This window comes from Aureobasidium melanogenum (assembly GCF_000721775.1).
Source record: "Aureobasidium melanogenum CBS 110374 unplaced genomic scaffold scaffold_22, whole genome shotgun sequence".
Classification (NCBI taxonomy): domain Eukaryota; kingdom Fungi; phylum Ascomycota; class Dothideomycetes; order Dothideales; family Saccotheciaceae; genus Aureobasidium; species Aureobasidium melanogenum.
In genome coordinates, this window is record NW_024470074.1 from 348,356 (window position 1) to 470,405 (window position 122,050).

The 122,050-nt window shown below is 50.5% G+C and overlaps 47 protein-coding genes across 47 annotated transcripts; 23 read left to right on the forward strand and 24 right to left on the reverse strand.

The window, feature by feature from the left end:
* Positions 1-828: 828 nt before the first annotated feature.
* Positions 829-2,573, reverse strand: M437DRAFT_87199 (kinase-like protein; the record flags this gene model as incomplete). Its single annotated transcript, XM_041028595.1, has 3 exons — positions 829-2,362; positions 2,417-2,493; positions 2,556-2,573. 3 exons carry the CDS (start codon positions 2,571-2,573, stop codon positions 829-831), a joined length of 1,629 nt encoding a protein of 542 aa, XP_040877041.1.
* Positions 2,574-3,569: 996 nt separating this feature from the next.
* On the reverse strand, positions 3,570-5,214 carry M437DRAFT_55508 (RGS-domain-containing protein; the record flags this gene model as incomplete). The annotated part of the gene is made up of 4 exons (XM_041022890.1): positions 3,570-3,677; positions 3,737-3,924; positions 3,976-5,095; positions 5,155-5,214. 4 exons carry the CDS (start codon positions 5,212-5,214, stop codon positions 3,570-3,572), a joined length of 1,476 nt encoding a protein of 491 aa, XP_040877042.1.
* Positions 5,215-9,836: 4,622 nt separating this feature from the next.
* M437DRAFT_68638 (uncharacterized protein) lies at positions 9,837-10,572 on the forward strand (the record flags this gene model as incomplete). Its single annotated transcript, XM_041025147.1, has 2 exons — positions 9,837-10,284; positions 10,556-10,572. The coding sequence occupies 2 exons, from the start codon at positions 9,837-9,839 to the stop codon at positions 10,570-10,572; spliced, it is 465 nt and encodes a 154-aa protein (XP_040877043.1).
* Positions 10,573-12,233: 1,661 nt separating this feature from the next.
* On the reverse strand, positions 12,234-13,160 carry M437DRAFT_77783 (t-SNARE; the record flags this gene model as incomplete). The annotated part of the gene is made up of 3 exons (XM_041026879.1): positions 12,234-12,755; positions 12,808-13,073; positions 13,130-13,160. The coding sequence occupies 3 exons, from the start codon at positions 13,158-13,160 to the stop codon at positions 12,234-12,236; spliced, it is 819 nt and encodes a 272-aa protein (XP_040877044.1).
* A 323-nt stretch (positions 13,161-13,483) lies between these two features.
* M437DRAFT_55481 (uncharacterized protein) lies at positions 13,484-15,404 on the forward strand (the record flags this gene model as incomplete). The annotated part of the gene is made up of 2 exons (XM_041022881.1): positions 13,484-13,905; positions 13,955-15,404. 2 exons carry the CDS (start codon positions 13,484-13,486, stop codon positions 15,402-15,404), a joined length of 1,872 nt encoding a protein of 623 aa, XP_040877045.1.
* Positions 15,405-17,554: 2,150 nt separating this feature from the next.
* Positions 17,555-18,259, reverse strand: M437DRAFT_55644 (uncharacterized protein; the record flags this gene model as incomplete). Its single annotated transcript, XM_041022910.1, has 1 exon — positions 17,555-18,259. The coding sequence occupies one exon, from the start codon at positions 18,257-18,259 to the stop codon at positions 17,555-17,557; it is 705 nt and encodes a 234-aa protein (XP_040877046.1).
* Positions 18,260-19,651: 1,392 nt separating this feature from the next.
* Positions 19,652-19,942, forward strand: M437DRAFT_55456 (uncharacterized protein; the record flags this gene model as incomplete). Its single annotated transcript, XM_041022877.1, has 1 exon — positions 19,652-19,942. One exon carries the CDS (start codon positions 19,652-19,654, stop codon positions 19,940-19,942), a length of 291 nt encoding a protein of 96 aa, XP_040877047.1.
* Positions 19,943-20,319: 377 nt separating this feature from the next.
* On the forward strand, positions 20,320-20,770 carry M437DRAFT_77786 (uncharacterized protein; the record flags this gene model as incomplete). The annotated part of the gene is made up of 4 exons (XM_041026880.1): positions 20,320-20,330; positions 20,397-20,480; positions 20,580-20,632; positions 20,688-20,770. 4 exons carry the CDS (start codon positions 20,320-20,322, stop codon positions 20,768-20,770), a joined length of 231 nt encoding a protein of 76 aa, XP_040877048.1.
* Positions 20,771-20,978: 208 nt separating this feature from the next.
* Positions 20,979-22,177, reverse strand: M437DRAFT_55436 (ARV1-like protein; the record flags this gene model as incomplete). The annotated part of the gene is made up of 4 exons (XM_041022872.1): positions 20,979-21,095; positions 21,147-21,719; positions 21,767-21,820; positions 21,989-22,177. 4 exons carry the CDS (start codon positions 22,175-22,177, stop codon positions 20,979-20,981), a joined length of 933 nt encoding a protein of 310 aa, XP_040877049.1.
* Positions 22,178-22,362: 185 nt separating this feature from the next.
* On the forward strand, positions 22,363-26,472 carry M437DRAFT_55708 (nucleoporin-domain-containing protein; the record flags this gene model as incomplete). The annotated part of the gene is made up of 1 exon (XM_041022920.1): positions 22,363-26,472. One exon carries the CDS (start codon positions 22,363-22,365, stop codon positions 26,470-26,472), a length of 4,110 nt encoding a protein of 1,369 aa, XP_040877050.1.
* Positions 26,473-27,743: 1,271 nt separating this feature from the next.
* M437DRAFT_87207 (uncharacterized protein) lies at positions 27,744-28,191 on the reverse strand (the record flags this gene model as incomplete). Its single annotated transcript, XM_041028596.1, has 2 exons — positions 27,744-27,945; positions 28,001-28,191. 2 exons carry the CDS (start codon positions 28,189-28,191, stop codon positions 27,744-27,746), a joined length of 393 nt encoding a protein of 130 aa, XP_040877051.1.
* Positions 28,192-30,169: 1,978 nt separating this feature from the next.
* On the reverse strand, positions 30,170-33,034 carry M437DRAFT_87208 (peroxisomal multifunctional enzyme type 2; the record flags this gene model as incomplete). The annotated part of the gene is made up of 3 exons (XM_041028597.1): positions 30,170-32,397; positions 32,446-32,782; positions 32,837-33,034. The coding sequence occupies 3 exons, from the start codon at positions 33,032-33,034 to the stop codon at positions 30,170-30,172; spliced, it is 2,763 nt and encodes a 920-aa protein (XP_040877052.1).
* Positions 33,035-33,695: 661 nt separating this feature from the next.
* M437DRAFT_55380 (putative uridine/cytidine kinase) lies at positions 33,696-34,900 on the forward strand (the record flags this gene model as incomplete). The annotated part of the gene is made up of 4 exons (XM_041022862.1): positions 33,696-33,854; positions 34,018-34,529; positions 34,579-34,718; positions 34,779-34,900. The coding sequence occupies 4 exons, from the start codon at positions 33,696-33,698 to the stop codon at positions 34,898-34,900; spliced, it is 933 nt and encodes a 310-aa protein (XP_040877053.1).
* A 177-nt stretch (positions 34,901-35,077) lies between these two features.
* On the reverse strand, positions 35,078-36,407 carry M437DRAFT_77792 (cobW-domain-containing protein; the record flags this gene model as incomplete). Its single annotated transcript, XM_041026881.1, has 3 exons — positions 35,078-36,066; positions 36,133-36,216; positions 36,272-36,407. The coding sequence occupies 3 exons, from the start codon at positions 36,405-36,407 to the stop codon at positions 35,078-35,080; spliced, it is 1,209 nt and encodes a 402-aa protein (XP_040877054.1).
* Positions 36,408-36,633: 226 nt separating this feature from the next.
* Positions 36,634-38,307, forward strand: M437DRAFT_55669 (Mob1/phocein; the record flags this gene model as incomplete). The annotated part of the gene is made up of 2 exons (XM_041022913.1): positions 36,634-36,837; positions 36,898-38,307. 2 exons carry the CDS (start codon positions 36,634-36,636, stop codon positions 38,305-38,307), a joined length of 1,614 nt encoding a protein of 537 aa, XP_040877055.1.
* Positions 38,308-38,928: 621 nt separating this feature from the next.
* On the forward strand, positions 38,929-40,773 carry M437DRAFT_55571 (MFS general substrate transporter; the record flags this gene model as incomplete). Its single annotated transcript, XM_041022900.1, has 5 exons — positions 38,929-39,315; positions 39,427-39,623; positions 39,678-39,787; positions 39,842-39,990; positions 40,051-40,773. 5 exons carry the CDS (start codon positions 38,929-38,931, stop codon positions 40,771-40,773), a joined length of 1,566 nt encoding a protein of 521 aa, XP_040877056.1.
* A 525-nt stretch (positions 40,774-41,298) lies between these two features.
* Positions 41,299-41,718, forward strand: M437DRAFT_55699 (uncharacterized protein; the record flags this gene model as incomplete). Its single annotated transcript, XM_041022918.1, has 1 exon — positions 41,299-41,718. One exon carries the CDS (start codon positions 41,299-41,301, stop codon positions 41,716-41,718), a length of 420 nt encoding a protein of 139 aa, XP_040877057.1.
* Positions 41,719-42,899: 1,181 nt separating this feature from the next.
* Positions 42,900-44,174, forward strand: M437DRAFT_77796 (uncharacterized protein; the record flags this gene model as incomplete). Its single annotated transcript, XM_041026882.1, has 1 exon — positions 42,900-44,174. One exon carries the CDS (start codon positions 42,900-42,902, stop codon positions 44,172-44,174), a length of 1,275 nt encoding a protein of 424 aa, XP_040877058.1.
* A 243-nt stretch (positions 44,175-44,417) lies between these two features.
* On the reverse strand, positions 44,418-46,183 carry M437DRAFT_87215 (prolyl-tRNA synthetase; the record flags this gene model as incomplete). The annotated part of the gene is made up of 2 exons (XM_041028598.1): positions 44,418-46,060; positions 46,123-46,183. 2 exons carry the CDS (start codon positions 46,181-46,183, stop codon positions 44,418-44,420), a joined length of 1,704 nt encoding a protein of 567 aa, XP_040877059.1.
* Positions 46,184-46,397: 214 nt separating this feature from the next.
* Positions 46,398-47,570, reverse strand: M437DRAFT_68653 (uncharacterized protein; the record flags this gene model as incomplete). The annotated part of the gene is made up of 3 exons (XM_041025148.1): positions 46,398-46,721; positions 46,777-47,053; positions 47,158-47,570. The coding sequence occupies 3 exons, from the start codon at positions 47,568-47,570 to the stop codon at positions 46,398-46,400; spliced, it is 1,014 nt and encodes a 337-aa protein (XP_040877060.1).
* Positions 47,571-48,973: 1,403 nt separating this feature from the next.
* On the reverse strand, positions 48,974-49,926 carry M437DRAFT_55701 (uncharacterized protein; the record flags this gene model as incomplete). Its single annotated transcript, XM_041022919.1, has 3 exons — positions 48,974-49,138; positions 49,194-49,511; positions 49,564-49,926. The coding sequence occupies 3 exons, from the start codon at positions 49,924-49,926 to the stop codon at positions 48,974-48,976; spliced, it is 846 nt and encodes a 281-aa protein (XP_040877061.1).
* A 3,068-nt stretch (positions 49,927-52,994) lies between these two features.
* On the reverse strand, positions 52,995-53,933 carry M437DRAFT_68655 (uncharacterized protein; the record flags this gene model as incomplete). Its single annotated transcript, XM_041025149.1, has 4 exons — positions 52,995-53,063; positions 53,120-53,544; positions 53,698-53,721; positions 53,903-53,933. 4 exons carry the CDS (start codon positions 53,931-53,933, stop codon positions 52,995-52,997), a joined length of 549 nt encoding a protein of 182 aa, XP_040877062.1.
* Positions 53,934-57,393: 3,460 nt separating this feature from the next.
* M437DRAFT_55449 (uncharacterized protein) lies at positions 57,394-63,417 on the forward strand (the record flags this gene model as incomplete). The annotated part of the gene is made up of 2 exons (XM_041022876.1): positions 57,394-57,890; positions 57,939-63,417. The coding sequence occupies 2 exons, from the start codon at positions 57,394-57,396 to the stop codon at positions 63,415-63,417; spliced, it is 5,976 nt and encodes a 1,991-aa protein (XP_040877063.1).
* Positions 63,418-63,897: 480 nt separating this feature from the next.
* Positions 63,898-65,292, reverse strand: M437DRAFT_87220 (FAD/NAD(P)-binding domain-containing protein; the record flags this gene model as incomplete). The annotated part of the gene is made up of 1 exon (XM_041028599.1): positions 63,898-65,292. The coding sequence occupies one exon, from the start codon at positions 65,290-65,292 to the stop codon at positions 63,898-63,900; it is 1,395 nt and encodes a 464-aa protein (XP_040877064.1).
* A 785-nt stretch (positions 65,293-66,077) lies between these two features.
* M437DRAFT_77801 (uncharacterized protein) lies at positions 66,078-66,769 on the reverse strand (the record flags this gene model as incomplete). Its single annotated transcript, XM_041026883.1, has 3 exons — positions 66,078-66,156; positions 66,269-66,615; positions 66,668-66,769. The coding sequence occupies 3 exons, from the start codon at positions 66,767-66,769 to the stop codon at positions 66,078-66,080; spliced, it is 528 nt and encodes a 175-aa protein (XP_040877065.1).
* A 647-nt stretch (positions 66,770-67,416) lies between these two features.
* On the reverse strand, positions 67,417-68,340 carry M437DRAFT_55540 (uncharacterized protein; the record flags this gene model as incomplete). The annotated part of the gene is made up of 2 exons (XM_041022894.1): positions 67,417-68,103; positions 68,200-68,340. 2 exons carry the CDS (start codon positions 68,338-68,340, stop codon positions 67,417-67,419), a joined length of 828 nt encoding a protein of 275 aa, XP_040877066.1.
* A 668-nt stretch (positions 68,341-69,008) lies between these two features.
* M437DRAFT_55618 (spermidine synthase) lies at positions 69,009-70,044 on the forward strand (the record flags this gene model as incomplete). The annotated part of the gene is made up of 3 exons (XM_041022906.1): positions 69,009-69,039; positions 69,099-69,665; positions 69,767-70,044. 3 exons carry the CDS (start codon positions 69,009-69,011, stop codon positions 70,042-70,044), a joined length of 876 nt encoding a protein of 291 aa, XP_040877067.1.
* A 2,436-nt stretch (positions 70,045-72,480) lies between these two features.
* Positions 72,481-74,223, forward strand: M437DRAFT_77804 (WSC-domain-containing protein; the record flags this gene model as incomplete). The annotated part of the gene is made up of 2 exons (XM_041026884.1): positions 72,481-73,867; positions 74,051-74,223. The coding sequence occupies 2 exons, from the start codon at positions 72,481-72,483 to the stop codon at positions 74,221-74,223; spliced, it is 1,560 nt and encodes a 519-aa protein (XP_040877068.1).
* A 493-nt stretch (positions 74,224-74,716) lies between these two features.
* On the reverse strand, positions 74,717-76,669 carry M437DRAFT_55696 (uncharacterized protein; the record flags this gene model as incomplete). The annotated part of the gene is made up of 1 exon (XM_041022917.1): positions 74,717-76,669. One exon carries the CDS (start codon positions 76,667-76,669, stop codon positions 74,717-74,719), a length of 1,953 nt encoding a protein of 650 aa, XP_040877069.1.
* Positions 76,670-77,249: 580 nt separating this feature from the next.
* Positions 77,250-78,589, forward strand: M437DRAFT_77806 (DUF676-domain-containing protein; the record flags this gene model as incomplete). Its single annotated transcript, XM_041026885.1, has 2 exons — positions 77,250-77,281; positions 77,344-78,589. 2 exons carry the CDS (start codon positions 77,250-77,252, stop codon positions 78,587-78,589), a joined length of 1,278 nt encoding a protein of 425 aa, XP_040877070.1.
* A 645-nt stretch (positions 78,590-79,234) lies between these two features.
* Positions 79,235-81,279, forward strand: M437DRAFT_55506 (uncharacterized protein; the record flags this gene model as incomplete). The annotated part of the gene is made up of 3 exons (XM_041022889.1): positions 79,235-79,564; positions 79,641-80,908; positions 80,976-81,279. The coding sequence occupies 3 exons, from the start codon at positions 79,235-79,237 to the stop codon at positions 81,277-81,279; spliced, it is 1,902 nt and encodes a 633-aa protein (XP_040877071.1).
* Positions 81,280-81,420: 141 nt separating this feature from the next.
* Positions 81,421-82,055, forward strand: M437DRAFT_77808 (uncharacterized protein; the record flags this gene model as incomplete). Its single annotated transcript, XM_041026886.1, has 2 exons — positions 81,421-81,711; positions 81,765-82,055. The coding sequence occupies 2 exons, from the start codon at positions 81,421-81,423 to the stop codon at positions 82,053-82,055; spliced, it is 582 nt and encodes a 193-aa protein (XP_040877072.1).
* A 1,042-nt stretch (positions 82,056-83,097) lies between these two features.
* Positions 83,098-83,682, reverse strand: M437DRAFT_77809 (zinc-binding protein of the histidine triad; the record flags this gene model as incomplete). The annotated part of the gene is made up of 1 exon (XM_041026887.1): positions 83,098-83,682. The coding sequence occupies one exon, from the start codon at positions 83,680-83,682 to the stop codon at positions 83,098-83,100; it is 585 nt and encodes a 194-aa protein (XP_040877073.1).
* A 1,493-nt stretch (positions 83,683-85,175) lies between these two features.
* Positions 85,176-86,499, forward strand: M437DRAFT_87229 (uncharacterized protein; the record flags this gene model as incomplete). Its single annotated transcript, XM_041028600.1, has 3 exons — positions 85,176-85,395; positions 85,452-85,501; positions 85,552-86,499. 3 exons carry the CDS (start codon positions 85,176-85,178, stop codon positions 86,497-86,499), a joined length of 1,218 nt encoding a protein of 405 aa, XP_040877074.1.
* Positions 86,500-87,611: 1,112 nt separating this feature from the next.
* On the reverse strand, positions 87,612-89,558 carry M437DRAFT_55492 (dihydroorotate dehydrogenase; the record flags this gene model as incomplete). Its single annotated transcript, XM_041022886.1, has 2 exons — positions 87,612-87,817; positions 88,109-89,558. 2 exons carry the CDS (start codon positions 89,556-89,558, stop codon positions 87,612-87,614), a joined length of 1,656 nt encoding a protein of 551 aa, XP_040877075.1.
* A 233-nt stretch (positions 89,559-89,791) lies between these two features.
* Positions 89,792-92,090, reverse strand: M437DRAFT_55435 (thioredoxin-like protein; the record flags this gene model as incomplete). The annotated part of the gene is made up of 2 exons (XM_041022871.1): positions 89,792-90,139; positions 90,198-92,090. The coding sequence occupies 2 exons, from the start codon at positions 92,088-92,090 to the stop codon at positions 89,792-89,794; spliced, it is 2,241 nt and encodes a 746-aa protein (XP_040877076.1).
* Positions 92,091-92,505: 415 nt separating this feature from the next.
* Positions 92,506-93,280, forward strand: M437DRAFT_55542 (uncharacterized protein; the record flags this gene model as incomplete). Its single annotated transcript, XM_041022895.1, has 2 exons — positions 92,506-93,032; positions 93,085-93,280. 2 exons carry the CDS (start codon positions 92,506-92,508, stop codon positions 93,278-93,280), a joined length of 723 nt encoding a protein of 240 aa, XP_040877077.1.
* Positions 93,281-93,635: 355 nt separating this feature from the next.
* Positions 93,636-95,103, reverse strand: M437DRAFT_87233 (FAD dependent oxidoreductase; the record flags this gene model as incomplete). Its single annotated transcript, XM_041028601.1, has 2 exons — positions 93,636-93,786; positions 93,836-95,103. 2 exons carry the CDS (start codon positions 95,101-95,103, stop codon positions 93,636-93,638), a joined length of 1,419 nt encoding a protein of 472 aa, XP_040877078.1.
* Positions 95,104-95,755: 652 nt separating this feature from the next.
* On the forward strand, positions 95,756-97,460 carry M437DRAFT_55580 (MFS general substrate transporter; the record flags this gene model as incomplete). The annotated part of the gene is made up of 5 exons (XM_041022901.1): positions 95,756-95,874; positions 95,930-95,968; positions 96,019-96,443; positions 96,498-96,817; positions 96,864-97,460. The coding sequence occupies 5 exons, from the start codon at positions 95,756-95,758 to the stop codon at positions 97,458-97,460; spliced, it is 1,500 nt and encodes a 499-aa protein (XP_040877079.1).
* A 776-nt stretch (positions 97,461-98,236) lies between these two features.
* Positions 98,237-98,678, forward strand: M437DRAFT_87235 (uncharacterized protein; the record flags this gene model as incomplete). Its single annotated transcript, XM_041028602.1, has 2 exons — positions 98,237-98,515; positions 98,571-98,678. The coding sequence occupies 2 exons, from the start codon at positions 98,237-98,239 to the stop codon at positions 98,676-98,678; spliced, it is 387 nt and encodes a 128-aa protein (XP_040877080.1).
* A 1,561-nt stretch (positions 98,679-100,239) lies between these two features.
* On the reverse strand, positions 100,240-100,888 carry M437DRAFT_55347 (nascent polypeptide-associated complex subunit beta; the record flags this gene model as incomplete). The annotated part of the gene is made up of 3 exons (XM_041022852.1): positions 100,240-100,487; positions 100,551-100,716; positions 100,814-100,888. 3 exons carry the CDS (start codon positions 100,886-100,888, stop codon positions 100,240-100,242), a joined length of 489 nt encoding a protein of 162 aa, XP_040877081.1.
* A 1,599-nt stretch (positions 100,889-102,487) lies between these two features.
* M437DRAFT_87237 (uncharacterized protein) lies at positions 102,488-102,735 on the forward strand (the record flags this gene model as incomplete). The annotated part of the gene is made up of 2 exons (XM_041028603.1): positions 102,488-102,508; positions 102,562-102,735. 2 exons carry the CDS (start codon positions 102,488-102,490, stop codon positions 102,733-102,735), a joined length of 195 nt encoding a protein of 64 aa, XP_040877082.1.
* A 477-nt stretch (positions 102,736-103,212) lies between these two features.
* M437DRAFT_55357 (uncharacterized protein) lies at positions 103,213-104,029 on the reverse strand (the record flags this gene model as incomplete). The annotated part of the gene is made up of 2 exons (XM_041022855.1): positions 103,213-103,381; positions 103,437-104,029. The coding sequence occupies 2 exons, from the start codon at positions 104,027-104,029 to the stop codon at positions 103,213-103,215; spliced, it is 762 nt and encodes a 253-aa protein (XP_040877083.1).
* Positions 104,030-104,545: 516 nt separating this feature from the next.
* On the forward strand, positions 104,546-106,277 carry M437DRAFT_55608 (uncharacterized protein; the record flags this gene model as incomplete). The annotated part of the gene is made up of 8 exons (XM_041022903.1): positions 104,546-104,602; positions 104,657-104,939; positions 104,995-105,062; positions 105,117-105,227; positions 105,284-105,632; positions 105,684-105,821; positions 105,876-106,073; positions 106,126-106,277. 8 exons carry the CDS (start codon positions 104,546-104,548, stop codon positions 106,275-106,277), a joined length of 1,356 nt encoding a protein of 451 aa, XP_040877084.1.
* Positions 106,278-107,317: 1,040 nt separating this feature from the next.
* M437DRAFT_55521 (RNA-binding domain-containing protein) lies at positions 107,318-108,655 on the reverse strand (the record flags this gene model as incomplete). The annotated part of the gene is made up of 4 exons (XM_041022891.1): positions 107,318-107,591; positions 107,646-107,827; positions 107,880-107,970; positions 108,027-108,655. 4 exons carry the CDS (start codon positions 108,653-108,655, stop codon positions 107,318-107,320), a joined length of 1,176 nt encoding a protein of 391 aa, XP_040877085.1.
* Positions 108,656-110,781: 2,126 nt separating this feature from the next.
* Positions 110,782-112,924, reverse strand: M437DRAFT_68677 (cytochrome P450 reductase 1; the record flags this gene model as incomplete). The annotated part of the gene is made up of 2 exons (XM_041025150.1): positions 110,782-111,078; positions 111,134-112,924. 2 exons carry the CDS (start codon positions 112,922-112,924, stop codon positions 110,782-110,784), a joined length of 2,088 nt encoding a protein of 695 aa, XP_040877086.1.
* Positions 112,925-113,907: 983 nt separating this feature from the next.
* M437DRAFT_55444 (cell morphogenesis protein-like protein) lies at positions 113,908-121,425 on the forward strand (the record flags this gene model as incomplete). The annotated part of the gene is made up of 1 exon (XM_041022874.1): positions 113,908-121,425. One exon carries the CDS (start codon positions 113,908-113,910, stop codon positions 121,423-121,425), a length of 7,518 nt encoding a protein of 2,505 aa, XP_040877087.1.
* Positions 121,426-122,050: the final 625 nt, after the last annotated feature.

Consider the following 122,050-nt stretch of genomic DNA (forward strand, 5'->3'; position numbering starts at 1 on the left):
TAGTTAGTGACTATAACAAACCAAAAACTTTATATCTATCTGTTTTCGCTCGGGTGATTTGCAGGATTGGTCTTTGTGCTTCTCTCCTGACCTTGTCTCTGTCTCATTGCACTTCTTCTAGACTTCATTCATGTGCTTGGCTATGGTCCCTATCTGCCACTGTCTTCATGTACAAGACAAGTGTTCTGATTCATTCCTGTCACTGACCGTAAATCTGTGCTATAGACCTTAGATCTTGATACCTCGTTTCTCTGCTGTCTGCACAGACACCGACATCGTTCATCTCAATCGTTTTTATCAACAAGATCAAGCAACACTTTCACAAACAGGAGCAGGAGATCCAAGGACAATGAACCGTTTAAAATTTGCATATGAAAGGGGGGTATAATACTACTTCCTTTTCCGTTTCTCGAGATGTTATCCTCTCTGAATTTTCTTTCTCATGATCCCATTCTCAGAACGAAAAAAAAAAAAAAAAAAAAACTCATAAATCCATTCATGACCCCATTCTTTTTCAAGAAGAAGTGAGAAAAACAAAAGAAGAAAGAAAAGATTAAACAGTGTGCTCATGATTCTTTGGCAATGGTAGACGTGACAGTGGAAAAGAGAAAAACCAAGAGGTGTGTCCCAAAAAAGAAATGAGAAAACATCTCTGGGCCTGAAGAAGGAAGGAACAGAAGGAAGAAGAGGCGACCATCTGAATCAAAGAAAAGCTGAAGTCCGCCTGGAAAAGAAACTCGCAACTGCGCAAAGAAGAAGTTTGAAAAGCCTCAAAAAGAAGCCACAAGAAAGATTCGACCAAGTCACTGTGACAGCGAGAGGAACATCTTACTCTCTAGGCATGAGAATCGCATCGCGACACAGCACAGCAACCCGCTTGAACAACCTACGCCATTCGAGTGGATCGCCCTTTGCTTTGACGAATCTGACCTCCACAAGGCCGTCTTCGGTGATGGACTCGAGGACCACGTTACCGCTGAGTCCTTGCTTGCGACCATCGCTCATGCGGATGCGTATGTAGGCTTGTTTGGCCTTGTCGTCGGCGGCGGTAGCGGCGTGAATGGGCACGTTTAGTGTGTGCAGGGCGCTGCGTACTGTGCCCAACAGCTGAGGCAGGGCCTGGTAGGAGTAGAAGCGTGCAAGAGATTGTGCGGGTACGATGTCACGGAAGCGTCGCGCGTTCTGTGTCAAAGATAGAGGCACGCTGTGGTTTTGACTGAACTGGGTCATGTGCGGTTCTTGGGAGAGCTGAGCGGCGATGAGGTCGTGAGTGACGGCAACGCGAGAAGAGTCGTGTGCGGTTACGGGCTGAGAAGCCGTGAGTCCTGCCAAACGTGGTGGAGCTTCCCAATCGAAGGGTTGGTCAAAGGCTGGCGTGACGGGCTGGGTGGAAATAAGAGCAGGTGCAGGCTGCGACTCGACCTGTTTAGGTGGCTCCTGGCTCTGGGACGAATCAGGAACGGTGGTAAAGTCGATGTGTAGGCGCTCAATCATGTTGGTAGCCAGACTGACCGAGTCCGAGACGGTGCCTTTTGAATTCATAAACTTGTTTGGACGCGTGTACCATGAATGGATGCGGATATCGTCCAGCTTGAAGCGTTCGAGTACGTCAACCTTGAGCATACCTCGAAGCAGACTCAGTGCCTCAGAGGGTATCTTTTCCCACAGCTCGTCCTCAGGGCGTCCTTGTGTCTCGCAAAAATGGTAGAATTCCTCACTCTTGCGTGGCTCGGGTTGATCCCAAGGAGTGTTGCCCACCAACAGTACAAACAGCACGATGGCGCAGCTCCAAATATCCGAAATGTTGGGACAGTAGCCAAACTTGTCTTCGCCATGCTTCCTCTTTTGATTTGCGTGACCGACCTGGATAATTTCGGGGGCAATGTAAGGTGGACTTCCACAGACCAGACCGCACATTTTGGTGTCTCCGGTCTTGAGATTGAGGAAGTTTGTTGCAAGGCCAAAGTCGGCTAGCTTCAAGTCGCCATTCGCCGTCAGCAGCATGTTCTCAGGCTTGATGTCTCTATGCGCCACGCCTTTGCCGTGACACCAGGAGATGGCATTGACGAGCTGCTTGAAATAAAAGTGGGCAATGTCCTCGCCTACACCTTCGTCGGCCTCGATCTTGTCAAACAGGTCGCCGCCCTCTGCCAATTCCATGGCGATCCAGATCCATGACTGATCATCACCATGCGATAGGAAACGGATAATGTTGGCGTGGCCCGACACTTGGCGATGCAGACTGATCTCGAGCTCAATCTGCTTGGGTCGTAGTCGACCTACTCTAAAGGCGTGCTCTTTGTTGATGAACTTGACGGCGATGACGGGCTTCGGCTTGTCTTTGGGAACCGCCTTGCGGATGCTGTTGATGACTAATGTCAGCGACGTCTAGTATAGATTCAAGCCGAGTACGCACGATGCATATGCGCCGGACCCAATCGTCTTTGAGACGAGTCGAAAGGGTAGATTGCTCGGAAGTGGAGCTACTTGCGACTATGAAACGCGTTAGAGGAAAATGTCCTGTACAAACATGCAATGAATGAACCATGACTTACACCTGGCGGAACGCCCATGACTTGTGCTAAAATCGATAGTATCTTCTAGAAGCAACTGCAGCTGGCACTGACGTGCTTGTTGATTCTCTCCAAAAATCCAAGTCTGCGTGTGTTTCGATAATACTGTTGTCGGCGAATTGACAGGAAGACGCGTTGGCGTTTGGAAACGCGCCCTCCTCGGCGTGCAAATGAGCCCCTTCACCTCATGGATGCCACGCGACAAAATCAATCTAACCTTGTTCGTCCCTTTTACCGCGTAGCCTTGTATTGCGATTCCACTAATTGTGAGACAAGAGTGCTTATAAACGTAAGGTATCATATGGTGGCATCAGCTATTGTTACTTCTACAGTACGTGCCGTTGCGCAGCTGCGCGCTCGCATCCATGTCCTTCCTCGAGACGTATCCTCCATGCAATCGGTTAGTCGTCAAAGAGCCGCCCTTCGCTTTGCCGCCATTGCTGTAGCTGCTAAATGCAAGGATAGCAAAGTGGAACAAGAAATGTGAAACAAAGGAAAAAGGAAAAAGTCATCCAAACGAAAAAGAAAAAGCAACGTCGAATTACTTGTCGTTCCCCTTGTGCAGTGATGATGTTTCCAAAAACAAAAGCAGAAAAGAACGCCCATCTGCTATGCACCCCGAAACGCCTGTAATGCCTTGACCCGGATGGGAAGACCAGAAAAAAAAATACACTGTGGACTTTGAAGTCCACGAAATCGGAAGAGCCACACGATGCGCTTCGGACGCGGCATCTGTTTGGTAGGATTATTCAGGTACCGTCCTCGGAAAAATTGTATCCAAAGCTGACACGCCTGATCGTGCGCAGCGTGACTGTGAATGATACATCGAGGCACATATTGCGTCGTGTCTATGTACGACGAGGTGATTACGTCGACTTGCCATGTTTCATCTTGCATGACGGTCGCCTTCTAGTGTGACCAAGATTGCTGAGAAAATGGACGCTGAAGGTGGCGAGATAGGGGCTGTTAGATATGGCCAATGCCAGCCGATATCTTTTATGAGACTGATGCGGCCGAGAAAGCTGCATTCATCTGATCATAGTTGGTACGATTCTCGAGCATTCGAATGTACTTGGGGTCTCTGCTGAACTTGGGGACGGAGTCCTGTAGATTGTTAGCAAACGTTTTTTTTTTTTTTTTCCACCGAGTACTGCACGACTTACGCTGGCCATGAGCTTGAAGACACTGGTCTGAGCCTGATCGAAGAGAGTGGCGACCTCGTCCAAGCTAGCAATCATCTCGGTGTCCTCTCCTACAGCGCGGGTCATGCGGCTAGCAAGAGCATTACGCAGATTGTGGTCAATGTTGAGCTCACACGGCGAACCAGGAGCAAGGAAAGCATTGTACAGGCCTAAAAGGGTCAGCTAGATGTGGATATAGGATACTAGTGAGATGAGCTTACTGTATGCCGAAGCCAGTGTTTCGCGAATCAAATCCAGACGAGGAGCAGGAACTGAACGCTTGGCAGAGTTGTAGTCTAGCAAGAAGCTTCTGACTTCAAGATAGAAGGTAAGATTTTCCTCACAATGAGTTTCTTGCAAGAACTCGCGGAAGACCAGACGTTGTGCAGGATCGTGAATGATTTGTGACATTCTGGTGGTGTTGGAGTCGCGAGCGACACCAGCGGGGAGCTTGACGACGACAGCTTCGCCGTTGATGGAACCATTGGTACTTCTGACCCAGCCTGCGATCCTCATTCCCTTCTCGGTAACACCGTAATGCGATGTTTTGAGGGGTTGGAAGCGGGAGGCAGCAGGCGTGTTGCGCTCTTCAGTCAGATTGACAATGAGTTGATGTACCATGAACTGCTGGGCGATATCGCAAGCCTCCTTTCTGTTTACGACCATGCAGCAATCCATCAACCAATCAAGAGCCGACTTGCCAGTGAACATATAGGGAGTGTCCTTCTCGAACTGCTTGCGGGATCTCATCATGTGCACCCCAACTAGACCAGTTGCATAGTCATGAATCGATTCCGAGTCGGCTGTGGCAGTGCTCTTGAGGTTGGGGCCTTCCTCTCCACAAAATCTTCTGAAAACAACCTCAATAGTGCCGCGGTCAATGTTGATGTTATCATTTTCAGGGACACGTTCGAGGATAACGAGTTGCATGGTGTTACGGGGCGAGTCCAGCAGCTCGTTGACATGGCGTTGGTGGATGCCGTTGCGTTGGCAGAAGCGAGTGAGAACGCGCATACCCTTTGGGGTCAATTGCCAAACGGAACTCCTTGAACTAAAGTCTGTCTTGCCATCCAACGACTCGACAAACCTTGCTTCAGAGAATCTGTTGCAAACTGTGCGAGCCATCTCCTTGGCCATGGAGAAAGTTGTCGTAGTTGTCGTGGTGACAATTCTGGAGGGGTCTTTCGGGTCGGGCATGCGGTTGGATTGGGAGAATTTGAGCGAACCAAGGTTGGTCAGAGCTTCATCGGTGGTGAAGGTGTGCTCAACCTTTGTGAAACGGACGCGGTGGGGAGTCAGTGGCAGACTGACCATCAATGTCGAGAAGAGATCCTTCAGATCCTACGGAAGATCAAGGTGAGTGGGGACGTATGGAGAAACAATGGCGGAGGTGGGCTTACTCTTGTGAAAGGACGGTCATCGTCGGTCTGACGCAACAGACGAGACGAAGTTTGGTGCATCTTTTGTCTGGCGCTGGTTTCTTCTGCAGACCAGGGAGGAGTGGTGGCTGCGAGAAAAGTGTTCAGTGAAATTCGCTTGTCGTCAAGGCCGGGGCGTCGCGGGTGATAGTCGAGCGAAGATAACGACTCCTGCGACAGGCGGAACGAAGAACGTGTGGGGGATTCGAGAGACTCGCGAGCAGGAGCAATACGGCCCAGCGAAGTCAAGCGAAGATGTTGCGAGGGTTGACGCTGAGATGCAGCAGCAGCAGCAGCGACGGCGGGTGATGGACCGGGATGGTGCAAGTTGGTGGTTATGACGCCGGCAGATCGGCTTGCCGAGTCTGATGTGGTAAGGCTGTCGTGCTTGGTCCGCTGTTCACGTGGCGAGAGTTCACTGTTTCGCACGCACAGCTCGTCGGGCACGGGGGTAGTCAGTTTTGACGGCGACGAGGACTGCTGTGAGGGCGCGTGAGTGGTGGATGCAGGAGGATAAGTGCTGGACGGGGTTGGATGAGGCATTGCACGGCTCGGTGGCCTGGATATCGTAAGGCCTTTCAAGTTTCAAGTACTGTGGGTACGACCATGCTAGCCCGAGCTAAGAATTCCACCAGCGCCGCTTCATGTGTCAATTTTCGGACCCATGAGATCAGCTAGCCGGCGCCCTGCTCGCGTGGTAGCAGGGGTTTGATCAACCTTCCCCTTTCCGTGGATAGCGCCGTTAGACCAGCACGGAGGGGCGGCCACGCTACCTCTAAGCACCGCGTGCGCAATGCCTCATCAACTATTGTTCATTATCCACCCGTTGCCCACTAACACCGACTGTTGCCAAAACGGCTACAGCTAATTCTTCCCTTCCTCGCACCGTGCCCTTTCCTGTTGCTGTTCGCTCGGCCCTACGCACGTATCTCGCTCGCCGCCTTCGTTTCTTCACCGCATGCTGCAACCTTCTAGCACCCTTCTCTGCTCTGCTTTGGTTTGCCCGTCTGTCGCCCGTCGCCGATCGTGCAAAATTGCTGTTTGTTCCACGTGCGTCCGCTCGTCGTGCGCTCTTCCACCTGCCCGCTCCTGTGCGTCGTATGCCCAGGCACCCTCATGCATGTATCCATCCTTCACTAGATCGTATGGCGTCTCGAGTCATCCGCCACGCCTGCAGCCCGCTTGATTTGCTTGAATCGTGCGAGGAAAAGGTTCCCACACGCACGTGTCGCTTAGCGTGTTGCAGCTGTCGATCAAAGAATCCTGCCTTTTCTTGCCCGTCTGGGCAGGGATCTCTGTAGAGCGCCTGCTTTCCTGGTTTCATGCACCATGTACTGTACCGTGAGACGACTTTGATGCCTTTCTCAACACATTCCTGAAGCTCTTCCTGTACAAGAAGCCACCAACTTCAACATTTCGTCGTTGAGATGACGGCCAAGAAAAGGCAACACACAACTCGCGGCAAGGCTCCGCTCCGTTATCCTTTTCCATCTTAATCACTATTCAGCGCCACTCTACCCTGACTCGACAGCCGCACTAACTTCTAACGTCTCGATACGGAAATTCTCGAAAATAAAATACGATCCTAACAGCCAAACAGACCAATCCCCTTGCAGACGCACAACAAACGACATGTGCGGATCTCGATTGACCTAAAGCAAGTGAACGGTTCTCAGCGCCCTCAGCAAAGTACCTATGTACACTGCCTTCTGTGGTTACCTGAACTAGGTGTACCATTCTTTGCCGAGATCATCAACAAGTGTTGGCAGGCAATGTTCCCTTGCTGGCGGCTTGCCTCGGGCATCATATTCAGACATCTGTGAGGATTGGACGAATCCTCGTATCTGCCATCAGACTGCTGGCGTGACCGCCCAACCAGGCGGTGCAATATGCGACGTTCAATATCGCGGGAATGAGAATAGTATGACGGGTTCGTAAGGCATATCTAAGCTTAGTTCTGGTTCACTTCTTGGCCGCAAGAACTACGCCTATGACCTTTCGTCACTGCTGACCAATATGAATTGATGAGCGCTAGATATATTCCTTCGTCGCGAGTCGATTGACAGAGTTCGAGCAGATCATGTCCATGTGGCACTGCCGGAGAAAAGAGACCAAAGCGTAAGCGCATTGCCGAAAGCGTATGCATGGGAGCCGAGGCCGAGGGATGGCCATTTCGTCGTTGAGAACACAAGCAAAATTGTGACTGGTCACCAAGCGGTCAGACTCGGAGCATGAACGTGGGGAGAGCTCTGCCCAAATTTACATCAATCCATGACTGGGGTGCAGCCACTTTGACAGCCTTGCGTCCAAGACTCATGGTAGCGATCAATTCTTATAGCTGTTTGGTCGACAGACATGCTTCTTTCGCATGGTGGCTACCGTTTCAAATCGCGCAGCTGCAGGATCACGAGCACTGCTGCCACGCGAAGGATAATGGCTCCAGAGAATTGGTTGTTCCGTGGAGATCACACGGTTGACAGGCGGAGATCTGCATCTGCAATTTGACCTTTCCGTCATTCACCGATCTGAATCTGGTTCTTACACTCGAAGCATTGGCAAACGTGGCTGCGACTTCCGTTTGAACATGCTGACAATGTGATGCATCAAAATCCACATTCTTACCATAATTGAAAAAGAAAAAAACTCCAGCGTCGCAACAGGTTACCATTTTTGTGCTAGATTTCGGCCAACGCCTAAAAGTCCAGTTCTCCGAGGCACCTCTCTTACACCAAACATAGAGCCAAGATTTATGTTTGCTAAGGTTACTCAAAATTTTGATGCTCATCCAATCATTTCTCCTTTTACTCATTCTCCAAGCGCTCGGACTCACCGTCGACTGAGTTTTATGGCCAACCGTTGAAACCCAGTTTCTCTGGCCCTACCCTTGAGGCAAACTCGTGAGTGGATGAAGCAGGAGTATGAAGCCGGCGGCCATTAGGAGTGCAAATTCAATGGTCAGAGCCGTATGGGATCACCGACCTGACTTTCCCACTCATGTTCTTAACATCCTGCCAACAGTCCGAACAAGCCCCGTATTCTGACCCCAGTCTGATTCAGCACGTGGACACTAATCGAGGATAGTACGTCTGTCACCGCTCACCGCTACAGGGCGATCATACTAAGCGCGTTTGCTGAGTCGTCTCACGGAATTATGGACAAATGGCAACATGACTCTCACCGGGACTGCGAATGGTGGTTGGAGTAGATGAGGAACACTAGGAACTCGAAGCGGTCAAACACGCATGTGGCTTGTACTCGCACGTGGCAATCGCGTGGTAGACCACAGACTACGGTTCGTCCGACAATTGCCCGCAGGTACGAGTCAATGACACGCCCGCAAAAAGAGGGCAACAAAGAGTCAATGCGTGTTTGACCGCCCTCAAGTGCGCCGTGGATGCTAATTCTTGCCTCGGACTTGCCTCGTAGCTGTGACAGCGACAAATAAAACTGAGTTCGGCAGTCCGTTTCACGAAATATTCATCCCTTACGTCAATTCCTTCTATACCACTGAAACTTGGTATGAGCCCGAGCCATCCGAGCCAATAGAGGGTAAATAGAGGCCAGAGAAGAAAGAGGAAATCGACTAGAACACGAAGCGAAGCTCGGAGAAGTCACAGCAGTTACGCCAGACTATCAAGCCACGATGGTCCGACCACTATTGTACTTGACATCACCATCCAATATATCGAAGGGAGTTTTGCTTCTCACTTCATCTCGGTCCAGCTTGGACTGCTTGGCTGCTGTTCTAGAAGGCCTGGAATGCTAAATTGATTCGACAAAGCTTCCATCCCTGTTCCACAGAGCTTCTGGCGCTCTTTTAGGGTTGAAACTGGCGAGAATGGAGGCGCCATCCGGGGTGGCTTCCCAAATTTCCACAGATTCTCCCAACACCTGCAGCCACCGTCATATTCTGCCTTTGCTTGTCAACATGGTCTGAGTCGACTTCGCGCTTGACGACTCGTTGACGCCACTGCAGTTGGAGCGTCCCTGGTTGCTGTTGAATTTTCTGACGGAGACCCAGGGCTTGATTCCAGCTTCCGGGCCAACCGAGACTGAGCAGTGGATGTACGGATGTGCTCGTCCGCAGCCTCGTCCAGAATCTGGTGATTTGAGGCTTGAATTCATCTATCGCGGACGACGTCTTTTCCGTAACGTGATGCAGTCATACAGTGCTAGATCATGAGCGCATCCACGCGTCCATCTGTTCAAGGATTGCAGCAAATCGCAAATGTGCCAAGTGCAGAACAAGCAGGCTGCGAGCCTCGCACTATCCAGCGGACGCGAACTCACTCTGTGCTTATGATGTGTCCCATATCGAAGGTGAGTAAGGATTATAATAGATTGTACGCGTAATACACAGCGATACGAGATGTCTGGCTGCACTTGCACGCTGAATGCCATCCATGGGATAGCCATTGTAGACTTTGCTTCTATATGATAATTCACGCATGGTTTGCTGCGACTCGCGCTTTGTCGTTTGTGGTGTCGCAGTCTTGCGACCATGCAGGACTCTTTTGGAAACATCTCCGGTATTTCTCTGCGCCTTCCGCAATAGCCGTCTTACCCGCTCACCCAGTCACTAGCAGCACTTTCTACGACTCAAACCTCGGTTAGAGGGGAACCATGTCTGGCGCATAGTTGAGTGATTCACCGCAATATACAACATGGCGAGGCACATACGTGCTGATGATCCCATCATGCTGCGGTCTGAAAATCAGAAGAACACGCAAGAGATCCGCGAGGGCAGGCGCAATCCGAACCATGGCATGACGCGAACTTCGAAGGGAAGCACGACTGACGAAAAGAAACAAACACGAGATGATGTACATAACGAACTACGATGCATCCACACGCAGAAAGATAACGATCCTGCAGATATCGATCGTCTGCTCTTTCTAACCAAAAGAAAAAGTGCATGCGCCGCTAAACGAACCAGAAAGATCGACACCCACGTGCAGCAGAAGGAAGCGACCGTCCCATCCTCTCTGATCCAGAAAAATGATTCATGCAAGGACCAAGGCGTGGAACAGGCAGTCGATCACTTCACCGTGACTTGTTTGGATGTCCCGAGAATTGATAAAGCACATCAACCACGAAACGACCAACTTCGAAGTAAGCCCGCGATAACAGTCCAACCATAGAATCGAGGTCGGAAAAACGAATGCAGGCAACAGTCATTGGTTCTCTTTGCGGGCAAGCGATCGGATCTACCATCTTTCCATAGCCACGAGATCTTCGCTTGCATACAGTACGCATCACATCATGAACAATTGGAACGCCAAACGTCAAACGTCGTTACATGAACATGCGCACTTATCAGCGGTGGTCAGTTGAATCACTTTAACCGGGCGGTGAGCTGAACTTCTGACTGTTCTTTGAACAGCAAAGAAGAAAGGCTGAAGTGGGCCACACGCCCACCCAATAACGTTACTGCATTTGCATGTTTTGGATAAAGTGGGTGGACTGTCCACCTTTCGAGGTGGGTTGCGTGTGTTGATCGATCAATGGCAGTGCACCGGCTATTCATTTATCTCCGAGAAAGCTGTCGTCTTTCCATTTCTTCTACCAACCTCGCTTCATGAATCATTTGCCATGTCTATCACACTCTATCGACATGGGGGTGTGTGGGCGGTGAGCAGAAACATCATCGGTCACGAGCACAGTTGCCTTCCTCGCAAAGAATAGTGTAGCAGCAAGGTTCACGTCGCCTACTGCTAAGAGGGTGTTTCTCATAAGGTAGAGCGATAGTATAGCAGGGATATAACTATATCCCGTCTTCCAGTGTTTGTATAGATGTGGGGCCATACCGTTTGCTCGCGCTGTCAAAGAAAGCTTGCACCAAGTCTCTTTGCCCAAGTGGATCTTTGTTAAGTCTGGCGAGCCGATAAGCTGTATGATTCGCCAATGTCTATGGCTAGAGTGTCGTCGTATACCCTCGAAACTCTATGTTTGCTGTCACTATCGGAGAGAAGAGCGGTGCGGACTATGCCCTGCTTTACAATCAAGAAAATCGAGTTACAGAAGATCTGTTGGTAACAAGTTGAATGGCACAATGCAGCGGCTCTTTTTCAGACCAATGCGGACAAAGTGCGAACCTCTGAATAGCATACGTAAGACTCTGCTTGTGGGTGTGCACACCTCGTGCCCTATCAACGAGATAATGCCAATGATAGTCCTAGGGCTACATGCCCTGATGATTGGTGCAACACAGCTCGGTCGTGGCTTGCCTCTTTTGAATCTATCCACAAGCGTTCTTTTGAGCTGCTATATAATACTGTTCAAACATAGGGCTCAGTACTCGTCACGACATCAATGCCTTGCGGGTTCCCAAAGTCATGGCTCCCAAACTCCATAAGCAAAAGAGGCAACTACATCCACCAAGAGCCTCACGAAAAAGCCCGCGTTTCATGGACAAGCATCTGGACCGATGCCGGCCGAGAATCCACACATTTCATAGGGAAGCGTGAAACCCACGAGGGAGGATCACGCAAAGGACAATCGTGAATCAACTCCCGGAAGCATAAATCAAAGTTATGTTCTCAACTTCGCATAGAATTACTTGACGCAAAAGACTTGCATGCAATCGTTTGCGTGGCTTCGCAGGATTACGGCCGAGTTTCGAAGATATCCATAACACACATGGAGTTTTGAACTGCCGACCCATATACACGATCAAACAGGATTTGAAGCTTTGCGGTTGATAGAGGAATACGATGTTACACTGGATGAATCGAGGAGGCACTTTTTCGCTTCTGGATTGGTGGAGGTCAAGGTTTGGGAATAGGAACAAACGTTGCTGATCACTGCAATTTTCAGTTATCCTTAACAGGTTCATGCTTGATGGACTGTTTTCCTAAAGCAGCAGAGTTTGGGAACACGGGAGGTGTGAACAATGGTAGACTAAACATTGAGTAGACAAATTGCGATGTGATGGCTGTATATACAGATGACCGGGAAACTAGAGAAAGCGGAAGGGTATAGTAGAGAAGTGGTGGAAGTTAGACAAAAAGGGCGGGTGAACGGAGAGGTAAACGAGGCGAGTCTAGAGCGTAACAGGAGATCTAACCAGCAACAGCAGCAACAATGACAACAGTCAGGATGACGGCGAGGATCAACAATAAACAACACATCTTGTTCCTGGCGTTCTTTTGATGTCTGCTGGCGGTGCGCAGCTCGCGGTCGGCGCCCTGAGTGTCGTCTCTGGTACTCGTGACATTATTGCTAATAATGTCGAGTTGACCGCCTTGGTCGTGGACCATATGAGCGACATCTCTAAACAATTCATTGAGCTCGCCCACGGACTGCTCGATGTTACGAATCTCGGCCTCACGCTCGACGATCAAAGACTCCTGGAAGTCGACCTCTGACTGATCTGCCAGACGCAGCTGTTCTTGTTGCTGTTGCTGCTGTAGTTGTTGTTGCGATCGCTCGACTGTTGGGGAACCAGACTCTTCGAGAGCTGTACGGGCGGCGGTGGCAGAGGCGCGTTGCTTTTCGAGGGCAGTTCGTTGCAGGCTTTGGAATTCGGTCAAGGAAGCCTTGAACTCCTGGTTCAACTTTCCTTGGGTGTACTTTTGGGCAGGCTATGGTTGTGTCAGTAGGAGGGCTGACGCGCTGGGACAAGATTGAACATACACCCAAATCGTGCCAGGCCTGAACCTTTTTCAAACCATCACCAATGTCTTTGAAGCTTGCAGACGTCTCTTCGAGGAGGTCCTGGACTCTTTCGCGCACGCGATCCGTCTCGCGCTTGGTACCGAGTAGAGCGACTTGGCTGGACAGACGCGAGATGTTTGCGGTGAGGGAGAACAAGCGATCGGAAAGGTCGGTAGTGAAGGAGTTGAACTCGGGATCATCCTGGTATTCGGGGTCATCGGAGCGGCGCCATGTGGTGGGCTGGGCTGTCAAGGTGTTAGAGCAGGCAGGCGGTTGGGAGATAGGCAGCGCTTTGTCTTGCCTTCGAGGTTGGGCGAGTCTTGGAAGGACATGATCGTCTGAGGTTAGAGGTGTAGAGTCTTGTCGAGTCGGCAGTCACGAAACAAATGTGGTTCTACAAAGTCGGTGCCTGGGATGGTTGCACAAGCGTCGGCGGTAGTCGTCGTGTGGTGTACGGAATGCGGAGAGAGTTGAGGGAGGAACGGGGCCTGGCCTGGCCGGCAGGGTGACGTCGACCTGGTCGCGACTGCCCGCGAAACGGTGTTTGCTTGGCGCGTGCATGTGCAGCTTCTCTTTTGTGTTTTGTCTGGTTGCAGCTCTGCCATCAACAAAAGTCAAAGACTTGATTCCCTTCTTGTCAGTGGTGCGAGTCGCCATGAACCCGCCCGCTCCTGTCAAGGCGGCGCCCTTGCCTCGTCCATACCGCGACTTCCTCACTCCGTCCTTGCACAGAAGGTTTACCAGTGCTGCTCTGATCGGACTTGCAGCATGCTGGCTCATCTCAATTCCCATGGCTAGCCCCAGCCTGTTCTGGTCTTGGTTCCCTCTTGGTCCTGCTGGCATCCGCACTCTCTTCCTCTTCATCTCGTCGCTGTCCATCTTTGTCCTCCGAGTTGCTCAATTGCACTTTGGTCCGCGAACTACCACCTCGCCCTTCGAGTCTTTCTGGAGCTATCTTGTGTCCAAGAGCACTGTCCTTACCTGCTTCTGGTATTCTCTTTCTGCCTTCCTCTTTGCAGAGCTCTACATCTTCACCACTGCCAAAGATGCCAATCTTGCATGGATCGACCCTGGCAGGTATGTCTCTCAAGTCTCGCTCCTTTTGCCTATGCGCTGACTCTTGCAGATCCTATGAACGTCCCAAGTTGAACGAGCGCCCTATCCTCCTCCGTTCCCAGTTCCTCTTCCTTGCTCTGGCCCAATCTGCCATCCATCTCTACAAGGACTACGACCTGATTCGTCTACCGCAATCTCCAGCCAAGAACTCGCCAGTCATGCAGCTAAGAGACGAGCTTAAAATCATCCTAGGCCACACTGTGAAGGTTGTCAGTCTCACTTGCTTGTTCGGTCCCTTCGTCTACTTCGCCGTCTGGAGAAACTTCGCATGGGCCCTCGCGTTCAAGATCGGCCGTACTCTGTTCTTCTTGCCCAAATCCACAAGACCATCAGGTCTTACCGACCCTGTCTCTCTCATTGCACGCTTCCTCTGGTCTGCCATGCTTCTGGTTGCCTTGTGGGAGCTTTCCAGTCGTGCCTTCACCATCTACACTGCTCAAGAACCTGTCAAGAAGGACAAGCCTCTGACCGCAGACTCAAAAGATCCCAATGGTAGCTTGATCGCTGGACTGAAAGCAAAGAAAGAGATCCCCAAAACCATGGCTTTCTGGGAGCTTGCCATGATCACTAAGAAATTTGAGGAACGTAGAAAAACTCTGTTCGCCGAGCTTGACAGAAAGGGTGAATCTACTTGGTCTCAGATCTCTGGCACTTGCTTGATCGAGATCCAATCTGTCATTCAGCGTATCCAAGACTCGCAAGGAGCTGTCGCTCACGCTCCTGAGCAACCTCCTCAGCCGCTTCAAACTCTGCCCAAGATCTCATCGCGCCCTGTCAGAGAGGATGCTATTTTCATGGCACCTCCGCCACCTGCGACTGGCCTGCAAGCCTTCGAAAGCTCTGTTGGCTTGGTCGCCAGATCTTACGGCCAGTCCCACGGCGCCACAAATCCCGTCAGCCCACGAGCACAAAAACTGCTCGAGTATGGCGCCGATCGTATCTTGACCAAGGAGCAGCAGCAACAACTCGGTCGAGCCGGAATGGTTGACAATGCTAATGGTCTGATCTCCTGGCTCATCAGGACGCCACTCGGAATACCTTTCCGTCAATCATTTGCTCGTCGCGTCAATGCGACTGTCTTTGGTGTACCTTTCAGCACTAGCGCCATCATCACCAACGCTGTACAAGCAGTCTGTGGTCTTGCCGTTGCCAGTCTAAAGGAAGACAACCTTGGCCAAGTGCAAAAAGACATCTCAACTATCGTGCGCACTCTCATCATTACCACACAACAGATTCAACTTTTCATCCGAAACTTGCCACCACATTGGACAGACGTGGACTTTGATGGCAATCGCAACGTTCCAGAAGTTGAAGAGTTGTTGAAAGTTCTGCGCGATGGTTTGCACGAGATTGTCGTCACCTTTGGCGAGTATGCAGGTAACCTGGGACTCTCAAAGTCTGAGATGATGATTGCCAGAGAGCTGGCTGGCAGAGGTCCCGAGATGGAGTCTGTCAAATAGCCGACCTAGTTGCTGTATCTGCTGTACCAAATACATTTCAATGAAAAAAAGTTTAAGATTTTCCCAAGCTTTTCTAACAGCTCAAATCTCTGGTTCATGTCCATGACTGCGTGTGCGTCTATGCTGCCTGCTGAGATCAGAAGGATGGTCCCACCCGTAGCTTCTTCGTCAACTGAGCTATTTACCGATGCGGCTTCAGTGTTTATTGACCAAGTCCTTCGATCGCTACCCGAGACTTTTGCTTCTCCGATCGAGTTCCGCCTTCATCTATCGAGCCTAGAACCCCGATACTGTCCCAGCACAGCTTCGAGCATGGGTAGAGGCACCATTTACTGCTCAGCTTCCCCAATGCCTAGATGGTGTACAGAACCACGAGGTCAACAATACTTTAGTTTCTGCCAGACCAGCCAAGCCATGCTACATGATTGTGATGATCAACTCTGCAGAGAGACTCAGAGAGCATGGATGGCAAGTTGAAGAAATGATTCTCGTAGGGGTTTGTAAATTGTGAATCTAGATAAAGCTATGAGAGACTAGACAAAGTTTACATGGCTTGTACCCAGTACTTTGTTCCTCTTTGCTTGAGGCGACATAGGACAAATCTAAAGAATGTTGTTGGTTGTAGACCTATCCGAGGCTGTAGTCATACTCTTGACAAGATTGTCTGATGTTACTGTATTCTGTGCCTCTACTTCTTTCTCAAGATGGCTTCCTTTAGAAGATGTCTTGAATCAACTAGCATATCGTAGCATATCTTGCCCACATCTCATCTCTTTCGAACTTATCGCACTGCTCTTCATCCAGGCCAACGACAACTTCTATATTATTGTTAGGCAGTAGACGACCCGACTCGGCAGGTTATCCTAGCAACAGCATGCCCTGTTGTATATACCAGCTTGTATATGGATGACGCTATCTCTGTAGCATTGAGTGTCTGTGTGGTGTAGAGCTCGTGTCGTTGTTTAGGAGGTGGTGTCAAGGAAGTTATGCATGAGCACAAGCGTGCCAAGCCAGGTTATGCAGCCATGCTTCGCACTCAGAAGCTGGAGAAAAAGAGCCATCCAAACTTCGAGTCCAGCAAAATTTCGAGCCGACATTTCACCCATTGCTTTCTCTTCCATCAAAAGCAGGGATGTAGAGCCCAAAAGCAAAAGGATGTTGACGAGAGTGGGATCTGAACCCACGCCCTTTCGGACCAGCGTATTGGATTAACCTTAAGCTGGCGCCTTAGACCGCTCGGCCATCTCGCCTATCCGGGAACCGGTCAATCTTGCGATTTGCGAGTTCTGGATGGAGTTGATGTCGGATTGGCAGTATATTGATCTCCATTCAAAGCCATCTTCGGGTCATGTATAGTCTTAGGCCGTGTGTGTCGATGAGAGATTTGTCCTTGAATGAGTGCTGTCGAAATGGTGTGTCTTCTCGCAAACTTCAGATTGCGTATGACACTCTGGTCAGTCTTATTGGCTCAGGATCATTCGTGCTAAAAGTCTCACATCCTTCTAAAAAGGTTGGGGGAGGGATATGGTTTGACCCTTTACTTCGGGGCATCGACGTGGTTGCCAGGAAAGTGGAGAGATGGCCATGTGTGGTCAAGCAGGCCGATGCGGTGGTATAATGTATGAGTCGATCAAGTAACAGGAAAAGAAGGATGGGTCGACACTCGTGACTCAAGAAACATAGGAAAGCCAGGGTCGTAGTGACATCGTGGAGAAGCTCAGATAACGAGGTGTCCGAATTGTGTTTTTCACCGGAAATCGCTCGTAGGCTATAAAAAGAGACAAGCATGATGTGTCCTGACTGCTTCCTGTGTGGCCGTGTTGTTTCATGGTTGTGGTGAGCATGTATCGTGTTGAACTACCTCGATGATCGGAAATGGTCGTGAACTGCCGCGCCGCTGTCAAGCAGTGTTGTCGTTCGGCTCTCAGGACAATGAATATGGGCTGTCTTGATCACGAGACTGCTCAACTTAAGTTACCAGGTTACCATCAATTTCTGTATGTAATGCCTAGCTTGCAGTCAACCCCTGATGGGCAATCTCTTGCTCATACGCATGCTTGTCTTCATATCCTTATTCTTCTTCCTACTAACTCCCAACTACCCTGAATCCTTTCCACCGCTCGACTTTGTGACCTAGCTCAACAGATTAATCAGGTGCATCCATCCGCACGGTTGCTCAAACACACATCGGCAGCACCCCTCTTACGGCCGTTAATAGCTCTGTTCGCCTGAGCACTAAAATGGTTGAAGTCCACATAGCTCATCGCATCACTCATCAGCGTAACAGCATAATTGTGCTGCCAGTTCTCGACCGCAGACCAAGACAAGCAAGCCGTGACTCCATTCACGGCATTGCACCATGAACGCGGCGACTGACTGAAACTATCATAGATTCGGGACTCGAGCGATCGCTGCAGGATTTCCATGGCGAACTTGCTCGAGATGTGAGCGCCGGAAACGATCCAGCCGAATCTGCCTCGGCCGCGCTTTTCGAGGGCGGCGGGCTCGGTCAGGTCAACGCCATCGCAGGACTGCGTCGTAGAGGCCATGTCGCCGCTGAGTTCCTGGCAAAGCCAAGCTCTGTCTGCAGCTTGTTCGGCAGTCATGGTGCCGGCCATGGTGGCATTCAAGAATGTGGTGAGAATGGCATCGTCGTCGTTGGCGTTGAAAGCTGCAGCGAAGGAATGGACGGCCTCGACTCCTGGGGCAGACTCTCCAGCTAGATGGTAGTCAAAGTCTGTGGCATCCTGACCGAAGACTGTGGAAGTCACGTTCGAGATCCAGATGTAGACACCATAGTTGTCCGGGCCATTGTCGTGAAGGGGAGAAGTGGCCGTGGAAGAATTCAATGGCATTGCGGAAGCTTGGAATTGGTGACCAAGCACGGTCAAGCCGAGCAGGAGAGAACAGATCTTGGATGCCATGATATGCAGGGAGAACTCGCGCGAAGAGGCAGTTGTCTGATGAGTCTGCTGGACGGAGGACCATCAACGCCTATTTATACAGCAGTCCTGGGCTTGCTCAGGCCGCTCAACCTGGCCTTCCTCTTGTAAGCGATATCATCGCCAAACCTCACCTTGATCCTTCTGTATCCTGGATGGGCTCTGGATTGATGTGGCTTTCAGCACTGGCTGGTTGGAATCCTTCGCACGTAAACACTTTGTGCAGGATATATCGCTCATTGGAGCAGACGACGGGACTGCAGTATCTCCGCTTTCCCCTTTAGGGTCTGTTGGTTCGTGAAGTGTGCTCACAGACACATATACGTGTCTTTGTGCTATGGTCATCGTGTCCGTGCGCAAGCGTCCGTTATGCACTTTGAGAATTGGAGAGAGTCCAGGCCACGGTATTGAATTCCGTGGCTATTTGCCAGTTGAGACACCTCGAGGTGCCATTCGGAGGAGTCAGTATTGGTCGAAAGTATCTGAGGGCGCACAATCTCGCTTAGCTTCATACCGTGATTATACTCCATGCATCTCCTATGCAAAGTACGAAACAAGCAATAGACAAGAATGTTCTTAGTGCACTATAAAAAGCTTGACGCAATAGAGTACGAACTTTGTTGTCCATGTACATCGTTCTGCCAACAGTAGACAGTCGTAGAGATCGACGAGACAGTCTGTTGTAAGGTAAACAATCCTCGGCTTTCATTGCCCCGTGTCTTTGAAACGGTGAAAGAAGCGCTCCTTCGCGGACAGCCATGTAAACCAGTAGCCTGGTCTGAATACGAGGGGGTGAGGTTCGGTGAAAATCGAAGTTTGGTGGGAAAAGGCCATGGCGCTCATAATCAGATGAAAGGTCTTCCCGAGATATTCTTACAAGCAGCCAGCAAATATTCCTCACTCTGTTTTCTGTTCAAGTCCCTTATCACACATTCGATTCAGACTTTGCACTTCAAAACAATGGCTCGGTCGTCAAGCCGCATTCTACTATCAGCTGGCAGTGCTGCTGGAGCCGGACGACAATGCCTGACCAAAGCTGGACCCCTCGCACATGTATCAAACCTCACCGCGATTCTGATCTTCTGCACTCTGGCATTCCTGTGCTTCTGCATTAGTCTATACTTGATCATGCTGGTCAAAGGAGTTCCAGATCTCGATGCACCGAAACTCCATCAACGACCTGTTGATCCAGCAAGAGCACTTGCTGACGACCCAACACCTTATGTACCAATGCCCGGATCTTGGGTTGCGAAAGCTTGCAAAGGAGGCGCCTGTCTTGGACTAATTGTTTTGCTCCATCTTGTCATGTTCCTCTGCATAAGAAACATGAGGTACTGCTCGATGGAAAAATCTTTGCGGGTATATTTCACGCAGCCAAATGTGTTTACGGCGCTAGAAGTGGCATCGCTTTGGTGGCACACAATAAGTGCTACCTGTTGTGTTAATCTTGTCATTGCGGCCAGAATTCTTGGGAAAGATCAATCGAGGAGGATTGAGATGGATCTGACAGCAGTGCCTGTGTTGATTTTGTCGTGGGTGTTCTATCTGTTGACTGCGCCAATTCACTTGACAAGGCGGATTTTGATGCATGACTAACGGCCTTGAATCCATCGAGCGCCTGAGGGGAAATTTGTGGATGGAAGATGCTTGCTTGGTGTAGAACTATGATCATTGTAGAATGGTCGTGGCTAATGCGCCATGGGCGTGCAAAGATATTGTCCTGCTCTTGTAACAGCTAATATGTTGAGATGTGTTGAGCATGCGACTATTACACTCGAAGGCAAATGGCCAAAGTCTATGATTTCTTATGAACCAACTGAAGTTGCGATGTTCGTTAGAGGAGAGTTGTGATGATTGATGGAAGTGACAACCGCCAAGGCTTCGGTGCGATGACGCCGACCCTTTGGGCAACCAACCGCGACGGCGAACAATTGCGGGACGACCATCTCCTTGTCCATATACTCAACATCAACATGGCTAACGGGTACGTTGGGAATCGCTTCCAGATAGACTTGAATTCCTGCAATGGTAGCTGACAATATACGCGCAGGTGGAGTCTTCTGGTCGGCCTCCTGTTCATCTTGGCCTTCTGCGCCGTGTCCTGGTTCGCCAGTCCCAAGGGCGAGACACAAACGTAAGTCGCTACTCTACTTGAACTGCTGGTGCGGCTTTGCGACAGAGTCAACAAGGCCCATGTCGTGTGAAGAGCGCAAGGCTAATGGTGCGTCAACAGTGTCTGGCGTTCAACCCTCATTCTCTCGGCCTGGAGCTGTTACCTCATGTGGGGTATGTATACATCACTCTCCTCGCTAGGAACATACCTAACTGACCGATCGCATAGCTATCACCTTCCTCGCCCAGTGGCACCCCCTCATCCAACCCCAGCGAAGCGACCTGAGACCCGAATACGTCCACAGAGATTAGACGCAGGGACGACACAGGAGGAGAAAGATGTGAAGAGAGAAGCTGCACGCAGCAGCAGGACTTGTTTCAACATTCTACATGGCATTGGCGTTGCTTGAGTTTACTGGGAGATACACTGTGACATATCACTCGTAATGGGCCTGCCACATGGCAGCCCTTGTTTCTGATACTGCAATCTGTGGGACATGTGTACTGTTCATACCTGTGCTTATTGCCCTATACCCACATGGAGTGCGAGTCGTTTCCACAACTCAATCAGATCGCCCGTTTCGACGACACCAGCAGCTGCCACACCCGATCCAACACCGGCAGCTCTCAGGATACCCTGCATTGTCATTAGTGAAAGCAAAACATGCAAAGCTATTACAAGACTCACCCATCCAACACCTGCTCGACACACAGCACCGACTGCCGCCAGTATCACAGCTCTGATGACTCCACACTCAAGCAAGATCTCCAGGGCGGCAACATTGTTGATGATGACAGCCCACGAGACAGCACTCGCGCTACTCGGTAGGTCATACTTCCAGATCAGCAACAACAGCGGAAAGAGCTTTGTAAAGCTTGACACCAGCAGTGCCGTGCTTATGACAGCAGGATGGGGGTAGTGAGGTATGAGGTAAGATAGTGGTCGAGGTAAGCGCAGAGATAAGACAGTGCGAATCGGGAGGTGAAACGAGATAGTCTCCAGCGCGCATAGTAAAAGGAAGAAGACGTATTGCAGGATGATAGGCTGCTCGCTAAGGAGGTAAGAAGAAGGAAGTAGACCTGATGTACTCGAGTCGCTCGACCCCGTAGCATTACTCGTGAGATGAGCAAATGGATCTGATGGGGTTGGCATGGAGATAGCATCTGTGGCTGAAGAAGAGGGCATAGCTTCTTCAATACGCGCCCAAGTCAAGTAAACGTCGAACAGAAGGAGCAAGACGCCCAAACGTATTATGGAGGGCTGCAGCCATGAGTATTGATTCGTCGACGTGGGATACTAAGACGTACATTGAAGCGACCATCTTCTCGACCCAGGCGGTTGAACAAAAGATGTCTGTAGACCTGTCCGTGTATATCAGTACTGGTGTTGGGTAAAGCATCTCTTGGTCGCGTTTAGAATGGTGTTGACGGGACAATTTGAGAATCGGGTTTCAAGAAGACTTGGAAACAAATCGAGACAAAGAAAGACGAAGATGGCTAGCAGGAGAAACAGAGAACACAAAGACCTACCTGCGGCTTAATCAAGACCAGATCGATGAATAGAACAACAAAATCATGCTCGACATATTTGTCTGCAAAACGCTTGCACCGCGGGCACTGAGTCAAACGAACACCCTTTCCCAATGTACGATCATCGGCCTTACTGTATGTAGTGTACAGGCTGCTTACGGGGTACCGACACTCGATACATATGGGCATTGTTTTCTCGAGACAAGGTGTTGGTCGACGATGGTTATGGACTTGGACGTGTTTGACGAGTGACAGCATCCAAAGGTCCGTGCAGGTCGGCGCGTCTGCGTCGCCAAAGCTTTGTCGATGCTCGCGAGCATTTCAAGGTCGCTACAAGTTCAGGTTCTCTTTAGACCAGCTCTTTCCTATCAACAATGGCTCTGGCAGCACCACAACCGACGCCACAGCGTCCTCTGCCAGGCGCCTTCTTCAACACTCCAGCCCCTGGTAGACCTGGCAGTTCAGGGCAGATGGCGCAACAACCTTTCCGCTCCAATGCTGCCGCTACTTTGGCTGGATACCGCACTGGTCAGGTCGCTTCACGCGATGCGCCCACTCAAAGACCTGCCACTGCTACTCAAGATACCCTTGCGCCCATCGAGCGCGCCGCTCGTACCGTCAATGAAGCCCTTCAGAGCGAGGCTCAGTACCCAGCCCTCGACAACTACGTCGGTCAGGGCATCTCGAACGATTACGATACTACCTTCAACAACGCCTGGCAACCCTTCCAGCGCACTCGCAGCTATGATATCCCCGAGCAAATCTTCGAACAGGCGAACATGGCCCAAGTCTCGACACATCTTGGTCTCTTCGCCGAGCTCAATCACGCTTTCATCGTTATTGACTCGTCGCTATACCTCTGGGACTACACACATCCAAACCCCGAGCTCATTGGCTTCGAGGACCAGACCAATGCCATCACGGCCGTCAAGCTGGTCAAGCCGCGCAAGGGCGTCTTCATCGAGTCCATCACACACTTGCTGGTTGTCGCAACCCACGCTGAGATCCTACTCATCGGTCTGGCAGCCGCTCGATCTGCACACGGTGGCTGGGCTGTCCAGCTCTACTCGACCAACATGAAAGTACCCGTCAAGGGCACTGCTATCAGCTACATCGAGTCGTCGGACAAGACTGGGCGCATCTTTTTCGGCGGAAACCAGGCTACCGATGTATGGGAGCTCACTTACCAGCAAGAGGAACGATGGTTCGCCAGCCGGTGTTCCAAGATCAACCACACAAACTCGGGCATCACATCTGCCTTCCAGCTGTTGCCTTTTGGCGCTCGTTCAGAGCAGGAACACATCAAGCAGATGGTCGTTGATGACTCGCGCGATCTGCTCTACACGCTCTCGTCATCTTCGACCATTCGCGTCTACCACATGAAGCCAAACAACGTCCTTGATCTGGCCTTGTCACGTCCCTTCACCAGCCTCTTGGCCCAAATTGCCCACATGGTACCCAGCTCCGATCTTCTTGCACGCAATACCTCACTCGTCTCCATCAGCCCAATTTCGGCACAAGAGACCAACAGACTCAGTCTGCAGGCTCTGACCAGCACCGGCTGCCGTATCTTCCTGAGTGCTACCTCGGGTGCCTTCTATGGCAGTTCTTCTTCTTCCGCCCCGACCAGCATGCAGGTCCACCACATCAAATTCCCTCCAAAAGATGGCGAAACTGCTGCTCCTCAGCCTCAGCAACCTCAGTCAACATCCACTTCGCTCGGTCCTTATGCTTCCAACCCTTCAACCTTGGATACCAACACTCGCTTCCTCGCTAACACAAAGGCTGGCGTTAGATATGCCCCTGGTTACTCATGTTGGGTCGTACCAAACCCACAAGATCCCCACAGAGACTCCATCTTCTTCACCGCTCCTGACTCTGGTCGCATCAAAATGCCTCGCGACGCCAGCCATGCCACTCTGTTCCCCGAGATTGGCATGTTCCTCGAACTTCCTTACCCCTCCCAAGGTATTGGTTTGGTCAGCCCACCTTTTGCCGCAGCCTCCACGCCTCTGGGTTTCGCCAATGAACTCGCGGTTCAATTCGATCAATCTCCTACTGAAATCGCTGTTCTTACTAGTACTGGTGTGCAAATTATGCGTCGTCGCAGACTGGTCGACATCTTTGCCTCTCTTGCTCGTTACGGCGGTGATGCCGAAGGCCGTGATGGCCAGGTGAAAAAATTCATCCGCAACTATGGTCGCACTGAGACTGCTGCTACCGCCCTCGCTGTTGCTTGTGGCGAAGCTTCCGATGGCAACGCCGATGCTCGCATCACCAACATTACAGAACCAGACATTGTTGATTTCGCAAGAGAAGCCTTCATCACTCAAGGAGGCAAGCCCATGCTCAACGAAAATTCTGTCTTGGATAACAACACTCCCGCAATTGACAATGTCCGCCCCTCTCCTAGACATGACGGCATGGCACTATACATTACTCGCCTGGTGCGATCTATCTGGAGGGCTCCAGTGCTGACACAAACGACCACACCTGTTGGTGGACTCGTAGTCACATCGACTGTAGCACTGACCAAGCTGCAAAATATTCAACGAGCCCTCAACTCGTTGCAAGAGTTCTTGAACAAGAACAAAAGCTCCATCGAAGGTCTGTCTGGACCTGAATCATTGGGACGCGTTGCCAACAAACAAGACGAACTGTCTTTGCAAGGTGAACATCGCGCCATGAATGCCCTCATTCAACTCATCTCGAGCATTATTGAAGGCATTGCCTTTGTGCTTGTTCTTTTTGACGAAAAGGTCGATGAAATCATCCTATCTCTCCCCGAAGGTTCTCGCGAGCGTGCCAGACAGCTCACATATGAGGGTCTTTTCTGCTCACCTGACGGCAGAAACCTGGCCAAAGAGCTTGTCAAGGCTATTGTGAACCGTAACATCACTAATGGGTCTAATGTTGACACAGTAGCTGAAGCCTTGAGAAGACGCTGTGGCAGCTTCTGCAGCGCTGATGATGTTGTCATCTTCAAGGCTCAAGAGCAAGTCAAGAGAGCATCCGAAGCTGGACCCACATCTGAAGCAAGTCGTAGATTGCTGAACGAGAGTTTGCGACTCTTCCAAAAGGTGGCTGGCTCGCTCTCTATGGAGCATCTCGAGTGGGCTGTCTCGCAATACATTCCTATGTCCTTCTATGCTGGTGCCATCCAGCTCGCTCTTACCGTCGCACACGAGTCTGATCGTGCAAACCGTGCCCTCTCTTGGCTAAGGGATGACTGCCCTGAAGATGACCCACGACAGACGGCGTTCGAAGGCAGAAAGCAATGCTACGATTTAATTCACCAAGTCATTGTGTCTCTCGAGCAAACAGCTGAGGCAAACCCCGATGGTGCCTTTTCCGTCACTGCCAAGAGACAATCTGAGGCGTATGAAATCATCAACAACTCGGAAGATGAAGTTTTCCAGAACAACTTGTATGATTGGTACATGGGCCAAGGCTGGAATGACAGACTTCTGGAACTCAGCTCGCCATATGTTATCAGCTACCTACGCAGACGCATGGACAAGAATCCCGACCATGCAGACCTGCTCTGGCGTTACTACGCCCACCACAACAACTTCCTCGAAGCTGCTTCAGTACAACTACTGCTTGCTAAGAGTGGCTTTGACCTCAATCTCGAGCAACGCATTGGTTACCTCAGCCGTGCAAGAACCAATGCCTCGATTCGCACCGTTTCCTTGCTTGATGCCGCACAAGGTAGACAACAACTGCTCCGCGAAATCACCGATCTCCTCGAAGTGGGCAACATTCAGGACGACATCCTGCAACTTATGAAGTCAGATTCACGTCTGACAGAGCAACGTCGACCTCAAGTGTTGAAGGCACTCGATGGCCAGATCCTAGAGGTCGCCGAGTTGTTCAATCAGTATGCCGACCAAGCAGGTTACTACGATATCTGCATTCTCATCTACCACTGCGCCGACCACCGCAACCCTGCAGACATTCAGTCGACCTGGCAACTGCTCATCGAGCAAGTGCACCAGGAAGCAGAGAACAGCGACCAGATGCAACCATTCGAGGCAGTAGCGCTGAAGGTGCGCTCGCTCGGCCAACGCTTACATGCCGCAGAGGCTACCTTCCCCATCCCCATCTTGCTGCCAATGCTCCTCCGCTATGCCCTTGAGTTCCAGAACAACGCTGCTTCACCAATGTGGGTTATGGATACCTTCCTCGAGCTCGATATCCGTCCCTCAGTGCTGGTACCCGTTGTTGAACAAATGTACTACACCAACGAGCAACCTTTCGTTGGCAGACACCGTCGCATCCTTGCCGCTGACCTCATCTACCTAATCCAAGCCTGGCTACGTGAAAGCGAACGCCACGGCGACAGCGTCCTCTTCGGTAGCGACGACAGTGCCGCTGGTATCGACGAACTCCTTACCAGTCTTGCTGGAAGCCAAGACCTGGATGCGGCAAACCAACAAGCTGTTGACATTCTGAGAGGCAGAATCGCTCAGGCTATGCGTTGAGCAATGGGGCACAAGGCCGGTCTTTTGTTTTTATGTTCATCAGGATAGGGGAATTGGGGTTTCTGCAAGGTGTGGCGTTCTTTTTTCGAATTTTGTCGTCTGTAACAAAGCCTTTTGTGTTGTTTTTACTTCTCAGATAGCGAAAAGAAAGAAGCAAGGTGCAGCAAATTTCTACTGTACAATTTTATATCTTTTCTTCTACACTGTCTCTCATTGTGGGTCGCTCCTACCGCTTCTCTCATGTGCTCACTCTGGCTTGTTGCGCCTTCTGTTTACTTCTCGGTCGGATCGCGGCTGCACCGTCCTGCACACTTTCCCTTGCACAGTATCAATCCATCGGTGCTCTTGCTCGACAAGCACAGCTGAGGAAGCAATCACATCAGAAAGCGTAACCACGGTCTAGGATCTTGCCCTCTGCTGCGTATTCTTTCTACGACACCTGTTCGGCCGAAACAATCATGGGTCATCATGGCACCTGACAAACTCCATCTCAAACTTCATCTATCTAATGAACCATACATACCCAGGAAAGCTACGTCACAGAATAGTAACAATTAAGCTCGTGTGACCTACTCACCTCGTTGCATCGCAGAAAGCGAAATTGTGAAACTCGAGGTATGCAAGTCATGCGCATGAAACCACGACATTTCCCGGGGGATCGTCAGAAAGCTGAAACAATGGCATTTTTATGAAGGAGCCTCCTCTAAACAGCGATGACGGAGTTTTTGAAGCACATGTGCACGTGGTGTGACAGGGATATGAAACCAAGGGATGGGTTTGATGATGGAGTGCTGGACAATAGTAATTGTTGATGTTGATAGTAGATTTAGTGTATCTGCTAAGAATGTAAAGGGGGTATATGAGAAAAAAAGGCAGCTAGATGCCTTGAAGTAATAAATAGAAACACATTATACACAACCAGTGAGCGATAGATGTAGAACGCAGATTGCAAATCCCAATAGAGGATCGCAGACAACAAGAAGTCAAAAGAACAAAAGAAACAAGAAACCCTGATAGGCAGTCCAGCCAGGGCGAAAAAGATGTATAAGAAGTGAAGTTGATTTTTGCCTCAGACCCTCTTCTTTGGAGGGGAGGATGTCGACCTTTTAGAAACGCCTCGCTGGAAGGGAAGAAAGATTTGACATTTGCGTGCAGAATCCAGAAAGAAAAAAGAGCAGTCCCAGGGTCGTTTGGTTCATGTGTGTAAAAGTCGTAGTGGATCGTTCAAGAACTTTGGGGAAATGAAGCAGCTGATAGGGAATTCCCAGTGATCATGACCAGACTTGGTTAGGAGCTCTTTCGCCATTGTCAATCACGTAAGAGGGCTTGAAGTGAGGGTCGTGGTGCACAGTAGGCTTCCAGGGTACGTGTGTGGCCTTGGGGCGGCTGACGACGTTGTTGTTTTGCAGGTCGGCGTCGCAAAGTCCAGCCAAGTTGAAGCAGTCTGCACCGCAGAAAGCATCTGTAACACCGCTGTGATAGCCGTTAGGATAAGAACTTGTATGGCAAAATAACAGATTAAGCTTACCAGAATCCGTATGTGTTACAGCAGTCACCGAAGCGAGAGCCAGCGCACGTGTACTTGGTGTCACCACCACATGTGCCATCAGGAGAGACGAGTGTCCATGGGTTAGACTCGACCTCGTCCAAAGAAGCAACGACTGCCTGAGGCACGACTTCCTGAGGGAGAGTGATTTCCTTAGGAAGAGCCACAGCCATGGCGGTAGAAGCGGCAACAGCCACAGTAAATAGAACACGGGAGAGCATCTTCGATAACGATGATTGTGTCAGTGTGCTGCAGGTAGACAACGGAGAATTTCGGGGGTATGAGAGGGATCGATTTCTTGGAAGGTATGCAGGGAGAAGGATTTGTTCGGAGGGCGGCAACAGTTGGTAAATATGTAGGAGAATCCAAAGTAGTTTCGCACCAAAGGGGGTAAACCTTTCGAAAAACGTTTGCTTTGATAAAAGAAAAAGGGTGTTTGCTGGATTGAACTTTTGGTTCTCTGATGGCCAGCCCAGATCAGTGATGGTAAACAGGTTGCGCAGTTGTGACCGAAATTAACGACCGTTAGATAGCAAAAACAATGCCGTTGGCCGTATCCAGTATTCCAGATGTTGATATTGTTTCAGTCAAGCAACCAATAGCAATGACCGGAGCAGAGACGTTGCTGTCAAGAAGCAGTTATAAGGTCCAGGTAGTCCAGGTGATAAACAAAAATCACGAGATGTCCCAAGTAGCAAACTACCACGAGTGAGGTTGCGGTATGCGATATGCTCCTTCGTCTAGCGAAAGTCCGGGGAACGCACGTTTTATGTTTTCTTGCTTTCAACGTCGATGCAGGCCGAGATGATGGAATGTATTAGGTGAAAGGGAGTCTTTTCCGTGCCAGACGCGAGAGGGAAAAACCAGCTTTAAAGTAACGCAGGAGGAAATTGGCCCGTGGCTGCTATCAACCTATCTCTGCCTGTACTCTTTCCACTTTTATAATGCGCGACGGCCCAGCGGCGGGGCATTCGTGAATATGGGCCTAGCCAAGCCGCCTCGGCTGAAGGTTCGACTCATACAGCGTGGAACGTGGGATTCAAAAATGGAATGGTGGATACGAATGTCACCACACCATTGGTTAGGAGCAAGAGACTTAAACAACCAGCGTGTGGCGAACCAAGCAAACAAAAATTACGAGACCGCCAAGCAGGGTGGAAATAAAGATTAGCACATGCCAATCGGGCCTCCTGGTGGACAGCAATATATGTCAAAGTGCTCCCCAGATCTATCTTGCAGGGGTAGGTGGAAATGAGATGAGCGGCACATCAATCCAAGCTCTCGAATCAAGCTTTCTAACAAAGCATCGACCCGGACAACAACAACAATCGATAAAGCTGATGAACACCTTTTGTGGGCGCACCGGGATGTGGAAGCCTCTTTTTGAGTTTGATTTGCATGTTGTGTGGTGGCAGCATCTCTTTTTAGAAAAAGGGTTTTGTCGGGGACAAGAAAGATCTGCCTTGGGCGGGCCGAGGCGGCGCACCTGGTCCTAAGCTATCTGAAGAAGCGCGGGCCACTTGTCACGAGGACCAGGAATCCCTGTCGTTCGAGGAATCCTTCACCACGCTTCGCCTTGCTTCTATACCATGATGGTCTCACCACAGCTTGCGTGGGGGATGAGACGAGACAGCTCAGCTGATGAAACGGGTTGCTTCATGTTTCAAAACTTCCATCTCATCGAGTCATTCTTGTAGGAGAAAAACCGTGAAACTTGCTAGCCATTTTGGCGAAATGCGTGGTATCCGTCGTTTGACGGTTTTGTGTCGTGGCTATCAATAGTCGCAACCCAGCAAATGCTTGGTTTGCCATGCAACTCCAGCTGACTCATACATGATGCTGAGAAGAATCCTTGCTGCTAGATTCTTGGTATGCCGTATAGCTCCATAGATAGAATAGACTCTGCATGAAGATGCTAGACTCAAGTGATGTTCCCGGTCAATGGTACAAGTACACAGTGACAACTGTGCTGACAGCCACTATCTTTGATCTACAACCACGTATTGCATAGCAGTGCCGGTTGCCGGATACGATGCCACCCTTATGAACACTATCATACATACGCAGTACCAAGATTTGTTGATGATGAGAGTTCATGATGACATTCAGAGATAACGCTAGAATACTACAATACTTTGATCACGACATCCATTACAGTTTGCTCTTTGATGCGGCATTGCGCAATTCAGCTCCGGCTCCAGAAATGCAGAGCTTGCCGGTCTCCTTGACCTTTGTTTGGAAGACAACAACGTTGCCTTCCTTCCACATCTCGGTAACAAGGGTTTGTCCTGGCAGGACAACACCAGCAAATCTGACCTTGACGTTCTTGAACTCGCCAAATGTCTGCAGCACAGCCTTACCAGCAATGCCGAAGAAGCAGAGGCCGTGAAGAATGGGAGTCTTGAAGCCGCCGACCTTGGAGAACTCAGGGTCAATGTGCAATGGGTTGCGGTCACCAGACAAGCGGTAGATGGCGGCTTGATCTTCGCTGGTCTTCTCCTCGACCACGGCGTCTGGCTTACGCTCAGGAGCCTTGTAGGTACGAGTTGCGGCGCCTCTGTCAGTACCCTTCTTGGGGCCACCGAAACCACCTGAACCGCGGATGAAGACGGTTGACTCGTTGTAGAACAGCTCCTTGCCTGTGTTCTTGTCCTTGGTGGTGGAACCGTATGTTACGACACCAGCGTTACCCTTGTCAACAACTTCAACCAGCTTGGGGTATGCTACCAGAGTGGCCTCAGTGGGGATGGGGAATGTCTTGATCTCCAGGAACTGTTCTCCGTGGAGAAGCATGTTAGGTGAGAAGTTGGGTACAATGTCATCGAAGGAGAAAGGAGGAGTTGCGTTGAAAGGAGGGATGACACCAAAGGTTGGAATAACCTGGAAGTTGTCATCACCCTCATAAACCAAAGGTAGGTCGGTGCGCTTGGCTCCCAGACCAAGGTTGTAGAGGATGACATCTCTCTCGTCGTACTTGAACTCAGTACCCTGAGTTTCAATCTTCTTGGCCTTTTCAATGTTTGCGAGGTAATCGCCGTTCTTGCCACCCTCCTTTTGAGCAGGCTTAGAACCAGAGCTCTTGTTCTGCATGTTGGCCATGATTGACTTCAAGCCATCATTGCCATCAGCGGGGTGATCAGCGCGACCGTCACTGAAGTCGGTGATTCTCTTCCACTGTCCAAGAACATGCTCAGGAGTCAGCTGGACATCAACAGGGAAGCCGTGACCACCAGTTCGCTGCCAGCGAGTCTGTGCAGCCCAGCCGGAACCGACCTCGTACAGAGCGCCAGTGCCAGGCTTGGGCACCATGTCGGAGCTGAGGAGCACGACGAGAGGAGCAACATAGTCAGGCTTGAAGGCCTGAACCATCTCCTCGGGCATGATGGTACGGGTCATGTTTGTACCAGCGTTTGGTGCAATGGTGTTGACCAGGATGTTGTACTTCTGACCTTCTCTAGCAAGAGCTCTGGAGAAACCGAGAATACCGCACTTGGCGGCGGCGTAGTTGGCTTGCCCGAAGTTGCCGTAAATACCACTGGTGCTGGTAGTGTTGACGACTCTGCCGTACTTTTGCTTCAGGAAGTAAGGCCATGCAGCCTTGGTGACCTTGTAGGTTCCTCTCAAGTGAACATCGAGGACCTGGTCGAATTGCTTGTCGTCCATGTTGGCGAAGGCCTTGTCGCGCAGGATACCTGCGTTGTTGATAATGATATCAATGCGACCATAAGCATCAATGGCGGCCTTGACAACTGCATCGCCATCTTCTGCCGAAGCCTTGACACCGACAGCTTCACCACCGAGCTTCTGGATCTCCTGCACGACGTCGTCGGGGTTCATCAAGTCGTTGACAACGACCTTTGCGCCGTACTTTGCGAACTGCAAGCAGTAGATGCGACCCAGACCAGCACCACCACCAGTGATAAGAGCGACCTTGCCCTTGAAATCGGGGTTCTTGGCTGGAGGGTTTGCTGGTAGCTTTTGAGCCTCCTCGAGCAGCTCCATGAAGTTTGCAACTCCGGTAGGGTAGCTGGGCTTGCTGAAGTCGTTGACGCCATCCCACTTGGTGAGCAATGCACCGGGGGTGTAGCTGTCGTCTGCACGCAGCAGAGCACCCTTGGCTCTCTCCCAGCGGAGCTTTGCCATATGACCACCACCGCATTCGAAAATGCTTCCCGTCTCTTGTGTGTTTGAGGGGTGTACAAGGACTGCAACCAAGGGGACAACCCACTCAGGCTTTAGGTTCTCGAGGACATCCGGGGGCATGACAGTCTGTGTCATTCTAGATGCGGCGATAGGTGCGATGACATTGGCGAGGATGTTGTACTTGATGCCCTCCTTTGCGAGTGTCTCAGTAAAACCGACCTGTGCAAGTTTGGCAGCTGGACTGTGTTAGCCGAGTTCCAGGTAGTCTGCAAATCGAGGCTTACCAGAGTAGTTGGTCTGACCGAAGCTACCAAACAGACCAGCTGCGGACGCTGTGTTGATGACTCTGCCGTACTTTTGCTTTCTGAAATGGGGCCATGCCGCTCTGGCACACTTGTATGCACCTCTAACGTGAACCTTCATGATCAGGTCCCAATCATCGTCCTTCATGTTCTTGAAGCTGATATCTCTAAGAATGCCGGCATTGTTGATGAGAACATCGATTCTGCCAAAGGCCTTGATGGCCGTGTCGATGATCTTGTCACCATCCTCGACAGAGTCGTAGTTGGCAACGGCATTGCCTCCAGCTGCCTTGATCTCCTCGACCACTACATCTGCGGCCTGTCTCGAACCGTCAGATATGTCCCGCAATCGCATCTTACAGAATTCACTGACCTTTGATGATTTGCCCTCACCCTTAAAAGAGCCACCAAGATCGTTTACAACGACGTTGGCACCGCGAGAAGCAAAGAACAGAGCATATGCCTTACCGAGGCCACCGCCAGCGCCAGTAACAACGACTGTCTGGCCATCGAAGCGAAGCGGCTTTGACGAGACCTCAGTCCCTGCGAGACCGTATGAGTTGTGTGCCATGTTTTGTGGGATTACAAAATTGAGATATCCCGAAAGATGAGTGGGGGAGAAAAAGAAACGACTCGAGGGACAAGTCTACATAAAGCTGAGCAGAGACAGCACTCATGATCTCCAGCTTCGTCGGTCGTTGACATGCCTCGGCCCACGGTAGCTCCACGGTAGCCGGATAGCCACACTACGGCCATTTGAACCGTGTAAAGAAGTCCTGGAACGGCATGCGTCGCTTCCTCGGTTACCGCATCTAGAAACAGCGCTCGCCCAGGCCTTGGCTCGCGTTCGAAGAACACTAAAATGGTCTCGAGGTCTGTTTGCTTTGTTTCGCTCCTTTCACATGCCAGCTGCCGACAGTGCGGGGGATGATGATGAAATGGTCTGGAGAAAGAACAATCGGGGGACTTGTCATGGCCACATTCATGTGAGAAGCCTTGCATATGAATGCACAATTGTAGCATGCATGTCATCGATTACTCAGACTCACAATGACTTCAGCAAGATGTCCAAGGCGATATGGGGCTTGAGATTGAAGGCTTCGTATCATCTGCTCGTCTGTGCCAAGACGTCACCGATCCGGTAGAGTGTTTGTCCGCGGTGGGGATGTTATCTCTTGCAGCCTGACAACCATCATATCGATTTGCACAGGTGTCGACAACTTGACGACAAAATGGCTGTTGAAATAGTTGACGATAAGTCCGAGCACTGCATACCGTTTATCCTCGATAAGATTAAGGCACATTGTGACTATTACAAGAAAGAAGGCACTGATGCTCCGCCATTTTTCATCGGTCTGAACGGAATACAAGGTGCTGGCAAGACCACTCTGGTAAGTACATCAATTCTTTCCAGATAGACTAGAAACTCATGAATTTTGACCTTGATCACCTCCTCTCCTGTCTCCACTACTTATCTTGGATAGTTCCCCTTTCTGGGCTCTCTACAATGACAACCTACACCGTACATATTGGGTCTAACCTAAGCACCAACAGGTCTCAGCCCTCTATCAGACCCTGACTTCGCCTCCTCATAATCTCCCCACCGTAATCCTCTCAATTGATGATCTCTACCTTTCTCACTCAGACCAAAAAGCGCTCGCGAAGTCACAGCCTAGGAACCCACTAATTCAACACCGCGGTCAACCCTCGACTCATGACATACCACTCGGCAAAGAGGTTTTCGCCCAACTCGCAGCCCGCAAACCAAACATCCGCATTCCTTCCTACGATAAATCCCTCCACCATGGCCAAGGAGATCGCACAGATCCTGGGACTTGGGAAGTGGTCAACAAGGACGGCGAACCGCCAGTCGAGGTAGTGATCTTTGAGGGCTGGTGTGTGGGCTTTAGGAGTCTAAGCGACAAGGAGTTGGTGGCTAAATGGGAGGATGCAAAGGCAGCGAGGATTTTTGATAAGGAAGCCTATCACGGAAGGCTTGCTTCCATGGAATTGGAGCATGTGTCATTTGTCAATGAAGCATTGAGACAGTATGATGCTTTGACTGAGTATGTTGCGAAGGTCATGTCGAATGTGATCTCTACTGACATCTGCTAGCTACTTCGGTGCCTTGATCTTTATTGATGCTGCTGATACGCTTTTCGTTTACGAATGGCGCTTGCAGCAAGAGCGTGCCTTGCGAGAGGCAAAGGGCACTGGTATGAAAGACAAGCAGGTGATTGAGTTTGTCAATGGCTGTAAGTTACTCGTGGACAAAATTTGCTTCCAAGCATTCTTTACTGACTAACGGTGCATAGATTATCCAGCCTACGAGCTCTACACAGATGTGCTTCGCAAGGGCATTTTCCAAGAAACTGGCAAACAGCTGCGACTGGTAGTCAACAAGCAGCGCAAAGTTGAGGCAATTGAGCTACAGTAGGCACTCAATAGCTCAAGCATAAGGTTGGAGTGTTTAATCTGTAAATACAATATGCATCTACATACTCACCCAACTCGCTTCCAACATCGTGTGCGTAAGCCAAGCTGTCCGTGCCAGTTCACAGTACGAGTAAAGTGTGCCTGACGACTCAAGCCGACAAGATACTGTGGAGGTGTGCTAGTTCAAGACAGCATCCTCAAGACTCTTCTGCAAGGCTGCAGGGACCAAATTGCGACCGATAAAGACAATCTTGCTGTTGCCTCTATCAGCAGATCCGCTAGTGCCAGATGTACTGACATCTGCAGCATCTATGAACTCGAAAACCTCTCGTACGCCCTGCAGAAGCTTGACTCCACCTTCTTGCATCACAAGACGTCCCTTTGTACGGTGAATCTCAGGTCTTGAGCCTGCAGACTCGACAGACACACCCTCGGCTTCCGGGTGTGAGATGAAGAAGCGTGTCCATAGAATATTTCGCAAAAATGTATCCAGCTTCTCCAACTGAGCTGACGATAAAGGCGGTAATGTTAGTGTTGTTGTCGAAATGGCGGGGTCTAGATGGCTGTGACCTTTGCTGGCAAAATCAATACTGTCGGCATCTACCTTGTCATAAGCGTGAAGGTCCAGCAAAACACCTTCTAGAGCTGGAACCTTGCTGTGTTCTGTGACATTGATCTTTGCTAGGGCATTGATGGAAGAGATTCTGGCCTTGACTTGGTCGAGCTCAGCTTCGGAGACCAGATCTGCTTTGTTGATGACAATGACATCTGCGTGCGAAATTTGTAGATGCGCAGTGCTAAGGTGAGGGCCGTGAGCATGCTCTGTACCATCCATTTGGGTCTCGTCCGGAGTTGGTTCAGACAAGCAGCGAATAATGTTTTTCGCATCTACCAGTGTGACGATGCCGTCGAGGTAGATGGTGCTACCCAGACCATCGTCAACCCAGAAGAGAGGAGCTAAGTTTCCAGGATCAGCCAGACCTGTTGTCTCCAGTAAGATGTAGTCAAAAGCTCCGCGTTTCTCCATGAGGGATTCAATGGCGGCCACACCAGAGTCCTTGACAGAGCAGCATAGACAGCCATTGGCCAATTCGAGCCACTCTTCGACTTGTTGACCTTCTTGGCTGACAGTCAAGCTCTTTTCGATGTCTGCAGAATCACCGAATTCTGTTTGAAGTTCATACTGTCAGAGCCTTAGTCGTGAAGGAGCAAAAGATATGAATTGACACATACCGTTCAGAATGACAGCAATCTTCTTTCCATGACGTTCGTTCAAGATGTAGTTCATGAGAGTGGTTTTACCAGCACCCAGATAACCTACATGACATTGGCTTGGTTCGAGCTTCGAAAACTAGAGCTGCATGCTGCATACCTGTGATGATTGTGATGGGAACTCTGGTCAAGCTCATGTCATCAACTTCAGCAGAGAGGTTCTCGGTATCGTCTGGCTGGTCAGCAGCAACCAGCATCGGCGGACCATCGTCGTCAAAGTCGATATCAGAATTCATGATTGGTCGTGATGGAGAGCAAGACAAAAACAGTGGATGGAATATATCTAGAGATGACGTGGGGCTTCGGGTCGGATGCGGCCGAGCTGCGCGCCGGACAAGTCGCGACCGACGAATGTCTATACGGACACAAACACTTTCTTGATCACATGCTCGTCTCCATTCGCGCAGGGAGACGGCCTTTCTTTTCCTTCTGAGCAGAGTGGAACAGTTTGTCAGAGTCACAATGGCCTCTCCTTCCAGTTCTCCGAGGCTACCAAGCCCGCCGCCTATCGCTGAAGACCAGATCTCACCCAGCGCAGGTCTCGACAGCGAAGAGAGGATGCTGGGAGCTTCACACAAGGCCGACATGGACGCTTCGAGGAGGATAAGGCCCGGCACAAGGGCTGAGGATATGCAAGAGGGTCCTCCGCTAGTCGAACTCCACCAAGTGTGTTGACCCGTCCACCTCCCACAAACAAACAACAACAGCTGACGAGACCGTGTCTAGATCGATTCGGCCTTCCAACTGACCGAGCATCTCAAAGCTCTGCACAACGAACACACTCAATCATGCCGTATCGCCATAGACAAAGCCACAGCCCAATCGCTAGCCCAACCACCGCCTGGTGTCGACCGAGGAATCTGGTTGTACGAGTTGTGTCGCTTCCTCACTCAGAAAGCAAACATGATGGCCTGCGGTCTCTTCGCCGATGATCCTCCCTGTTCCGCTGCCACATGTCCCGAGATGCGCGCAAGCGAATGGCAGTACCTCTGCGCCGCCCACGAACCTCCCAAGTCCTGTTGCGCCATTGACTACTGCTGTCACACCCTCGATTGGTGCGCCACCGCTCTGACATCGACCAAGTTGTTCCCCAGCAGACTCGGCCTGGGCACTGAGACGCTCTCGGCCCAAGCACAAATCCGTAAAATGACCGAAGTCTTCCGCCGTGTATATCGTATCTTTGCCCACGCTTGGTTCTCTCACAGAGATGTCTTTTGGAGGGTAGAATCAAAGACGGGCTTGTACTTGCTGTTCAAGACTGTCTGCGATGAGTACCGCTTGATCCCCGAAGACAATTACACCATTCCTCCCGAGGCAGAGGGTATCGAGACCACTCCCATTGCTACTCGTGCTTCTCCGAGCATCCTACAGAGAGATCCTGCTGATTCCGAGCCTGCTGGAAACATAACACTTGCCACTGGAAACACCACAAAAAGACACAGACACACAATGAGCCACGACCGTTCCGTGTCTGTTTCGACTGTCATTCACGAAGAGGTTGAAGAGGATGAAGACGGCGAACAGCCTACTGGACACGGTCCTCTCTTACTCACACGAGTCGACACTGCCCGCCACGGCGAAGAACCCCCTCACCAAGAAGAACAGGACCAGGAGAAAGAGCAAGAGATACCCGCCGAAGATCCTCCACCTTATGCAGAAGATTCTGCTGTAGAGCAACTTGAAAAGTCGCAATCTGAAGAACAAGAGCCGACCGCCAACACCGAGAATGATGCTGGAGAAGCTTCCAATTCACAACCCACATTAGACGCCGAATCGGAAGCTAAGAGCGAGACCAGTGAATACCCGTCAAGTGATCCTCCTTCGTATGCCGATGTAGCTTCGGCTGCCAGCACTTCAGATTCACCAGAAGATACTGCTTCCGCCCCTGCCGCATCTGAGGAATCGACCACAGAGTCAGCACCGCCTGTCGAGGTAGAGTCGGATGAGGCAGCCAAGCAAGAAGAGACGAAAGACACAGAGGCGAAGTCAGAGCCCAAGACCGAGACCGAACAAAACGATGCATCAGCAAAAGAGCCTGCTATTGTAGCGAAGGACGAAGCCGCTCCTGAGCCTGCAGAGGTCGCCGAAGCAGATGCTGCAGATGAGACAGAGGCAACAAAGACTGTTGCCGACTGATGAAAAGTCCTTCATGATGCTGTAGAAACCTTTAATCACATTCATATAGATACCCTTTGTAGCAGGCATCAGTCAGCATGCTGCCACTGTTGAATATCATCTCACTCGTTTGCAGAACGGGATCGGTCTTAAACATGCTCTGAGATTCTCCAACGCTTGAAATATCATATCGAAGCATATAACATGGTGGTCAGCATATGTACAGAATTCAAGAGGGTCTTGTCAGAACCCCACCGCACAGACCAAGTTTCTTCCTTCGTTCAATCCTTCCGTGTCACCTTCCTATTGTGTATGTCGGTGTGAATGTTTGCCGAAGATAGAGAGAACTCGGTCTTTTCGGGACAAGGATTTAATTAATCTGATCGGTTCTACAATTCTTCGTGTGAATATTGGCAACATCCTTTTCCTTATCATAACCTTCAAGTTGCATTCGTGTGCTGGTTGATGCCTTGCCAGCATTGTCGCATTTAAGGCATAGGTACAAAAGAATCGCAGTACTTTCGCTTGTTCCACACGACATATAAGTGCGAGGAACAACCATACCAAAGGCTGTTGGCTACGAGATAACCCTGATCGCTTGTGCGATAACTCAATTTTGACCGTTTCGACCCAACGATAATCATGTCTGGAAGCAACATTAAAGATGCCTTTATAGTGGCTTCAGGAGGCGAGGCAACTCATACACACCCGAACCCAGCGTCAGCCAGAGCGCATGCTTCTGAGACGACACCTTTATTGGCAGCATCAGCAGAAAATCCAATAACCCAAGCGGACTCGGAAACACTGGACATCAACAAGATCGGTGGTACGACCACTGTTGAGGAGGAACAGGAGACCCGAGATGAAGATGAAGACAAGCCTTTGCCTATGGGACAGATCATGCTCCTGTGTTATGCTAGACTTGTTGAGCCCATCGCCTTCTTCTCCATCTTCCCTTTCATCAACCAAATGATCCAGGAAGTTGGAGGCGTTGAAGAAGAGGATGTTGGCTTCTACAGCGGTTTGATTGTAAGTTGTATTCAAGCCCATCCAAATGCTAGACATGCATCAAACTATGAGATGCTACAGAACTACAGTTCTGGGCTATAGGACTGTGATATACTAACAACTGTCTCCTAGGAATCTCTTTTCTCCCTCACGCAGATGATCTTCATGATCTCGTGGGGTCGCGCCTCAGACAGGTATGGTCGCAAGCCTGTTCTTGTCTACTCTGTTATCGGTGTTTCGATCATGACATGCTTGTTCGGAGTCAGCAAATCTATTTGGCAGATGATCCTTTTCCGTTGTCTTGCTGGAGTCTTCTCAGGCACTATTGTGTAGGTACCCCATTTGATGCATCACAAGGGTTAGCATCCTGACCCACATGCTAGTACCGTTAGAACTATGTTATCGGAGAACTCGACTTTCAAAACTCAAGCAAGAGCGTTCAGTCTGTTCGCATTTGCTGGTAACGTGGGTATCTTCCTAGGCCCAGTCATTGGTATGTTATAACTCAGATTATCTGTGCTTACATGGAGCTAATGTCTGATTGAAGGTGGCGCTCTGTCTACTCCCGCAACACAATATCCTCGTGTTTTTGGAGGCATTTGGTTCTTTGAGGAATATCCATATGCTCTACCAAATATAGTCGCCAGCTTGTTTGGCTTCAGTGCTGCTGTGATTTCAGCATTTTATCTCAAAGAAGTGAGTTCACACGGACGCTCGTAGTTCTTCAAAGTATCAGCTAACATTGCAATCTTGCAGACTCTCGAATCCGCAAAAGACAGCAGTGGAAAGCCTGCAGAACCACCCATGTCGACTTGGAAATTATTACAACAACCAGGTGTCGCATTCACCCTCTTCCTTTGGTGCTTCGTCTCACTCCAAGGTCTGGCCAACACTGCTGTCCTTCCCGTCTTCTGGTTTACTAGCATCCCACTCGGTGGCTTTGGCTTCTCACCTATTCAAATATCACTCTTCCTAGGTCTCGCTGGAATCTCGCAAGCAATCTGGTTGCTTTTCGTCTTCCCACCAATGCAAAGGCGTTGGGGAACCGGCGGCGTCTTGCGATACAGCGGCTGGGTCTTCCCCATCGGCTACATAGGCAACCCTATTCTTCAGTTTGCGCTTAGACATGGCGTCACAACCCCTTTCTGGATTATCTTGCCTGTCTTTATGGTGATTGGCAGTAGTGCGAGTATGGCGTTCACTTGCGTCCAGCTGTGCGTCAACAATATCTCACCATCGCCTGCTGTGCTGGGAACCATGAATGCATTGGCTCTAAGTCTGGTAGCGGGTATCCGTGCCATAGCACCAGGCTTGTTTGCTAGTCTGTTTGCCACAGGTGTCAAGGGTCAGATCCTCAATGGGTATTTGGTTTGGTTGATCATGATCATCATGTCCTTCTTCTTGTTTGTGACGATAAGATTTTTGCCTGAGAAGGCAGAAGGAAGGATCCCGAAGAATGGAGACGAAGAAGATGCTTGAGAGCTTCCATATAGATGCTTGTTTGACCATAGGGGCCGATCTTCTATAGTATTTGAGAATTCAATAACCTGCCGAAGTCCTCAGCTGTGGCTCTGTATGTAAGACTCAGGGGTTCTTTTCCTGCCATTTCCTCTGCTACATCCTCTTCCACTTTCCAATTTGAAATTCCTAGTTCACTTGAGTTACAAGTTTTCTGAGTGCCGGCATGTATGCGAAGAACACTAATTTCCGCTTTTGTGCTCCAGTGATCTTGTCCTTGTTCGATTGTTGACTCGAAGCATCTTCAGCTTTGGCCACTTGCCCTTTGCTTCTGAGTCAATTTGTTTCTGTCTTTGGATCTAGGAACTTCTGTTTCCTTCCTCCACGCCGCTTCCAATGGTTAGGTGTTGGAGGAAGACGTGACTAGGTCGTGACAGGGTGACGTACTGTCTTGGCGCGTTCCATGTACTTTCAATCCGTGAGCTTCAAAGTTATAAACCACCCATCAAGAATCAACTTCCAGACTCAAACATGTCGTCGCCCGAGATGACAATACACACCTATCACTGTATATGCACGCAGCTCGTTCTAGCCAGTACATCGACCCTCGAAAGCCTCAAGACTCGAACCTCAGACTCATCGCACATCCTCCCTCTCCCCGACCTCTCTTCAACCTCATCAACTTCCCATTACGCATCGCTAGCCAACACCACCACCGATGCCAAGCCTACTGTCATCCGCTGCGAAGACGGTTTCGAAAAGCGCTACTTCCACAAGTGCGGTCGATGTGAATTGAGTGTCGCGTACTCACTCGACAAGAGCCAGTTTGAGGATACAAAGACTTCTTCGGGACCTAGAGAGGACGTTGTGTTCTTGATTCCTGGCGGTTTGATGTCGACTCAGAATATGAAGAGTGGAAAAGATATGGATGCTGAGATTACCAAGATCAGTGTCAAAGCTGCTTGAAGAGGCCGCATAGAGGGCACATACAAGGCAGATGATACTAAAGATGCACGAGATGCCAGAGATTCATTATTGGAATACTCCAGAGCGTTGGAATGGCACGGCAAGGATTCAGACGGCTTGAAGGAAGGACAAGTCATCACTGGCAGAGCGGATCGAATCATCGAAGGTGTGATCTCACTCCTAACGCTACTGGACGCGAAAAGAGCATGAAAAAGGGCATCCATCGAAGAACCATAAGAACGTGGGCTACCGGAATGGACAAGAGTCGTATGCGGAGGTCTTCAAGAGCTGCGCGTGACATTTAGATGAGATTTCTCATCCACATGCGCAGAGCAGATAGGATCATCTCAAGCCACATCGGCTTATGACTGAGACCACTACAATCACTAGTCACCCATATATACCAGAAAGACAGCCACCTACCTATCCCCATCGCTTTATCGCCAGGCGGTGGTGGCCCAGTGATTGTGCGCCAACTATATGTTGGCCTCACTACTGGGGTCTCGAGTTCGATTCTCGCCATCGAATCATCAGAGCTGCAATGCTCTTATCGAAATGAAACCAGTAAACTGGTGGCTTTCTCCCCTCCAACAGGCTATGCCTGAACAGAGGGGATTTGTTTTGCTGTTTCATTCCTCTTCTGCTTAATGTTTTGGTCTCCGGAACCGTGTATAGAGATCCAAGTCGGACAGTGTTTACATATTATGGTCAGCAGACGTTGCTCGGAACATACACTTTGATCTATCTCGATGGTTGTCTCTCGGCGTGTTGAACCCTTTGTCCGGTGTACATCTCCGAGGCAGATGCCGAAGGGCGTAGTACTCCCATTACTCAAGCTGGCAAGCCGTCGACTCGGCCTTCTTTCCAAACAGCATCTAGAAGTGAAGACCGAAACGGCTAAAGTCCGACGGTCAAACAGCCGCCGAATCTGGCGGCAGTCAAAGACGGGGATCGCACTTCTTTCCGGTGGGGGTTTGGAAAATACCCCGCGACCACTTTCCCGAACACATGTTTAATGCCGTCACGCCCTTTATATTCTCGAGGCAATACTTTTCTGTTGTCTTTCTACTGCATACGCAACTAATTCTACCTCCTATCCGAAAGCTCACTGTTCACCATCTGGAGAAAGTGATCATAATCACAGCTAGCACGAAAAGAACAACCAAGACATAACATACACGATGGGTCTGAAAGATGTTGGTTTCATTGGCCTTGGTGCTATGGGAGGTGGTGTGGCCATCAACCTTGCAAGAGAGGGATACAATGTCAAGGGTTTCGATTTGGCACAACCGCTAGTTGATGCTCTGGTCAAGGAAGGCGGCAAGGCAGCAAAGACACAACAAGAGACTGCCACAGATGTCGAGTACCTCTGCATCATGGTCGCCAACCACCACCAAACCAGCTCTGCCCTCTTTGACGGTGACCACCCGGCCATCAAGGGACTTGGCCAGAACAAGACTGTTATCCTGCTGTCAACAACTCCTCCTGCCTACTTGCACGAACTGAGACAAAAGCTGGACGATGCCGGCAGATCAGATGTCAAGCTCCTCGACTGCCCCGTGTCCGGAGGCACTATCCGTGCTGCAAACGGTACCCTCTCTATCTTCGCCGCCGGCAAGGAGGAAGATGTCGAGGCATCAAAGGACATCCTCAACACTATGTCTGGTAACCTTTACCGCATCCAGGGCGGCATCAGCAGCGGCACAAAAGTCAAGACCATTCACCAATTGCTCGCCGCCACGAATATCATCCTCGCCTCGGAAGCCATGGGTCTTGCTGCCACCGTCGGCCTCAACACCCAAAAAGTATACGAACACGTCAAGGCCAACGATGGAACATCCTTCATGTTCGAGAACCGCGCACCTCACATGCTTGCAGACGACTGGTCGCCTCTTTCAGCCCTAGGCATCATTCTCAAGGACGCCGGCATTGTTACAGCCACCGCTCGCTCAGGCTACTTCCCCACACCCCTCGCCGACTGTGCCGAGCAATGCTATCTGCAAGGTCTGCAAGCAGGTCTCCTCAGAGACGACGATGCAAAGCTGGTCACCATGTACATCCCCTCATCCTCGCCCTCGCTAGTCAAGGAAAACTCCACCGCAGACGTCAAGATGCACTCGAACCACCAAGTCAGCGCCGACACCGTCAACGACCTGCTCGCTGGTGTCCACCTCGCAGCCAGTGTAGAAGCAATGGCTTTCTGCAAGCACCTAGAAATGGATCGTAAGCTCATGTGTGAGATCATCTCAAAGGCTGCTGGTTGGTGTGACATGTACACCAAGCACATTCCTGCCATGTTGGAGAAGGATGATTGGAGTTTGGCATCATGTGCTGCTGCCGAGGATGTCAGAAGGAGATTGGAGGCTGCCGTTGAGAAGGCAAGGGCCTTAAAATACCCTGTCCCTATGGCTTCGGCTGCTCTGCAGCAATTCTACTTTGCTGGTCTTAGAGGTTAGAAGTAATCAGTCGAGGTATTACAAAATGGAGTTTAGCTTGAGACAAGCCGGCATCTTTATTTGATACCATATTCATGTCTTTCACGTCAGTTTTGGAGTGGTGAAAAGTCATTAGCGTTTGATGTCATATTTCATTGCGAAAAGTAAAAAAAGGTTATGAGCTCCCAATTCATGCATAGCGCTTCCAATCATGTTTTTTGTTTTCAAGCGATCAACGTTCGAGTTCAACAGCAAGCTGTGCGCTTAGTAGCTGCGACCGAACATGACCCACTTCTCAGCCTTGCGCTCACACTTGGGGTTGGTGCACTTAGTCTCGCCGTGGACGAGTCCCTCGGCGGGCTGGTCGAAGGGAATGCACAACGACTTGGCACCCATAGAGGGAGCACGAGCATCAACCTCCTGACCCTCGATCTTGCCCGAACTGAGCTCCTTGATCTCGTCCTCGCAGTCGGGAACCAAGCAGTGGGGAATGATACAGGTGTTCTTTGTGTTGAGGGCAGGGACAAAGTCCTCCCACTTTGTGATGATCTTGCGGTGCTCGCGGAACTCGTCAGAAGCCTTGCGGAACATGTCGCCCTGGATGGTCTCGAGCAGGGCAGGGACGTCCTTGCCGAGGTCGGCGATGGGGATCTCGCTCTTGCCGGCGGCGAGCTGGTCACGGCGGGCGACGGTGACGACGTGCTTGGCGCTGTCCTTGGGGCCGAACTCGATACGGAGGGGAACACCCTTGAGTTCCCAATGGTTGAATTTCCAGCCGGGGCTCTGGTCGTCGCGCATGTCTGTCTCGGCGCGGACGCCGGCCTCGAGCAGAACCTCCTTGATGGCGTTGGTCTCAGCGTAGTGCTTCTCGCGTTCCTCAGGGGTGGTCTTTGCGGTGATACCGACGGGAACGATGATAGCCTGGATCTCAGCGACGCGGGGAGGAATGACCAGACCCTTGTTGTCACCGTGGGTAAGAATCATGATACCGATGGAACGGGTAGTGAGACCCCATGAGTTTTGCCAGACGTGCAACTTCTCCTTCTTCTCGCCTTCCTTAGCGTGGGGGTCCTCGACGGTGATGTCGAACATCTTGGCGAAGTGCTGACCCAAGCAGTGAGAGGTACCAGCCTGGATACCGCGGCCTGTTGAGGGGATGAAACCTTCGACGGTGGTGGTGTAGTGGGCACCGGGGAACTGCTCAGCAACGGTCTTGCGACCCTTGACGACAGGAACAGCCAACAACTCATGGTAGATAGCCTCGTAGTAGTCGAGAATCTGGAGAACCTCCTTGCCAGCATCCTCCTCAGTCATGTGAGCGGTGTGACCCTCCTGCCACAAGAACTCGCGCGAACGGATGAAGGGCATGGGGTGCTTGAACTCCCAACGGACGACGTTGTTCCACTGGTTGAGCTTGAGGGGAAGATCGCGGTGAGAGCGAATCTTCTTTGAGAAGTAGCCATACATGGCAGTCTCTGATGTGGGACGAACGGCGAGCTTCTTCTCCAGCTTGTTCTTACCACCCTCAGTAACCCAAGCGACCTCAGCAGCGAAACCCTCGATGTGATCCTTCTCACGCTGCAAGTTGGCCTCGGAGATGAACAGGGGGAAGTAGCAGTTGCGGACACCCATCTTTCTGATACGAGCGTTGAAGAAGTCCTGGATGCGCTCGTAGATGCCGTAGGAACCGGGTTCGTAGATGTAGCAGCCGGGGACGTCGGTAAATTCGAGCATCTCGCCCTTGGTGATGACCTGCTGGTACCATTCGGAAAGGTCGTCCTCCTTGGCCACATCGATACCGATCAGAGCAGCGCCCTCCATCTTCTTCTTTCCACCGCCCTGTGCGACCTTGGGCTCCTTCTTTTGCTTGGCCTGGGACTTCTGTGCCTTCTTCTGGTCCTTTTGCTCTGTAAAGACAAAGCGTCAGCAGCTGACTATGCGAATTGGAACTCATTGGGCATGAGCGCACCCTTTGCGTCGGCAGCGGGCTTCTGCTGGGGCTGGGCGCCCTCGACGATGCCTTCGGACATTGTTGTTGCTGGCGTAGTCTTGGTCGCGTGGAATTATATGTAGCGAGAAAGGAATGACAATTTTTGTATTGCGACAGGCGGTAACTGAATGCGACAGGAAGGTGCAACAGCGCAACAACTTGACTCACTTTTCGTGCGCGCACCGTCTCATCTCGACCGCACCTGCCCCACCTCACCCTGTCCGACGCCAAGATTTAGACACCGCTTTCACCTTTCACCTCCCATGTCTCATGCAAGCACCATCTCTCCTGATACCTTTTCTCTTGTCATCGTCCTTCATTCTTGCAAGCCTTTGAAGCTGTTGTGACTGATGATATCGTGCCTGCTTCTTCCACATCTCATGCTCAAGCATCCATCTTTGCACTTGTTCCTCCCTGTCCTTTGCAAGTTTTGCTTCCCAGGAGTGCACAGTCGGAGCTGGAGTAGGTGTCTGTGGACGACGTTGTGAGTAGGTTTTGAGTGCCTCGGAACGCATGCTGCGTATCTTTGGATGAAGTGTCATCGTCGAAGGCTTGCTTGGTATAGTGACAATCGGCTCCTATCGACAAGATGTGTCAGAACTGCTGCCAATACATCCAAGCTCGAGTACATACCTTGTACCACTGACGATAACCTAGACGAAAGACACAGCCATCTTCTCCGTCTTGAATATCCTCTCCGTCTATTCTGATCAAGTCTCTGATCCCATTCTGGTAACAACGACTGGGCCAGATATCCTCAACACGAGGATCACCGCGAATCATTGGCAAGGACTTCCTTTCTTGTTCTTCTGACTTGAATTTGAGATAGTAAGTGTTCTTGGAAAGTTCTGGTACAATCGATACCGAGTTCGGGTTGAATTGGGTAACGAGGTTGATGTGAACATCAAGGCTGTAGCCCTCTTCCAGTTTAAGAATCCACTCCAGCGGTATTCTCCTGGTGCAAAGGCCCAGTCAAACGTTTGTCCTCAACCAATGTTTCCTTGAACCACTTACCTGCCTCCCGACTCGATGTTTTCTGGGTCTCGGCTCTGCAATCGACCCCATTGATACGTCGGTCGTAGCATATGGTGGTAAAGGTCGCGATCATCCTCATCCCAACCAACTTTGATGAACTGGTCGAATTTTTGGAAATAGTCTTGAGGAACTTTGACCACAAAACCAACGCTGGGGTCCTTGCGGATTGCTTCGAGCAACGCCTTGTTGTCGTCCGGAATGGAAGTTGTGTATCCGTTGATGTCCAGTCTGTGTTCTCGGACGGTGATTGGGCGGCCTACGATGCGAAGATGATTGTCAAGCGTCTGGTCGCCTCTGAGTCCGACAGCCCAAACCGAGGGGCGACATGAGTGCGCCACGGTGCTTAGACTGAGCAAGGTGAGCAGGAGGTATGACAAGGAGAACAGAAACATTGTTCAGATGTGATGGCTGTGTTGTCGAAGGAGAGTTGATAGAAGTCGCAGGCTTTTGAAATTGAAGGGACGTGTCGCAATGCGCTGTTTCTAGTGTCGCATGAGCAAGCAAACTCGACTGGCTGGTGAGTAGTACTTGCAACGACTACCGCACGTGAAAGTGGTCGGACGCGCCAGAAATTCTTGGCATTGACCTTATAACAACAAACGGACAATTGCTGACTATCAAAGAGATATGACACGGGTGAATTCTCACTATCGACTACTCGTCGCCCAGAAGAGAATTGAATGGTTGCGGTCACTTGACTCTGGCACTTATAGAGACATAGCTCTCTCATTCGCCGGTTCTGTGTCACTCATGAACATGCACAGTATGGCCGTGCTCATCGTTTATTGACGGAGCCACAGTTCGAGAATGGTTGGTATTTCGATTTTGTATGTTCTCGCGCAAGTGAATGCTCATCCAAAGAACATGTGAGATGAAGTCTAATATCGGTCACACATCTAAGAGCCTGTGAATAGCTACATAGGCATTGTTTCGATCCGATGCACGGTAGGTAGCGAATGATCTGTCTGTAGGTCCGCATTAAACGCGCTCCGCGACCTCTAGAGTTCACTGTTCATCGATCTAAGTGAGAAGTCGGACATCACTGATCACTGCTCTGAATGAGAAGACGGATTTTCCGCTCGATGGTATTCGAGCGACACGATCGCTTCGCTGCTTCTCTTCCTTCCTCTCCTCAACCAACAGTCTGGCATCTGCTCGCCTCCTCCAACATGGCGACCTCAAAGAACTTCCACGTCTTCATCATGCTGGTTCTCCAGCTTCTCTGCTTGGGCTTCCTTGCTCATGTCTCTGCCTTCTTCTACACATTATCCGTTCAACACCTTCAAGAACTTTCCACCCGACACATACAACGCATTCGTCAACAGCGGTATTCACAAGAGCTTCCCGTACGTCGGCGTTCCTGCAGGAGCTGGTTTCATCATCGTTCAGCCAGACCGTTGATACCGAACAGCACTGTGCCTTTCCACAGCTGAGAGAGACACCAGCATGGACAATGGAGAGAGGGAAAATATTCTACAACGGCTTCGAGACACGCCGAATGTGGCGGGAGGGGTGATGATAACGACCTGCTTTTTCTTTTCCTTTGTCACTGCCCAAGGCCATTCAGATATGGCAGCACATGATACCCAATGATGAAATGAAAGCAAGCCTGATTTCAAAACAATTGCAATCTTTCCATAACAGGATACATGACTGACATTAGAAGCAATAAGCTAATTCGACGTGGGTATATCGCTTGCAAACTATCGTGACAAGAACCAAGACTGCAAGGCGTACATGGAAGCACTATTATCATTCCTTCACACAAACATCAACGCGTTGAGGGATGCCAGATCTAAGCCTGCTTCTCGATCTCGGTCAACTCAACGTCGGTGGCAGGCCAGAGGTGGCTAAGATCACCGACAGGGAAGTTAATGCCCAGACGCATCTCAGCAGCCATGATGACGAAGGTAATGTACCAACCCAACGCAGCGACAACGAACAGAAGAGCACCACCAGCCTGCAGAAGTGTTAGCTATGATCACAACTATACCAAGAGCAGAGAGTCAACTTACGATTTGAAGGTTACCAGCCATGGCGTAGTCACCAGTGCCAACCTTGAAGTAAGCACCAGCAAGAACGTAGACGGCAATGGCGGCGACACCAAAGATACCAGCGAAGATGGCGTTGGTCTTGAGCGAGAAGATGAAGTATGTAACGAAAGCAAAGCCCCAGACGATAAGGTAGAGAGCAATGGCGTTGTTGTAGTCGGGGCTGGCGGCACCTTCGGCAGCATTACCAGTAGGTGAGTAGGATGCAGCGATGCCGAGAGAAGGGAGTTGGATCATGCCGAATGAGAGCCAGAAGACACAGAAAAGCGAAAGGGAGTTCATCTGCAGGATAATCAGTATCTCGAGCATGTATCATCAACATTGTCCGGCTTACGGTAAAGAAGTTGCCCTGAATCCACTCAAAGATGGCAGCGAGACCGAGAAGAACAGGACCAGTGAAGAAGAAGATACCGACAACACCAGCAAGACTGCTAGTACCAGCGAAGCCCATCAGGATCATGGAGAAGGTGAAGGTCGAGATGACGAAGCCAGTGAAACCCATGGGCACCGCATTGGCGAAGCGCTTGATGTTGTTGCCATGGCGGGGAGTCTTAGGGGTGAGGTACAGCTTCTCGAACAGCTCAGGCGAGATAGTCATGCCATTGTGAGAAGAGGTGATGTTGAGGTTGTGGTTGTGTGACTTCTCAAAGACAGCATCTGCTGAAGGACGGTTCACGTCGGTGGCTGTGGAGGACATCTTTGTACAGTTGACGAATGTGATCGAGCTGAAGGTTTGAAGATGTTAAGCTTAACACGATAGTTGTGGAGGGATCAAGTGCTCCCTTTATAATTGCCCTCGGTTACCTACCCTGACTGCCATGATTCGATATGTAAGTCGAGAGATTTTTCGGTGCCCACACTGATCTGCAGTCAATTTTCGTCGTTGCTTGTTGGTCTCTACACTTGATTAAGCCCGAGGTCCAGATTAGTTTAGTTGGCGTCTGAACAGTAGTATAGCCTCTTTAGAATATGTGCTAGCGGTCCAGATGTTCGGGATGTCACACGTTTGCCTACCCCGATCATCTTGGCCTCTCCACTTATCTTTGCACGGAAACAAGAACCGAAACTCGGTCCAATATGGTGTTATAGAGTTGAGCCAGGGGCCTCAAAGAAACGTGAAATGAGTGTTGACACAAGTCAATCTAGGCATCCCATGGTCAGTCGTCCGCACGACAACATGGTCAAATGATAGCTGTTGACTCGAGACGATATGTTTGGGCATCACCGATAGATAGAAGACGACTAGAAGACCACCGCCTCCATTCGACGATAAATCTGCCTGCGGAAGCCTTGCCACCTTTGTATAGGTGAAGCACACGTTTCTGACAATCGCGAACCTAGGCCGACGGCGCCGTGTAGTCGCAAAGGCCAATGATGATTGAAAGCTTGTGTTCGTCTCAACAACAGACCTTCTCCATAAAGAACTTGGTAGCGAGGCTCGAGTCAAGGGTCGTGAGTCGCGACTCAGGGATCGTCAGGGTATATAGTACTCAATCAATTATAGCCACGAGACAAAATAACATCAGGTGAATGGCCAACGTTGCCAGCAACTGCAAGAACTTCCAAAAGCTGGATACCACAGCAAGCTGCGAGAGCTCGTCTGGAAAAGTGGTAGAGCAAACATGCAGTGGTGAACAGCGGTGTATATCCGAGTTGGCGATCTACAGACCACAGTGTGTCGGTCTGCGTTGACTCGAGGAAAAGTGTACGAGCATGGCTGAAATGGATTGCCGCCTGTTCTCAGCGACAGAGTCGTGTGCGGGTAGAGTTCGATGGACCAGACACGCCATAGGGTTTAACAAACCACTGACCAGAGCTTGTTGCCGACTTTATGGCCGTGCGTATCATCGAATGGAGAGAAGATTTGCAGTTTTGAGAAGGCACGGGCTAGGCATGAGTCGATCAGATCGATTGCAGCAACGAGAGACAAGCGACACGTTCAGGTCTTGCAACAGTGACAGGCGTGAACCACCGGATGCGGAATCTCGAGGAGTCAGGGTTCATCGAGAGTTCTGTGCGTCAGTCGGTAGTTCGTGGCGGCGGTCACTGCTAGCCGAGAGCATTGACACAGACACCGACAGGCGACCAGGGTTCATATTGCTCTTTAACATCCATTCGTCCATGCAGAGAGTGTTGAGCGCCGACGGAGATTGGACTGTCTCTGCACCATATACTTGACCCGTGTTAACTTGAGGTATCATCCGAGGTCCTGATGGACAAGTTTCAGGACGAGTTTCAGGAGCTCCTTCCTACCAGTGGCGGAAGCCTCACCGCCTGCTCGATTAGGGATGCCGGCGCGCCATCTCTGCCAACAGCTCTTTCTTCAAGTTTCTTCAGCCAACCTTTGTGCATCAACACATATAAGTTATGACTTCGCTGTAATACAGTACCAGGGCACTACATGTCAATTCGGATGCCTTCGATTCATCAGATTGCGCAACCTGCATTTGCGGCCAAACTTTGGACTCAGTGTTTCTGCACGTCGCACCATGGCCTCCTTAGTGGACACCGTGGAGTGGGGTGAATTGAACTTGATCTGGTTCTCTCCAGCAAAATCATACATGCTCAACAGTTTCATCTTCCTACCAAGGTCTACAGAGCCTGCCTACGAATAGCATCCTTCGCGGAGTCCTCGACTGCGCCGTTGTCCTATGGTATTTAAAGTCATTGCACTGGGCGCTTTGTCGCCATTCGGCTTGGCTGAGCGAGGCTGAGGTCTACGGTGATCCGTCCTAGCCCATCATGGTCGTCCTGGCGCTGCATCTGGACTCATCGTCAAAAACTGCAGAGGGCTATATCGACGAGAGAAAGTTTGATGCTTTCGAAGTGTGTGCGGCCATCCTTGCGCGCCAGCGACCGAATCCCACTTTCTTCCTCGGAGTTCAGTATCTTTGTTGTCTTGCAAGGGAACTTCAAAGCACTGCGTCATACTGGCTCTGGACAAATTCGATCCAATTGCAGCACCGGTGCCTGGTTGTTCATCACTGGGATCGATCTGGCTAACATCTGCAACTATGCGTCAACATGAGGGAGGATGACGACGATTACCTACAGGACGGAAGCACCCTATACTGAGCCGTACTGGACCGTCTCATTGAGTCAGAACGATTGTGCTTCCTTGAAAGGGCAAAGATTCTCTGCCGAAAAGGCAATCGGGATCTGAGATCTAGGCATGGCTCCTGGACGCTTGGTAGACGCTATCTTTCTTCTGTGGACCTGGTAGGTAGGTAAGCAAGACTCAATGCTGTATCTGCTTCCACAGTCTATGCTTGGTCAAGGATTCCTGCAGGCTTCACAACCTCCGACTCGTGCTGTTCGCTTTACAACTACTGGAATTCATGAAAAGCAGAGTAGATCTGCCTTGTTCCTACGGATCTGATCTTAGAACATGGTCCTGTCTAAGCGGCTAAAGGCGAATGGGAAGGCTCTCTATGGACTGCAGCGCCGCCTGGCCCTGCGCTAAATGGACTTGCGACGGTAAGTAATTTCCTTGCCCTCGTTATCTGTGTTTACAACACGGCCATGTAGATTGGCGAAGGAAGAGCGCTCTTCGCAGAGGGCGCAGGACAAAAAATGCTACAGACATGGCCATGTTTGAAGTTACTTCTTGGTCACTTCTGGGACTGGCGAACGATGTTCAGATTGGTGTGCTCATTCAAACGTCCCAACCGTGTTTCTATCTCGTCTTTTTCACATTTGTTGGTACCCTTCAGCAGTAACAGTGCGCGAACTTGATCGCTTTATTCTTGGACCAGACTCAAGCGATCATGACATCAAAAAGACCATGTAGCCCGCGCCCAAGGTGGTCGCACAGATCGCTGCCCAACCCGTCCTCTGGATGAAATTGTTATTGAAGCCCTTGGCCCTATTCCATGTCAAATGACGCATACCATTGAAGGAGTGCAAGATGACAGGCCAAGCGACAGCAAACTTGATAATCGACTTTGCGGCTTAGGCATGGAAGCAAAAGCAGCAGCGATATTAGCAGAAGACAGGTCCCAGCCAAGATAATGTGAAACGAGGTAGGCAAGGCCAAAAAGATAGAAGGAGCTCGAGTAGGCGACGCCTGTGATGCGCATCATGGACGACATGATTGAGCCCATGTTCCATTTGTAGATGCCGAGGTGAGGAGAGACAGGGCGGTGCATACGAAGGTCCGCGAGGAGTTTCTGACCTTCGTTGGCCGAGAGTTCTTGGATCTTTGCCTTGTTACTCTGAAATCTTGATTGCGTGAGAATGGCATCGAAAGTAGGCGTGGGTAAGACAGGCTTCCATGCAGTCGAGATTGCGATGCTTAGAGACTTCATAGGAGTCACTATCTGAGAGTCAGGCATGCTAGAATACACAAAAGTACAAGGACGTTCGTAAGTTATGCGCAAACCAAGGTCACAGCAGCCTTTAGACGCGCCGTTTATTCGCACAGGGGTCTTCAACGATGAGTGCACAGTCGAAGAGATTCGTCACTTACACCTCTTGAACCCAGGAGCCAGCCCTGCGCGTTTCGTAGTCAACGCCATTGCGCGTCTATAAGAAGATGTGGGTGAGTCTGCGATGTTTCAGATTGGCCTGTTACAAGGAGCAAAGAAGAAAGAAGCGACGCAACAGGAGACGCATCATAGTAGCATTGCTAACACATGCCATGGAGACTCCATGAACCACACCCCGACACTAACTTATTGTGTCCGTTGATTCGTGCCTTCTCATGGTTGTGAAAAGATCAATGGCCTCGCGATATCACAACGAAGGGTTACAACCATTTTTTCATGGCTCCGTCACAAGGCTATAATCTCTATTATATAAGCATATGAATGCTTGCATCATCTTTTGCCTTCTTCGAAGACAATCTTTCTTTGTTCTGGATTGAGATCACTGGCGATGGTGCCACCCTGACTCGGAAGCGATACTCGCACATCATGACACAACTCTTATGCATGCAGCTTACATACAGTGTCAATCTGTTGGCAACAGCCATGTACTTTATCGGGTGTATACAACTTATACGAAGGGGGGACAAGGTTCTCACACAAACGCAGGATAAGCAGTTTACCAATCTTGATGTGCTGTCCCTACTTCAGACCGTTCATCGATCTTCTCCGTGCAGCCTTGCCGTCGCACACGGCATCGTGACAGCAAACCAACCATCCATTGATAATGATCATCTATATTCATCTGCAACCCCAAACAGGCTATCTTTACATGTGAACACAGTATAATTCGCTATCTTAAGGCCGAATCAATACTTTGGAGATTAAATATCTTTTCAAGCTTTGGTAAAACCTGTAAGCATGAATGTAGCCTCAAGACAGGGTTACTCAACCAGCAGCCCCAAAATGACGTATAGTCAAGCCCGTATCGCACTGAGATATGATTTTGGCAGTTTACGTGTGTTTGTCACCAAGCACTTGCGACGTGCAAGAACTCGGATGATGCTAGAAGCACACAAAGTTGTGGTTTCTACTGATGGAGATGATCGGACCTCGACCCATTATTCAGTGCTTGTGGAGTGCCAGATCTCGATCACAGGACCTTGACTGCTCACCCAACGCTGTCGTCACTCTCTTGACTATACCTCTTTCCGGAGCAGCGACATATCCATCGTGACTCGGCCTAGCAATTTCCAATCGCCGATTTGACTCCAGGAACGATCAAGAGGTCTTACAGGGGCTGCCTTCTGACACTGTAGGACGTATAAGCGACAAAAAGGCAGACAGACGTGAATGATCAAATTGTGCGGAATAAGCTCCGTCAATACCTACTTGACATGAGCGAACACTACCGGTTTTCATCTTGGGATTGTTTGACATTAGTAGTAGAGACGCTACTCGCGTCGAATTACAAGGCCACCCTGGACGATTGATCACCTTCGCTTAATTCGCTCGCTCCATGTTGAAGAGGCTCGTAAAACGGACAGAGCGGCTCAATAGGGGACTGCACATCAGATCTTACGTCCGCAGATCTTCGCATTAGCAGATATTCGGCAGTCTCCAATGGATTGACCACGCTGCTGGGCATGTTGTTTCCACAACTCTGGGGCAAAGTGTGCTCGTTTAGAGTCCGACATTGTTCAACCAGCAAACCAGGTCTACAGCTATGCTGATCAGGCCGAGAGGCAGATCGTGTCAAATGGACGTCAGTGTAGAGAAGACCGTCATCCGCTGAGATCCGTCGCGTCCAGCTATCCTCTAGCCAACACCACGAGATCAGTGCACAGAATCTCCATTCCATATCCACGCGTTGGTCGCATCTTCTTGACCAACTTCCTGAATGGATGAAATATTGAAAGCAGCTGCGAATGGTGTCTCTCTTGTGGGTTGTCTTGAGACCATCGTCTTGTGTCTCAGCAAAGCAGTCACCGACTCGCATAGCAAGGATGCCCGTCTTAGACCAACGTTGTTGCAGAATTCTGATTGAAGCATTCGGTGCATGGCCCTTTTCGGGGAGGTGGAGCCATCGCTCTCCAGATCCAGAGCTCTTTTGGGACAAGACTAGCTCATGCATGCATACATTCATGCAGTCGAGCACAGCGACACGATCCTCGCTCCACGATGTGCTTCTCCGTAGAGAGGCTCATATGATCCTCGGAGGCAGCGAGAGACCGGATCCAAAGTCTTGAGTGAGCGCGAGATTTTCCAACACGACAATCCCATAGGTCAGTCACGTATGGAATTGGGAATCTGCCGCGTGCTCTGTGTTATGGCGAGCTGAAGTGCAATGCACGTTCAAGCTCTAGCTGTCGCGATCAGCCAGCCCCAGCCCCACCTGCTACGTAGATCTCGGTCTTGCGCGTTCTACTGCAGCGACATGAGTCCCAAATAACCCTTGCCATAACCGAGCTAACAAACCATAGTTCATATTCCGAGTACTGCTTTGAGATGTGTGAATTGAATTGGACTCGATCCTGGCTGCGTGGTCTCGTTCGGGTATATGGACACAATTGCGATCAGCAGCAAACGTTAGAACGACAAGCTCTCAGACCATCGGGTACCCCGCCTGGCCCGCCCCGTTCGTACCAGACGGCAACCACGATCAAGCAGACACTCCTAAACTTTTGTAGCCTGCCACTTGCCCCAGGAATTATTTGACATTCGAGAAGCAGGCCTAAGGGACATGCATTAGCTCAAGCCACAAGGGACTGGATTGTCATCTTATACCATCCATCTTCATACGGACGAAATCATGGTCATGGCAGTCTTCTCTAGTCGGGTCTACGATCCAACGCCGTAAATCTTTCCATGGCGGGCCGCACCTCGTGGGTACCAAACAAAGCAAAACCGAAAGACTAACGTCTTCGTCTCAAAGTCAAAATATTGCGGTGTATGAACATCAAGACATGACTGAGGAAAATGGTGCTTGATCGATTTCATCGATCAGTGACAGCTTTGCCAGACATTGAACCCCCATTTGCCTTGTCGAGACTGGACCGTCTCTCAGACAGTGCATATTCTGCCTAGTGGAAGCTGAATACGCGCGTAGTATGCCCCTGCGTGTTACTGGTATCCGTTTGGAGCAAATCAGTTCAGCCGTCAGCTAACCGTTGTACAGCTACTATGAGATTGGTGAGGGATCCCCACTCAGCTCGATGGAGTCATCAAGCATATCAAATGCTAAAAGATCCCCGCTCTTTTTTCTTGTCAACTCAATGATGTCGTATGCCGCGACAAGGAAGGACTCGTGGTTTAAGTGAACAGACTTCCCGTTGCTGCTGCTGTGGTTGCTTCTCTTCATTCTATTCGTTTTGGAGCATGCTTGGTCTACGGACAAATCCCTTGAGTATGTACATGTGTGGTTCAATTCTTTCCCGTGATTCAAATATCAGAAATCCCCATACTGATCTGCGGCCTTGGTGTTAGACCGCGTCCCCAGCTTCCAATCTGCTGTACCTACAGAAATCCAATCTATCAACGAACACAACATGGATTACCAATACCAAACACCCGCTCTGGACAATCTCATGGTTGCAAAGAAGCGTAAAGACTCTGCAGCTGATGAACCATCTCCCCAGAGTCCGGCTAGCAGTGGAATACTCAATCGCCGCCTCGATTCTAGCTCAATCGCTTACCAACCATTCTCCAACAATGGCTCACTTATGCGCAACCAGGACAGCCATGTCATGCACATGGAGGCAAGAATCCTCAGAGACTTTGACACAATTGATGCTTCGTTGATGGGCAACATGAACATCGAAACATTCTCAGACTATATCGCCCGAGAGCGTCTGAGCTCTATGCCATGCCGCGGCAGCCTCTGGGACAGAGTCCTCCGCTGGGCTGAGTTTTATGCTCTGCAGATTGACAACTATGCTAAGAAGATTGAGTCATTCGTCCCTGAGAGCCAGTATGCAACAAAACAGATTTATACATTGCTCCGCAGCATTGTTGAACTCGGAGAAGCTAATGCTAGCGCTCTCAATACAACCTTCTCGGTTTTCTACAAGCTTGGTCTGTCTTTGTCGTTTCTAGCATCGCATCAAACACAGCTGAGCTTGAGCACCGATGTCCGAGAGGACGTCAGCAGAGCTTTCCGCGACATTCATTATCTGGTTTTTGATGTGGCATCTCATTATCAAGGGTCTGTCCGCGGCCTCTCGCATGGTGCTGTTACCCTCGATTTTACTTCCCTCTTCCGAGAGCCTCTCAACAACTTTGAGAACCGCAAAAATCGGTACGTTTAATGATGGGTTTCTCATAGCTTAACACTAATCTTAACTAGCATCATGAATCATATCTGGAGCCACGCCCTTGGCGGCGATGCAGTCAGAGAAGTGCATGAAGTCCGCAAGTGGCTCGACCAGAGGGCCTTTCTTCTTCGAAGCATACCCGCCAAGTCCCTTACCTATGCATCCCAGTACGATGAGTACACATGTGAATGGTTTCAGAAAACACTGTACGATTTTTCTTGTGGAGATGAGAAAATACTCGCCATCACCGGTCCTCCCGGATGTGGAAAGTCAGTGCTTTCCAGCTGGATTCAGGAGAGACTGCAACGTCGCTTGGGTCAGAAGACGCACAGTACTGTGATGTTCTCGTTTGACTCAGACATTCCAAGCGAGACCACATCGCTGGCTCTGGCAAAGAGCTTGGCACTACAGCTGATGGACCTTCGCCTGGGTAACGTCCGCATGTTCGAAGCTATCGTCCAGGCCTACAACAGCAAAAGCGCTGTGGACATGGAGCATCATCTGTGGAATGCCATCGATGCAGCCTTCCCTGACTCCTCTGAGCCTACTATGATCATCATCGACGGCCTGGACCAGCTCCGTGACAACAAGAAGCAGGTCTGTGAGCGTATGTCGAAACTCTCGACTTCTCACCGTTCTCTCAAATCCATCATCCTCTCAAGGTCTAAAACTTTGCCTGAGAATGACAAGATCTGGAAGACATTTGAGATACAGCCCGATCATGTTCACGATGATATCCAACACATTGCCAAGCATAAGCTACGAGACTGCGTAGCTTACCATAAAAAGAATGACACAGACCGACAAAAGTTCTTGGAGGACTTAGCCAAGAAAGCAAAGGGTAATTTCCTCTGGTTGCTGCTAGCTGCCGATGACCTCAAGCTCTCAAAGTCGCCAGAAGACTTGGATAAGAACTTCAAAGACCTCAAAAGCACACTTGACGAGATCATCAAATATCGTGTTTTCAAGGATGATAATCTTGCTGATAGTGATGTGAAGCTCTTGATCTCATTCATGATGGTGACTGAGCGTCCACTGTCTGTCGACGAGCTCTACGACGTTCTTCAAGTCGACCTTCAGAAGAAGACGAACACACGTCGTGAAATAGACCTTGAGAGCAAGTTTGCGAAGACATCTGGATTGTTACGTCCCAACAACGCAGGGTTGGTGAAATTCTTGCACCCTGCCATACGAGAGTATTTCATCGCCCTGCAGACCACCGGAGAGAAGCTCCTTTCCTATAAAGAAGCTCACACGAACCTGACCTTGAGGCTTCTTATCTATAGCAAGGTCTGTTTGTCCAAGCCTCATGATGTCTCTCTTGAGCCTTTGCCCCAAGGTGATGTGGAGCGTTTGTTCACCGAACACGATCTGTTGGAGTATGCTGTACGCAACTGGACAATTCATTTCCGGCAGTCCACCTTATACAAGCCAACTGGTACCTTGGGTCTCTCGAATGATGTTAAGGCCGCCTTCCCGACTACTCCATTGCTGCCGTTGCTGGAGTGGACATGCTGGGATGCACAGTTCCCAACCACTGAGCTGCTGCCTGTGCACGAGCTTGCCCTGCGCATCCGTTCTGAAGTCTTCCAAGACAAGCATGTTGCGACACTGCAGACCTCTATCACCTGCGCTTATGTGTACCATATGTACTCAACCCTGGACACAGCTGCACCCTACTTTGTTCGAGCTTCACGAATTTGCCAGCACGTGTTGCCAAAACATAATCGCATTACAGTCACTCTGACTGAGACTTTCCTGACCATCACAGACTCGATGACTTTTACCAGTCGTACGGAACTTGTGACTTTCAGAGAGGAAATGCTTAAATTCATCATCACAGCTTACAAGGAAACTCATGGAGAGACGAGTGAAGTTGTCATTCGCTTCACCAAGACTCTAGCTGAGATGTACGTTTCGATTCACGAAGAAGACCACGCAGCAGTGTGCTGGAAAGAACTTCGTACCGTCATTATCAAGAAGTACGGCGAGGGTTCTGACTTTGAGAGAGAGATCTCAGGCAAACTCATGGTGGTCTTGAAAGCTGATCACAATCATGGGGGTATTGAACAATATCGTTATGATATCTTCTCCGTGGGCGAAGACAGCGCTGTCGTTTGGAATCTTGCAAGAATCCAGATGTTTTTGAAGCTCGCACAGGGCTGCGAGCATCGTAAAGAGTTCTACGAAGCCGAGGAACTCTACGTCACACTGTGGACGCGCCTGTTAAGTTTGTGCAGGGGTCACCACTCGCACGATGTTGAGACTCGCATTAGCATGCTTCAAGTGGCCGTTGAATACGTTCACTTTTTAACAAGGCAGCAACGAAAAGAAGAAGCGAAAAACATACTTATCGTTTTGTGGTCCGAACACAAGCACTTCGGCTGCGAATCTGAGGCTTTCTATCAGCAACTGATGATCATTGGTAAACTGATGAGATCTCTGGAGCTTCACAACTTGTCAATCTCTGTATTCGAGCGCGTTTCAAGCTTCTTCAAGGCTGTCGGCAAGCACGAGAGTAGCTATGCTCGTGAATGCGAGGACACCATGATCAAGGTTATTCAAGAGACCTCAGAGAAGCACTCATCTTCTTCATTCAGAAGCGAGTCAACCGACGAGATGCAGAGTGTCGTCCGCAGAATGTTCAGCTCTTCGACGACTACCTTGTCCCACGAGACTATCAAAGTCGCTAGATCCGCTATTCATATGCACATGAAGCAAGAAAACTGGTCAGAGGCCATCAGCCTTCTAATGAGAACGCTTGATCTCATGCACTTCACTGGCTCTTGGGGAGGTGGAGTGTGCTTGCCTAACGACTACGCCGATGAGTCCATCGAGTTTGCTCTTGAACTTGGAAAGTGCTACACAAGAAGCAAGCGCCACTCAGAGAGCTTGGCGGTTTACCTCCAGCTCTGGCAAGCAGTACGAAGTTCTTGCAGCATCGATGATAAGCGCAGAAGTACCATCCTCGAGATCATAGTCCAGAACTATACAGAGCACAAGAGATGGAGAGCTCTGGTAGAGCTTCATAAAGATCTACTGCTCGAGTATCGCAGACACCTAGGAAAATCTCACGAGCGAATAATCGGTCTTTTGTATTTCCTGGGTGATTTGACCCTTGAGCATGGTCACGGTTACCCCGAAGACTACTACCGTGAGATTGTCGAGATCATTGGAACGTCCAACTACAAGCTCTCTTTCAAAGCTTACAAGAGACTCAGCCAGATCTACTACGATGAGAGCAACTGGGTTGAGCTCAGAATCGTTTGTGACGTCCTTTGGAATCTCCTTACCACACAGACAAAGGAGTACGACTATGACGAGAATTACGTCGAGCTGTTGTACATCAGATATTCCTACGTCTTGAAGCACCATAACAGGAGCAATGGCAAAGCAGATCATAAGCTCTTGGCTTTGGTCGCCCAGCAGTACCGAGACATATGTATAACGAAGTTCGGCGCCTCATCTTCGGTCGCTATTCGTGCCAGGATCGAATATGCTTCGGTTCTCATGGAGGATGAGTCGACTAAGGTCGAAGCTGTTGCCGCTTACGAGGAAATTATCACAACCACTAAGAACAGCAAGGTCGTGATTGATGAAAAGACCATGTCGATGGTGAAGAGTCGTATGACCGAAGCCTATGTACATGTACACCGTAAGGGCATCTCGTCAGCAGAGACAACCGAGAAAGCCATTGCAGTGCTGCAAGAAAGACTTCAACAGCTCAAGAGTATCCACGGATGTGCACACTCCGAGACTCTGTCTATTCTCAGCGAACTTGTCTCGATGCGCTACAAAACCAAGAAGACAACAGAAGACGAACAAATTATTGTTCGTATGCTTCAAGAGAACACTATCGAAATTATCACCAAGGAACAAAGATCTCAGGTACTTTTCGAAGCGGCAAACACTATCGGTGCCATGTACATCACCTGTGGCTACCACGCTTACGGTCTCCAGCTTGTCCGGGCTGCCAGACGTCAAGTCATTACAGGTCACGCAGACGTAAAGACCGGCTTTAAGCTTGACAAGTCAATCGGTCGTGTTGCCTTTGTTTTCCTCGTCACCTTCGAACTGGTGCTCAAGGGCTCTTCTGGACACAACTACTCTGAGGTGATGGCAGATTGGCTGACCGAGTCTGTGTTGTTCAATAACTATCATCGATGCCTGACCACTCAAGTCAAGACAGAGCAACTCCTTCTGCGCAGTGCTCACCTCAGACATTTCTGGCACGACCGTTTGCGTCATGACGACATCGAGGAGCTCGATCAACACGTCTTCGAGATCTTCAACAAGCAGATCGGCAATGCTCTGAAGACAAGACCGGAAATGATCAAGGTCTTCCTGACAGCACTTCTAATTCACATTGGATCTGCTGATGCTTATGACATTCAAGCTGCTAGGGCCGCATCTATTGCTGGCGACCATAGAATCGAAGCACTTGTTTCAAGTGGCAAGCACCAGGAAGCAATCGAGGTGGCATACTGTACGTTCCAGTTCGTGATGACTCAAGGCGGCTACCAGCAAGCCGGTCTGATTGGCTATGGATTCAAGCTGGCCAAATACTTGACCATGAAGGAGAACATCCAGGCCGAGATCCACACTAAGATGTTACAAGCTTCAAGAGAAATCATGACTGAAGTCTTGAATGCATGCAAGACCTTGGAGATTAATTTCCTGCAACTGCACGATCACGAGCTCAATGATCTAGTTGAGCTGCTCGGTGAGCAGGAAAACTACAAAGAGCTCGACATCATTCTGGAGTCTCTTTGGAAATCTCGCTCAGGTCAGAAGAACTGGAGTGAAGACACAATGATCAATCTTGGAGAGCGTCTCGTTGTATCACGTCATTTAGCATCCGACAAGGGACACTCTCACCGTGCCATTCACCTTGCCGAAGATATTGCCTACAACCTGCGTCGTGTTCTTGGTGGACTTCACCCTCACACTCTCAAAATGTCTAACCTACTTTCTCAGCTGTACACTGCTGCAAACTTGCACGGCGAGGCTCTCAACGTGCACGAGGAGATCTTGCAGCTCATCGTCTCCGGCGATGATGGCGAGGAGCGCACCACCGACACCGTCAATGCTGATACGGCTTTCCAGCAAGTCAAGCTTCTGAAGGCCGCCTACCAGCGCAATGGTGGCTGGGTCAAGTCCGCCGACTTCTACAAGAAGCTCGTGGTTGATGTGACAAAGATGTTCTCGAAGTCTTCCGATTTTAAGGATTTACAGCCAGTCAAAGAATGGCAAGCCAAGCCTGACAATGCCACTGCCAGTACTGGTGTGTTTGAGAAACCGCAACAATGGATGTTTGTCGTCAAGGATGACATTCTGCCTCCGAAAGGCGGAAAGCATAACCATAACAGCACCTCTGAGGAAGGTTTCCAGCGCGCTCCTCAGCCCATCAAGAAGGGCAAGCAGACTGGATGGAGTTTGAGACGTGTATCTGATCTTTGGGGAATGAGACAGCCCAGAGCTGGAAGATTGGATACGGAGATTGTGATTTGATGAGCATATAATGTGTGTTTGTTTTCAGTTCGAGCCATTGCCTGGTGATTGAGTTTGGTTTTCGTAGCTCTTTGTTTTTCTCATACATTCTTTTTCTCAAATGTATCCATGGTTCTCATTGAATGTCAATATGTATGGATTTCCTTCTGTGCTACTGTGTATGCAAGACGGGTCATAGCCCCTTCAAAGAGAACATTCGTGTCGAAGACAGTGGAGCAAGTATAGAGTGATCAGTGCAAAAAGTGCAAAAAGACCAGTGGTGGCCCACGTCGGAATCGAACCAACAACCTGACAGTTCAGTCAGTCGCAGTGAGGTGGTCTAAGGCGACCTGCAACACTGTTTCCGACTACACCATCGTACCGCTGGTGCTTGAGAAGACCATCCGTAGGAATAAGTAACAACAAGCATGACTGCTTGATAAAGTGATTGACTTTTGTGTTTTACAGTGAAGTGAAACTTGCTAACATGACAAACACTTTTCATCCGCTCTTGCCAGTCACAGTCCACTTGACGGGACTCTTCAGCCCTGCCTTCTCGGCCACTCCTTCCGTCTCTTGCGCCTTTCTGTTCACAGCATCCATCTCAAAGCCAGCAATCAACTTGTATTGCTTGCCCACACCTTCCAACTCCTCTTTGGGAATCACATCATAGATATCCTTGAACCCATCAGGAGCACGTTCGTGAGCGAGCTGGAGAACATGATCGGGGCCGTTGGCTCTGTTCGCCATGACGATCTTGGCGGTTGGTGGCAGACGGATAGCTTGGTATTGTTCGAGAGCCAGAGATATGTTTCGGGGGTTGTTGGTCAGGCAGTTGGTGAGCGCTTCGGCGTCAATGATGGCTTGTGACGCGCCGTTGCTTCCAATCGGGTACATGGCATGTGCGGCATCACCCAAGAGCGTCAGTCTGCCAAAGCTCCAGCGGTCCACAGGATCACGGTCGCTCATGGGGAACTCGTAGACCTTCTCTGTGTCGTCGATGAGTTGTTTCATGCTCAAACCACCGCAACGCCACTCCTGGAACGGTCCTTCGAACTTCGACTTAGGCACTGTGTTTGTCCAGTCTACCGGAGGAGGAGTAAGATCCGGATCATCCTTGTCACGAACACGCAACTCGGCGATCCAGTTCACCAAACTCTTGCCTTTGCGCATCGAAGTACCTGAGATAGGGTACGCGATGAATTTCTGATCCGCATGACCTGCCCAAACCATTGATGCTCCAGTCAAGTAAGGGTCTTGTTCGTGACACCCACGCCAGAGGATACGACCAGAAAAACGAGGTGGACCTTCATCAGGGTATAGCAGTTTGCGAGCCACGCTGTTGATGCCATCAGCTGCAATCAAAACATCGCCCGTCATTTCTGGAATCTCTGGTTGCAGAGCCAAGTCGCCCTTGCGTACAAAGCGTGCTGTGATTGTTCCAGAGGGACTATCTCCTTGCAGACTCTCGTCCTGCTCGAAACTTGCTAAGGCATGACTTAGGTGCACGCGATGAGCGCCAACACGTTCTTTAACAGCATCCAACAACAAAATCTGGAATTCACCACGATGGATACTGAATTGAGGTACAGAGTAACCAGCACTCTCGCCTCTGGGTTCGCTCAAAATGGAATCTCCATGGCGGTTGTAAAAGTTCAGTTCCTTGGTTTCAATGGCTGTTGATTTCAGTGCAGGTAAAAGACCAAGGTTCCTCAGGATCAAGACGGCTGAGGGTTGAACATTGATGCCCACACCTAGGGTTGTGAGGTTTGAAGCAGCCTCGAAGATGTGGATATCTGTGAAGCCTGCTGCGTGTAAGGATAGTGCGGTGGTGAGACCGCCAATTCCAGCTCCGGCGATGATGATTTTGGGTTGTTTGTCTTCGAGGAGAGGCATGATTCAGGTGATTTAACTCTGCCTTGGATCCAGAATTTTCTGTGAAATAGGTGGGTACTTATATCCCTGGCGTGAGCCCCAGATGAGCAATTGGCAGTTTTGTCAACTCCAACTTTACAATCCACTGAGATGACAGATGCAAAAGAAAAAGATGACAATCAAAGAAAGAAGAAATGATATACTCGTGCCCAAGGAGGCCAATGCGTGTGTAAGTAACTATTCTACTTAGAGGTACAGTCCCTGCTATTTGTTCTCTTCCCCATGTCCCGTTTTTGGCTGATTTGATTGCCGAGGTTTGAAGTTTATGGTGAGAACTCCGGGGTCGGAGACGACCAGACCACGCCACAGATGCAATGCTCTGAAGCTTCGGGCCTAGATACTGTTGCGTGTACAGAGTGCTTTCCGTCTCAGAAGTATGTGAAGAGGTACTCTGGTTTCGCATGTTGCGCCATATGCGAATCGTTGTGAGATGTTGAGCACGAGTTAAGCCTGCCAATATCCGTGAGGAAAGTTCAAGATGTAGTGTTACTAACAAGAATGAGTCTCGCAGCGTTCCAAATGAGTACTTTCTCCACTTTCTCCACACGAGGAAATGCCTGTATCCATAGACTTCTAGTTACTGCAGTGGCACAGGCGAACGAACGATAGAAGGTGAAATGTCGTGAATTCGTCTTAATCATGGCTATCGCAGCGGTGGTATCATCCCAAAAAGCATCCTTCCCATCCCAATTCATGTGTGTACTGGTGTTGCTGGTGATTATGCGCACTTGTGTGATCCGAAACACTTAAGCTCTGGCCTGCTTGTCGAGGTCGGCCTCAACACCACGCTGCTGAGTCTTGCCCTGGTCGTGCTGGGCCTGGTACCTAGAAGAAAAGGTACAGTTAGCATGTTCCTGACGTGAGAATGGCACATCAGCAGTCGAGAAGCCATCTGGTGGCTGTTGACCTGCTCTATTTGTACCCTTGTCTTACTTACTTGGCCTGATCAGCGCGGTTGCCAGTGATGCCAGCAAGAGCACCACCGACAGTGCCAGAGACGCGGTCGGCGATACCAGAGCCCAGGTCGTTGAGTTGGCCCTTGGCCTCTTGCTCCTTGCCCTCCTGGTTCTGCTGAGCACCCTGCTGCTTCAGAGACTCGTTGCCGAGCATGTTACCAAGGGCTTCCTTGCCGGAGCCCAGGGTCTGGTTCCACGAGCCGGCGCTACGGTCGGGGTCGTTCTGAGCGACACCTGAGGCGGAGACGCTGTAGCCGCCGACGTTGGCTCCGGCGTGCGAGGCGTCGTTCTTGAGGTCGGCTTCGGCCTTCTTGTTCTCGCCAGCGGTCTGTCCTTGTGTTAGTGTCTTATTGATCAGCAGTGAAGGTGTCTTAGCATACCTTGTCGGCGTTGCTGCCAATGATGGAGCCGAGAGCAGACTGAGCGGCGCCCGAGGCAGAGTCGATGTACGACTGGAGAGTGGAGGTGTTCTTGTCAGACATGTTCTTAGTGTTTTGAGGCGGGGTGTTGTGGTTGAGGTTGTTTCGAAGATTGAATTGCGAAAAGAGTAGATGTGTATTGTGTGAGTGTTCTTGGGGATGTACACAGGTTTAAATAAATGTTCATGGACTGATTGTTATGATGGCCGATCCAACTTTCGATCGCATGTGAAGCCAATGACTTCATGTGGCTGAAGCTGTTGGACCCTGTCTAGCGAGTGGCTGGGACCATATGACTTCACTGACTCCTCTGACATTCACGATATGGACCCTTCTAGATCCTCTTACCTGTTGGCTGACGACGCGCTGGGCTACGGCTGGGGAACAAGTTTTGTTCGTGTGCTAAATATGGTATGCATGCCTCATAGCATGGCACATCGGGCTTGAGAGACAAAGCAGCAAATGTTTCACTGAGAGATGACCTATCATCCACTGCAATAGAGAATCTACGACGCGTGGTCTTGCCAAGAACTGTACGTTGAGCAATGTGACCATGTCAAAAGCGATGGAATTTAGTCTACCCGTGTATGCGTACAAGGAGAGTGTTAATCGTAGCCAGTCTTCTTCGTCGCAGCCAGCTCGTGCTGCTCTGCTTCGCTCCGAGTTCCTCACCGTTATCTAGTCGTAAAACCACCAATCGGATGTGCATTCTAAAGTCTTCTGACCGAAAAGAATATTCTCTTGGTTCCCTCCCTGTGCCATGATTTTATATTGTGCGCCAAAGGCCACTCTTCCAAGGTAGCCTCGACCTTCCATTGCGTGCCTGTTTCCTCACCAATCTCCTTCCACATTTGCTTCCACGATTCGATGTTTTGCAAAAACATGTTGCCGCTTCCGCTGGCAGATGATTCTTCTTCGTGAGCCCTGATGTTACCCACCTGACGTCCAACCAGGAGCGAGTCTTTCTTTGGCTTGAGAAGCTGGACAACGCGTCTTGCAATCTGTTTCTGTCCTTCCCACCCAAACAGATGGAAGAAAGACGATGCGTGAATAATGTCAATGTTTCCTTCCAGAGGTGTAAGCTCTGATTGAGCCTCGAAGACATCTGCAGCGATAAACTTGGCTCGCAGCCTGTCCTTGTCCTTGAACAGATCATAGCCGAGATCCAAGAATCCTTGATGAAGGTCACTGCCGATCAAGGCTTCGTCAGAAACTTCATCAGCAACCAATCTGCGGATATCTTGTCCGAAGCAGCAGCCCAGATCGAGGTATTTGTCGTTGCCAGATTTGAGTCTGCTAACGATTTCAGGGTATGTATCGAAGCCAGCCAAGGGCATGTCCAGAAAGCGAAATCCGCCGATGCACGGATATGGAAAGACTTCCCATGCTTTCTCGCGCTTGTCGCTTGTCAGCAAATACGAGTAGTACGTGTCTTGTAACCAATCGCTACATAAAATTGTTTTGTTCTTCGGATGATATTGAGGGATACTCACGATTCTCAAGACATGCGGCACGACCTCATCCGAGGGTATCTTGCAGTATGTTTCAAGGACTGACCGAGCCTGAGGGTTCACATCCTCTAGCTCGGCTTGGTACCAGTCCACGTTTTTGTCTCGAGTGCCAACTTCTGCCATGTTATAGGTGCGAAGAGAGATGGCGGTCACGTTAGGAGTCGAAGTTGACGATGGCTACGTCAAAAAGGATAATCGGCAAATCAGTGACGACTGTCGTCACACTGTGAATAGGCCTGCCCACCATCACAATCACCAGAGACACACCGCGGAATTCCCACTATATATCGCAGCATTAGCTCATCTATCTTCTACCTGTCGCTGTGCTTGGCAGATCTGATGAGGCAGGCAGCAGACTCTCACGAGAGGCTCAATTCGCGTTCCAGGCGGCAGTGAAGTCGGCAAGTGGAGGAGAGTCCGACGCAGCTGCCTGTTCTGTATACTGGGCTGCAATCAAGACAACAATGATAATCAAGCACTCTTTATCAGCTTGCATTCAACGTGCAGGCTAGGGACGCAGCAATCAATGTCGACAGACAGGTCAGCATCTGAGAGAAAAATAAGAATAAAAGTAAAAATGCAAGGACAGTCAGGTCCCCAGTCCCCGCAAATACTTGGTCAGTGCCCTGCGATTGCGGGCAGCGAAGCGAAATTTTGCTATCTACGACACCTCGACGCTGCTCGTCACCATTGCTTCTCGTATTGCTCACATCGCCTGTAGAAGACTACCGGCGTATTCACGAACCTCGAAAGCTCCTATTTCCATCCTTTCAAAACCCCCTACCACAAAAATGAGCGAAATCACTCACCCCACCATCAAGGGTAGCTAGAGCTCCTCCACATTGCAATTGAAAGAGAATGGAGGCTCATACAAAAGGCAGATGGCTGGTTCCGCGAGATCTCGGACATGTGGCCCGGCCAGGCCATGACCCTCAAGGTCAACCAGGTCGTCCACCACGAAAAGTCCAAGTACCAGGATGTCCTCATCTTCGAGTCGACCGACTACGGCATGGTCCTTGTCCTCGACAATGTCATCCAGTGCACCGAGCGTGACGAGTTCTCGTACCAGGAGATGATCACCCACCTGGCCATGAACTCGCACCCCAACCCCAAGAAGGTCCTCGTCATCGGTGGTGGTGACGGTGGTGTCCTCCGTGAGGTCGTCAAGCACGAGTGTGTCGAGGAGGCCGTCCTCTGCGACATTGACGAGGCCGTCATCCGTCTCTCCAAGAAGTACCTCCCCGGTATGGCTGTTGGTTACCAGCACCCCAACGTCACCACCCACGTCGGTGACGGCTTCAAGTTCCTTGACGACAAGAAGGGCGAGTTCGATGTTATCATCACCGACAGCTCCGACCCTGAGGGTCCCGCCGAGGCTCTGTTCCAGAAGCCCTACTTTGAGCTGTTGAAGGGTGCCCTGAGAGAGGGCGGTGTCATTACTACCCAAGGTTGTAAGCATCCTTTCCTTGTCCCCTGATTTGTTTTCCATCACTCTTTGCGTTGTCACTCTTTCTTTCACAAGAGCAGAAGTTGCTGACTGTTTGTAAAGCCGAGAACCAGTGGCTCCACCTCCCCTTGATCACCAAGCTCAAGCAGGACTGCAAGCAGGTCTTCCCCAACGTCGAGTACGCCTACACCACCATCCCCACCTACCCCTCTGGCCAGATCGGCTTCATGGTCTGCTGCCTTGACGCCAACCGCAACCTCAAGAAGCCTGTGCGCCAGTGGTCCGAGGCCGAGGAGGAGAAGCTCTGCAAGTACTACAACAAGGAGATCCACGAGGCCGCCTTTGTCTTGCCCAACTTCGCCAAGAAGGCCCTCAAGTAGATATGATTTACGACAAAAACCAACGGCCCAATCAAGACGCTGTGCTTTAGACGTTTGAACAAGATACCAATGATATTACCTGCACGCCTTGCGGCCTTTCTACCCGATCTCATGACATTTGCAATGCACCTGATGCCGAAGGGAAAGTCAATCTCGATCGGATAGCTCATAATAATGCTCCTATAATCCGGCTGACAGCTGGTACAAGCAGTTGCGCCATGTGTACTGTACCTTGCTCGCCTCGCCTAGGGTGACCAATGTTCAAGCCGGTGAATTTCGAAACGCAGCATGTCCAATCTGCGAACGATGGCTCTGTTGACTCAGGCTCTCCCACCACAAGCGCCTCAGGTCCAACGCTTACCGACGTGCAAGGAGTCCCACCCGAATCATGGTGGAGTGGAGCCTTGTTCTGGTCATATGAGTACATGCTGCAAAGTCTCTTTACAATCACCAATCCACTGTTGCTCGAGAAGCAGCTTTCAAATGGGTCGGCCGAGTCGCGGTCGATTATGTGCAGTAATGACGGAGATATGTCGATGCCATTTTTGTGAAGCCTCTCTTCCTCCTTCTTCGTAGTGCAGGTCAAGGAGCTAGAACGCAGAACACGAGTCGCTTACTCCGGGGGTAGAAAATGCGGGCGGGACAAAATGCGTGCATGATGCATCTTCCTATTGGTCCATTTGTCCGAATTTACATATGCAGCAGGGCTCTTTACGCTCGGCGGCTTTTGCATGTTTCCGTCTCTTGGATAGCCACATCCTTGATGCTTTGAGTAATAGCAGGCGCGTCGAAGGCGCCTCGACGGGTGGCAGATGCTGTGAGCGCATGGTCGACAGACTTGAACTGCATGACAGTTCTGATCTGTTGCCGAATGACGAGTCGGGTTCTACACGCAATCGTGTGTTTAGGATTTCTTGGAAGCACAGGCTGTGGGCTGTGTGTTGACTATAATTCGCCGAGGAGACGGTTGTCTTTGTTAGTGTTTGCTGGTTGGTGGAGCAAGAGAAAAGTGAAAAACAACGAGCAGACTAGAGCAGGATAGGTGAAAAAGGTGCTTCTTTTCAGCTCCCCAATGCTTGCCGTGTAGCAATGTACAGCAGGTGTAGCAGGAGCAACAGGGGTTAGTGTGTTTCGAGATGCGCCTTCTTCGGCCTTGTTCCTGCGCTAGCCACGCCATCCCCATGCTGATGCGTTTGGTACCTTGAATCTTAACACCACACCACGCGAACACAACTTGCCGTCCCCGGTAAAGGTGAATGCATGCCAGCACTCGAAGCTCTCCCATGAGGACATGTTTGGCGATGTTGACGAGGCAAAGGATATTCGGCTCCGGTTTACTCGTACCTGCGCCACATCCAAAGACGCCTCTGCTGTGCTTGGTGATGTGCGCAATCGAAGCCTATCTTGACTCGGCCAGACTTTAAGCTCATCTGGCTGATCTTCCGTAGATCTAGCTGCCACTCGCGTACGAATAATCGGTTGTGGTGAAGGAGGTGGGGAGCTTCATCTCTTGAAGGCCCACCACGAAGCAAAAATCCACGCGTTGACTGCGAAAGCAAAAACCAGATGGCATGTCCGCCCGACGAACGACATGCACCCTGGCTCTCCGGGTCTGCATGCACTCTGCAGCTTCTCGAATCGACCGCAGCTGGCAGTTGTGATGGGAAATGAAGAACCAGAATCCAGAGATGCGGCGGTAAGCCAAACTCCACACTCTCGGCTTCTCGCTAGCTCGCTACTGTAACGTTTGTTCTTTCCTCCTTGGTTGCCATGCCCCTTTTCTCCGCTGGGCAAACACAACATCAATTCCAGCTTGTCGAACACATGAAAGAAAGCGGTTTTTGAACGGTATGGCGTAGATGTGAAACAATCATCTGGTCAAGCTGGAGTCAGCGCCAAACTGTGGTTTCTCATGCTCTCGGAAACGTGGCGGCGGTTCCCAGGCACATCTGATCGCTGCACCTAGGCAAGTGGATACCATGCAGCGGGAATGGCGCTGCTGGCGCTCTGGACTCCCTGCAATTTCTGAGATCCACGCTGTCACTTTTTTCCCGCCGCATGCCACTCCTCACCTTCCCTGTAGGGCACGGCTCAAGGCCTGAAACTCAAAGTGCGCCCTTCTCACCTACTCTACTCCTATATGTATTCAGCCATGTTCCCCTAGTCTTGAACTCATCTATTCCGATCATCTCTTGTCTTCGTTATACCTTCTAGGTCTGTGACCTATTCTTTCTTTGACCAAAGTCCTTGCTTGGGCTATTCATTCATTCAACACTTCCTTTCATTCACTCCTTCTACCTTTCCTCTCTCAGGATTTGATATCCTCAATTTCCGTCTTCGACTCCAGTCCCAGTATCTAGATTCAAGATGTACACTTCCACCAAGATTCTCGGCCTGGCTGCCGCCCTCGCCGCACCTGCTGCTGCTTTCTTCCGTATGCCCTGCCCTGGTCGTATTGTCACCGAGCGTGCCGACCCCATCATCTCCCCTGGACAAGTCTCCGGCCACACTCACACCATTTCCGGTGGTAATGGCTTTAAGTTTGACATGGACTACGCCGATGCTCGTTCTTCGGACTGCTCTTCTTGCCCCATCAAGGCGGATCTTTCGAACTATTGGACCCCTCTGCTCTACTTCCAGCACCAGAACGGATCGTTCGAGAGTGTCCACCAGTCCGGCGATGGTACTGGTGTTTATGGCGGTATGACCGTCTACTATCTCCAGCGTGGTGGTCCCAACAACGACAAGCTCCAGGCCTTCCCCGAGGGCTTCCGCATGGTCGCTGGTGACCCCTTCAAGCGCAACCACACTAACGACTTCGCATCGGAGGCCGTTAGTTTCGTCTGCCTCGACTACGCTGGCGGCTCCAGCACTAGCGATGGTCTTCCTACCAAGAACTGCCCCGATGGTCTCCGTGCCCAGGTCTTCTTCCCTTCGTGCTGGGATGGTGTCAACCTTGATTCCGCTGACCACAAGTCTCACATGTCGTACCCCGTTGGCGGTAGCTACGACAGCGGCAGCTGCCCCAGCAGCCACCCTGTCCACTTGATCTCCATCTTCTTTGAGGTTAACTACAACACCGGTGACTTCAGCAACCAGTGGTATGGCAGCGGCCAGCCTTTCGTCTTTGCTATGGGCGACCCTACTGGCTACGGGTTCCACGGTGACTTCATCAACGGTTGGGACGTTCCTACTCTTCAGAGCGCTATCGAGGAGTGCACCAACGACAGCGGTCTTCTGTCTGACTGCCCTGTCATCGCCAATGATTTGTTTACTACCCAGGAGAGTCAAGCTTGTATCATTCCTCCTCAGATTGACGAGCAGGTTACTGGCTTGCTTGAGGCTCTTCCTGGCTGCAACCCCGTCCAGAAGGGTCCCGGCGAGGCTTCTGTTCAGACCTGCGCCAACACCAACAGCAAGGTCGCTACCATCGGTGCCTACCAGCAGTACTTCAAGGATGTCACTTCGTCGCTTAAGTGGCAGTATGTTGGCTGCGGTACCGACAACGTTGGCAGCCGCACCTTCACCGCCGCTTCGACCAGCAGCAATTCCATGACTATCGAATCCTGCATTTCCTTCTGTTCGGGCAAGGGATACAGCTACGCAGGTCTTGAGTACGCATCCCAGTGCTACTGTGGCAACTCGCTTCCTTCTGATCGCGCACCTCAGACCGGCATTCTCGGCAACTGCTTCACCCCCTGCGCTGGTGACAGCACCGAGTACTGTGGTGGTGGCAGTGCCCTGTCCATCTACCAGAGCTGCAGCGGTCTTTCCAGCTGCACCAACAATGCCTACACTGGTCCCGATGGTGGTTCCGTCTCTGGTGCTTCCTCTTCTGTTACTTCTTCTACCTCTGCTGCTTCGTCTTCCAAGAGCAGCAGCTCCAGCACCAGCCACAGCAGCAGCAGCTCCAAGACCTCGTCCACTAAATCCGCAACCACCCTCGCCACCTCAAGCAAGCCCGCCTCTTCTTCCACAAAGTCCTCGTCTACCACTTCTGTGTCAGCACTCCACCGCAAGGGCAAAGCTCCTGCCTCGGCAACCAAGAACGCACGCTACGCCGCCGCTGTCGCTTACAAGGAGGCTGCTGACGAGCAAGCCGCTGAGGTCAAGGCCAAGCTCGCTGCCGGCAAGGTTCGTCGTCACTTGGCTGAGTTGAAGGCTGGACGTCACCACTAAGCTGTTTCCTTTTCTTCTCTTTTCACGAAAATACCATGTTGTTGTATGAAATGTTTGGAGGACGATTATGATCGGGGGGTTTATGAGGGGCTGGGGGTTGTATAGATGGTTGTTCTTTTTCTATTCTTTACGTTCGCTTCTATTGCCTGTACAGAATCAGGAATGATCTTTTGATGAGAGAGTTATGGGTTCACTTCCGTGGTGTCACCGCACAAGATTTCGAAGCCCAGAATTATATGTGATGTAGAGGAAACAACAACGAGTTCTTTTCTCTCGGACTGATTTGTCTTTTTCATCTTGGCCGATTATGTTACTGTGAATAAGCGCATTTGTACCCTCAATCTGAGGATATCATGTCTCGACTTTGGTATACTCAGCAAATAGAAGCGATCTACTTCTTGCAGCAACCACTTTGTTCCATCTCTCTCAAACTTCTGCCTGCCTAGCAAATATTTCTCATTCCTCAGGTTTCGTGCAGTGCAGGTTCCTGTCATCACTCCCTAAGTTTCTTGGTTGGACCTTGCTGCTCGACCTCGATTCTCTGTCTCTTGACCCCTGATCCAGCGCCCAGAGCCTTTGTTTCTTCCATAGGAGGTGGACCACCAGGAAGAGGTGGCATGAGAACACCATCGTTCAACATCCATCCCTCCCTGTGCAGTCTCTTAAACCTCTGTCCGACTGCAAAGCGAACCAAATCGCCAGTGGCGCGTGCGTCTTCGAGAGAATCGTGGCCAGAGGCTCCACCCATCTGGATGTCATGACCGAGGTGGCGTTTGGTAAGCATCTTGAGGCCAAAGCGGAAGGGCAGACCACGAGGATGGGGGAATAGGATAATAGTGTCGATGATGGTTGGGTGACACAGTCGAGTGACGTTAAGATCGTTTTCGATACCATGACCGATGAGGGGAGTGTTAGGCGTGAGAAAAGAGCATAGGAGGTCCCTCGCGGCGGCGGGGCCTGAGACAATGGGTAGTGGACCGTTGGCAGGACTATCGAGGGGAAGAGAGGTAGCTTTGCCAGGTGGTGGAGGTGGTAAAAGCGCATCCATGGCCATCTTTTCCTCGTATGGAACGGCAGAACTGTACATTTCCGGCGTCACACCCGACCAGCGGGTGTTGAGATCGAGGATGGTGCCTTGCGGACGAACAAGGACATCAATCAGAGAATGACCTTCAGGCCAAGAGACAGCGGTCAGGCGGATAAGCTCGAGGCCGAAGACAGTGTAGCCCATCTCGCAATCAAAAGTGACAGCATTCGGTGACTTACCATCAGGTCCTTTAGCAGGTTTGGGGTTCTCTGGTGTATGTATAAAAGGTAGGATAGATGCCAGTCTCTTGCCTTCGCTGACTTTAAAGACATGCGTCTCGCATTGCGTACAACCTGGGGTGCCTTGAGGTTCTTGACAACAGGGGTATATAGCCTCCTTTGGACCTTTGATGGCGTCCGTCTTCTCACGACGAGGTGTGAATGGCTTAGCCCAATGGTATGTGCATGGTCCGTTTGTTGTCAGGGCACCGTCTTCCTCTCTGCGCTCTTCGAAAACTCTGAAGCGAGATTTACAACGATCGCATACCTCGTAATTGAGAGAGGCCGTCACGCCAGCTTTGGCCTCGGCGATCTCTTCATCAGTTGGTGGTGTAGGCACATAGCCGTGCTTTGCCAGATTGGTCTGATCGGTGATCAGATGAGGAAGTACGGTGTGCTCCTGATCCAGAGGCAATCCGGTGTCAATAGGAGGTGGCAGCTTGGCTTGGGTTTCCTGCAGGTCGACTCGGATGGTTGCGATTACGTGAGCAATCCATTCGTCTACGGTCATCTTTTTGAGGGCTGCAACACGCATTTTGATGACGTTGGCGTAGATCTTGTGGTTCTCTCGCGCCGTCTTTTCCTCTTCATCCAAAGCAACCCTGATTAACTCATCAGGTGTCATAGTCAGACTCGCCTTCTTTGCATGCGAACTCTTGGCTACTTCGTCGTTCAAGCGTTCCATTTGAGTATGGAGATGCTTGAGGAACAAAGTTCGTTTCGCATGTCCAGCAGGGTCATTAGGAATCATTCGAGGATTAAGAGATTCTTTGGCAGCAGATTTTGTAGGAATTGGTTTTGACGAGGCGACGGGTGGCTTAGGAGGCGGGCTCACTGGTCTCTGTAGAGTCTTAGGGATCTTAGGCGGTACTGAGGCCGTTGTCGCAAGTCTCTGTGGGTTTATGGTAGTGAATCCATTGGTCGCAGGGCGATTGGTTGTGTTGCCCGCTGAGATGGTGACAGCAGTGACAGGCGCTTTTGTGTCAGTTTCTTCAGACAGTTTTCTCTTTTTGCTTGCACCCTGATCAGAGACAGCAACGGCCTGAGGTCTTAACTCATGGGAGAAGATGCAGTGGATTATGTTGCACCTCTCGCCTTCAGGACATGGTATGCCTTTGAAAAGACCAGTGGTTGAAAACATGGTATCTCAATGGACGCCAAACGAGGGCAGATGGACTTTTAATGACAGGATTTAGTGGTCGGAACACACTCAAAAGATGCAAACATGTTACCTGAATGAAGTGAGTGTGAAGTGGTTCAGATCATGACCGTGTTAGGAAAGAGGCTGGTGAACAAATAATTTACTCGAGCCAGAGAAGGAGCAGATGCCGAGAGCAGCTTCCACACTCTGAAGCGACGCAACAAACGGCGGTAGGCTGGCAGCCCTCCCAATGCAAGTCAGAGATTAGGCAAGAGTATCTTAATGATGCTCTTCGCTTCTCCGGATCAGAAGCCATCGACTTGATAATGCTTTCACAAATGGACTTGTCCAGGCACGGCAAGCGCAGACAGAAACCCCGTCGGACTTTCGCAAGCGCCGAGAGCGACGTCATCATCAACCGCGAAGGAAGGACTCAGGCAGCTGAATTGTTTCTTTTCCTTGTTGCACTCTGCACATGTCTTTCGAATCGTTCAAGGACCATGGGCGTACAGCTCTCATAGCAGTACAGGAAGAAATACAGTCTCGTTGGAACACAGAGGTCCCTGAGACAGAAAGAGGTATGGCTGATCATCTATGTATCTTGATCCACGGGTAGACTCTCTTCTTTTTCCTTACTCCTTTCGTGTCATCGAACTGACATGGCTGCCGTACAGACTTTGGGGCAATCCGAAACACTTGAAAAATCTCGCCACGTCGCTGCAAGCCGAGCACTCAAAAGACAAGCTACACGTCCTCGTCACCAAGAGCAACTCGAACAACTTCACCTACGATGGCATTGAATTAGGGGGGGAGCGTACCACGAACGAGATTGAGGAAGAGATCAAGATACTCGAAAAGGATGGCAGAAAGATCACAAAGATAAGCATTGTCGGCTACTCGTTAGGCGGCCTGGTTGCCCGTTATGTCGTCGGTCTGCTGTACTCCAAGGGCTACTTCGACCGCATACAGCCCGTCAACTTCACCACCTTCGCCACACCCCATCTAGGCGTGCGATCGCCTCTTCTTGGTCCGCACAATTATCTCTGGAATATCCTCGGTCCTCGCACATTGAGCACCTCTGGTCGCCAACTCTTTACCGTTGATTCCTTCCGTGATACCGGCCGTCCGCTCTTGACAGTGCTGGCAGATCCAAACAGTGTCTTCGTTCGCGGTCTGGCTAAGTTCACGCACCGCACCCTCTATTCCAATATCATCAATGATCGTAGTGTTCCATACTACACCAGCTGTATAACCTACAAGGATCCTTTTGTGAACCTCGACGCTGTCGATCTGCAACCTTTGCCTGGCTTCGATGGTGTTTTACTGCGGCCAGATGAGCCTGTTCGTCCAAAGCTCCGAGCGCCGCTTGGTTTTTGGGCCCGTTTAAGAGCTACAAGCTGGTCCACTCTTACAGCCGTTCCATTCTATCTCCTGCTGGCCGTCCTCATTCCTGTCGGTAGCATGCTCTTCCTTATCAATAGCGGAATCCAAACAATTAGATCAGCACAGCGTGTTCGTCTACACGAATCTGGTGGTGCCGCTTTTGGGATCGAGCGCTACCGAACCAATCCACTTCTCGAAGAAGCCCAGAATATTGAGGAACGCGTTTATGAACACCTTAACTCTGACCAGGGGCAGGACTACTTACCAACTCCCACGTCTGAGGACGAAGACGATCTCTCCAAGGCTGAGCACACTGGCAGCAAATTCAAAGGGCAAGAGAAGTTTCCCACGCTCGCCCTTACGTCAGATCAATTCTATATGATTGAAGGTTTGGATGGCGTGGGCTTCACAAAGTATCCTGTCCATATCAGCAAAGTTCGGCATACACATGCAGCCATTGTTGTAAGGACGAATCGCTGGGGCTTCGATGAAGGCAGGATCGTTGTTGGACATTGGGTCAAGAATTTTAGAATCTAAAGTCACAACTTTTCGTTCCTGTTATGCGATTTTGGAGTAGAGTATATAGCCCAGTTGATCTCAATTTAGCGAACTCTCACATAGAATAGATCTTGCTTCGTGACAATGTTTCTTTATGATGCTCCCTCCACGTATACTAAAGTCTGCAACTTTCATCGTACTTTAACTACAAGTAAGAGTGAAATATAGACTGTAAAACTGCACAACTGTCTCGGGAAGCAGAATCATGTCCATAGAGATTCGCTAACTTATTGCCTTCCAATGGAAACCATCTCGTTTCGTATTACTATTGTGCATTTCTGTAGCTATACGTTTTACATACTCTAGTAGACAGGGAGGGAGAAAAGTCAAAGAACTAAACTAGAAGCAGTGAGGGTCCGCAGTCATCTGTAAGTCTTTACGTATTTCAGATAGCGAAGGAGCAGGTGGTAGAGAGTTTGTCATGCCATGAACGATCGCGAACCGAGAAGCAGACTGCAGTCCACACACGAGGTCAAGGCAGCATAACGCCGAGACGAGCGAGCGGCGTCAGACGGTCAGCGCTCAGCAAGCCTGGATGAGGCTTTCTCAAGAAGAATTCCGCTTCTCTTACAACGACTTTTGTACACACGCAAAGACAAGGCGACCAACTCCATCGACACAACCATGGGTAACGCCGTTGTGACTGGTGGGGCTAACGGCAAGGGCCGTGCCGCTCCATTCTCGAGGCCCGTGCTCTTGTCTCCAATCCACCTGCGCAGGCCTACTCTGAGTAAACATTCCGTTTCTCCTACCTTCTCTCACTCACACACCGAGTACGAGGACGGAGAAGAAGAAGAAGAAGACTGGCCTACACCCAGCCCAGCTCGTAAGAGCGATAGGGATATGTATTCGTCTGGTGGCTACGGCGCCGACAACAATACAAGTTCTGAAGTTGACGACGACATGGACTTTTACGAAGCTGATTTGTCTCAACCCGCAACTATGGCCAACGCGGTGAGATCTTTCATCTCTCCCTCCCTCCCTCTTCTCATCCGAGCTATAGATCGCTTTCTGACTCAAGATGTCACAGCAGCCAACTCTCAGCACATCCAACAAGGCCAATCACATGCAGACAATACAAGCAGCCAATGGTTTCAGTCCACCTGCCAACATTACTACTGCCAAAGTCAATACAGCCAAACTGCATGAGCTGCGCGCAAAGCTGCTTGCCAACCGTCAGGCTACCCCCGTTAAGGACGTCTCGAACCCTGCCAGCAATCTCAACCTTGTCTCTATCAAGACCGAATCACAATCTCGTCCTCAAAGTCCCGCTGTCCCTCAAAACACTGCTTTGACCAAGAATAAGGCCAGCATACAGACAACTCAATCTAAACACAACAGACCGACCGTTGCATCAATTTTGAGCCAATCAAACTCAGTTGATGCTCTCATCGCCGAGGCAGTCTCGCAATCCGATGTCAAGAGCCAAAAGAAAACTGCCCCAATGAAGCAGTCCAACACAACAGAATCTATACTCAAACCAATCTTGGATACCAATCTGGCTGAAAATAAGCCTGCCTTGTCACCTGCTGTCTCGCACAACAGAATTAATACTGCTGAACAATCCACTTCAAACGCTGACAAGTCTTCGTCGACTCTTAAGTCCCCTGGATCTTCTAATGAACAGCAGAACACAGCCAATGGTCTGACCAAGCAGAAATTCGACGTCGCCTCTCCTGTGCCCGAGCAGAAGTCTCCTCAGAGTAAGAATGCCGATGCAACTCCTAATCAGCATACCAAGGCCACCAAGCCCCTCCATCCCTTGTCTAGTGGACCTCTCCACAAGCGTAATCTTAGCTTGGCTACCACCAAGCTCCCCAAGGAGAGAGAGGATGAGTACTTCAAGGACGTCGATCTTTGGCTGACAATCACTGGTTTTCATGACACTTCTTTCCGTGAACAGAAGCTCAAGACGTACAAGATGCGTGCCGCACTTGAAGAGAAGAAACGTGCTCTAGAGCTTGAATTTGCCGAACTTGAACGTCAAGAGGCTGCTACGGCTAACGACTCTAGCACCAGGGACTACATGCGCGTCGTCTCGACTGCGTACATGCCGCCTCCCCCTCCTCCTGCTTCAGCTTCAACCGATGAGCAGTCCGTTCCCTTAACCAAGGCCAGCCCTGCTTCATCTCAGCCTGCCTCAGCTGGCGCCAAACGCCCTCGCTCCCCATCTGTGCCAGTCAACAATAATCGTGAGAAATTGAGCCGTCTGAACACTTCTGGTCGCGCTGTGCGCAGAGATGATCTATTCGACAAGCCTCTCTCCGCCAGTGCTCCCAGACGTGGTTCCGATCAGAGGTAAATCGACCCGCCGAGACTCGCAAGATCAGGACAGCTCCATTTACAGCTGGCTGACTGAGAACAGATCCCACTATGCCAACGACAGATCTGATAGATCCGACTATCATCGACGCGCCGGTCCGGATGCCTCTCCCACTCACCAGTCAATTTCTGTTCGTGGTCAGGCCTTCCGTCCTAATGACAGTCCCTTCGGTCGTCGCGAGTCTTGGACCGCTCCCAGATCTCCTGAACAATGGTCCACCCGCACTCATGGATGGAACTCTACCTCGTTCTCAGATGTTAATGAACAACCCATCGGCCAAGGTGGCTACTCGAGCAACAAATGTGGGTACATGCGTCCCGGCCCTAGAGCCAGATTCAACAGATGAAACTGTTTCACATCTGGTCTTTTTACGAATACATGATCGAAGCACAACTCGGCGTTCATTTAGAAGGTTTAGAAGCCCTTCTCGCAACATGATTAGCATTTTTTATAGCGAGGACTCTTGGGGATATTCAACACATGCCCAATGAAAATAAATGCTTTTCTGTTTTACCCACTATTACTATTGTTATTCCAACTTTATCGGAAGCATGCATGTATCCAGAACATACTCGCTAACCCAGATACTCAAGCAGCCGCCGATGAACGGTTCTTCATGATCAAATCCTGGAACATGCAAAATGTCATCGATGCGCAAAGGGATGGCGTTTGGGCCACCCAGGAAAAGAACACACGCCTCTTGACCGATGCCTTCCATACTTGTCGCTCCGTTGTATTGCTCTTCAGCGTCAACAAGAGCATGGCTTTCCAAGGCGCTGTAAGCACCATCTCTGTTCAAGACCTGACACATCTAACTTAGTTGCTCCATAGGCTGTCATGACAAGCCCACCCTCTCCAACAGTCCCCCAGCCACTCTTCTGCCAAAAGCTCAAGTGGCCCTGTTCACCACCGTTTCGCATCCGCTGGCTCTGCACGACGTCTGTGCACTTCAAGTTCGTGGGCCACCTCAGAAACACCCTGAATCCTGGCGACGATGGCCAGCCGCACGCTGTTCTTGTTGGCAAAGATGGACAAGAAGTCAACACGTCAACTGGACAAGGTGTAGTGGAGATTCTGAGGCAGACCGATTTGGAAGCTAAAGGAGAGGATGACAGACCTTAGCAGACGTTGGATTGAACATCGACGTGAGTGGCGTGTGCTGCCAGCTCTTGAGCTGCACCAAGGCAAATGGAATTGCCGACAAGGTATGATTCAAAGTATATTCGTCAAATATTGAAAGCATTAGCAGTCGAGGGCATGAGCAATTACTCAAGAATTGTTTGCTTTTACTTTCCAGTTCAGGGATTCAAGCTCATAGAATTGTTGCACTAACGACTACCTTTTGATCTGGCTACAGCAATGACTAGAGCGCTTCTCCCGTCAGTACCTCCGAGCTATTCGGACACGATTGACTCGGTTCACACATGCATGGTAGAGAGATGAAGGAGCGAGGAGGAAGATTGTTGCTAAAGAGGCTGGAGTTGTGTTGTATAGGAGAGGCGAGCTTGAGGATAACGAAGATGATGAAGATGACCCAGATGCAGACTCGCTTCCTGACCAATATGACTCCTACAATGACATGAGTGAAGAAGGAGAGGAAGAGGATGATTTCTGAGAATGACATTGACTGAGCAGCAAATGACTACATATAACAGAATATACTGTCCGATATTCTCTGCATAGCCATATGTCTAACAGAGTCAGCAAAGAAAGAAAGCGACGAGAAATAGCGGGCTTTGTCATTGACGCAACCTCGCTGCGAGCACACTGCCCAGCGCAGCTTTCTTGGAGCTTGGTGTCGAGTTCTTCAGGAACTGTCGCAAAATTGCAGAGCAAAGCACTTTGTTTTCAACCATTGAGGCCAAGATACCATATGGTCGAGTCTGGCGAAGTTGTCATTGTTACCGACAACCTCTTTGCTCGGGACGGCGGAATGCATCACAGCAGCAAGGGATACACCATCACTCTGGTAGGCAGCTTGTTGGGCTGGTGAAGGAGCAAGTCAAACCGAAGGTGAATCTGATTGACTTCGAGAGATGTTCTTTCTCGATCGAGTGGTCAAGAATTGCATTCGAAAATGCTGTTTGTCTTTTCGAAGATGTCCCGAGGAACAAGAGTGCTCAACTTGTCCAATGCGTAGTGTGTCAGATACAGCACTTGTCGATCACAACTTGACGGTATCCTTTTCCAGAGCCTCAACCTCTCGTTTCAAGGCGTCGCGAATCTTCTGGGCCAAGACGACGGCCTCTTCCTCATCTAGCTCTTCTCTCTGGCCTCGACCAAACATCTTCCAGCTCTTGATCTCGAACGTGTCGCCCTTGGTCTTCTTGGACGGTGGGCGACGGCCTTCTGGGAATCTAGGAATGAAGTGGAAATGTACATGGGGCACGACCTGGGCGGCACGAATTCCGTTGTTCTGCACGACGTTCCAGTCCTCGACATCGAGTGTTTTCGCAAGAGCTCTTGACATGAGCGGCATCCAGTAGCCTAGGGCCTGGGCAGTAGGGCCAATGGGCACTTCACTGAGTTTCTCGTGGTGCACGCGTGTGGTGAGCAGGACATGTCCAGTGGTCATTGGCAGAATGTCCAGAAAGGCAAGGACATGATCAGAGGATAAGATAACAAAGGCATTGGGATCAACGAGGGTTGGATCAGGAGCCGAGGGTATTGGGTTGCCGGATGAAGCAGGATACGCTTCGCTGATACGACAGAATGGACAGTTGGAAGGATAGTGCGACTCGAGCGACATGGTGATTGTTCCTTCCCGATGTTCGTTAGCAGTCCAGATTGTCGCGCGTCAGGAACCAGATAGAAGGTGCGTCTTGCTGTCCAGCATTGCCAAGGTTACCCGATACGCTCGTCATTGTCCACCCCACTTTCAGAGCCGGAAGACACCTGCCGAGTGGTTGTTGAACTCTAAAAACCGAGGCATGTGCCGGACCATTATTGTCACCTCGGATCTCGTTGGCCGTTGTGTCAGGTCAAAAGTTTTTATGCTCTTTCCTGTGGGTGTGGATGGACCCCATCATGCAAGATGCTGACCAGCATGAGCAAAAGATGGTTCTGTCTTGCCAAGATCTTGTCAAATCTCGGAACTGTTCAGCTCAAAACCCTCGCGGCCGGTAGCCCGCGGATCCGAGAGTCCCTGCGCTCGTATGATTGTCGCGCGACTCGTATTTTTCTTTGCTGAAACTTCACATGAGTTGTGAACAGCATGAATCCAGCTTCTGTTCTTTCCATTGACCAAACACGTTGAGTCCTGCGAAGTATCTAGCGACCATATGATCCGGTATATGGGATCATTCGCATGCGTCGCTGGCGGGTGGCCTCACATTTGGACCTTCGATCCTGAAACATGGTCTAAAGAAAGGGTATCATGTCGCCATACAGCTGGCCGAGCCGTCCTTGAGGCCTCCAAGCTCAACACCACTCGGTGCCCTAGCATGCTCGGCCGTTGAGAGAACAGGTATTTTGCCTGATTCTGCCGATTCATGCTAGTTCATCCTTCGTCTGACCCCGAACCAGCTCGACGTAGCAAGGAGAAACAACCATTTTTACGATTGCGAGTTTTGTTCCAAAGCCTCGAAACCATTTGTTCTCATTCCAGCCCGCACACTGATCAAAATCATCTACAATCAGGTATCCGTGCGACGCAACAATGTGATGTGGGATGGTGGATTGACTACGCTGTGGACTGAACAAGTCCGCTAGCAGCGGCTATCCTCCTCATAATCCACCACGCCCTCCACCAACCCGGTCGCCCTTGTGCAGATGAACAGTGCACGAACCGTTTGCCCGTCGAGCCCCGCTACTTTACTATTCCTCAAAGGGCAATATCTTTCATGATCGTGCTACTTCTAATTCAGCAGGAAGGTCCACACTTGCTCAAGGATTGATACTGGCGTGGGTCGAGTGCGCCGTCTATTCCGTTAAAGAGCTGATCCCTCGAACGTCGATCACCTCGTGGCAGGTGTGCTGCCTGCATATGCAGCAATATGTACTCCCATCCTCCCTAAGGGGTGCAATCTATCTCTTCTGCAGTCTTCTTCGTTTTTCCTATCTACCGGTACTGTTAAAGAGCCGAGTCCCGGTTCTTGTTGTCGTTCTCTAATCTCGAACACCTTTCCATACTATAATCACTTTCGCTCTCCACGCTCGCGCCGTTCCTTTTGTTTTGAGTTTCTCCTACCACTGGCCATCTAGAACCACCAACTCGCTCGCGAAGAGCAGTCAACTTCCAGGATGACGACTGACCACGCAGAACATGGGTCGAGAGGCTCTACAGGCGTCATTGTGGCTATTGTCTCAACTTCTATCGCTTTTGTTGTACTCACCTTGAGAATGTTCACGAGAGGTTTAATTGTACGCAACATTGGAGCCGAGGACTATGTTGTGCTCGTTGCTTTTGCACTATCTGTCGCCCTCACAGCTCTCATCTGTGTCGAAGTGCAGCACGGGCAAGGTACGAACTTTTGGTCAACACATTTAGAAGTGGTACAATTCTGACACTTTACCTAGGTCGACATTATTCAACTGTGTCACCACAAGAATTGAGAGAACTAAACAAGGTTAGTACATCCAAATTACTCAAGAAGTTGTGTCCTGACACGTCTTTAAGGCATTCTGGGCCAGTGTCCCTGTTTACCAAGCCAGCTTGTGCTTGACCAAGATCTCCATTCTGCTTCAGTATCGACGTGTCTTCGTCGGCTCTGGTATTCAGCGCGTCATCACTGGTTCTATTGGTGTCATCATTGTCTATGGATTGTGGTCTGTATTCAGCACGGCATTCATGTGTACACCAGTGGCCTACTTCTGGGATCGCAGCATCGGCGGCCATTGTCTAAGCCGTCTGGGGGTGTGGTTCGCCAATGCGTCCATCAATATCATTACCGATGTAGTGATATGCTTGATGCCCGTTCCTGTTCTTAACCGGCTCAAGCTTCCACGCAAGCAGAGATATGCACTCATTGCTGTGTTCTGCTTGGGACTCTTTGTCTGCTTGACATCTATCCTTCGATTAAAAGCACTCTACGACATCTCCGTCTCCACCGACATCACCTGGGACAATACTCCTGCAGCATACTGGTCCTCATTGGAATGTAACTTTTCTATCGTTGCTGCCTGCCTACCTATGCTTCGCAAAACGATTACACGCTTCTTCCCTCGCATCTTTTCCTCCAGCTCAAATCCGGACTCCAACCACCGATACCTTCCTTCTCGCAAAACAAAGTCGCGTACAAACAACGACACAAGTGGCTTCGCCAAGTTCGCCATTACATCACACGCTGCCAAAGCAGACTGGGTACAAGGTCTAGAAACCCAGAATGGCACAGCCCGAGGACTATCACACAAGATCGAGATGGACACCATCAAGAACAAGACGCGACTCAGCGATGAGAGCGAAAACGGCATGACGCTTATAGATGACGAGCCCGAGGACGGACGCATCAGAGTCATGACTACCATCGTCACACACGAGTTAACTCCCACGGAGTCCGAGATAGACATGTCGGTGGTGGACCCAAGTTCATCTGCTTCAAGTCCCAAGGAGAGACATCTCGTATGAGACCAAGACACGGCTGTCAGGTTGGCGTTGTCTGTTTTGAGCTGTTCTGTTTCACTTCATTTTGTTTTATCTTATACCCCACCACCGTCACTACCACAGACTACTTTGGTTTCAATTTTATCTAATAATGACTTTGACGATCGCAATCAATGTGTTTTTCTCTACTGCCTTATCTGGTGAAGATTGTTGTTCAGCTTTTGACAGTTCGCTTCAAATCGTTCTTGCCCCAGCTCTCTGTCACTTCCGCTTCCTCATCTCTGATCTGCAAGCGACATCCATGCACTTGGCCATCGCGTAGAACTCGGCCATGATAAGTACACCGCCATCATCCCTTCTGTCCGGATAAGATTGATATGATCGACTCACACCCTGTCGCTCCTTCCAAACATCTGTCTTGGATCCCTATATTCCAAGACATCAATCAGAGTTCCATCCGTGCTGTCAACCACGCTGATCAGATGTCAATTCCATAACGCATGAGTTCTCTACCACACCAAAGCTTCAGAGAGTCATGCACTTGAGACATAGATCGACATGTCAGGTCTTTTCTCGTATCTTCGAGTCAGACACCAAGTGCACGGACTGATCAGAATGTTATCTTCCCTGTGCTTCTTATCTTCTTGCACTTGTTTGTGCGCAGAGGATGGGGTGATCTACGAATACGACGTGAGCAGAGACAGTATAGCACGTGGGTGAGTATTTGAGACTGCGTCTTGACATTTGTGGTGATCGTCCTGTCAATGCTTCAAGACCACTTTACATTGCTATCAAAACTGGGGCATTGACAGGACATGGTAGATACTAGAAGCACCCACTATGAGCATTGAAGGCTGTCACAATCTCGTGGATGATCTGTTCCAAGGTAGCATTTTGGATATGCGTCTATCCATGGAGACAGCCTTCACCAGCGTTCTCTCTTGAAGCCACAATTTCTGAGAAGCACTTCGTTGTTCTTCAGCTACACCGCGACAGTCTTTAGCACGGGAAAAGGGCACTATTGATGAGAAGGCTCAAGTAAAAAGGGGGCGAAACTTTTTCATAAAGCATCGCATCAATGCCTCAAGTTTCTAAAACTATACAAAGCAGCTCCTGATATCTAAACTCTGTCAATCTTACCTCTCCTCACGAGGAGCAGAAGAAGGCAATTGACGTGACAACCCATGGATCTCTTCTCTCATCTCCTGCTTGATCCTAGTGATGGTGCCCGCACCTCCATATACCATTGCTGTATACACCATGGCAACACTGGCACCTGCGTTCAAGACTTCCAGGGCTTGTTTGCCATTCGTAATACCACCGGTTGCGAAAATGACTTTTTCTTTGTTGGTGTTGAGGGAGGCTGGTGTGGAGCTCTTGGCAGGTGTTGTTGATACTGCTGAGGAAGCAGAGCCGGAGGACAGCATCTTCTGGGCAGCGTCGGGAGCAGCGCCTAGGGCTGGTTCGACGGCTGAGAAGGCGGCTTTCGTTTCTGCGGCTGTGGTGGTGTTGGAGGATGAAGAGACAGATGCCGGAATATGACGCTCAGGAATCTGGATGATGGATTGATCGCGGCTATCCTTGTCGGCGCCTTCGGTCTTTGGTTTCAGGTTCTTGAGATCGCGTTCCACACTTGATTCGATCGAGGCCTTAGTCTCAGCGTCCAAGCTGTTGGGAGCAGCACTCTGAGTAGTATCCGACTTCTGTTGCAGTTGTTGTTTAATCTTTTCTCTCATAGCTTCTGTCTCAAGCTGGAACTCGGACTTCTCTGGTTGCTTAGGTGCTTCGATCTTCTTGGGCTCGGGCTTGGCCTCATTAGGTCCCTTGTCAAGGGTTGCTCTGTACTTCTTGACCAGGGCGACTGTGCGCTCGAACAATTGGGGACCAGAGTAACCACCAGTCTCGAGCATGATACTTTGCTCATTCTGTGGGAGAAGGTAACCGGCGGGCAGGGCGTCAGGGCGCTTCTTGGTAGTGTTGCCAACAATAATACCATCAACGCCACTGGCCCAGACAGCACCACAGATACCGCTGACTTGCTCCTCGCTGTCTTCATCGGGAGAGACTTTGACCATGACGGCAGGCTTTGTCTTGCGATCAGCAGCTTGAGCAGCATCAACGACGGCAGTCAGAATCTTGGTCAATGGAGCAGCCTGCTGCAAGTTGCGAAGACCAGGAGTGTTTGGAGACGAGACGTTGACAACAAGGATATCAGCATATTTGGCGAGCTGGTTGACACAATAGACGTAATCTTGGGCAATGGCATCAATGTCGTTGTCGGGGGTCTCCTTCATCTTTGCGATCTGAACAGCGAGCAGACGGCCGGGCATCTGACTGCCAGGGGGCACGCCAGCATAGCCATCCAGAACAGATTGCTCGGCCACAGGGTCAAGGCCAAGACCGAGAGCGTAAGCGAACTCGCGCAGTCGTTGGCGAAGACGGGTAGCAACACTATCAGCACCCTCGGAGTTGAGACCGTAGCGGTTGATGAGGGCGTTCTGCGAAGGAATTCTCCAGACACGGGGCTTGGGGTTACCCTCCTGTGGTCGAGGAGTAATACCACCAACCTCGACGATACCAGCACCGAAGCCGAGGACGACATCGGGGATATCGGCGTTCTTGTCCAGACCAGCAGATGTTCCGATGGGATTGTCCAGGACATGTCCAAAGACGTCGACCTTCAAGTCTCCATTGACATCTGGGTTGCCTCTTTCACGGGGATGTAGACCGACAGAATACAGAGCCTTGAGCGTCTTGTTGCTGATCTTGTGGGCATCCTCGGCGTCGGGGAAAAGGGTGCGCAAGACACGCGGCACAAGCCATTGGTGGAAGGTCGCGCGTGTGTCGGTGACATAGAGGTATCCAAAGGCGAGGACAGCGGTTATGGTGGTTCCAAGAAGCAGGTTCTTGACGCGGCTGAGGCCAGAGCGGGCATCTCCAATCTTCTCGTTGCGAGCGACCTCTTGCTTGAGCTCGCTTGATGCATGGCGGACTTGCTGGAACTGCCGTAGAGTTGGACGCGCGTGGAACTGGCCAGTCCTCCGCACTGCCTGTGCTCGAGACCACTGTAATTGACCTCTCATCATGCTGCGCACAGATATCCCGAGTGCTGCGTAGAATGTCTAATCCCTTCTCCAATTGCTCGCATCGTCCGAGGCTCCGACCTTCGGGGGTTCGCCAAGACGCCCTCCGCATTCCACTCCGCAGCACCGTCGTGACCAGACTTGATATAAATAGCGACATGGCGTAAATCCGTGACTCGGAACAGGCTATTATCCTTTTTGAAAAAGTAGAAACAGTGAAATCTTGTCCAACTTCAATCCACCTTGCCTCCAGTCGCTGCTCCACCTAATAGTCCGTCCTTCTCGTTGCCTCCCACTGTGAAGAAAGACCCCGTGTTACCAAACGCCTTTCCTCTTCTAATCAGTCCTCTGCCCCAGATGCTGAATCCAACAAGCATGCCGATTATCAGCCCCAATGTTATCAACGGGTGAGCAGACATGCCGCTGCGCACTGTCCAAATCAGATGCCCAAAGAACGAGTTCTTATGCTTAGGGCTAATCTTTGGCGGGGATGCAACTACTTTAGGTAGTGTCTCAAGAATTGACACTCGAGACGGCACGATTGGGTTGCCAGTCGATGTAAGATCCCAGTAACGTTGGTTCTGTCATCACATAGTCAGTAAGTCTATCCCACTCAACTTCAATCCAACCAAAACTCACATCTTCGTCGTTGATGACAACCTTCTCTCCATCCTTGACATCAATTCCGAATGTTGTCTTGAGCCAACGCTCCCAGAACACACCATCAACCCAAGCGAATCCGACTTCTTTTCGGTCGATCTCGTTCATGTCAATTCTGATTTGCTTGGCTGCCCGCAGTCCACGCTGATCGTTGCGGTCCTCGGCCTCTTCGATACGCAGCTGCTTGGCATCGCGAAGCTCTTGTCTTTCTAATTGGAAGGCCTGGATCTCCTTGTCGATCCACTCCAGGGCAGCGCTCTTGAGTTCACGCTTTGCGATAACGAAGTCTTCCTTACGCTCGCGGCTCAAGATAGCCAACACAACGAGTCTGTGATCCATAATATCGCGAGCGTTTGAAGATGTCAGCTCAGGCACAATGGGCAGCCAATTGGCTTGCATCCATCCGAGGACCTTGCGGAAGTCGCGCATGTCTCTAGGAGACAAGGGCGTGTAGTAAGTGGGTTTACCATCCCTAGACACTATCAATCGAGGCCAGGTGGAAATCTTGTATCTCGCAGAAAGAGCGGGATCTTTGGTCTTGACCAGCTTGGCGTGACCGATCAGACTCAGCAACAATCGCTCGAGAGCTTGGAAGTCCTCGCTGGTGGTTGCGTGGTCATAAAAGTAGAGGAAAATGACCTCCTCTTCCTTCTCGAGGGCCTCGAAAGCAGCAGCATCGACATCAACTACACCGTCACCAGCCGAGACAGCCTTGTTTGCATAGCTGATAAGGTCTCCGAGACCACGAAGTCCTTCATACTCAATTCGCTCACCGGCCTGGAAGTAAATCAAAGTGGGATAACCCTTGACATTGACATCCTTACAGAGGCGACGCTCAACCTCACAATTGACCTCGCCAATGTTCAACTTGTTCTTCATGTCGCGAGCCATGGCGTGCCAGCTAGGGGCCATGGCTTGGCAGTGATGACACCAGGGTGCGTAGAACTTGATAAACCAGGGATCGTGGGTGGTCGTGACCTTTTGCTGGAAGGTTTCGGCAGTCAGAGGGACGGAAGTTCCAGCAGGGTTGGCAGTTTCCTTTGCAATCTTGGTGGCCTTGAGCAGAGATTTGGTCGAGGTTGAGAAAGTAGTAGACTTGGTAGCTTCAGCGATAGCATCAGCTTCCTTGGCAGGACCGATGACGGCAGCACCCTTGAAATCTGGCGAAGAGGTGGCTCCGACTTTAGGAAGCTTGGGACCGTCCTTTTGTCTTGAGCCAGGTTTGATGGCCTCGAGCATAGTTTCTATCCACTTGACCTCATCTTTCATGGGCAAGGCACCAACCTTACGATCCACCTCTTTGCCATCCTTGAATTGTACAACAGTGGGGAACGAGTTGATATTCTTATCCGAGCAGGCAGAACCAAAGGCAACACAGTCGAGCTTGGCGAACTTGAAATCGTAGAAGCGAGTAAAGGAGTTGAGAGAGTCGGGCGAGTCCTTGGAAGCGGGTAGAGGGTCGGAGGTGTAGTAAAATTCATGGAGGGTCTGCCATGTCGGGGCAAAGGACTTGCAGTGGTGGCAGTATGGAGAGAAGAACTCGACGAGCCAGGTGCCCTTGGAGATGTCCTGGTCGAGGGTGGTTCCACTCAATTCGGTGATCGGAGGGACATTGACACCGTTGAAGACAGTGCCTTTGGGACCAGAGTCTGCACCGTCGGTGACGGGATCCTTATTTGTTTCGCCCTTTACCTCAGGATCTTTTGCAGGTGAGGCTGGAGCATCGGGCGCATCTCTCGCTACGTTTAGGGCGGCGTCACGAGCGAAGTTCGGCGGCGGAAGAGCGGGGGCATCGTTCTGAATCGGCGGAGCAGCAAAGACAGAGGCAGCGAAAGACAAGGCGATCAGAGGTGAAATGAGAAAGGAGCGCATGATGGTGGGAGGCCCGCAGGCACTCGAGGCCGGGGTAGGTGATTGAGCACGATATGTATGTCGGAGGAAGACAGTCTGCTCGGCTTAGGGCAGGTGCGATAACGGAAGGGATCCGAGTCTGCAGAACAGGACCGGGTACCAGGCAAAAGAGCGACAGTCTATGGAATCCAAGGTCAGAGCCACAGCTAGCAGGAGCTCCAAGGCCAAAGTCAATAATAGGAGACAGATTAATCGGATCAATGCCCAGGCCCCAGACTGCGGAGGCTGCTTGGCGCTGTTTGCCCTGTTTGCTCGGCCGTGGTCAGCAACTGCAGCGGACGAGCCATGGCATGGCCTGCGCGGGCGTCGGGTCTTGACGTCTTGAATTGAAGATTAGCTACAATCTCCATTCGTTGCACACAACCACCACGCCACAATGAGAGCCTCTTCCCGACTGCTTGCTCAAGCCTCGCGCTTCCTCACTCCTGGCGCCCCTACTGGTCTGACTGGTGTCTTGACCCATGCCGCCCCTCGCTCCACCCTCCTCTACCTCTACAACTCGACTCTGGACAAGCTGAAGCAGTTCCCTGAACACTCCGTCTACCGCCAATCTGTCGAAGCTCTTACCAAGCACCGTCTGTCAATCGTCGAGTCCGTCAAACCTGAGGGTCTGGAAGAATGGCAATCTCGCGTCAAGAGCGTCGTCGAAGCCCACCCCAACGCCTTCCGTTCAATTGCTTCGTCCTCGAGCAAGAACGAGATCAACATTGTCTACAACGAGACTGCCCTGAAGGGTATGGAGTCTGAGGACTACGAGGATGAGCCTATTCAAAAGCAGGAGCCCGAGGGTCCCAGAATCCGTTCGCACAAGGCCCACCAAGAGCACTCTTTCGTCGCAGACCCTCAAGCAGACAACGAGATGATTCCTCGCATTGAGCCCGAGCCTCCTCTTACCGCCGAGCAGTGAGTTGAATTGAGCCCAATCTGTCCGACACCCACTAATTCTTTCTGATAGGGTCAACTCCATTGAGCAACAAATCCAGGCTGGCCTGATTGAGGAGATCATCCTCGTTGCAGAGGCCGAATCCAACCTCGTCGACGAAATGTACAAGAGCCAGGTCTGGGAGGATCTCGAGGAGTCGCCCAACCAGGGCCAATGGTCTTACTACGAGCGCGATACCCACACCCCCAAGACCCAGGCACATAACTAAGAACCGAGCGTCTGCTTTTTTTCCTTGTACAAAATACCAATCGCAAAGCGCGTCTCTTTGAACCACACAAATCATGACATCTTGTTTTCAGCTTTTCACACTTTAAGAACAGCACGAGTGCCACAAAAGCATGAAACTGTAGCCCTGCCTAACACTCTTCCACGCGACTTTTCCCATTTGATGCGCCTGTCAGAACTAACATTTTGCCATAAACATGGGATAAGCAAAACAGAAGCTTTGGAGACCTCAAGGTTGAAGAATGCAAGATTGTGACTGTCTTTAGCACACGGGACGTATGAAAGACGCTCAGATGTATGTGCACGCCTTGGGTACCTCAATATGACTACTACCTAGGCTACCAAACACTCCCTTTCTGTCCTTTGCGCGCAGCTTTGATCAGCCTCTCCTTGCCGTACTGGAAACATTCTGGCAGACCTGTATCCTCCCATGAGCCGCCCAGCATTAGTTTGGCTAAACCTGGCGCACACGTAAAGATCCTCGCCATGCTAGGACTTGTCAGTGACCATTCCTCGAAAAGCATTTGTAACCACTTACCCATGTCCATTAAAACCAGCACAGATATATTGTCCAGGCAACTCTTCGATAGCGCCAACATATGGCACCGAATCAGGAGTCATGGCAATGATTCCAGTCCACGCGTGATCTAGTCCTTCGCCATGGCGCTCAGTCTCCGCTCTATACTCTGGAAACATGATCACAAAACGCTTCAATGCGTCATCCACAATCTCTTGGTTGAAAGCACCGTCGTCGAAGCTCTCTCGCACCGCTAATGTTTCTGCGCTCAGCTCGGGGTTCGATCTGGAGACACCGAGGACTATAGTTCCATCGCCCTTTCTCTGAATTACCGAGTAGAAATGGTGAAGGCTATATCTGAGCGACATGGTGCTGGTAAAGGCGTTTTCTGCGCTGAAGGCAGATGGGGGTACGAGCGAATGCGCTTGTGCTCGGTTGGGCGTTATGTAGCCATTTAGGTGAGGAAGCAATGCTGCCGCGTATGCGTTGGTGCTATGCACAACCATGTTCGTTGCGATCGTTCCTCGCGGCGTGCGTACATCCCATCGATATCCTGAACGCTCCGATTTAGTTACCGCAACGGCAGGACAATGCGTCCATAGCTGTGCCCCCTTCTCAATGACACTGTTCAGTAGCCATTGTGCCAACTTGGCAGGATGACTAGATCCAGCAGGCCACTCGTACGCAGCAACCGCCTCAGGAACTCTTGTCCTTTCCTTGGCCTCCTCGCCCTCGTAGAATTGTACATGCGACACATCTCCTCCAGCCGCCTTATACGCCTCGTAGCTTTGTGCCTCATACGCAGCAAATTCAGGCGTCAAGCACACATCAAACGTAGTCGTAAGGTCGAAATCGCACGGAACGTCATGTCGGCGCACAAACTCATCGACAGCATCCAGCACTTTCCTCTCCTCTATGATGATTTTCTTTGCTTGCTCGGGGCCATGGACTGCTGCGTACGCCGCATAACCTCGGAAAGCATCAGGACGAACGTGTCCTGCGTTTCTGCCGCTGGCTCCTGATACTGCTTCTCTAGCTTCAAGTATCAAGATCCTGTTGCCGGGAATGCCGGAGTCGATGAGAGAGAAGGCTGTTAAGGCTCCTGAGATGCCTGAGCCAACTATTGTGTAGTCCACTGTCTCTGGTGGAAGTGCGTCCTTGTTAGCATTGAGTTGGAGAAAGCCGCGAGTGGTTTTGTGCCAGTAGGATAGACATGGTGAAGGTAGAGGGAGAGAGGGCTCCAAGCCGGGAGGTGTGGCGGGAGGAGTAGCAGGTTGTGCAGACGGCATCTCGTCGGGCTCTTCTTCATGCAATGCTCTTTTCGTGAACTGAACTGTTGAAAGACAGAGAGGTCTTTTGTACTATGGTTGTTTGCTTCGAGACTTTGACAGATGTCGTTGTTGGTACAAGCTGGCTTCCTAATATCACATATCCTTCTTTGCAATCTCACGACTATACAACCGACATGTCACGGCCACCTTGTAGCTTATCAGATGCCTATCTTCGCTTGCCCGGTGGCCGAAGAACTCGAAGGAGATGTTGTTCAGTCGGCGATAAAGGTTGATTGGTGGGATAGTGGCGATCGCACCTTTGCCAAGACAGCTTAATCTTCCACCATGCAACCACCCCTCTTCCTCCCGATGCAAAGATACTGCCAAGTTATTCAACTACCACGAGGCAAAGTAACCTCACGGACGTGATATGTGGCATCACAAGGACAGCCATGTCTTATCAGGATCCTTGTGGCTCGGATGATGCTTCGCCTATCACTCCTCTGCTACAATCTACAAGACAGCGTGATAGTGCTTTGTCAAAAAGGTTCATAACATCCTCTTGATTTCATTGTGTTTTTTGAGTATTTCTGCATTCTCTTCACTTTGATCCACATTTTATTTCGTTAAATGAGGTCGCTCTGACAAGAACGAGATGGGCTTATCAACTATGTTTAGAAAGGCAAAGCCGGCTATACAGCTGGAGCATCGATCTGCAGAGGAGAAAGCATTGGTCAGGAGGCTAGATCTGTTTCTTCTTACCTTCGGTTGTATCAGTCAAGTCATCAAGTAAGTCTCAGCCTTTATCGATATCGTAAGGGGCTGTCAGACTGACAGAATCTAGGTATCTTGATCAGCAAAACATCAACAATGCATACGTCAGGTATCAATGATGCATCTCTCGACGCTTACTGTCTCTAACAAGATCATCAGTGGCATGAAAGAGGACCTGAACCTCTATGGAAATGAGCTCAACTACTTCACCACATACTTCAACATCTCCTACTGCCTCATGCTTATACCGTCGCAAGCTATCATGACATACGTCCGGCCAAGCTACTGGCTTACTGGTCTTGAGATCACCTGGGGTGTCATCACAGGCCTGATGGCATTAACGAAGAACGCGAAGCAAGTCTATGTATTGAGAGTATTATTAGGGCTGTGTGAAAGCAGCGCATGGCCTGGCATGATGACTTTACTCATGCATTGGTATACACCTATGGAGCTTGCGAAAAGAATGGGCTTTTATCAATCTTGTCAGACATTGGGCTATATGATGTCTGGTGCGTTGCAGGCTGCTATCATAGCTACACTCGAAGGCAAAGGGCTGTCTGGCTGGCGCTGGCTCTTTGTGATCAGTAAGTGCCTTGCACGATGCTCTTGGAAGACACTTAGTACTGACACATTCTCAGATGCAATCATGACTGTGGTGTGGGGTATCTTGGGCTTCTTCATGTTGCCAGACGTACCCAACAATCCCAATCCTAGGGCTTTCTGGTTCAAGAAAGTAGATGCAGAACTTGCCATGGAACGTCTGGCCCGTCATGGGAGAGCAGAGCCGAAGAAGCTGTCCTGGGCGGGTACTAAACGTGCCTTCTCTGGCTGGACTTTATACTTTATCGCCGCTTTGTACATCGCTACCGTTCATGCCCAAGGAGGCTATCAATACTTTAACCTATTTCTGAAAGCTCTCACCAGACCGGATGGATCAAAGCGCTGGTATGTCAACCATGTTCCGTGAAGTTCGGAGTCGCGCTGACATATTTAGGTCTACCGAGGAGGTGAATGTTATTCCCATTGCAGGAGGTGGCATCGCCGTTACTTTCGTCTGGATTTGGGCCATTCTCTCCGACACCCTACGCACACGCTGGACTTTGATCATCACCCAGGCCCTCATCGGGTTGATCCCCGCAATCATCATGATATTCTGGACACGCAACCCCAACGACGTGCCTGTCTCTGCTGCTTACGCCAGTTACTTCATCTCCTACCTCTCCCTCGGCACAGCACCACTGATCTTCTCTTGGCTCTCCGAACTCATACCACAAGACCCTGAGGCTCGATCGCTTATCGTCGGTGCCAGTGTCGCTGGCTATTATGCTGTCTCGGCATGGTCTGGTATCCTGATCTGGCCTGCTAAGGAAGCGCCCTACTATAGATGTGGATGGCAGACTGCATTGAGCCTGTGGCTTGTGGTCATTTGCATGACCTGTGTGCTGAGATTTGTGGATGTCAGATATCTGATGCCGAAGAGGAAGCTCTTCGCAGAGACACTGCATGGTGACGCAGTACAAGAGAGCGAGGTCGCTTCAGAGCATGGAGACACTGACAGCTTGAAGGGTAAGGATGTAGATGTTGCAGTCAGCAGGGTTTGAGTCTGGAATTACGAAGACCTAGTGTGAACCCTCTTCTGTAGTGAACAACGACTTGTGGCCAATGCTAATGGGAACGCGACAAACATATACCATCCTTTCATGTGAGAGCTTCTTCACGGCTCCGATCACGCGAAATCTCCATGCCGCCCCGTGTGCTGAAGTCTTTAAGTTCCCCTTACTCCAGGTCCAGCGAAAAGTAGGGTGTACACTGCAAAAAGGCAAAACTTTCTCGAAAATGACAGTGTGTCCACTAACAGTCGATGAGTTGTCGCTTCTCAGTGGACACTGTCCAAATTCTAGTACCATTGTGTATTTTCATAGCTAAACGCTTACATGTTTTAGCATACAAGGATGGTAAGCATTCATTGATCTCTTCAGCCCAAGAGATGAACGTTGCTTCTGCAGCAGTGTTTGTTTGGCACAGCAGGTCTATGAATAACATCTTGCTGTTGTGATATCTCCTTTCTCGGCGTTTTGCAACAAAGATATACATCATGCCACATCTTTGTCATTTATGTTTGTTGATTGCTGATTCACCAGTACACTTTTAAAGAGGTTCACAGGGGTAAGCATGCAGGAGAGCTTTGCTGAAGTAGTGTGTAGAACGATTGTCTACACGTTGGGTTTGTCTTTTCGTGATTGCCTTCCGGCATATTCTATCGCCATCTCTCGACGATGGGGACATATAAAACACCTCTCATCTCACGACACCAACCCGACACTTCAACCAATCCGTATCTCCTCAGCAAGACACCTTTCTCAAACCTCTAGCAAACATGGCTAGTGCATACATCCTCCACAGAACCGATCGTACCGAAGAAGACTACATCATGCCCAAACCTTCTCCAGACCCTGAGCCCAACCATCCCCTCGGCCCTCTCATCACTATCCGCATCCTTAGCGACAACTCCGATCCTACCTCCAGCATGCCCTTCGACATCAACTGGGAGAGCATGCGCATCAAGGCCAGATTCGGCACCATCATGGCAGGAGGAGCAGGCTACTGGTGGGAGGAAGGCTGCCGCTGGCTGGACCCTGAAGAGACCCCCAATGAGGTATGTCAAGAGATCTCGGACTCGTTAAAATGCAAGTGGTGAACCATAGTGATAGGTTACGTTGAAGCATGGTCACACCATTCGTATCATCTACTGTCAAGAGCCCGACGGAAAAGCTGACGTTCTCGACGTCGATTTCGAGGAGGAGACCAGCAAGCCTTGATACTCCCAAGAAGTGAGAGGACCTGAGTTTCTGTTCCGGTGTTTGATGCTGACCAAGGGGCAGAGAATCAAGAAACAGTGATGGAAGGAATATGCAGTCACCTGGGGTCATGGACACTGGTGCTAGTAGAGATATGTCACATAGAGGAGGGAAGTCAGGTCGGTGATAAAGAGAAACACAACAGCAACAACGTTCTTTACTTGCCATACCAGGAGTTCAATCCTGTTTACCACAAAGCAAATTCATAACGAGGATTTCCGTTCACTTCCTTTACTCTCGTTCCCTAACGCTATGACCACTCGGTCAAAGCGCCCAGCCGATACACGGCTTTTGAATGAAGATTCGAGTGTGAGAGGATAGTTTTTGGAGAAAGTGATGTTCTCTAGCAAGGTTGCACTTGCGATGGAAGAACTTGTTTTGGACATGTATATATTGCAGCTGACTGAAGCGCTACTCATCTCACCGAATATCGGCTAGGCGCTTTGGCTGAGTGGTTATAGCGTTAGACTAGAAATCTAATTCCTTCGGGAGCGCAGGTTCGAGTCCTGCAGGCGTCGTTCTTTTTGCTTTTTGAGCACGTCTGAAGACTTCTTTTTGGTTGTTGTATGCATTGGAAAAAGAAAGAGAAAGATTCGGTATGAATTGATGGATTTGTGGTGGATAGTGGGTGAATGCACAACTTTGTGCTGACATAGCCGGCGTTGTGGGCTGGACGAACATTGATGGGCAGCGCATCATCTGGACTGAATCTTGGACAAGTTAGTCGGCAAGTCAAAGAGAGGCATGCGTCGCCTGTTGGTGGGCGGACGCTCATCATTTACGAGTTTCCGAGGACGAGGTGCATAAGGAAGTTATGTTCCAAGAGTGAGAGTGTAGTCAATGTGCCAAGGCGCTTTCGTGAGCCTTATGCTGTGGGCTAGAATTATTTATCGAGCTTCGAAAGCATATGCTAAAAGCATTGAGCTTGATGAAGTACAGTAGTTCCGTCTAGTCACTCGTATGGCAAACTTGTTGCTTCAAAACAGTTGCATACTTCCTACAACTTCAAGGGTTGAATGATCAAATTGTCGAGGCATATGTTCATGATAGACACGTCTATTCACCCTTGGTTCCAATACTTGAAGCAGTTGAGCAAGATGTTCGAATGATATTTGAGCACGTCTCACGAGAGCATCAGATTGTCATACAGAGCATATTTACCTTGATTCCAGTAGCATAGCAGGAGCATGTACTGAGACACAGAAGACATGATTACAAGTGAAGAACAGCCATATGAACATGGATTTTGCGTTTCATCAAAGCATATACGGAATAGATAGACCCGGTGATTTTGTCCTTGGTCAACTGCCGCCGAGCTTTTCAAAGGGTTAGGATCGTGCATTCATGAGACGACGAAATCGCGTACAGTCAACCTTGGCGGATGCCAAATCATAGCTGAAGCAGAATGACGGTGACCGATAGTGCTGCGTGGAATGGCAGACGTGGGGGCGACAAGAGTGAAATGCGATTGACAAGTTGATTTTTGCTTTTATTGCATGAGGGTTGTTGTGTTTGGCGATGTTTACTCGACGTCGGCCTTGCCCTCGAAGTTCTCGCCCTCGACGAGGTCGGGAATGTCATCGTCGTCCTCCTTCTTGTCCTCGCCCTCGACGCCCTTCTGCATGCTCTGGTAGCTCTCGGCGAGCTTGCGGAGGGAAGCGAGCGAGTCGGGGCCGAGCTGGTTGAGAATGCCGGGGACGAGCTCGGTCAGCTCCTTGTCCTCACCGTTGCCGTAGATGGCGAAAGTGTTGGAGGGAATGGCAGCGTGGACTATGGTGGGCACGTGTCAATATTTGAGATGGTGAGACGAGGCTGGCGGGGACAGCAACTCACCCTTGGGGGCAGCGAAGTGGATGACGTTGCCGTCCGACTTGAACATGTTGACCTCCTCAATGGCAGGGATGGGCTGAACGTTCATCTTCTTGAGAGCAGCCTGGAGCTTCTTGTCGTCACCACCGCCGGATCTGTTGACCTTCTTGACCTTTCTTCTGGGAGTACCCTTGCCACTGTTTGCGGATTAAATTAGTCTCGGCGCGCGCATTCGATGAGTTCGCAAAAATTCGGAGCTTACCCTGCGGTACAGGTTAGCAGGGCACTCGATTCACAGAATGGCGAGAGTTCATACCAATGCGCACGGCATTTTGAAGACGCTGGAGCTTTGCTTGATCCATGGCTACAATCGAGTAGTATCTATCAGGCGGGCGACTTGTCAGGAGCGAGCGAATAGAGCAGCGACGAGCAAGACTCACGTGAGGGGGAGCAGAGGGTGGGATTGGTGGTATTCAGCGATTGGGCCTCGTTGCTGTCGTCGTCTTCTCTCAATTGCTGCTCTGCTTCGTCCTTGGCCCGTGCGTTTCTCTATTCCAGCGTGTGGGCGGTGTCTCGGCTAACGCTGAATTTCTTGATACGTCAGTCCATCACCACGACAACTTTTTGAACTGCTCTATCAATGCTCTTCCTGAACAGCGCTACACGCCTTCGCTCTTGTCTTGATCGTGAACTTGGATTGGACGGCACTGGGGCCATTCCCATCGTTGCCTAATCCTGCCTCTGTTCTGCCTCCATCGAGCGGGTCACGTTGCCAAGAAAGCTGAAGATACCAGGGTCACATACCTGACAACTGAACAAGGAAAATATCTTCTACATCTTAAGGAGTAAGGTGTTTCTACAAGGCAATCATTTGTATGACCAGTTCGGCCTTGTTATCTTTGCTCATGTAACCGTATATCAGGCGGCTGTTGTGTCGTGGAAGGAGTCAGGCGCCAATTTGTTTCTTCTTCCTTTCACCAGACGTCGACTATGGCTGGATTGGCAAACGAGCAAAAATCAAACATCTGAACGTGCGTGATAGGCGATCGAAGCTGAATCCAACAAAAGGTGGACGATTTCATCACCTCTCAAGCAGAGCAAGAAGAACTCGAACTGTTTGTACATCATGATCACACCATATCGTCTTCTGTCAAATCTCTTAGAGGAGATGTTGGTCATCGGTGATAGACTTGGCAGCGCGTCACTGCTCTACCCATACTCACGATTCACGAACGACATTCTGCAGGGATATACGAGACCATGGCCACGCGTCCGTCACCATGATAGTAAGCGGTACCGTAGTTGATGCAATAGATGTGCAAATGACTCTGCCTATGACCTATACAGCAAAAAAGAGGAGCCACAAGCCATGCAAGACGACAGTGGCTGGACGTCGTGCAGTGGCTGATTATGACATAGTTCAGGTGGCGGTGCGTCTAATTTCCGCTAGCACCTGTCAAAAATACTGTAGATCTTCCAAGTTTTGAGCCTCTGTCCCTGCTTTTGTATCCCCCTTCAAACGGACTGATGTCGACAGCCGCTTGTTGTTGCACCTTTAGAGCCGCATTGAGTCTAAGACCGCAAAGTCTGCATGGCGCGTTAGATTTATGAGGTAAGGGTCAGACTGGCATCGTGTAGATTATTGCCAGATCGAGAACAGGCCTGAGGATATCCCCTGCCATCCATATCATCGGATGCCTTGGTCGCTGGGCAGCTGAGATTATTTCCTGCTTTCTGATATTAGCATGGAAAGAAGGTGTGTGATATCATGGTCACACCGAGCGTGCAGCTTGAAGATATAAGTGCTCCTGCAGTTTCACATTTCACTAAATCTATCATCAACTCCTTCTCACATTCCTCGCTTACCTGCAACAAAACAAACACATCACACTCAACTCGTCCTTTTCAGCCTACCTTTGGCCGACAATCCACATACACAGCACAAGCTCACATACAACACAATGGGTGCCGTCGTATCTTGTGTAAGTCGTCGCGCTCCAATGTTGATCATGGCAGTTAACTAATTGAACCTCAGATTACCTCGGTGTTCCGCGCTATCGGCGCTGCCTTGATGGCTGTCGTTAATGGAATCGGTGCCATCCTCAAGGCCATCATCAACGGAGTCGTCGCCGTCTTCGACATCATCATCTCTTGCCTCACCTGCGGTAGAGGTGGAGGCGGTCGCCGCAGAACGACTAGTGCGGTCTAGTGAGCGGGAGCGAGCACGAAAGCAGTTCGAGAGTCAACCAAGATCTTTCCTGACATCGACACGGTACCAGCAACGAACACGACGCCCACTCTTCAGTCGATCAATCTCGGAACATCATGGCACTCTCCCGCTACTTTTCATACAGCTCAGCGGCACATCGCTCGCTCCCGCACTCTTCTGATTCCATCATACCTTTCTCGGCATTCACGATCATTCATGGATACACCACAAGAGCGACACGAATCACTCCAGTTACGACCAGGGGACGCATTGATACCCATTACTTCAGAGAGTTGAAAGTTTTATACCCCTAATGACAATAATCCAAGTTCAAACTACGTTTGTTTGCATTCTCCACTCCATACCGATAGACCAAAACGCCCCCTGTACCTGTTTAATAAACTCCGTGGACCGTGTAATTTGTATGCGCAGGATGGGATGCTCACACTGCACTTCAAGCGGTACTCTCATGAACCCTCAACACTGGCTCGTCCTCATCTTCAGGTACATCAACGACAGAGCCTTAGCCTTCTCGACGAAGTCGTTGGCTCCGCTCTCTCTGGCTACCTGTTGTAAGTGTAATGTGTTGAGGTGATCGATGGCGCCATCGTGGTATCGTCCACTGGCAGTAAATTTCTTGCACAAGCTGTGTCATCTGTCAGCTGGCTCAGTCACACAGCATACCGAACTCAACAACTTACAAGTCCTTGGAGAGGAGGTTGGCCAGGTACAATACGCAACCCAGGCCAAACTTTTCGCAGAGGTGGGTCAGATTTTTGCCTGCCTTGTACTGCTCGATCACATCTCCCTCAGGAAATAGCGACTGAAGTTCGTCCTTCATACGATCTGACAATTTATTCCCAGAGAAACGTGAGAAGCGATCTCTGCCAATGTCGAATAACGCTAGCGAAATCAAGAGCTCGCGTAGTCGTTTCACAGACTGATGCTCTGCAGCTCTGGATGCTAACATAACGCCGTCGTAGACTGTCGCATCTCGATAAGAATCGACAAAATGTTGCGGGCCCGAGATTAGAATCTTATGGTACACGGGATCGAGCACGAGGTGGTTGCAGCGATGAAAAGTTCTCCAGGGATCAAGCGATGCTGGTACTGGTCGAACAGAAGACCCAGATTGGGGCAGACCTTCTGGTTCAAGGAAATGAGTTGCGATCTGACGCAGCACTTCGGCCTGACTCGGAGTTAGAGCAGACGAGTCTAGGCTGGCTTGCAACTCGGCAGGCACCAAGGCCATCTGGTCGAGGACAGTAAGGAAGTCGGAGAATGTGGCTATCATGGTTTTGTTGTGGTGATATGCTGTAAGATGTGCAGCTCCTTGATGGATACTGCGAGAATATATACCGAAAGACACAGAAACTTATTCAATGGCGAAGTCTCATACTTTTTGTCATGTCCTAGTCCATGTCTCGAGCACAGGCAGAAGGCTGGAGAGACGCATGACAGCATGTAGTCTTGAAAGCACATCAAGCACGCCTAGATATTAAAGACGTTGGTCGCGAAAGTAGGCCAGTGGTACATAGCGTGTCGCAGCAAAGACAAGTATGCGGTCTCGAGACACAAGATGCGCCAGGTCATGCCGAGAGACAAGTAGGCATGAGACTTGTCAAAGGCGATGTTCAGACACATTATAGCTTTGACTCAGATTATGCGACATCAAAGACTGAGGTTGAAGAAGGAGGAAGGGAGGCTAGAGGAAGAAGGCACTGCCAAGCCACTTTACGCGTCGCGTCAACCCTGACGAGTGCCATGAGCTCGCTCTTTGACGTAGTCCAACAGAAGTACATGCGACACGATGGCCAATGATTACATCGGATACCTTTCGGCCAACGTGCTGAACGATGGACAGACTGTAAGTCGAGCTACCCTGCTTGTCTACGACTGCTTTCTAACCCCAGAGGAACAGGTCAGCTACCGCACCTTGAGTCGAGCACTTCGAGTCCACAGCAACCTTGCCAAACAGATGCTCTACGACTTCCATCGCTCCCAGAACAACAAGCAGCCCAATTCGTTACACGCCACATATCTCATCACCGGAACTCAATCTCTTCGACCACAACAAGCCGAAAACGATACCCTCGAGAGCCAAGATGCATCAGACAAGACTCTACACACCAGTCCTGCTCATCAAAGCCCCACCGCTTACCAAGCTACATCGTTGCTTCTGGTAGGCGAGGACAATCTTGAAAGTTAGTCTGCTTAGTCCAGCTGCGGCCGTAGACATATTCTCTGACGTCCATACAGGCGCCAGATCTACTTTCGACCACGTCTTGTCAATACACGTCTACAGCATTCAGCCCAGCAAGATCAATGTATCATAAACTCAGATCTCTTTCCATCGCAGGCCAGCCGCTAATCTCAGGCAGGACCTGCATATCTTGACCGACTGCAATCGAGCCATCATGGCTGCAGCGATCAATGAAGACCTGCTCGAAACGTACAAGCAATATGGTGTCATTCAGAACCCTCAAGTAAAGGTGAATATCTCACTCGATCATTCAAAGCACCGGGCCACTGATACAATCCTGTCCAGCGTCGCTCTATGCGCAATCAGCATCACCAGAAACAACCCCCGGCACAAAAGGCCACACTTTCGAATACCGACACAAAGGCAGCCAAGTCCATGTTTTCTTCCAGCAGACCTGCCGCCAAGAAAGACGTCTCGAAGGACACTACAAATTCGGCCAAATCTACTCCCGATTCATCACAGGCATCGACTCAAGCTTCTGCCAAATCTGCTGCTACGAAGACTGCACCTCTCAAACGTGAAGGATCGAGCTTGTTCAAAGCATTCGCTAAAGCCAAGCCGAAGACTCTAAGCCAGGCGACTGAGAGCTCCGCCGAACCTTCACCTGGTCTAGATTCGGCCGCGAAGGAGGATGGTCAGTACTGTGATGACTGAAGGTTGTTATAAGAGCTGACAGATATCCTAGAAGCCATGCACGAGTTGTCCGATGAAGAGGCTGACGATGAAGACGCTGCTATGCTCGATGAAGGCGCAATTACCGAGGCTGGAGGTAAATCAAAGAAAGAAAGAGAGGATGAACTTCGCCGTATGATGGACATGGAGGGTAAGATATTTCGCCCCGTACTTGTGTGCTACAAGACTGGCTAACATGATCTAGACGAACCAATGACCGATGCACCGACCAAGGCTGCTCCAGCAGAAGCCCCAGAAAGTGCGGAGGACGAACCTGATTCCAAGCCAGAAGCACAGACGAAAGAAGAACCTGAAGAAACTGTCACCGTATCCGATGGTCGCCGCAGGGGCAAGAGAAGAGTGATGAAGAAGAAGACGGTCCAGGACGAAGAGGGCTATCTTGGTATGTATCAGACTCCGGAGCCAAAATGATCTTGCGCTGACCAAGAATGTAGTGACGCGAGAAGAAGCCGCTTGGGAGTCCTTCTCAGAAGAAGAGCCTGCGCCCAAGAAGGCAAAGGTATCGGTCGCGCCCACCACCGCAAAGACCAAGAAGGCTGCTCCAAAGGGTCAAGGAAACATAATGTCTTTCTTCTCCAAGAAATGAGTACATTGATCCAGTTTGTAGCACAATAGGCTCCGGCCAGCAGCACTGTATCTTGACTTGCCATCGTCACAGACTGTCCGACTTCTCGTAAAGTGGTGTCTTGACACTGTGGTGACTTGTATGGTGACTACGAAAACCCTCTCGCACAAGTTGAAGAGTGCCTTTGACATAAATGGTACCATGACACGATGATGTAGGAAAGATATGCTGACAATTGATTGCATTGTGATTATCTACTTTTAGACTCCAGCCATAATATCCCATACTCGTTACAAGCAAGCTCGTCGGTCAATCTCGTCCTCCTAGCAGATATTGTGCATTGATTCATATCTCGTGCAACGAAGCATCTCATTCATTACTTATGACAGCTGAAAAAGAAAAAACTGAAAAAGACAGCAAAGACAAAAGGAAACAGAACAGCAATGGCAATGGTCGATCGAAAGGCAATGTAGCACCGGCAAACACTGGATCGGAAGCTGTGTGTGTGTGCAGTATGTCATACTGCCTGAGTGGCGCTGCGAATACAAGGCAAAGGAAATGCTGAGCGTGGCGGGTGAGCCATGGATGATAGACTAGCAAGACGTCATGAGCGTGGAGAAGAGATGCTGTGTATCTGTGTCGTGTCGGAACATGCTGCAAGATAAGAAAGTGACAAGTTGTGCTGTGAAACCCGCATTCCTTCACGGCAAGGAAGCATTCATTGAACCATCAGTCGTCGATGATGGTATGTAAAGCAACCAATCAAGAGATCTGGTCATCCGAAGTGGTCGACTCAACGGCAGTCTGGTCGCCGCGAGCGATTGCTGGCGAGGAGTTGGTGGCGGACTTGGTGTCAGCAAGGTCGGTGCGAGCAGGAGGCTGGTTCTCCGAGTTGGCGCCTCCGTTGGTCTGGGCGACAGGGTACTGGATGTTGTTGCCGGAGGGCAAAGCAGCAAGAGGAGCGCGGCCTGACATGTTGCGAAGGGCGGACTGAGACCAGCGCTGGTTCTGGATAGGCACACTGTAGCAAACGTGTTAGCTGACACTGACGATGAGTCTTGTCAAGAAGCTGACCTGGTTGTCATGTACGTCTCAAACTCGTTGTTGGAGGCGTATGAGCCACGGCTGGAGGAGTAACCAGCCTTGTGAGCCTGGGTAGCATACTCGTACTCGGCAGAGCGGAATTGGCGAGCGGCGGCTGTCTGCTGCTTGAGCTGCTTCTGCTCCTGAGTGTCGGCAAAGCGGATCTGAATCGTGTACTCTTCACCTGCGACGTTGACTTTGTAGTTGTTGAACTTCTTGATGACTTCCTCGCAGACCGTTCTGGACTCGAAACTGGAAAGGTTGTCAGATTGAAGTCAAGGTTGATGGGGCAGCAGAACAACTCACCGAGCAAAGCCGACTCCACGACAAGTACCATTCTTGTCGCGAAGGATTCTGGCCGAGCAGACTTTGTGAGGTGTGAACACAGATGCAAGCTCGTGCTCATTCAAAGACTTGGGCAGATTGGAAACGTAGAGGTTGGTGTTACCCTCATCAGCGAACGTCTTGAGTTTAGAGTAGAAAGATTCCTGGATCAATGGTCAACGGATGTCATGGCGGATTGGTCAATGAGGAACATACTCTGGCAAAGCTAACTTCATAGCCCAGGTAATGAAAGCCGCGGATACAGTTCTCGGCGTCCTCGTAATTGTGGTACTTGACGAAGCCAAAGCTATAAGAACCAATGTTAGCACAGTCTAGCCAAGATGAGTGACTTGTCAGACTTACCCCTTGCAAAGGCCCGTGGAGTGATCAATGATCGACTTGGAGCTGCGAATGTCTCCGAAGCGCTTGCCCCAGCCTTCAAGCATCTCATCGGTTGTCTCGGGATGGAGGCCACGGATGTAGACATTTGTCTCACCGCGAATGTTCTCCAGAGCTCTGTCAAGGGGTTTCAAGGGAGAGCTGGGGGCTGGAATTGCCTGAGGGATGGGTGGCTCCTTGTTTACAAGCATGTGAAGGCTTGGAGAGATGCTGCGGTGCTCAGCCATCTTCGACAAAGGCATGCCATAGGGAGCGAGGACCTGAGTAGGAGAAGGGGAGCTCTGCGTGTACATGCCAGTTGGAGAACGATTGACGATTGCAACTCCAGGGACCGAATGATAGGTGGGATAGCCAGCGTATGACGGAGTGCCAGGAGCGTCGTTCTCGTTCGATGAGATGGAGTCCCGGCGTGGAGTGATGAGGGTTGGGACGTCGCCAGTTGTGTGGCTGGGTGTCCAAGTCTGCGACATGGGGCTGTTGTCATGCTGCTGCTGATGATAGCCGTGAGGGATGTACTGAGCAGCCATGGGAGTATAGAGGCCAGGGTTGTGCTGATGGACTGCAGCAGGGTAAGAGTGACCTCCGGAGAACATGAGATGATTGGTCGCACCCCAGAGAGCAGCGGGCATAGGCAGGCCGTTGAATTGGTGGCCAGTGGCAGCCATGACGGCGGCCTTAGACTGGTTCGAGTAGGTCGCATCGTGGAGGTTCATGCCTTGAAGACCATGAGTCAGTGCCGCCATGTTGGCAGCAGTGTGGCCTTGTTGAGTACCGTAACCGCTGTGGTAGCTGGTGTTGCTGTTGCGAATCAAGGCTTGGCCATAGCCTGAACCACGCTGACCGCCGCGGGTGTAGTTGTTGCCACGCTGACTTTGAGTATCGGCCATGCTTGACGTGCTGAACGAAACTTGAGTTAGAGGTTGCAACGAATGAGGTGTGCTTGATGACTTACTTGAGTAGACCGAAGACAGACTGATGGACGAGTGCTTCGAGCCGAAGGGGTTGATAACAAGGTGTAATGCGTTGTATCTATCGGACAAAAAGGTTGATGAGCACAGAAGCTATGCTATCAATGTAGCGCCGCGGCGGACAGAATACAAGAGATGAAGAAGATGGGAGATGATGATTGTCAAGAAGACTGGGGAGGAAGAGTGTGATGGTAAGACGAGAAAGAGGTTGAGGAAGAGGAGGAAGAGATGGAAAAAGTGCAGTGCGCACCGGATTGGGTGTGGCAATCTTTGGCTCGTTCTTTCCTTCAGGCTGTGTGTGTATGGCCGTGGTTGAGGCAGGAGCCGCTCAGATTTGCATGTGCTTCGGTGGGGTGGCGCACGTAGAAGAAGGAGCATAGATGTCGTTACGTACTGAATCGAGAGAGGAAGGTATGCGTAAGAGCAGCACCGACGGATTAGCATGTACAACAACCAATCTAATATTCGATGCGTAGGTGAGGAATATCAGAGCGATGACTGACGCAAGCCAAAAAGAAAAGAGAGAGATGGCGAAAAAATGTATGTCAGAATCCAAGATAGCAATGCAAAGGTGCGCCGCGCATGGGTTCAAGTCAATGTCGTCCAAAGAAACTCGAATGCAGGTACGGCGGGAAGGTTTGCTCTTTTTTATCTGATGTCTGGATGACCAAGATGAGCCTTGAGGACGAGCAATGTTTTGGATATGCAAGCCGAACCGAATGTGTGGATGCTGCTGCGAACCACCTTGAAATCTTCCGGCTACACAACCTGCACCAACCACACTGCATGCCAAAGCTCTACTGCTCGATTGCAGTATGCGCAGGTCCGCGGACAGGGGCAGCTTTACGGACTCGTCCTCCTTGACAATTTAGGGTGACCGTCTTTACTCACAGTCTGATCCTTTGCTGCTTGCCGTCTTCACGAATTCTAATATGATAGTGTGCAAAGCAACTGCGCTGTGGGCAGGCAGATACTTCACTGTCATGCAGCAGTCCTAAATCACGTCCATACAGGCCCATTGAACAACAGTCGACAATGAGACACAGGCAAGGGAGGATAAACCATGCTGGACTCAGCATCTCGCATCTGTTTGTCGTTCGGCATCATTTTTGTGGACAGCTGATACGATGGTCGGCTTATGGCAAGAGACTGATCCTGCAAATATCTGTGCAAACCCGCAGGCTAAAGCAGTTAGACAGTCGATTTGGAGCCGTGGTGTCACGGCTTCAGGTCGCACCAAGAGGGGCCCGTTTGTCTCGAATTCGAAGCGGGATCCACTGCCGGAAGCCCGCTGTTGCATAACAAGTCTTGCAAGAGGCACGGAATATTCTGACGAACAGCATGGTTGGAATGGCGATGCACTCTGAGGGCTCAGGGAGTCCACAGGAGCAGCCGACGTCAGGAGGTCATTGCGCGTCGGCTGTTGTCCACCGGAGTCTTGATGAACCTGGACCTGGGTGACAGATACGAGCGAATCAACCACATCTCCTCTTTGTTACAGCAATCATGACCTCAGTTGCGACAGGACAACCGGGTTAGCGGGAAGACTCTGCATTCCGGGGAGTTGCATCTGCATAAGCCGCGCACCTGTCACGGCCTCTTTTGATACATCACAATTATTCTGTTGAGGATGAAGATTATGACACAGGTGTATTCTATCAACTTATCCAAACCGACCATCGCTTGATCATGCAAAAGTGACGCGTAAAAACAATTCAATGGAACAGAATGGAAAACATCCGCGTTTTCCCTCATGACCACACGTCTTCTTGGTAGGCGTTGCTGTTGCGCATGGCCTTGACAATGTCCTCTGCCTTGGATTCTGAAATCCCTCTTTGTTCGGCAATGATTTGGCCCAGAACAGTGTTCACCTCACGTGCCATGTTCGCTGCATCGCCGCAGACATAGAAGTAAGCCTTTTGCTGCAGAAGTCTGTCGATTTCGGCGGCGCGCTGCTTGAGAAGGTGCTGCACGTAAACTTTTTGAGCGCCTTCACGAGAGAAGGCGGTCAACATCTCAAAGCTGTCACCCATATCGTTCTTGTACGCCTGTGTAACCGTCAGTTATTTCTGCAATTTCCTCACGGAGGTCACTTTAACATACCTCCCACTCATCCGCATAAATGAAGTCCTCTGACTTCTTTCGGCAACCAAAGAACAGCATGGTTTTACCGACTGTCTCACCATCGCGTGCCTGCTTGGCGCGCTCTTGGACAAAACCACGGAATGGCGCAACACCAGTACCTGGACCGATCATGATGATGGGCTTAGACGGGTCTGAAGGAAGCTTGAAGTTGGAGTGACGGACGTGGACAGGCACATGAATGCCGTCGTATTTGTTTCTGGGACCAGTAATGGCGTAGTTCAGTCCATGGGGGTCAGGGTTAGGGTCACCGTGTTGCTTCTGCTTGAGAGCTAGCAAGTAATTGGTAGTGACACCCTTAAGCACGTGTGATGCTCCTGGAATTTCAACAGACTCGACAACGGCAGTAATAGAAATCTTGTTCTTTTGGACCAAGGAAGACGAGGAAATGGAGTAGTAGCGGGGTTGGATCTTGTGGAGGCCTTCAATGAAGATGGTAAAAGGTACCTTATCCCATGTCTGGCCTTGAGACAGGAACTCAAGAAGCTGGGCGAGGTTGTAGTTACGAGCAGCGACCTGCTCATGGAAATAATCCCTGTCATTGCCCATCTTGGTCATTTCGGCCTTAATGTTGTCATTGGGCGAGAAGGGCGCAAGAGTCGAAATGAACTGTCTCGAAATTGGGGCACAGATTTCCATATGGTAGCGGACGACAGCATCATAAGTGGTAGGAGAGGGGAAAGGAATCTTGGCTGTGGCATCCAAACCTTTGACAGAAATGACCATATGGCGCTTTTCAGCAAGGCCGAGGATGTTCAAGAAACGATCGACCTCCTTTCCAGCGTTGGTAGGCCAAATGGCAATGTGGTCGCCGGTGGTGTAAGAGAGATTGGAGCCGCTGATGTCGATTTCCATGTGCAGACAATTTCTGTCCTTGACGGTGAAAAGTTCCTTGGACTCGGCGATGGGTGCGATGTAGGGGTTGTGGGCATTGAAAGGGCCCTTTTGCTTGCCCTCCAGGTGGTTCTTGTTAGGCTCTCCCAGATAAACATCGTCCGACTCGGCGTCCATGTCTGGCTTTTCAGTGACTTCAAGGACGGGTTCGTATACAGCCTCACGCTCCTGCAAATGCATGGATGCAGCTAGATCCTTCCACATGGGCTCCTTCCAGGCCAGGAAGTCCTCCTCCATAGTGCCGGCACCGTCGTCACCTTCACCAGCAGTGCCGATTCTGTTTGCACCAAGCCTGTCGAGGAACTTGGTAACGTTGCGAACCATGGAGTTGTAGTGCTCGTAGGTGTTGTTGCCGAGACCGAAAGCGACGTACTTGAAGTTGCTCAGAGGCTTCTCGGAGATGCCGCCTCCCTGGCTGAAGGAAACTTCCTCGCCGCTGATAAACTCGTAGAACTCGACAGCGTTGTCGGTAGGCTCGCCCTCGCCGTAGGTGGCCAGGACAAACATGGCAACCTTGTCTTCGGGGAAGGAATCGAGGTTCTCAAAGTCGTATTCCTCGAGATCGGCTGTCATGGTCTTCAAGCCGAAGCGAGAGGAGCCCTCTTTTGCCAGACGCGAGGCATAGTCTTCGGCAGTGCCAGTCTGCGAACCATAGAAAATGACACAGTTCTTGCCGGTCTCATCCATCTTTTCAAGAATGTCCCGAGTCTTGCCAGCCTTGGCGGCAGCACCGTTTGCGAGAGAGCCGGCATAGGGGTCTTTGGCGACGGCCCAATAGGTCCCCTTTGTGAAGTAGGCGATAGTGCCCAGGAGGAGGGCAGCCAGGACGACAATGTCGAGAGTGTCGAGTTGGGCCATGTTGTCGACAGGTGGCCGGAGCAGAGTTGGACGTGGACGAGAGAAGAGGCGAAGACTTGCAGGACGAAGAGTAAAGTTACCTAGGTGTCCACTGGCAGCGGGTGCGGGGCGGGCTTATCGAGAGGACCGCGCAACGGACCAAAAGACCGGCAAAGACAGCAGAGTGGACAAGGACACCAAGACCAAGCTTACGATGGAAAAAGGCAAAAAGGAAAGCTGGCAGACTTCAGAAACTAGACAGTCTAGCGAGATGGCCAATGTACAAGAGTGTTGGGTGGGCTAAGGGGCTCGGGATTATTATGAGTGGCATGATTATTATGCTCAGCAGTCTTTCATGTCCGCATCATGCAGATGACGGCCAGCAACCGGAATGGACGAGTGTTTCGAACGGCCGAATTCCGTGCTTCTGTTTCTGTTTCTGTTTCTGCTGCTGCTGCCGCTTCTGCTTCGGCTCCACGCTGTGCCGGTGCCGGCTAGGTTTCCACACGCATATTGTAACATCGGCACTTGGACAAGAGAGCAAGACATGTGAGTGGGCAATAAAGAGTGCACGGTGGGTATATGGCACAGTGATGAGACAGCTTCAGAACCAACACCAACTGTTCCGGCACGGTACAAGTACAGTGGCCGTCAGCGACAAGAGTGCAGCGTTCAAATGTAGTCGTATGTATCAAGTAAATGGCCATGTGCACAGCGAGCCAGGCTGGTGGGAGAGGGCTTGAGAGGTTGCTGCTGCTGGCTGTGGCTGTCTGCAAACCCCACACTCTGTGCATTCTAGGGTCATCTTGGTCCTACAGTACGAGGAGCGTGCTGCTCGCAAAGATTCAAGGTCTGCTCGACGACTGCACCCCTCAAACTCTTCGTCTGGAAAAAATACAACCCGTCGCCTGCCCCTCTCGCCGTGCCCCGTCTCGTTTTCTCGGATCCACCGCCTGCGCAGGAGCGGCACCAGGCTCGCCCATGGCGCTGCAGCTAGACGCGCAATGAACACTCCCCAAAATGCCTCGCCCTCGCTGCACGACCCGGGCGAGAGCTTGGAGGCCATAAACACTTCGGCCTCGTCCTCTGCTCCCCCTTCAACCACCAGGGGTAGAGCCCCCAGTGCCGCCTCGCGCGCTCCCTCTTCGCGTGCACACACGCCTGCCGCCCAATCTGACTCTGTCGAGCGCAAGAACTCCGTTTCCTATGGTCACCACCGCCAGACGTCCATTGTCCACGGCTACCAGCACTCGCGCAATCCGAGCCATGTCTCCTCCACAGGTGCCAGCCCCATCAGTCCAGGCATCATCCTCGCCCAAGCACCAAAGGATGGCCCAACTTTGCGCCAAAGCCCTTCATCCTCGACGTTAAATGCCCCTGCCGACCAGGTACCAATACGCCGTCTCGAACGCATGCACAGCGGCCGTATCAAGCGCGAACATGAGTCTCATCTACATCATCATCACCACCACAATCACCGCCATCATCGCTCGCGATCACGCCAACACCACCAACAAGAGCCCACCACTGTCGGAGAATATGCCCTTCACCACTTGTTGAACGAGTTCATCAGCGAGGCCAATGACAAAATTAATCGTTGTGTCTCTGAGCGTGACGATGCTTTGATTAGAGTTGAAGCCATCTGTGGCCCTGGCGCAGACCACGCCTTTGACCAGCTGATAAAGGCTCTTGGCCACATTGTGCGCCCGCGCCCGAAGCCTCTGATTGATGCCCTCATGATCTGGCGCAAATCCAAGAGTGACGAGTTGACACCGATCCATACTCAGCTGCAGGCTGCTCGTGCCCAATCGACCAATGGTTCTGCCACTGTTCGTCGTGCCGATCTGTCTCAAGTCAGTACAAATGGCAGTTCTGCCTCGCTACCTTCTCATACCGACCCTGCTACCATTATTGCTCTCGAGCAGAATCTGCGTCAAGGAGAACGGCGCTCAGCAATTTCCGTGTATATCCTTTGTCGTGTACTCACGCAAGTCATATCCCAGTGCACGTTGGCTGCCTTGACCAACGACATTGCTGAGAGGCTTGAGGATGTCATCTATGGCCAGTTACGTAACTTTGACTCCGAGGCTCTCGCGTATTCGGCTCTCAAACAATCACAATGGAACATGTTCGGCCAGTTATTGGGTGTCATGGGTAATTTGCGCTTTGACAAGGTTGCCGATCGATACGTCTCGGATCTGGAGGCCGCACAGAGACGCTTGTCCATCAAAGGTAATGCTGATAAAGATCTCGAGAATCATACAGCTCTGCTTGTGCATAGCATGCGTTGGCTCAAAATACAAACGCAGCCCGAAACCGCATGGGATAAGTCCTGCGACCTGCTTAATCTTCTGGCAGGCTTCTTCGCAGGCGTACATGGTAAACCGGTCAAGTATGCATATTGCCAGCTATTTGAAGATCTACTGCTGCCGGTCGCCAGTAAGGCTACCACTGAACTTAACTCGCCCAAGTGGAGGCAGGTCTTGGACATTCTCAAAATCAGACTAAATCAGCTGCTCGCAAAACCCAAGCATTGGGCGCAGGCATTTCCTATATTTGCTGTGACTATCTGCGTGTCGCCCAATGATGTATTCCAGCAACAGTGGCTTCCGACTGCCCTTCACCAACTACAACCGAAGTTGAAGGAACGCACCACTCGGGGCCATGCTCTCAAAGCATTGTGCCGCCTGGTTTGGGTGTACCTCTACAGAGCTTCTGAAGGCCAGCTTACAACATTCAAGAAACTCGACGATATAATCCGGATGGTTTTTATGACGGGCAAGAAGTCACTGCTCTCTACCGAACCCTCCATTGCCGACCCTTTGATCCAGCTCATCCGCATTATTGGTTTCAAGCATCAGGACCTGTGCTTCCGATCCATTATATTCCCTCTGATGAACGCAGATGTCATAATCACTGGCAGGGATCGTCGGATCGAGAACCTCGACCCCGAGAAGATGGTGATTGCAATTCGTGCTTTCCTTGCAATCATGTCTGATTTAGAGAAAGGTGATCAACCGCCATTCCCTGTCAGCTTCGAGTGCGATGCTCTTACCGATCCATTCTCAAGATCGCCCAATTCGCACAGACGCTCGTTGTCTCAAACCCAAGTTCCCGTCAATGGGGCCAAGGTTGAACGGTTGTCCAAGCCCGTCATGACGGCTGACTTTGGCGATGTCGCAAAGGAGTCATATGTCAAGTTCTGTAAGATTCTGGGTGAGATTACCATTATCTGCGATGAGACGTTTGGCGGACAGAAGGTCCTTGACGAGAAGTTCTCTGCTCAGACTATACCTAAGACACCAATGGCGGATGCCTTCAGTTTCAGTCGGAGGGACGAGTTATTCAATTCACCTGAAGTTCGGCAGAACTTCTACGATCTCCTTCACGTCGCAGTCCAAGCACTTCCTCGATGCCTATCTCCTCAGATCCCTTTGAAGAACCTTATCAATTTGCTATGTACAGGCACCGCGCATGTACAAAACCACATCGCCTCATCATCCGCGCAATCTCTTAAATCTATCGCCCGTCAATCGCATGCTCAACTGGTAACGATCGGATTTGCCCGCTTTATATTCAACTTCGACGATCGCTACGCCACTGTCTCTGCTGGTAGTCTCCTGGGACACGGCCACATAGAAAGCACTTTGCGCCTTTATGTCGAACTGTTAGAGATATGGATTGAGGAACTCAAATCACAGCCTCAAATGGCATCACCAGATCTTCACGATGATGAGTATGCTCGTGGCATGCCTTCTGACCTGAATCGTTCAAGGGTGTTTGCTCATGTAGATGAAATCGAATCGCATGGGCTGTTCTTCCTGTGCTCGCCGTCGCGGCACGTTCGAGCGTATGCCGTCAGGGTCCTCAGCCTCATCACCAAGTTTGATACAGCTCTGGGTCAGCCTTCCACACGTATCATCAGCGTTCTGGAAGGCAGTTCACAGCAAGTCATCGACGTAAATGACGAGAAACTCTCACTAGCCGAACGCAGTCGTTTGCAGAAGGGCCTCAGGAAAAGCAACATGAACAACACTCTTGTGGAACTTTGCAGCAGCGAAACTGTCCACGACTTGGCTCTTTGGTCGAAAGCTTTTCCCAATTTGATACGTCTCAGCTCGCAAATATGTCCTCAAGCTGTACTCTTGACCAGAGATATAGTCTGTGCGCGCCTCTCACATGCTCACAGGATTATCAGCACCTTGGCCGAAGGACCGAGAGCCAACACATATGCTGCTTTGGAGACGGCTTTCTCACAACGCATGGTAGGAAGAACTGCCTTTAGTCCTCCTGAGGTCACGATTGAACAATGGAAGCTCCACCTGATCTTTGCATGTACAACCCTCACTAACACTGGTGGCTCGCAACAACCTCCCGTCCCGAGAGAAAGCTTCCAGCACTCGCGCAAAGGCTCCAAAGCCTCCTCAATCAACCAAGAGAAGATTGGATCTGCTTACGAATTGTTCGCGAAAGTCGTTCCGTTTTTGTCTGCCATACACCCAGGAGTTCGGGAGGCAGCTGTCCATGGACTGGGCGCGATTAACACCAATCTCTTTCGACCCTTGCTAGAAGCCCTTCAACCATCGGTATCCATCTGTAGCGAAGATGCTAGACAATGGCTTATGTTACACCAGCGATCTTTAAATAGTCCTCGACGAAGCAGGCGGAGTGACTCCCTGCGTACTGAGCTCACCCATCTCTACCAGCTCACATCTCATTGTCTGGTGGAGACCGACGTTTACAATGACGAATGGATACTGCAAAATCTCGTCAGTTTCACTAAGGATCTTCGCATTTTTCTCAACGACGAAGATGTACAAAACCAGTGGGACTTCCAGAAATTACGCACCTACTACTGCGGGCTCGTTGAGGTGTTGTATGAAGGCATACACAAAACCAAGGATCCCATACGTTGGATGCCGTTCCACGCACGAAAAGCCGCTTTCTCCATGATGGAAGACTGGTGCGGGTTTTCCCCAAACCAGACACAAATAAGACAGAAGGAAAACCATATGAGGAAGTCAATCTTGGACCAAGAACAGGATTCTCGCAATCGTGGGAATGTTACAGCAAAGCTGGAGATCGAGAAGAAAGACCTGCGAACAGCAGCTCTCAGCGCTATGGCATCACTCTGTGCGGGACCGGTCATGGTCTCCACCGACGGCCAGATTACTATGCAGTTTGATGTTCGTCGCATGCTCAAATGGATAGATGCCATCTTCGATTCAGCGAGTGATAGGACCCATGCAACAGGTCGTCGGGCACTTAAGAATCTGTTAACTCACAACAGTGAGCACAGTTTCCTCTTGTCTCACTCGATCGAAGAGTGCTATCATGCTAAGAACCCGAAGGCCCTTTTCAGCTACTTCACTGTTGCTACCCAAGTTTTGACAGACGCGGTCGATGACAAGATACCTTTTTGGAAGATCTTGAGCGCCGCCTTGTACACCCTTGGAAACGAGAATAGCGAGATTCGCATGAAGTCTGCCCGTCTGTTGAGAACTTTAGAGGAACGCCTAGGCAGAAACTCTAAACTACAAGATCTGGATATCAGTATTTCTGACAAGACGACTGCAGTCTACAAACTGGCACAATTCGAAATTTCTCGCAGGCTAGCAAAGCAACATGCAGACATGGCGTTCCACGTTTTCTCGGAGTTTACCAGATACTTTGGAGGTCTTGTACCCGATCATCAGCGCAACATGGTCGCAGCCATGCTGCCATGGATACAGACCGTCGAGCTGCAATTACTCCCGAGTGGAGGACCTACCGCTAGTTCATACATGTTGATGGTGAATCTCTTTGAGATCACGGCGCGAAGCAGTAGTGTTTTACATAACGAGATACAAGCACTCTGGCAGGCTCTTGCTACTGGTCCATATGGAGGAAACGTACAGGTGGTCCTAGACTTCATTATTGCGATATGCCTAGACCGCAGGGAACAAAACTTTGTCGACTATGCAAAACAAATTGTTGTCTTCCTTTCCACGACAGCAGCTGGTCTGAAGGTGATTGAGTTCCTCTTGCTGCAGATCACTCCTAAAGCCATGATCGCCGAGAAGCGACCACCACCGTCAATACCTCAAGACCCGACAAATCTACCATATATTGCAGATCTCGCGCAAGTATTACCTATTGGAAACCGACAGTCTGGGTTGTCCCTTGGTCAGCTGGCATTAATGCTCCTTGTCGACCTTGTAGTTTCTCCCGTACAGCTCCCCAAGAACAAGATACCTCTCCTGCTACAAGTAGTTGTGGTTCAATGGGACCACTACACGCCATTGGTACAAGATCAGGCAAGGGAGATGCTGGTACATATGATCCACGAGCTTGTAATTTCACAGATTGGACCAGAGCACACAGGACCAAGTAAACAAGGCATAGAGGATTTGATCGAATCAATCAGGCAACACGATCCCAAGGTTGTGTGGTCTTATGAGGAGACCGATAACAAAGGACTCAACAGCAATTCTAACGGTGTCCCTGAACCCATGGTTTTTGTCATTGAGGAAGTCGTCCGGGTACTCAGCTTCTCGTATGACGATATCAGAACTGGCGACAACATTCGCAGGGATTGGGCAAGGATGAGTCTGGTCTGGGCGACGACTTGTGCAGTGCGTCACGTAGCATGTCGCTCGTTCCAGATCTTCCGCTGCATCATTGACTCGCTTGATAGGCAGATGATGGCAGACATGCTCGCTCGTCTAACAAACACCATTGCCGATGACGAGAATGACTGCTTGACCTTCTCTCAAGAGATATTGATCACGCTAAGGACCATCATCGGCGCTCTTGAACCCGAGGACTTGATTCAGTACCCTCAATTATTCTGGACCACCAGTGCTTGTCTGGATACCATCTTCGAGCAGGAGTTCCAAGCGAGTCTTTCAATGCTAGATCGACTATTGGACAAGCTCGATCTTAGTGATCCTGCTGTCATCAAGCTTTTCAACGAGAACAAACCTGCCAAATGGGATGGAGAATTCGAGGGTCTTCAGCCGTTGGTCTACAAGGGGTTGAGGTCCAATGCCTGTCTCGATCGCACCCTGGAAATGCTCGGAAGAATGATCAAACTACCTTCCAGCAGTCTGATTGGTGGCGACAATCGTCTCCTCTTCACACTCCTTGCAAATCTGCCTCGTTATCTGCACTGCTTCGAAGATGACAGCAACGAACAAACATGCTTCGAGTCGGCAGACTCTCTTGCTGGCGTGGCCGAAGCGCAGCAACTACCTGATCTGGCTCTCGCATTGAGTGGGTTTGCGAATCAAAGATATCGCAATGCGAACGACTTCTTGACCCAAGTCGTCGCTGCAGCAAGAGCCGCCTGGTTCCCCGCCATGGAGTATCAGAGCTTGATCTTCCTGATTGGCTTGCTCAACAACCAAACCCCATGGTTCCGAGTCACGATAATGCAGCTGCTGTGTGTTCTAATTCCACAAATTGATATGAGGAGGCCGGAGATCGTTTCCCAAGGCCCTGATCTAATCTCACCCCTTCTGCGTTTACTGCAGACCAGCTACTGCCAACAAGCTCTTGATGTGCTGGACAATATCATGTCTGTCACCGGCACACCCCTTGATAACAAGCACCTGCGTATGAGCATGGCAGGATCGCACTCGACGCGTGCAACACGCAAAGAGTACGATAGCACCAAGAGTCTATACGGCATACCTGAGGAGTCTGGCTGGTCAATACCAATGCCAGCCATTCAGGCCGAGAGGGCGAGGAAAAACGTCATGGCTGTATACTACACTTGTCTGGACACGACCCTCGCCGACGGCGCAGAGATCACCAGTACACCCGACGTCGCTTTCACGACAGAAGATCAATACGGATCCTACTTCGACCAACGCTCGGCGACAGCAATGTCGGATTCGATACGCGCTGACGGTAGCATGAGCGAATTAGTGTTGAAACTCGACAGTCTGGATGACTTCTTCGACGATCGAAAACCTGTGACCCCTAGAGAAGCATCTCGAGGGTCAGTCGAAAACCGCGAGAATGTCTACGAACAGCAAACACTTCCCATCCTGCACAAGTCGCTCAGACGGAACGCTTCGGTAACGTCTTTTCAAAATGGCTTTTCAGACACAAGGTTTGCTCTGGCTCGCGAACCAGTCGTCATGAACCCTGGTGCATTTGCTTCCAACCCTGCTGCAGGGGCGATCAGGCCCGCACTTCATGCGAGGTCGGTAACCTCGCCTATGGCTGCGGTGCACCACATGCCTCGGGTGATCACCGATCTTCAATCTGAAGAAGATACTGGCGATGAGCCTTTCTCTGACGATGATCTCTCGATATCGCGCATGACCACATCCGACGATGCTCTGTCGGTCCACAGTAGCAATTCTCGAGCTCCTTCTGCAGTAGGATTACGGGCTGGATTCCGATCTGGCATGAGAAGACTCACTGGAGGAACAACTGATCGAAGAGATGTCAAAGGATTAGTACGCCTAAGTCCGCAGGTGCCACGGGTCCCAACTGTCTGGTTGAGTAACCCAAAGAGCTCAGAGCTGTAGAGATATGTTGTTTAGATAATATGAAGACTTTATTTGTTGCAAAAGAACATCAATCTAGCTTCTACGTGAGACACCTCGAGAAATATGTCTGGATCTAGCTCGATTCGGCTAAGAGATCACGTGGGAATTCCGGACATGAACCTCTGCCCGCATACCTTGCCGTATAGGAAGAAGCAATCGAGGATCTACAATGAATGAGCAGGACAGACGCTTCTCATATATGTAGTCATTGTGAGTAGACCGTTCGCTGGAGGCCTGCGCCTCGTCATCAAAATTGCCGCCAATATTTGTTTCAAATACTATATACGGAGCTAGTAGACAATCTTGGGAAGGATATGAATCAATTGGGATGGACCACAAGCAGCAGTATGACTACAAGTGCAGAGAGAAGAACCATACTCGATGCCCTTCTAGTATTGCAAACACTGTCGCGGTTGTTTACAGAACAATGGTGTTCGAAAAGCTTTCGATTACTCAGTTGATCCATCACTTGTCTAGCGTCTCCATGTATATCTAGATACCCTTACTTAGCAAAAAGGAACTTACTATACTGGTGTGTTGACTGATCGTGTGCAAGCAGGTAATACTAGGCGAAGCTGGTTGATTGATTTTCGGGGGGGGGGGG